The sequence below is a fragment of the Raphanus sativus genome, chromosome 2, assembly GCF_000801105.2.
Source record: "Raphanus sativus cultivar WK10039 chromosome 2, ASM80110v3, whole genome shotgun sequence".
Classification (NCBI taxonomy): Eukaryota; Viridiplantae; Streptophyta; class Magnoliopsida; order Brassicales; family Brassicaceae; genus Raphanus; species Raphanus sativus.
The window spans coordinates 20,278,894-20,400,789 of NC_079512.1; the positions used below are offsets into that span (position 1 = coordinate 20,278,894).

At 34.9% G+C, this 121,896-nt stretch overlaps 16 protein-coding genes, 2 long non-coding RNA genes and 1 other non-coding gene across 27 annotated transcripts; 11 read left to right on the forward strand and 8 right to left on the reverse strand.

Annotated features, from left to right (window-relative positions):
• Positions 1-4,775: 4,775 nt before the first annotated feature.
• On the reverse strand, positions 4,776-7,438 carry LOC108824159 (probable WRKY transcription factor 38). The gene is made up of 3 exons (XM_018597533.2): positions 7,092-7,438; positions 6,788-6,910; positions 4,776-5,374 (listed from the first exon to the last, which is right to left on the reverse strand). Exons 1-3 carry the CDS (start codon positions 7,358-7,360, stop codon positions 4,894-4,896), a joined length of 873 nt encoding a protein of 290 aa, XP_018453035.1. The 5' UTR covers positions 7,361-7,438; the 3' UTR covers positions 4,776-4,893.
• Positions 7,439-12,227: 4,789 nt separating this feature from the next.
• LOC108819121 (FBD-associated F-box protein At5g44490-like) lies at positions 12,228-14,107 on the forward strand. Of its 2 annotated transcripts, XM_057002537.1 has the most exons (4): positions 12,228-12,370; positions 12,466-13,429; positions 13,502-13,642; positions 13,718-14,107. In XM_057002537.1, exons 1-4 carry the CDS (start codon positions 12,243-12,245, stop codon positions 14,012-14,014), a joined length of 1,530 nt encoding a protein of 509 aa, XP_056858517.1. In that variant the 5' UTR covers positions 12,228-12,242; the 3' UTR covers positions 14,015-14,107. The 2 variants fall into 2 exon arrangements, with proteins under 2 accessions (XP_056858517.1, XP_018447618.2); XM_018592116.2 differs by having other exon boundaries at positions 12,259-13,429.
• Positions 14,001-16,275, reverse strand: LOC108818296 (probable 2-carboxy-D-arabinitol-1-phosphatase). The gene is made up of 9 exons (XM_018591231.2): positions 15,947-16,275; positions 15,766-15,871; positions 15,430-15,646; positions 15,217-15,335; positions 15,045-15,137; positions 14,906-14,950; positions 14,729-14,827; positions 14,507-14,614; positions 14,001-14,442 (listed from the first exon to the last, which is right to left on the reverse strand). Exons 1-9 carry the CDS (start codon positions 16,228-16,230, stop codon positions 14,110-14,112), a joined length of 1,404 nt encoding a protein of 467 aa, XP_018446733.1. The 5' UTR covers positions 16,231-16,275; the 3' UTR covers positions 14,001-14,109.
• Positions 16,276-22,915: 6,640 nt separating this feature from the next.
• LOC108843520 (arogenate dehydratase 5, chloroplastic-like) lies at positions 22,916-24,712 on the forward strand. Its single transcript, XM_018616736.2, has one exon. It carries the CDS (start codon positions 23,134-23,136, stop codon positions 24,427-24,429), a length of 1,296 nt encoding a protein of 431 aa, XP_018472238.1. The 5' UTR covers positions 22,916-23,133; the 3' UTR covers positions 24,430-24,712.
• A 5,700-nt stretch (positions 24,713-30,412) lies between these two features.
• Positions 30,413-46,969, forward strand: LOC130508018 (histone deacetylase HDT1-like). Its single transcript, XM_057003096.1, has 3 exons — positions 30,413-30,861; positions 46,118-46,188; positions 46,285-46,969. The coding sequence occupies exons 1-3, from the start codon at positions 30,849-30,851 to the stop codon at positions 46,510-46,512; spliced, it is 312 nt and encodes a 103-aa protein (XP_056859076.1). The 5' UTR covers positions 30,413-30,848; the 3' UTR covers positions 46,513-46,969.
• On the forward strand, positions 43,420-43,526 carry LOC130508794 (small nucleolar RNA R71). Its single transcript, XR_008942972.1, has one exon. It is a non-coding gene; the product is annotated as a small nucleolar RNA R71 (small nucleolar RNA).
• Positions 46,970-52,342: 5,373 nt separating the features above from the next.
• On the forward strand, positions 52,343-52,789 carry LOC130508615 (histone deacetylase HDT2-like). The gene has a single exon (XM_057004200.1). The coding sequence runs from the start codon at positions 52,343-52,345 to the stop codon at positions 52,787-52,789; it is 447 nt and encodes a 148-aa protein (XP_056860180.1).
• An 8,202-nt stretch (positions 52,790-60,991) lies between these two features.
• On the forward strand, positions 60,992-63,242 carry LOC108839929 (uncharacterized). Its single transcript, XM_018612716.2, has 7 exons — positions 60,992-61,140; positions 61,445-61,515; positions 61,605-61,970; positions 62,058-62,148; positions 62,285-62,604; positions 62,689-62,928; positions 62,991-63,242. The coding sequence occupies exons 1-6, from the start codon at positions 61,128-61,130 to the stop codon at positions 62,917-62,919; spliced, it is 1,092 nt and encodes a 363-aa protein (XP_018468218.1). The 5' UTR covers positions 60,992-61,127; the 3' UTR covers positions 62,920-62,928; positions 62,991-63,242.
• A 171-nt stretch (positions 63,243-63,413) lies between these two features.
• Positions 63,414-65,603, forward strand: LOC108840862 (nucleolin 1-like). Its single transcript, XM_018613674.2, has 8 exons — positions 63,414-63,574; positions 63,887-63,957; positions 64,039-64,383; positions 64,492-64,575; positions 64,658-64,710; positions 64,793-64,993; positions 65,076-65,213; positions 65,293-65,603. Exons 1-8 carry the CDS (start codon positions 63,562-63,564, stop codon positions 65,435-65,437), a joined length of 1,050 nt encoding a protein of 349 aa, XP_018469176.2. The 5' UTR covers positions 63,414-63,561; the 3' UTR covers positions 65,438-65,603.
• Positions 65,604-65,949: 346 nt separating this feature from the next.
• On the forward strand, positions 65,950-68,747 carry LOC108843600 (histone deacetylase HDT1-like). Its single transcript, XM_018616829.2, has 8 exons — positions 65,950-66,100; positions 66,398-66,468; positions 66,539-66,797; positions 67,332-67,408; positions 67,696-67,788; positions 67,899-68,119; positions 68,214-68,432; positions 68,535-68,747. Exons 1-8 carry the CDS (start codon positions 66,088-66,090, stop codon positions 68,536-68,538), a joined length of 957 nt encoding a protein of 318 aa, XP_018472331.1. The 5' UTR covers positions 65,950-66,087; the 3' UTR covers positions 68,539-68,747.
• Positions 68,748-68,945: 198 nt separating this feature from the next.
• Positions 68,946-70,002, forward strand: LOC130507864 (uncharacterized). Its single transcript, XR_008942471.1, has 3 exons — positions 68,946-69,105; positions 69,612-69,686; positions 69,788-70,002. It is a non-coding gene; the product is annotated as an uncharacterized LOC130507864 (long non-coding RNA).
• Positions 70,003-71,111: 1,109 nt separating this feature from the next.
• Positions 71,112-72,507, forward strand: LOC108843602 (histone deacetylase HDT2-like). Its single transcript, XM_018616831.2, has 3 exons — positions 71,112-71,185; positions 71,713-71,783; positions 71,878-72,507. The coding sequence occupies exons 1-3, from the start codon at positions 71,173-71,175 to the stop codon at positions 72,373-72,375; spliced, it is 582 nt and encodes a 193-aa protein (XP_018472333.1). The 5' UTR covers positions 71,112-71,172; the 3' UTR covers positions 72,376-72,507.
• A 14,418-nt stretch (positions 72,508-86,925) lies between these two features.
• LOC130507867 (uncharacterized) lies at positions 86,926-89,274 on the reverse strand. 6 transcript variants are annotated; one of them, XR_008942477.1, is made up of 9 exons: positions 88,974-89,253; positions 88,751-88,891; positions 88,441-88,516; positions 88,282-88,369; positions 88,014-88,178; positions 87,779-87,935; positions 87,567-87,681; positions 87,336-87,486; positions 86,926-87,259 (listed from the first exon to the last, which is right to left on the reverse strand). It is a non-coding gene; the product is annotated as an uncharacterized LOC130507867 (long non-coding RNA). The 6 variants fall into 6 exon arrangements; XR_008942476.1 differs by having other exon boundaries at positions 88,282-88,572; positions 88,974-89,274; XR_008942475.1 differs by having other exon boundaries at positions 86,926-87,252; positions 88,282-88,516; positions 88,974-89,264.
• A 7,982-nt stretch (positions 89,275-97,256) lies between these two features.
• Positions 97,257-99,320, forward strand: LOC108843601 (histone deacetylase HDT2). Its single transcript, XM_057002541.1, has 6 exons — positions 97,257-97,412; positions 97,878-98,398; positions 98,478-98,549; positions 98,648-98,747; positions 98,860-98,980; positions 99,085-99,320. Exons 1-6 carry the CDS (start codon positions 97,400-97,402, stop codon positions 99,140-99,142), a joined length of 885 nt encoding a protein of 294 aa, XP_056858521.1. The 5' UTR covers positions 97,257-97,399; the 3' UTR covers positions 99,143-99,320.
• A 779-nt stretch (positions 99,321-100,099) lies between these two features.
• LOC108841884 (FBD-associated F-box protein At5g22730) lies at positions 100,100-102,107 on the reverse strand. Its single transcript, XM_057002540.1, has 4 exons — positions 101,998-102,107; positions 100,905-101,903; positions 100,659-100,814; positions 100,100-100,554 (listed from the first exon to the last, which is right to left on the reverse strand). The coding sequence occupies exons 2-4, from the start codon at positions 101,880-101,882 to the stop codon at positions 100,276-100,278; spliced, it is 1,413 nt and encodes a 470-aa protein (XP_056858520.1). The 5' UTR covers positions 101,883-101,903; positions 101,998-102,107; the 3' UTR covers positions 100,100-100,275.
• A 1,712-nt stretch (positions 102,108-103,819) lies between these two features.
• On the reverse strand, positions 103,820-105,855 carry LOC108839631 (FBD-associated F-box protein At5g22730). 2 transcript variants are annotated; one of them, XM_018612386.2, is made up of 4 exons: positions 105,717-105,855; positions 104,614-105,603; positions 104,371-104,526; positions 103,820-104,279 (listed from the first exon to the last, which is right to left on the reverse strand). In XM_018612386.2, exons 2-4 carry the CDS (start codon positions 105,580-105,582, stop codon positions 104,007-104,009), a joined length of 1,398 nt encoding a protein of 465 aa, XP_018467888.1. In that variant the 5' UTR covers positions 105,583-105,603; positions 105,717-105,855; the 3' UTR covers positions 103,820-104,006. The 2 variants fall into 2 exon arrangements, with proteins under 2 accessions (XP_018467888.1, XP_018467887.1); XM_018612385.2 differs by having other exon boundaries at positions 104,614-105,831.
• A 2,293-nt stretch (positions 105,856-108,148) lies between these two features.
• Positions 108,149-110,026, reverse strand: LOC108835305 (FBD-associated F-box protein At5g22730-like). Of its 2 annotated transcripts, none has more exons than XR_008942689.1 (5): positions 109,683-110,026; positions 109,433-109,605; positions 108,919-109,067; positions 108,674-108,835; positions 108,149-108,578 (listed from the first exon to the last, which is right to left on the reverse strand). XR_008942689.1 is itself a non-coding variant. In XM_057003157.1 (5 exons), the coding sequence occupies exons 3-5, from the start codon at positions 108,985-108,987 to the stop codon at positions 108,306-108,308; spliced, it is 504 nt and encodes a 167-aa protein (XP_056859137.1). In that variant the 5' UTR covers positions 108,988-109,067; positions 109,433-109,612; positions 109,683-110,026; the 3' UTR covers positions 108,149-108,305. The 2 variants fall into 2 exon arrangements, 1 of the variants encoding a protein (XP_056859137.1); XM_057003157.1 differs by having other exon boundaries at positions 109,433-109,612.
• A 2,823-nt stretch (positions 110,027-112,849) lies between these two features.
• LOC130508616 (FBD-associated F-box protein At5g44490-like) lies at positions 112,850-113,758 on the reverse strand. The gene has a single exon (XM_057004201.1). It carries the CDS (start codon positions 113,594-113,596, stop codon positions 112,850-112,852), a length of 747 nt encoding a protein of 248 aa, XP_056860181.1. The 5' UTR covers positions 113,597-113,758.
• Positions 113,759-116,497: 2,739 nt separating this feature from the next.
• Positions 116,498-121,691, reverse strand: LOC108843072 (glucomannan 4-beta-mannosyltransferase 2). The gene is made up of 9 exons (XM_018616160.2): positions 121,177-121,691; positions 120,772-120,870; positions 120,301-120,553; positions 118,814-118,924; positions 117,957-118,093; positions 117,607-117,720; positions 117,333-117,532; positions 116,997-117,197; positions 116,498-116,913 (listed from the first exon to the last, which is right to left on the reverse strand). Exons 1-9 carry the CDS (start codon positions 121,504-121,506, stop codon positions 116,754-116,756), a joined length of 1,605 nt encoding a protein of 534 aa, XP_018471662.2. The 5' UTR covers positions 121,507-121,691; the 3' UTR covers positions 116,498-116,753.
• Positions 121,692-121,896: the final 205 nt, after the last annotated feature.

Here is a 121,896-nt window from a genome sequence, read left to right on the forward strand (position 1 = left end):
AATTGATTAAATATCCGAATGAATTTAAATTGTCCAAAATACTTGAAAATATATACAAATAGTCAAAAATTGTGATATATATTTTAGAATTTTTAAGATTCGAGTTATTATTTAACTTTTGTTTCGTGATAAATATTTTGATATATTTATAACTTTGATTATCATTTATATGTGATAGTTATTTAAGACTTGCTGTAATATTTTTTATCAACCAACTTAATTTCATGTTTTTTTTATCTGTAACACATATTTGTTTTATTTGTTTGAAGTGATAATTTCGAAAATTAAATGTATGATTTAGTTTTATGACAAAAATATTGTTATATTTGTATATTTGACCAAAAAAATATTACCAAGTAAACATAATATTTTTATGGATGTAAATATATTTAAACTATATTTTATTTATTTAAAAGATAATGTTACAAATTTTTGAAAATAAAATATGAATAAAATGATAATAGCCGCAGCGTCTATCAAACGAACATATAACTCTGCTTCCTGCGTCGGCGTCAAAGTCAACTTCCTGCGTCTTCGAAACGAACAATAATCAGCGTCGGCGTCTATGAAACGAACATCATATAAACGAGTTTGACGCAGCCGCTGACGCCGACGCCGACGCCGACGCCGACGCCGACGCCGACGTTGACGCTGAAACCGGCGGCAACCAAACGAACATGGCTCAAGTCATTTTTCAACTCATTGTTGTCCTCAATATCATTTTTGTGGCATTTTCATCTCACGGAAACCAAAGTTTTAGTGTTTAAAAGATGGTTTGGACTGTGAAATGAATATCCTCTGAGGACTATCTCTTGTGAGTTTGTACAGCTTAGGACTCTACTTCGTATTTTACAGGATTTTAAACGAGAATAATGGAATGGAGTCGAAGAAGAAACCAGGTATAGACTAGAAGAAGATATAAGTGTTTTTGAAGCCGCCATTTTGAAAACAAGAGAAGTTAAAAATCCAGCAGAAAATAACTAACTTTGCATCTCAAGGATTAGCATGAGCATTGGGATAAGCTCAAAGTTAGCTTGAGAAACAAGCTATCTTACCTTCTGTTGAATTTAGGTCAAGAACTTGCTCCATAAATGCAACAATATGAATGTACTTCTTCCTTGATAGACTTTTCAAAAGCTATGGATATATAAAAGAATTAGGAAATATATAAAAGTGTTATGTTTAATAGGATTAAGAGTTATCTAATATTTGCATATGATGTTGCATAGTTTATGATGTGTGTTAGTGATTAAGGTTTCTGAGAGTTTTCCTTAAAATAATTAGAGAGATATAACAAGATCTTGAGTTTGTGTTTGATATATTAAACTTGAAACTGTGAATCAATAATGAGTGCATGAGCAGTAAACTACATATTTCTAATATCCAAATAACCAAATATCATTTTTCAAAACATCTATGGGCATAACAAATAGGATTATATTATTATGACTCAAAATGAGCAGATTATATCATACATGAAGCATTCATTATCAAAAGACTAATCTTAACTCGACAGAGTTTCAGTATAGTTTCTATCAAAATTCAAAAATCATGTAATAAAAATCAACATAAGAGAAAATAAATGATTCAGACTGTAATCACATAAAACCTATAAGATTTGTCTTTCCAAAAATAAAAGCAATTTAGAGAGAAGAGAACTCAATCCTCGAGGGTAAAATATCACCAGTTAACTAATGCGTGTGAAACGAAAACTTTGTGTATATTCAAGAACAACGTCCATATTCACATGCAACTATCAAAAAGTCAGAAACAGGCTTTCAAGTTACAGTAATATCCTGCGAACATCTTCAAGATCCTCATCTTTGTCTCTGTAAAACTTACGTCTTCGACAAACAGAAAAAATGTCTAAAGGATGTCTAAGTTGTTTTAGGAATAAGCATAGTAAGAAGTAACACCAAATCTGTGAAAGCTAAGGATGTGGTTGAACCGGTAGTACTAAAACATGATGAAGAAAAGACGAACACCGTTATGGACATCTGGATACATCGAACCTGAATATCTCTCCACTATTTCTGGTTTCTATAGGAAACTTGGGGAAGGTGATTCTTTTTCATCGTTGAAAAAGGATATCAATAAAGTGAGACTTTTCATTTATGAGGAGTGACAACGACAAAGGAGAAGTAAAGGACGAGGATGGGACTTAACTTGAGATGTAATGTCTTGTCCATCATATTTAACTTTTTTTCTTTGTTTTTGAAAACACTGGTTTTCTTTCTTATTCGATATTATATAATCTTATCATGATCCACTGATCAATGCTTTTATGTCCTTTATTACATGTTTATCTATGATTGAATTAGTAATGAAGTTTTATATATTTTTAAGTGTACAGTTTAAATAGTCTTTAGAACGTTTTTACCAAACCGAAGCTTTATAAGAACTGAGAAACTTCATCTTCTGTTCCAAAAATAGTTTTGGAGAATCTTTCTCTGGCTGAGAAACACTGCACCACACTGTTTGTTTGTTTTTTTGGGTAAAAACCACACTGTTTGTTTATAAGACAACAATTGTTGATTCTACAAATGACTTATCTGGGTGCAATACTAAAATGTCACAATTGTTTAACCGAATGTAGTCTATAGCCTTCTTCCAAAAGGACAATCTCTGTATTGCCAGTTTGTTGTGTTGTTTGATTTGATTCTTGCCAAGCAGGTTAAACTAGGTCCGGTGTCAGTACCTAGCTAAAACCTTGGCAGGCCAAATTTTGTCTATCGAACTGGTTCATTCTTGGAATTAGTGGAGCGACTTTCTCTATAGTACTATTATTGGGCCTATATAATTTCTAATTCATTTATTTGTGTATAACTTCACATCTATAGGCAGATGGTGCCATAGTTAGCAATCATCTAATCTATTAATTTAGGGATTATCTACTATTTGAAGTTCTCATTTAAATTTTGGACTCTTTTATAGTTGTTGCTAGAATATATCATGCCTCCTATACAATGCAACCTACCAACTTAAATTAAACCAAATCTTAACCAACATAGATTAGTTAAACCTAACCAGTAACACTTTTATAATATTTTTGGTTAATCTCTTAATATAATTAGATCATATAAAACTGAACCACTTTTAAATCAATGAATTCCATATCATTCCAGACATAAGAAAAAAAAATATCCGACTCATTTACAACGTAAGTATACAAAGACCGTGTATGCTTATGCTCATTGATCTTCCAAAAACCAAATAATTGTGGCATAGACCAACATAGGCTTATGTTCGTATCACTAACTTTACTTCCATATATTTACTCTTCACCTACATCATATCACAATATACACAGTTCTGCAAGAACATGATTTTTTTTTGTTCAAACAACCAAATAATGGTGGCATATGGTCAGTAGATTTTTTAAATATGTTTTTTATATATTACATTTTACGAGACTATGTGTATAAGTTTTTTTTTTGAAAAAGAGCATAACTATGTGTATAAGTTAAAAGGTAAAAAGTGTGACAAGGCAAATTATTATACTAAAAATGAAAGAAGATTAAATACAAACTAATAACAAGTACAACACAAATTATAACACTATTAAATTCTATATATATTTAATAAAATATTATATATATGTCTAATATGTATATATATATAAATGTTACACAAAATATATATAATATTATATACACATATTATATATACCATATATTATTAATTGAAATTTGACAAATCAATTTCCGCTCTTTAGGGCGGGTCCTAATCTAGTTTACTATATAGTAGTACTGTCTCAATCAAGAGTTTATAACAGAAATAGTCACTTTATGAGTTTTTATTACATGGTAAGTCAATCAATTACGATTTGTTGTGTTATAAGATTTCAGGACTAGGTTTGATGGGCCGGCAGACAAATGTAGGGAAAGAGTGGTTGGAACAAAAAGTGGACGTGACTAACTTTTGATCAACCTTTGTCTTTTCCAAGTAACCAGAGCTTCACCATATCCACTTATGTCTCCATCGGTCTCCTCCGTTCGGGACTTTTTTTTAAACGAGAGAAACCTAGTTACAAATCTAAGAAAATACTACATAGAATAGAAGGGTGTAAGTTGAAGATCTATAAAATGATCTTAATAAGACTTTCTAATAGTGAAATTGATAACTCACGTTACATCACTCTTTTCATTAGGATAAAGTTTCTTTTTCTACTTGGTCAATTTGTTATTTATCTAATTTCTAAAATGTATTATCTATAGCTAGTCTAATTCCCTTCACGTATGCAGAAGTAGAAAATACGCAAAGGCATAAATGTTGGATCTAGAGAGCATCTTTCCAAATAATTTTTTTTTAGCAACTTCCAGATAAATATATATATATATATATATAATCACTTGAAAAAAGGAATAAACGATCATGACATGCTGGAAAGTTCCTTTAACCAGGCAAAGCGGTCAAAGAAAATATTGCGAAATAGGCAAAAAGTTCCAACTATTTCATAAACCGGAGCACTCCAAAACTTTTTTTTTTTTTTTTGGATATCTCTGGTGTCTGGGCAGTCACTTTCCCAAATATCTCCCGAAGGGGTCCAGCGCCCCAGCAGTAAAGATGTTACATCGCTGTGGCCGAGTTTCGAAGCTGGGTGGCGGGCACCTCAGCCGAAGTTCCATTACCACCAGGCTACAAAGCCCGGTTAGCACTCCAAAACTTAACCGAGTTTATAACAAACATTAGCCCAACGTTGTCATTTTCTCAGGCAAATTTTTTGTTACAACTTAGAAACCCCTTCAAATAATCTACTTATGCTCGCCAGAAACTATTCAGTAACATAATTTTATTTTTTTGAAACACTTTCAGTAATATAATATACAAAATCGCAATCCTCAAATATTATTCTCGGAAAAGGGAAATCTCTAACATTCTTGGCTGAAAAAGCTAACGCAGTCCAAAGTCATACAGATCATAACGATCCCATAAATCTAAGTCTTCCACCAGCAGATCTGAATCAAACATGTCAATTTCACTGCCAGATGACGACGGAGGAGTATAAGAACCTGATGGTGATGACTGATGATTCTCTTTAATTTCAATTTGACAATCTTTATCATTACCGGTTATCCCACGGTACTGATCCATAGTTTCCTCTCTGATGATACCTTCTTCATGCTTAACCGATACAGATAAACCGCTCGTGTCCTGATCAAGATCTTGTCCGAACCGGATCATTCGGGAATTTTCCAAATTATCTATCGGGTCTCCAACGGTAGTAAAACCGGCATCTTGGTTTTGGTTGATATTGCAAGTGTGGTGACCAAAGTAAGTGGTTCGGTAAACCGGAGGATTGTCTTTGATCTTTTGTTCATGCTTTCTTGCTCCACAGGCATGATCTATGTTGTAAGAACATCTATAGTAGCTCCTGTATTAACATTAACTAGATTTTGACCCGCGCTTCGAAAGCGCGGGTATTATTTTTCACTTTTATGAAGTATATTATTTGTTTGTAATTATTGAATTTATTTATTTTAATAAAATTTTATTTATAATATATTCGACACATAGAGTGTCTCTGGTAAACTATGTATTTCTCTAGTTTTGTTTTATTCGCTCTTCAATCAACATATTTATTTGGCTTGTTGTTAAAATAAATGATTATAGACTTTGATCTCTGCACCTCTGCGGATGTATATTTTAAAAAATATGATGATATTTGTTTTTTATATGATTATTAGGGTTTGGCAAAATGAATCTGAGGAACAGAACTGATACCAATCCGTAAATATAGTACCAAACCTGAACATAAATTGATTAAATATTTGAATTATTCAAAATTTTGTTAGTTAGAGAACCGAATTAGATCGGAACCGAAGTATTCGTGTACCTGAATTTATCTAAAATAGATTTATATACTTATATATTAATTATTTTATATTTAACGTATATAAAAGATCAAGAATGATACTTTTTAATTGGTTTAAAATATTTGAAAATATATATAGATAGTCAAAAACAAATATCTGAAATAGTTAAAGTATACTCAAATCACCAAAAATACTTAAAATAATTATTGATTTCGTATCCAAAATTTTAAATCAAACCAATTGATATGTTAAGCTTAGGTATTCTGATATATGTTATTTAAATAGGTTATCCAAACCCAAACCAAACCCGTAAAGATCCGAATCAAACTCAAACAAAAATTTAGAAACATCCTAATAGGACTTAAATCTTTGACCTCGAAAACCCGAAACGCAAACCGATCAGAACCAAACCCGTATGGATGTCTGAAAATCCATCTTTAGTCATTATTATATATCGTATAATTTCATCATATAATTAATCGTATTTTATATGTACCATCATATAAGTAATCATATAATTAATAATATTTAATACATATCATCATATAAATAATTATATATATTATATTTTAAAAACTTAATATGAAATATAAAAACCATAACTTGAGTTGTTATTTCAAATTGGGCTTTGTATTGTATTTTTTTTATATATATTTACAACATTCTTTTATAATGGACTTAATAACTTAAGCCCATTACTTTTTCTATTTAATACTACTATCTTTGTTTCCAAACAAAATTAATTTTTTTTAAAAAGACTACAATCCATGTTTCCAAACACACCAAATTTTTTTAATACTTTTATCCAAGTATCCAAACACACCGAAATTGTACTTCAGCTTTAATAAGATAGATGCATATATTTTTTAGCAAAAAAAAAAACTTTAATGCATGTACTAATTAGTATCAGTGATCGGAATGAAACGTGATTACAACAAAACAAATATGATTAGACTATTTGTGATATTTACCTTTGGTGTTTAGATTTTTTTATTGTCTTTTGGCCGTATTTCCTCCAAAGAAACCCGTCGTAGTAGTTCGGATCCGGTGAATCGTGACTCCAATTCTCACTTGAATTTGTATCATTATTCTTTCTGAAAATATGGTAGTATAAAAATTAGCATAAAAATCATCAAACATCACATCTCTTAGTATATAATGACATTGCATTTATAATCACAAATTTATTTTTTTTCAAAAAAAAAAATATTATTTTCTTTGAACTAATAAGCAAGAAAACATTCGAAGGCCTAGATTTAAACTAACAGTTGATACCTTTTCTTGGAGTGGCTTCTCTGGGGAAGAGGAGGAGAAGAAGAAGAATCCATTGAAGATAAATGAGAAAACAGACCATCCTCAGATTTTGGTGTATCAGAAAAGATTGAGATAGCACTGGAAAAACAATGGACGATCGATTTAGCAAGATCATAGTTTGAAACCGATCTGTCGTTAGCCATTGGATGGTCGAGCCGCAGCTTCAACCGCTTGGCACAGCTATGGCCATGAAGTATAGCTTGTACCGCCTTTTCTTGGGAGGTATTCATAGAGTAGAGTGTGCTTGTTTTAGCCAGTTTTCTTTCTCTCAAGTCTCTTCTCTATGCTATAAATTCTGAATGGATAGGGAGATCATATATAGGGTAAATGCCAAGTGGTGGGCACATATTACCAGATGTGGGAAAGGAGACAAAAAATATTGATTAGAAAGTATTTTGGAAAATACAACATGTTATAGTTTAACAATATATGTGCAATAGAACGAAATTGACATTACCAATTATAGACCGAGTTTTGTATTCCTAATCAGGACATTTACATACACTAGGGTATATTTTAATGTAATTATAAAGGAAAGATTTATATATATATTTTTGGAAACCACCAATTGTGAGAGTAAAGGAAAATTAGGTGTTGACTTCAGCAAATGATCTGTCATGTATAAGAAAACAAAACTTTAGCAAATGATCTGTCATGTAAAAGATAACAAAATGTTGTTTTATACTGTGTAATTTTTCATTTGATTGCACTAGTCTTATTTGTATAGTCTACTAGAATACTTAATGGTTTAGTCATGTGTGAATGACGAGGCAAGGAGGCAAGTGGTTGTTTCCATCGGGCTTCGACGTTAGCAACACATGACGTAGCAGGTGCTGACTTCAGCACGATGACGTCAGAAACAACAACAACAACTAGTCGGCGTGGTATTCCCTGGTTGGCTATCTAATGATATTATCCAGTAATTAATCATTATCTTTCAAAAGAAATTAGGTAGTAAGATTTCTAAATGGTAGGGATGAAATTATTATACGAGATCCGGGTTTGATCTGAGATCTAATCCGGATCAGTTCTGAAAAAGCAGATATGTGGAGAAATCGATTATGATATTAAAATGTTAGATCCGTCTAAACTATATTTCGATTCAGATATCTTGATTTTTTAGTTTGAATATTTAGATATTTTTATTTTTATTGATAATTATTTTAAGATAGTAATATCTATATATAATAATAAATATTCTTATTATAATTTCATTTTATAATAGTATATATAAAATTTTATATAAATTTGGTAATAGTATCTATAGAATGGATTAGTACTTATAAGTTTGTCACCGTTATGTTGCTCCAGTTTATCAAAATAGTACTAAATAATTCTAGTGAACTAATTTTCGAAAACTACTTAATGATTGTTCTCAGTTAATGGTCGTGAAGTAATCTATTTAATGATTGTTATCAGTTATAAATGAAAATTAGATTATATCAGTGTTTTGGAAGCGCAAAATATTTTATGATTCAAAATTCTAGTAACAGTGTTACAAATATTTTGTTAATTGTAAGAATTTTGTCTATTTAAAAATACATTTAAATCAACACTTTAAATTTAATTTAGACCTTCAATTCGATAAACCCGTTAATCCAATATGTAATCCAATTTGGATTGGTTAAAGGGTAATGGGTTAAGAAATTTGACTTGAATCCACTTTGAATATATCATATAGTATTGGATATTATATAAAATCAATTGGTTAAGGAATAATATTTTGCACGGTGACTATTGCATGTAGATTTATTGGATGGTGGTTATGAAATCTGGAGTTTAACATTATTGCACGTTGGTTATAAATTGATTGGGCAAGAAAATATTTTTTTGAATATAAGAAATTTGGGCCAACTGGTAAAATGAATGTATATAAGGTATTAAGTTAGCAAAATAGAATAAAGAAATAATTTATTAACATTAAATGTTAATTAATAGGATCTGAAAATATATCATATCTATTAGTAGGTCTAACTTAAAAATCCATCTAGAAAAAATCACAATATTTCTGTTTTAATATTTATGTTTTAATAATATAGATTAGATAACTCTAGTTTTTATTTGATAAAAAAGTTGTTATTAGTCATGAAGTAAACTAATTAGTGTTTAGAATGGTAAGAACGAAGTATTTGTAAAATCTCTAACCAAATAATAATAATAATAATAACAATAATAATAATAATAAATAAAAATGTTCTCAAAATTTTGTTTTTACTATCAGTTATTGACAAGCCTAATTTCTTACAATAAAATATATTTAAACTTTTAGGCTTCTTGAACTATTCATGAAGAATGTTAAATTCTTCTGTGGGCGGATAACGTTTAGTTATTTATCCATTAGAAAACTATATTTATATTTTTGGCCTGTGACTTTGATCGGATCTGTGAAACTCATTGCTCACATGTATTTTATGGTTGTTAGTTTGCCGATTGGATCTTGATTGATTGATGTTTTATTTATTATTAACATTATTATAATAATAATTATTGGAAATCTTCATGGAATACTATTGTAGTAAGTTTTTTTTTTGTAAATAACTATATAGGTGGTGATTATATATACCTTTTAGAAAAGAATTAATAGAGTAAAAGTGTTTTACTCTCGTTTACTATATTTTTCTACCAATCATGTTAAAAATAGAAGAAAAAAGTTGTTATTCCATTTTTTACTCCAATTTTTATTTTGTCTTTTAATGGTTTGGGAGTAAAACTTTCAACCTCTTATTTGTAGTCCAACTTGGAGTAAATGATATAAATAAATAAATATATTAAATTCACTCTCATTTACTCTAGTTTCCATTTCTTCTTTTCCTCTCTTTTACTCTATTTGTTTTTCACCTAGTTACTCTAAAGTTCTCCAATCACACTCATATTGTACTAAGTTCTGAGGTAAATAGGGGTCACAAATGTACAAGTCAAGTAAAGCTCTGGGTCAGGTCATATTATTTTACGTTTGGGACGTTTGAAAATATCAATGTGAAATGTGGATGCGACTTCATTGACAATTATTGAGAAGACATTTTGATAAACAATATTATTAGCTTATATTAAACCAAGTGGTTGGAACGTAGCTTCTATGTCGTCATTAGCTTCACGTCATCTTCAACCATACATTTCCCCAATTCTTTATCCTTAAATCAAACTTTTTTGGACTTATAACCTAGGATCGATGCGTGCTTAGAGCATGAATCAAATGAATATATCTGACGTCCTGTTTATTCCTTAGAAGAGAACAGTCAGAATACTAATCCTGATCTCGCAATCTTGCATCGTCTGAGAATAAGACTAATCCTGAAGTTGCTAAAGTTCTTACCATGATCGACCGAGAATTCAATTATTGGAAGTGGTCAATGCGCAATTTGAAACAGGTGATGTTGTGCGGATAAGAGCCGCCTCTTATATGTGAACACTGCAAGGAGATAGATCACATAAATAAACAACGACGTAAGATGATCTATGTGCTATGTTTCAATTGTCAACCTATGGGCTAGAAACTCTTATCCGCACAATCTAGTGTGTGTGGAGTTGGTGATCCTCATCAGTTTTTATTCAATCTGTTGAATTTCAATCAATGTCTGATTTTTTTTCAACAATTATTTTTTGGTTAAAATATGATGCTGAATTTATTTAAACAACTATTATAAAATATAAAATATGAATGAGTGTTGAATTATCAAAGATTGAGACGAAAGAAAAATAATGGTTTACAAGATTTTGTTGTGTTAAATTGAATATATTTTTTTTGTCAAAGAAGAAAAATATTAGGGTCTTTGAACTAGTAAATATTAAGGTCTTTTGTCCTTGTATCTTAGTTTTAATGGTGGTTTCTGGTCATGCAAGTTTCACATGGATAGCAGCTACTGGAGTAGGTGTAGATTTGACATCTCAATTGTTTCTGATGTTGCTGGTTCTAGTATGGCTTGGTGATATTTCCTTCCGGATTGGGACTGCTCAAGACATTTGTTCTTTAGGTCAGTTCCATTGATATTGAATTCTTCTGAAAAGGTGGAAGGAATAGACTTGTGGACATATATGAGTTTTAGGCTCTGTTTATGTCTTTGTTTTATTTTGTTTGGTTTATGTTATTTGTTTTTGGTTTCTTATCGAACTATTTATCTCAACTTTCTTCGAGTTAAAAAAAAAGAACTAGTAAATACAGATTTTTTTTTTTCGGTTCAAGTTCCCAGCGTACGATTCGTTCGTGCGTTTCGTCGACAAGTTCCTAGACAACTCTTGCTTGCACACAAGCTCACGCTAAAGATCCGAAAACATAAGAAGGATGACAAGCCTCACGCGTTGGATAGACTTTGTGGTGGCTAGGACGCGTAGTAGTAAACTAAAACATCTTGGATGTCGAGTATCTCTACGTCTGTCGTAATCGTTTGGAAGTGACCCCTGTAAGCCTCTACGTCTGCGAGACGCTCCTTTACTTGAGACTCTATCTGGTATCGGTCGGTAAGTTTGAATCTGTTTCGTTGCCGTGTGTCTCAAGACACCGCGTTTAGAGAACAACACATACGCTAGTGATACGGGTCTAGAGTCTAAAATCCATCGTCTTGGTGATGACTTAGGCTTTTTTTTGTTTTTTTAGCTTCTTTATAAAGAAGAGAATGTGTGTATTCGTTCATCTTTTTGTGTAATTTTTTTTGTAGGATTTATGTCATTCACAGAGCGTTACGGGTCCAATAGCACTCTTGTTCGTGCCTCAGTGTTTGTTGTCATCTCTCGAGTTTGTTTTGATGGAATTGGCCAGGTACTTTGCAGAAAACTCTGCAATCCTGAAGAAACTCGTCTTGCGTTGGACTTGGAAACGTTGTAAGCTAGAAGAAGATACCGTCTTAACTGACCTCCTTGCATTGGAGTGGCGTTCTAGCATATGTTAAATCGAAGTTTGTGGACTGCTAAAAAGACTTGTAGTGTAGTCATTCCTAGAGATTGGACTTGTGTTTTGCTTTTTTTTTTGTTGAACTGTGTTTTCATGTCTTTGTGAGAACAAAGAACATTGGGTTTGTTTGGAAGTTTGGAACTTGTGGCTCATTTAATTTCGTTAAAAATATGGATGGTTTCATTTAACTTTATGGTTATTTATTATGGTCAACATTTTTCATTCAAATGAGTGTTCCAAAAGTCTATGAACAGAACACTCTCATTTTTGGATTTGAGCAAAGTCTCCGCGTAGACTTCATCTCTCTCTCTGGCCACAGGATCTCCCAACCCACCACAACCCCTAAACTCCTCAGGTTGTTTCAACTTCTTGCTCCTTCTATGACTTATACCTCTTTTTGAGACTATATCATTTGATTAATCATTTGTGAGCGTGTTCCATGGAGGAAAGCAAAGAGAAAGAGAAAGGAATATGCCAAGAACTGCCTTCAAGAGATGATGATGTGATAAGCAGCTTACCAGACTCTTTGATATCTCACATGCTCTCCTGTCTTCCGACAAAAGAAGCTGTCAGAACTAGTGTTCTGTCCACTAGGTGGAAAAGTCTCTGGCTCTCGGTTCCCAGCTTGCGTTTAGCCTCTCACGACTTCCCTGATTACAATTCCTTTGTAAGTTTCGTCGACAAGTCCATAGATCTGTATAGAGAAGAAAACTCATGCTTGCACAAGCTCGAGCTCGTTATACGTAAAGAAAACGACAATGATCAGAGCTGTGTCACACGTTGGATAGATTTTGTATCTACCCGTAAAGTTAACCATCTTGACCTCGAGTGTATTCTTGTGAAGCGTGAGTTCTTGGAAGCGGTGCCGTTAAGCCTCTATCTCTGCGAGAGTCTCCTTTACTTGAGACTCCATCGAGTATCGCTGTCCGGTTCCGAGTCTGTCTCCTTGCCTCGTCTCAAGACTATGTGTTTAGAACAAAACGTATATGCAGATGAAGCGTTTCTTGAGTCCTTTATCTCTTCTTGCCCTGTTCTTGAAGATCTGAGCATCGTTAGAAGGGATGATGATAATGTAAAGGTTCTACGAGTTCATTCTCAGACACTAACCAGTCTTACTCTAGGATTCGAACCTGGTGACGGCCACATGCTGTTTCACTATTTTGATAGAGAGATCTTGGGGCTTTTCATTGATTCACCTAGACTCAAGCATCTGAACTTCAACGATGATGTATCCAAGTGTCACATTCTAAGCAATTTTATCATGAGTCCATCGGTTAAGGTTAATCTTGGCGGCGTTCGTTACATGTCGTATTATTCTGATGGAGTTGCCTTCTCAAATCAACACGTCGCTCGCAGTTTCTTCACACGTGTCTCGAGAGTTAAGGATTTGGTCATATCTGAGACTATTATGAAGGTATGTTTCAACGTATATAGCGCTTACTTTAACGACTTTTTGCTCACTCTTCTTTCTGTTTTGTGTAATCAGTTAATCGATTTCTGCATGAAAGTTGAACCGTTGCCTCAGTTCCGCGACCTGTCTTGTTTGGAAGCAAAAGTTTGTTTAGTAGACGTGGAACTGCTGCCAAAACTTCTTGAAAGTTTCCCGAATCTAAACTCTATCGTCCTGGTAATAACTTGCACCAACACTAGATAGATTTTTTTAAAAACTTTAATTATTCATTTCATGTTGTGGATTCTGTAGGACTTGACTCGTCCTACGATCATTACAGAACAAATAACAGTCTGGGACGTGCCTCAGTGTTTGTTGTTATCTCTTGAGTTTGTAGAGATAAAATGTTGTTGCAAGGCAGAGGTTGTTGGAATGAAACTAGCAGAGTACTTTGCAGAAAACTCTGTGTTCCTCAAGAAACTTGTTCTGCGTTGGAGAGGTTATGTGCTAGACGAAGATTCCGTCTTAAGGGACCTCCTTGCGTTGTCGTGGCGATCTACCACGTGTCAAATCGAAGTTTGTGGACCACTAAACAAGACTTGTAGATGATCTTTTGAATTCTGTTATGATTTTACAAACTGTTTTTATGTAATAACAAGTGACTAAAAACTTGGAAGATACAAAAAAAAAATACTGTTTACTCTTTAGACAGGTGTTGTGATGGGGACAGACCATCTTCCTAGATGAGCAGTGTAGTTTGTGCAACGGATCACTCCTCTTTGGCTAGGACCATCCGGAAAATCTATGACGCTGATGCTGCCTGCGTCTAGGTGGAACAACTCGAGACATTTTTTATCGAGGTTAAGGCATTGTGCTATGAGTGATATGTGAGCCGTTGGGGAACCAACCACCACCATTGCATCTCCTGTGTCCTCGTCTGATGATAGTTCGTCTAAGAGTGATTCCCAGGCTTTCTCGGATCTGTTCCATAGAGCTGACACCGTTTCTTCCTCCATCTGACTTATAGATGCAGCCACCTGCAGAATATGGGGATCAGACAGACCAAACCACATCTCAAGGTGATTAAACAAACAGTCTTGCCTTATTGGATTTGTGAATAATGTCCTCAACATCAAGCTCGTTTATTTGTTTCGTGTTTACATAGCGAGGTACACTATCTACACCCAAACAACCCGCAGCTTCTTGCACCTGTTAACTCTTTTAAACTGTTAACAGAATCCACAAAAATACAATTTCTAAAAAGTTTTGTAAAGCACTTGAAGTTAAGGTAGATAAGACTAAGAGATGGGTTTTATAACTTACCCTGGATATTACTCCAGCAGTCTCAATGGAGGCTGTCGTGGAGCTACGAACTATTGAAGTAACCCTTAGATCAAGAAGAAGCTCTGCGGTTTTCTGCGACTGCATTAGTCAAGAAGCTCATATGATCAGAGAAATAATTAAAGGAAATAGCACACAAAGTCATATGTTGTTTGTTACCTGTATCACCCCAAGCATGTTCATTGGCTGATCATTAGTACTAGCCTGTTGGTCAAAGTGTCTGCTTGGTTAATAACTACATAAAAATCTGATCCAAAGCCTCCAACTTTTCATAGCTTAAGCAACACAACCTTTTTACCTCATAATCACTCTGACCATGGCAGACAAGTATGATCTGCTTACTAGCTTTCCTCCCACCAGAACTTCCACCAGCTAGAGGCGAACCAGGCGTCTGCATTTGTACTACAAATTAAGTAAGCACAACTTCAACTAAAAATTAAGATGATTATTAGTCATTAGCATTGGCTTGCCTGATTTAGCCGATTAAGACACACATGAGGAGATCCACCGTCAGCTCTTGGTGTAAAATCAAGTACACTTACACCGCAATTGCTCTGCAACAACCTCCTAAAATACTCTGTTCCAAGACCTGTCATATAATAATAACCAAAGACCCTAAAAACTTTAAAACAGAGAAACAAAAAAAAGAAGATATAGCTAGTTACTCAAGAGGAATCAATCACCAATAGCTGTAGACAGAAGAGCCTGGTTAACAGCATTATGAGCAACAAGAAGAACAGACTTGCTCTCATGACCAAGTACACCGCTCCAGCAGCTTCCAGCACGTGACCATAACTCTCTTACAGGGTAGTGTCCATCGATGATAAAGTTCGCCGGATCTTCTTGCCATTGCCTAAAGGCTTCACCAAACTTTGCTTTACCTTCTTTCTTAAGTAGACCCTAGTGTTAACAATCAGACAGAACAAGAGTTATTTTTTTTAATTAATTTTTTTAATACCAAAATATTAGTGTCATTCGAACTGTTATGTCCTAATCACAACCAGAGCTAATCACTTAACTTGAAAAGAGTAAAGATCGATTTCTCTGAGATCGTAATCGAATATCATCTCAGCTTCTCGACTTCCCCATATGATCTCAGCTGTTTTCTTCGATCTCTTCAATGGACTAATAAAAACAAAACGAAAGTTAGATCTTTTAATCGATCCAAGAACGTGATTCTTAGATCAAAGATTCAAGAACCTGGTGAAGCAGACGTCGAAGGAGTCGTGGAGGAGCATCTGGCGAGAAATGTCGGCTTGAGACTCGCCTTTGTTCGTCAAGACGGAGAAGTCGGAGCTCCCTTGGATCCTCCCTTCTTCGTTCCACGTGCTCTGCCCGTGCCTCACGAGGACCACTCGCTTCGGCGATGGTAAAGCCATCGTCGTGCGTTGTTGGACATGGCGGCGAGTGTAAACCGGCCGGTTAGTTGAGTGGAGGAGAGACCGGTTGGGTGTAATCGCTGTAATGTGTGGTAGAGATATCATTTTTATTTTGTATTTTTTTTTATTTTTTTTTCTTGAGAAGAAGAAATAAGAAGAAGAGTTTCACAGTACTACCGGCTTTTCAATTAGTGTCTCTCCTTTTCGCGCGTAAGTTCGATTTTTTTTATCAGAATAAATGGGTACCGGTTTGATTTTGATTATCTCAGACCGCCAAATCTAAAACCCAATAACCAACATACAACATATATTTTACTATAAAAAATGGTCTTGGTTTGAAGGGGTTGGTAGAAAACTGAAACTCCAGGAAATAGAAAGTATAAAAAACAATAAATTCTATGTTTTCATTTCTTTACTTTGCCAAAAAAAATTGGTGGGGTATAATCCATAATTCATTAGAGATAACTCTGTAATTAACCATCGTAAAAATTTAACGTGAGTGCGCCATATAGAAAATAACTTTTTAAATAATGTTAAAGAGAAAAATATAATTATTATTATTTAAAACTATATAATAATTTATATCAAATAACTTTTAATTTTAGTTTCCTTTTAATATATTTTACAAATAATATATATAACAAAAATAAATATTTAAACAATAAAAACGAAAGTTACATTTACAAAAAGGAAAGAAAACATATTTTATGAAAATATTTTTTATATATAATGTTATTTCATAGAAAAGGAAACTATAAAAAACATATTTTACTCAAAATTTACATAATCTTGATTTAATATTTTGATTTTTAAAATTTTATATATTTATACAACATAATATACCTATAATAAGAATACATAAACCAATATGAATTTTATGGTTAAGATTATTTAGAATATTTTTAATTTATACTTCATACGTCTAAAGTATAAAGTTACTTCAAAACTCGAAACTTATCATCATTTCAGTTTTTTCTACTACTTTTACTTATTCACAAATATGAATTATAAAAAAATTATGAAAGTATACATATACATATTTAAGATGAAGAACTGAATTAATGTAATAAATAAAACTAGTCAAATGTAGTTTAATTAGAATCAAAAGTAATTGTGCTACGATTTGAATAAATATGTGTAATTCAATATAATCCACAAAATGATCAACTCTAAAGTTTTATGGCTAGAATCAAAATTGTACTGTCAAAAACAAAAACAAAAAAATACTAAGTTTAAACTTGGAGAAATAAATACAATTCAATATGCCCAAATAATAATCAAATCGATTGGATATTATATAAATAAATTACATATCTTATTAAAATATTATGATATTATTTAAAATAAATCATACATATAAATTATAAAATAATTAAATTTAAAATTAGATAATTAATATTTTATAATATATTTATTTTCTTAATATTTATATATGTCCATAACACAGAAAAATCACCTAATTGAAAATAGAAATAAATGAAAGAATACAGATATCTTTTTCAGAAATTTTCTTAAGAGTTTGAGTGCTCCATATTTTAAAAACATTAAAATTTATGTTGAGAAACTCAAAAAGTTTCTACGCCATTGATGACCTTAAATTGAAAAAAAGAAAAAAAAAACATGTTAGATTGGATATGTCATTGCTCTTTGTGTCGCGCCTATTACAACTCAAACATTTAGTATTTTACCATTTGGAAAGGCAGCTGGTTGAGCTATCAATGTCAGGTTGTATCAGCTTGTGAGACTATAAGATCGGCTAACCTGAAGAAATAAAATCGTCATTTGTAGTAGGGATAAAAAACACTAAAACATACCGACCATAATATCCTGTTATCCATATGTGATATGTAATAAAAACAAAGCTTTACCATCTAACCTATATAAGAAGATGCAAGGAACAGCGAAACATCAAAAGAAAAACAGACGAAATAGTTGAAAAGCTTCATCAGACGCCCTCTTACTGGGTTGGTACTTGTTTATTACTTTTGTAGATTATGCAAAGACATTGAATCTTCAGATACTAATGTGAACATGTAGCACGTGCATCTTCTGTTTTTATGTGAAGTCAATTTTGTCAACAACAAAAAGAGAGTCAAAAGTACACATATTTGTATAATCAATGCTTTGTTTCGGTTCGTTTAGGTCAGGATAAAATATACCAAATGGGACTGTGGTTTGACCTGGGTTCTGTTTGGTTGGGTCTGCGGGGAATAAAATATACTTTTAACAAAAATGGATGATTTGAAAATAAATATATATAGGAAAATTTATCTCTGTTCGGAATTTGTCCAAAAACAGAGTTATATCTGTTCGAAATAGATTGTCTAGAGAAATGTGGTTTGTTGTTGTTGTTGTTAGGTTTGAATTTTGAAACCAAAGCGAACTTTTAAACCTGATATTGAGAATAGCATTATTGAATTTGATAGCCTGTCTATAGTTCTTCTAGTAAACTGAACAATTTTTTCTTTGTTATTCAAGCTTATCGAATTCCCAACTTCTCCTTTTGTAATCATATTGATATGCTATAATGTTAAAAAAATACGTAAATAAGGTTTTTTGTCAACAAAGTTTCATTAAATAAGGTTTAGATAAATAATAAATAGATATGATTGGTGGATTCAGACAAACTTTCCGTTCTCTTTTTCTGTATGGCAGGAAAAAGAAGTTTAACTGGTGGCATTTTAGAATGAGATGGATCCTATTAAAAAAAAAGAAGTAAAAGAGTTACCAATCATGATTGAAAACAAACTTAATAAAGTTTTCTAGACGCTAATCAAGACTCAAAGAGATGAAAAAAATGTAGAAAGAATCAATTCAACACGCTTAGGTACAATGTTAATTTAGTCCCACTTGGGTTTTCACCAACTTTAATATATTAAACCTTCACAAATATATGAATAAACAAGGTTTCAACAACCCCATCGATTTACTTTTACGGCCAAAATGGTTTGTTGATTATTTTCTTATTAGTTTTAATCATGAATATATGCTATCCTTCGTAAGGAAAAAATGAACAAGAATAGAAGCTGGCCTTTCTAAAAAAAACTTAAAAAAAAATTAATAGAAGATGGGCGTCCACTTTTAAAACATGAGGTCACATTCACACATATGTGTAACTTAAACTAAGACAAGAAACAAATACATGACAGAAGTCTTACATAATCATGTCATATTGGAGCTGTTAGTGATTCTTTTATTTCCCGAATCTAATAATTTCCTGTTACTATATAACTTGCGCCAATATCTTTTCTTTTTCATTTCATACATATTAGTGAATGTCAAAAAAAATAATATAAAGAGTATCAGCAAAAAATTAGACAGTATAGAACTTAACATCTTCGTATCCAGACAAATGATTGTAACTATGAATAACGAGTAAATTGATAACAGGTCAAACGCTTATGTCGGAAACATAACATGTTTGATAGTTTAGATGTTCACATATACGTGAAGCAAATATAACTAGAAAATTAACCATGTTATGGTGGTCTAGTGGTTTTTATCGGAGGAGGAGTGCCCTGTTGATCCAGACCAGGGTTCAACTCCCCTCTATTGCGAGATTAGTAGCTCCATACGTGGTCATACGAATATGGATTCATGTTTATGATCTATTTGAATATTTGGGAGATGGTTTATCCGTGGGTTGCACTTTCCACCCGGAGATTAGGTCTCTGTCTTTAATATATCCGGATTTATCTTTTTTTTTTTCAAAAAGCAAATATATCCAGAAAATTTGTGATTCTAAAAAGTGTTTAAATCACGTGGGGATAAATCTGTTATAAAACTTGTTTAGCTCATTTTACTATGGTAAAAATGTCTTAAACATCAACATATGCAATCCATTGCAATATATATCACATACAAGCTCATCCAATCAGTTTTTTTTTCTTGAGTTAGGAATGTTGCCTTTTCACATCTATCATCAACGAAAGTGGGCTAAACCTAGTACCATATAATTCCAACATCTCACATGGGGATTAAGATCAAGCAGTGCGTAAGTAGAAGTTAATTAGATATTTCGTTGATACAAATTTCTTAAAATAGGACGTGCGTTCAGTACCTTAAATTATATAACCATATATTAAGAGTCTATATCCACAAATATATCGGAGTTAGAGATAACCATATATTAAGATAATCTATATCCACAAATATATCTTAGTACTATAATTTTTGTATGTCTAGGCGTTTTCATGTGAGAAAACACTAAATTAGATATAAACCTACAAATATGTCTCACTATCTAAGCTTTTTCTGTGTCTGGGGTAGCTCGAGTTGGATTGTCGTCTAACTCATGCGCTTGCCTTGAAAGGTGCACAGACGGTTTGATCTAATTTCGGATGCTAATATCTAACTTTGTAAAGAGAAACAATTATGTTTATACATATTTTAACCACGTATGTTATACTAAACGTTTCATAGGCATCTGATTATTAACGTATTGTGTGTTTTTGTTAGAGCACATTATTAATTATGTGAAACCTAAAAATAAGGGTAAAAATGGCTTTTGTCCAAAAAAGGGTAAAAATTGCTAACGTAATAATAAAGATACTAGCTTTTGACCCGCGCTTTCAAAGCGCGGGTTTATTTTCCTTTATTTTTTTTTTTTAAATTGACAAATATTTAGTAAATGTCATATTTTTATATTTTTTTTTTATAAAAGACTTAAGCTTTTTTATTTTTCTTTATCGTGTTTCATTTTAAAAGAGTATAGGCTAGAACACAATACTCGGACCCGAAGAACCAACCCGAAACCGACCCGAAAATCAGGGTCCCGAACCCGATCAGACCCGGGGTAAATATCTGAATGAGTTCTAAATTGCTATATCCGAAGAACCGGTCCCGAATCCGACCCGAACCGAAAACCAAATGAGTACCCGAAGATATCCGAAATATATCTAAAAATATATGTTATAATTATATTTATAATTATTTTAATTTTTTAATTAATTTTATAAGTTAACTATAGTAGTTATTTTCGGTAATTTTGAGTATTTTTGGATAAAATATGATAGTTTGGATAAAAATTTACCCAAAAAACTGTATAAAATGTATATTTTTGGTTACTATTGAATAATTTGGATACAAAAATTTGAACCGAATCAGATACTTTGGTTACTTTAAGTACAAATAACCGAACCCGTTAGATACTTTGGTTATTTGGTTATTTTGCAGGTTCTTATGCATGAGAACCGAACCCACCCGGACCCGGAAAGACCCCACTCGAACCCAACCCGAAATTTTATAATACCCGAATGAGGTTTAATTTCAAAACTCGAATGGGGTTTAATTTTAAAACCCGAAAAACTCGATATCCGAAAGAACCAATCCGTACCAGAATGGGTATCCGAACGTCCAGGTCTAATGAGTATTTATGTTTAGAAAATTAAACTTTATTTTTAATGAATTAAGTTGGTATAACTCTGATATATTAATTTTATTATGTGGTTAATTTTTTAATAACAAAAAAATATACTTTTAATAAAGATTTATACTTTTCAATGAAAAAATTCAAATTTTTTTATGAATGCTTAAATTATATTAAAAATAAAAAAACATAATAATTAAGTTATTAATTTTTGTTCACTACACAAAATATTAAGAATGGTTGAAAATAAATTATTTGAATTAGGGAAAAAAATAAGAATTGGATCTGATTTCTTAATCAGCCCAAATGGCCCAAGAGAGATGATGTGGGCAGTGGGCTGGATCTAAAAAAATATGATCCAATAAAAATGTGTTATTAATATTACTTGATTGCCCTTAATGAAATAAGCAATGTGAGTTAAAGAAAGGGCATGTTTAGTAAAAAATCCAAATGTGCTTGTACTTTAATAGTATAGATTTAAATTTAAAAAATCTCAAAAATTTGTGAGAGAAGGATGGCAGATCAAGATTGTGAGTAGAGGAATTGTGAGTAGAGTTCATCGACAGTGAAGTGTCGTTGTGCATTTTTTCCACTCATTCCAGAATGTCAAAACCATATACTCTGTGCGTCGAAAATCCCAAAATTTGCGTTCTACTTCTACTTCTTTTTTCGTCTTGGATATAGTATCCTTCTAATTTTTTTTAAATATCTTATGCTAATATTATTATTAAAAAGAATTTATAGTTTGTTTGGTATAGAATATCAACATAACTAATTATGCTATAAATGCTTCCTCGTACTGTTGTTATTCTAAAAAGAACACATAATCAGGTTATCTTGTACTAAACTGATACACATTTACACATGAACCTTTTAGTACCTAATCGGTTACATGGCCAAAATTGAGAACACACACAACTAAATGGGGATCCATATATGAGCATACTCGATCGTTGTCTTCAAGACTTCAACCAAAAAAGGTAAACTTTTAAGTTCTAAACCACTAAATCACCACCACATGGTTGTTCTGTTGTTTGGTACTACTACTAATACACGACCTCATAGTTACTTTGTTTAGTAATCTTGTTAAGGATAAAAGAGTATAACTGTAAAGAGAAATTTGAAAACATAACAAAATCTCAAAATAACATATATACCATTTGATTAGACCAAAAAAATACATATACCATTTGACTGAAAACTGACACGTATGTACGTTTCTCCATATCTTAGTTCATATTATTTTATTACGAGTGATCTTTACTCTTTATTAGCAGCAACAAATATTTGGAGGCCACCATTGATTAACACGGGCACTAACCATTTTTCCTACTTGTCCTATAAAACTACATAATATAAAAAGAATAAAAACAAATATTGGCAAGGAAAATCAAATGAATGTGGTAGGTGAATGATTTGACGGAATTACCCCCAAAAGACTTTCCTTTGGAAATCCCATCTACAACTCTCTCTCACTCAGTATATAATCTCTTCCTCCTCCACCATTATCTCTCAAGCTTGCAAGTTCTCTTATCAACAACAGAACTCCAAGCTTAGCATTGTACTGAACTTTAGATACGCAGTCGTTTTTACATTTTTTTATTTTCCTCTCTCTTACCACAAAAAATCGACTCAGAATCATGCAGGCTATTTCTCCTACCTTATCGTGTGATCTCAAATCCATGTTTCAAACAAATCTAACGGCCAAAAACGCGCGTTACCCTCACGTAAATGGAAACCGCGTGTCTGTTCGTTGCAGCTACAGGTCTGAGTCGTTTAGCTTCCCCAATGGTGTTGGCTCGAGCCGAGCTGATTGGCAGAGCTCATGCGCCATCTTAGCAAGCAAAGTGGCTTCCGCTGAGAATTCCAGCTCCATCACCGGTTCCTTAGCCGATCAAGTAGCCGCCGTTAACGGACACAGCAACGACTCCGTTAATCTCAGCCTCGTTCCGTCAGAGAAGAACGTTAAGCCTGGACTGATTCAGCCGTTGACGAATACAGATCTCTCGCCGGCTCCGTCTCACGGATCTACCCTCCGCGTGGCGTACCAAGGAGTTCCCGGCGCGTATTCCGAAGCCGCCGCCGGAAAAGCTTACCCGAAGTCCGAAGCTATTCCGTGCGATCAGTTCGACGTCGCGTTTCAGGCGGTGGAGCTCTGGATCGCGGATCGCGCCGTCCTCCCTGTCGAGAACTCTCTCGGCGGCTCGATCCACAGGAACTACGACCTCCTCCTCCGTCACCGTCTCCACATCGTCGGAGAGGTTCAGATCCCGGTCCACCACTGCCTCCTCGCTCTCCCCGGAGTCCGTCCGGACTGCGTCAGGCGCGTGATCTCGCACCCCCAGGCTCTGGCTCAGACGGAAGGATCGCTCAACAGACTCACCCCGAAAGCCGCGATCGAGGCGTTTCACGACACGGCCGCGGCGGCGGAGTACATCTCGGCGAACAACCTCCGCGACACGGCGGCAGTGGCGAGCGCGAGAGCGGCGGAGCTCTACGGGCTCCAGGTCCTCGCCGACGGGATCCAGGACGACGCGGGGAACGTCACGAGGTTCCTGATGCTCGCGCGCGATCCGATCATACCTCGCACCGATCGCCCTTTCAAGACGAGCATCGTCTTCGCCGCTCAGGAGCGCGAAGGGACCAGCGTCCTCTTCAAAGTGCTCTCCGCGTTTGCGTTTCGGAACATCAGCCTGACGAAAATCGAGTCGCGGCCGCACCTGAACTGCCCCGTGAGAGTCGTCGGAGACGGGAGCGTTGGAGCAGCGAAGCAGTTCGAGTACACGTTCTACGTGGATTTCGAAGCGTCCATGGCTGAGGCGCGTGCGCAAAACGCGCTCTCGGAGGTGCAGGAGTACACGTCATTCCTCAGGGTGTTGGGAAGTTACCCAATGGATATGTCGCCATGGTCCACGTTACCTAGCGAAGACGCTTGACCGTATATTTGTCTGAATTATATAATAAATAACATATGATCAAAAATATCATATTTGTTAAATTATAAGATACTTGAAACCAAAGTAGAATGTAGAAGTTTTGAGTGTGAAAGTGGGAGGATAAAATATTTTTATTTCTCCTATGATACGTTACCCCAATCCAAAAATATTTTGTATGCTGCTCAATTGCTCATGTGAGTCATGTCCACTAAAATGCGATGATTTTCTATTGAATTTAATGTTTGGTATCAGGTGGAATCAAATGAATGTTTTCTGTAGTAAATAGAGGAGTAATAAACCAAAGGGAAGATTCATGTATAAGAAATTTGTAGACAATTAAAGAGTAATTAAATCTTAGACACATGTACACATAATATTCTGTGGCGCCATTTCCTTTCACCCTTCTTCTCTAAAACATCGAGTGTCTTAACATATAGTTTAGAATGAATTTAGTTTACAAAAATAGTCATAATATGCATAAATCTATTCTATTAATTCTTCAACATGTCCAATTGATAATAAGTTATGTCCAACTAATTATTTCTATTTTACCTACTTAAATAAAAGTGACTGAATTTTTATATAACTGTCTAATTATATTCAAATATTAATCACGTTCTATTTCTCTTTAACGAAAACGGTTATGATAAAACCATATACACCTTTTCTGTCGTAACCAATTAGAATTTTTGACAGTCTTTTACATTTGATTTCTCCTAGCAAAAGATAAGAAATGGAGTACAGAGTACACAATATAAAATATATCAAACACCATATACTGCCATTTGAAAAGTAATCAAACGTAATCACATACAAATATTTTCTTATATTATTTTATTTTTATTTGTCGTACACCATTTTCTAATATATTGAAAATTTTAAAATAAAATTTTAAAATAATCTATTATATGTATGTGGTACAAATGTATAATTATACAACTTGACATATTTAATATAACAACCAAAAATTATATTAAACTAATATTAAATACAAATATGATTACAAAGTATAACACAAATATAAAAATTAAATTTCTCAAAAAGGCAAAACAAAGAATATACCGCACTTTCAAATTAAAACAAATATATTTCTTAAAAATATAAAACAAAATATGTCTGTCCTTTTAAGGACGGATCATAAATTTGGTTCAACTATTTGAAAAATCGATTTGCGGATGCGGGTTATAAATATTTTATGCGGGTGAATGTGAGTTGGTGGATTTTGGATCGCGGCTACCTGTCGACCCGCAAATTGTTTAAAAAATAAAAGTAAAAAAGTAATTTTTTAAAAAAATACAGGAATTTATAAATAATAATTTAAAATTTAAATCATGTATAATTTTTTATAATATAAATATTTTTATGATAATTAAATTAAATAATGACTTTTAAAATATATAAAACCCGCGTATAACCCAAAATTAAGCAGAGCGGGTGCGAGTACAAAATTATTTGTTTGCGGATTGTGCGGGTCATATGTTTTAACCAAAAAAAAATGAAAACCCGTGGGTTGCAGATCAGCAGGTGAATTCGATCCGCAGTCCAACCTTAACCGTGCGCATACCGGATCAATTTTTAAATTGATATTATTTAATATAATCAATACCCGCACGGGAGTGTGGATCAATCATACTTATATTTTAATAGAATAGATATTAAAATATCTAATTAATTATTTAAGAAAAATATTATATAAAAAAACACAAATTAAACTAAAACACATAAATATAAAAATTAAATTTCTAAAAAAATATAAAAGAAAAGATATACCCGCCCTTTTAATAGCGGGTCAGAATCTAGTTTCTTGATAAATTCTTAACAGATATTTATAAGAAAAGACTTACATAAACAATTGTTTGTTTGTTTTTGAAACTTGATTAACAATAGCTTTTTACTGAAAATTAACAATAGTTTTTGAAGCTATTTTGGCAACTCCCACGCTAACCAGCAAACCGAGAAAGGCTTTCAGGATACTAAAATTAACCTAGTTATTATATTAAATATTGATTTTAAAACAAGTCGTTAAACTTTACAAATATCAAACAAATTGACGCGTGAACATAATATTTGTTTTGATGTTTCTTGCTTTGATAAAAAAAACTTTGTTGATTATTAAATAAAGTTCTCAACTATCTTCCGGAAATTCCCTTAGACCCTTAGAGTTAAGTTCAAAAAAAAAAAAAATTCCCTTAGAGTTGCCAAGAAGTCGGGCGTATATACAATAATGTTAATATGCTGTTTGAATGATTTAACATGTACCACGTTACTGATTAGGTTAATAATACATGTGAAATGTGAGGGTATGTATAAATTTACAAATCATTACTATATACTACTTGTAAAGTTTAAGCTTCTACAGATTCGGCAGGTATATATCAGTTAACTGGCTATAAATTTTCTACTGCATCTTTTTTGGTGTCATGACTAATTAAAAAGTAAAAACAGAAACATATACGTAAGAATATATGAACTTCGATTGCTCTAACACACTCGTTTATATAATTATATATAGGAGGATCGATGTGGTTATTTTAATCGATCAAAAAGAACAATTATATATAGGAGGATCGATGTGGTTGGGATCGTTGCCATTCCGATGATATAAAACGAACAAGACGATCACGTGTATCAGTTTTATACATTTCTGTTTTATTTTATTTTGCTAAACTTTGGAGTTTTATACATTTCTTTAGGCTGTTATTTGTTCATGGTCACGGTTCCAACACAGAATCGTTCGCTCTTATTGTGATTTCAATTGCTAGTTTTGGAATTGCGTTTCCCTAGTGATTCCAAGCAATTCCTCCCTCCCCGCTAACGTCAGACGTTACGATCACGAACTGATTCGAACATTTAATGGGTCCATGATAGCTATATAGATGATGCAAATCATGTCATGGCGGCCAATTATACTCAATAAACACTCATGTTATAATACCCATAACTCATATTATATGTTAACTGAATAATATTTTTATGTGGGACAAATATGATGACGATGATATAAGATAAGTATGTCATTTCACCGTACGTAAAAGGGTTAGGTGGGAAAGCGAAACTCATCATACCGACCGAAAACTGTTAACCGTAAAAGGATCATGTTTTTATTTTTGTAACAGATTAGATAATTAGAACGTTGTTTTTGCCTTTGTTCTTAGTATTAATTTTACGTTTGGAATTAGAATAGTTATGATACTCTATATCCAAGCTTTAATGTATGAGTTGAGTTATGGGCCTTATGGCAGACAGATGATTATTGATTAATATACCCCATGATTAATTACAGAGGCGAAATTTTTTTTTTTTTGAAAAAGGGCTACAATGGCGAAAGTTAAACAACTAAAAATGACAAATGTCGAAATCAGGAGTGGAGCGGGGTGGTAGGTAGGTAGGAAAAAGAGAGATCAATCACACTATGGTAGTTGGTGAGTATGAATGAGCCATGCACTTGGATTTGCCGACTTGTCTATATCTTGGTTAACTATTTGTTTGTTTTTTCATTTCGGTTTAAGTTACAGTTCTTAGTTTTTATTTTGATTCCGGTTTAAACTACAGCTTTTATTTTGTTGAAAATAGTATTCATTAGCGTTGTAATATATGAGTGGGGAGGTAAATTTGTATCATCATATATGAATTGCTAATGGCATGAATTTTATGTTTGGTATTTTTATAGCTTTTTATAGAGAAAAACAACAATGAAAACCACGCATAATCACATTCTTAGTATCTTCCGATTTTTAGTCACTTACTACATAAAACACGGGTTTAGAATCATATAGTATTAGAAGATACACAACCAAGATCACAGCCCAAGTCCAAGGTGTTTACTTCTTTTTTGGCATCTCCTAGCAACAACCACAACTATTATTGGTTGTTTTACTATTGCTGCTATTTTTGTTTCTCTACTAGCTACATTAAACTTGTTGTATTGACTTATTACTTATATATATATATATATATATATATATATATCATGTGTTATATGAAAAACAAGTATTATGACTCCTGCCAAGCTTAATCCGAATGATTTATTGTACATAATTTACATTTTAACTTTAGTAAATTAAAGTAGATAATGAAAGTCTTATTGCGCGATTAAAAATTAGATAATGAGAAAGGGTATGTTATAAACCTTGCTAATTTCATTGGTTTAGTTGGTACATAGTGATTAGGTGGAGGATGGAAATTCTGGTTTTGGAAAAGCAGAGGATGAAGGGTTTGTTGAAAATATTAGTTCCTTTCAACCTGGCATCTTCTGATTTGGCTTCCACTGTCTATATGGTGAGCTTAGCGTTGTACAGGGCCGTCTCAATTTAATTTTGGACTCTATTCAAAAATATTATCGATATATTTAACAATATAATGAAATAGTTTTAACTATCTATATATATATATATATATATATTTTGTTAAAAACATTATATGATCCAAAGTTAGATATACATCTAAAATTTAAAGTTTAGACTATAATTTATATATTTATTTTAAAAATTCTTCATTATTTCTTTTATTCGGACCCTTTTTGACTGTTACATTTACACATGTTTAGCCGGTCCTGGTGTTGTAACATGTGAGTGATATCTTGTATATTTGCATTGTTTTGATCATTCATTCTTGTATATTTTGATCATTTAGATTAGAATTTAGATATGTTTATGTTCCACTTTCATACATAAATATTTATTAGGGGTTGGAGTATCATTTGAAATTCTTGGAGTAATTTGGAGACATTTGGATTCAAAAAGGGGAATAAAATGATCATTGGGCGAGTTGGCATTGGAGCGGGTCCTTGCACCTACCTAGGATAGCCGCTCCAAACATCATAAAGGTGGAGCGACCAGCTAGAACGGGTTCACTAACCCCCGGGTCATTGTCTGAAATGTGGAGCGACAGGCTAGAGAGGGGTAGCGAACCCCCGCACGTCAATGTTTGAGATATAGAGCTAGTGGTTGGAGCGACCATCTGGACCGGGGAGGAAAGCCAGCGTGGATCAGAGCGACCTCCCATAGTGGGGTCACGAGCCTGCACAACATTTTTCACTTGGGCGAATATTTATGTTTTGTTGGGATTTCTAAGACTTGTTGACAGGTCCCACTAGAATTTTAGAAGTCTTATAAATACATTTTAAACATAAAAGTTGGATTTATATTGTTTTTTTTTCTCTAAATACAAAACATATATTTGGTGAAAATTTTAATCTTTAGCTTCTTTTCATCTTATTTGTTGTGTTTATTGGATTATCTTGATCAATAATCATGATTGACCTTCAAGCATCTATGGGTTTTGGGTTATTAATGACTACTAGTGAGTAAGTTACCTTTTGGATTCATTGGTTAGAGTGATTAAGTGAAGATCAAGGGTGTTTAGTGTTAGATCTATCTGTTTTCTTGCTTGTTGAGTGTTCTTAATTCTAGTTAGGCTTGATCTCTCTAAACTAGAGTTCTAGACATTTTATGCCCGAAAAGTGTTTGATGAAATGTCTGAACCAACTCAATCTTACTCTTTGCTTGCTTAACCAAAGACATTTGATGTTAGGAAAGTTTAGATAATTAGTAAACTTGTTCTTAATGATTGCTTGAATGGATTAAACCAAAGACTGATGTTTGATTAATGAAATCAAATGAACATATATCTTGACAAAAATTTGTTTAGTATTGTTGTCTTGACTTAAGGAACATGTTGATTGGTAGCTTGCCACTCTAGATTGGATCTTAGTCAATTGAAGTCAAATGTCTGATCCCATGAGTCCTACTTCTTTATTTGATTGAAAACTTAAGTTGTTTACCATGCTACTTACTTGTTACTTGTTTACATCACTACCTTGATGGCACTTAGATTAAACATACACTTATATTCTCTTTGCATCATGATCATTAAGGATTGGACAAAGTAGGGTTGTCCTTCAGGTTCGAGCAAAGTGTTTTGATTTGTTAGCAGAGACTCATGTGTTGTTTTGAGTATCTTCTTCTTAGCTCCGAGTTTCTTCTACTTCTTTTCTTAAAAATTTGTTGTATTTGTATTGTCTAATACAAATATTTATCACAAATATTTTAAAAATATATTGAAGATTTTTTCTCTGCTCTATATTCGTCTAATGAGGAAGATAATCTTTAGTTTGCGAGAAAAATCTCTTATCTATGGAATAATCAAATTTTCCTTTTCAAATTTATCTTTACCAAAAATGTAATTAATGATCAAAAATGTGAAATTTCTCCAAAGAAAATCTTTTAAATGCAATATTCTAATAATTCGAGGATCCAAAACGGCGTCGTAAAGATTTAGGTTAAAAATTTTACTTGTAAAAATCTCTCCCTTGTAAATAACTCCAAACCTCCTCTCTTCTGCCTCTCTCATTGCAACTCTCCATTTCGCGGCCCTAAACTCGTTTCTCTCGGAGAATCTCTTTAGTCCTTCAATCGACAATGGAATTCTGGGGTAAGATCTTCTTATCTCAGTATTTATTAACTCACAGTTTGTGCTTTTTATTGGTCTTTTAATATTTTGTCTTGAAATTTATGTTCAGTTGTAACTTATGTAGCGGAAACTTCTAGAATATAACTGGATCCATTGATTCTAAAATATATGGAAACACTAGGATTTGAGAACATTCGTCTCAATAGTGTATAAAAACTTACTGCTTTGGAAATAATCTTTCCCGTGTTATAAAACCTCATTTAACTATGAAAAATCAATGCTTATTTAATATCAAAATCTGTTTACAACTCCAGGTATAAAAAGCCTAGAGTTACGCCTGCATTTTTTTCCGAACCGAATGGACCGAACCGAACCGAACTGAAATTTTTGGTTTTCGGTTCGGTTACGTTTTTCAATTCGGTTCAGTTCAGTAGGATTTTGGAAAATAATTCGGTTTTCGGTTCGGTTCGCTCTCCGACTTAAAAAAAACAGAAATAACAGAAAACCCGAACATAAATTAACCGAAAAACGAAAAATATCCAAATTTAACCGAAAATCGAGATTTAACAGAAAATATCCGAATTTTAAATAAAATTATACTGAAATTAACCGAAAACAAAAAAAATCAGTTATTTTCGAATATAAAATTGAAAACTAAAAATAACCGAAGTCGCATGACTACTTAGGGCTTGATTGGTAGAGCATTAGCATTAGCATTATGCTCCTTATTATCCAATCAACATTGATAACAAAAGCATTTAGAAAAGCATTTACATGATGCTAATGCTCTCCAAATGCTCTTTGCTCAATGCTCTCATATGAAGCTTTTGGAAGAGCATTTGCATTTAGAATATATATAAATTCAAAAATAATTTTATATAATTAATTTATATATGTTTAATAATATAAAGTTATGTTTATAATAAAAAAATTATATTTTCAAAAAAACTAAAAGTTGTGATTAATTATTATTATTTTTAAATAACAATATTTCACATTTAAAATATAATAAAATTTATATAACTACACATATCATTCATTATTTTTAATAAAAAACATAACATATTATATATTTATATATTATAAAATAAAAACATTTATATTATTTTTAAATAAATAAATTATATGTCATAGATTATTTTTATGATAATATTATATATGGATCATTTATTGCTCAACCAATAAATAAATAATGATGATTTTATATAAATTATTTTTAATTTATTTATTTTATTTAATTATATCAAATTATTTTTATATCCAAAAATAAATTTTATTTTTAAATATATTTTTTTTTAATAATTATATTTCACATTTAAAAATAATTTAATTTATAAAATTAAATAAGATTAATTATTTTTAATAACAAATATATTATTAATATATATATAATTTAATATATATTATTTTCAAATAAATATATTATATAATAACTTTTATGATAATTTTAAAATTGTATAATGCTACTGCTCTACCAATCACTTTATTAAAAATCTTAATGAGAGCATACAGCTTCTACAGCATACTGCTTTTACAGCATTCTGCTGCTTCTTCTTCATCTGCTGTACCAATCGAGGCCTTAGAGTTGTGAAAATGGATAAACTAACCCATTTAGATTAATGAGTTAGTGGTTTTAATGAGCTATAATAATAATATTAACCTATAATACTATAATTCATATTAACTTTTTTGTTCTCTATAATCTATAAATTAAAAATCATAACATTAATACAATGGAGAAAATGTATAAAAGGCATGATTCACAATAATATTTTCATATTCTCAGCAGTTTGATAAAATTAAAATTTAAGACATAGATTTTAACAAGATTCTTCAATTTATTTGTACTTTAACATGACTGTTAAGACTATCTCTTCTTCGTACTCCTGCTCACCTCTTTTTTACAAGTGCCTGAAACATGAAGTGAGTTCAGAGTGAATCAACTTGCGAAAGCTCAAAGAAACCGTCTTTGACTGCTGTAAATAGCTACAAAGATCTGAGCACACAACTAAGATACTATCAGAAAACAACAAGATAATATAAGCTAAAGTACAAGAGCTTCATCAAAACTCAATGAATCTATAAATCTAGTGGAAGGAACAACACTTTAGCGCTTGTAAGAGAAAAAGGGTACAGAAACTAAAGCTTCAACTGAACCGAAGGATCAACAAATTACCCAAGTTTAAGTTTCACAATACACTAAGACCCGAAAACTAAACCGATGATTAACTAAGTAACTTTCAGACAAGCTTTTCCCCTTTAATGGAAGACTCAAGCTCGAGCACACCATAAACACACACAAACCAGCGACAAACTAAAAGTATACAACAGTTCCATTAAACTAAATCTATATATAACCTAAAAACAATACTTTGAGCACTTGTAAGAACCATGGGTCTATCTATAAGCTTCAACCTTTACGTTTGGATTGAAGGTTTTCAGTTATCACTTGTGGAGGACGTCGAAGTTAATTATGGATTGGGTGTATGTGTGATGTAAATTTTTGGCTGCTTCCAGATTCTTCTACTTCGTTTGGACTTGATCGGATAATAACCATCTCACTTTCATACACCCTCATTGACAAAAGCATCAACTTTGAAAGTATCCATAATCAAAACTAAACACATAACCAACTCTAGTACCAATTAAAAATGATCAAATGAAAACATCCCAATCATAAACAAGAGACGCATCTCCCATTGGCAAAACTACAAATGGATAAAGTCCAGTAAAGTTTTGATACCTCTGTCAAAGCAAAAGCAAAAGCAAGAGCTCAATCTAGAGTTGTCAAACGGTCCGTCCATAGCCTAATTTGGCTTGTCTAATTGGACCATTTTAATTATTGGCAATATTTGGTGGTCTAGATTAGACAATGGTCCAAACAAATGTTCATGGACACTCATCAGTATTTATCAATTCTTATTTTTTAAATTTTCTCTCCGAAATTACAAAACTATTTTTTTCTTACCAAAACTATAAAATTATATCTTTTGCCAAAAATGTAAAATCACGTTTTCCGCCAAAAACGTAAAATCATGTTTTCCGCCAAAACTGAGAGATCATGTTTTCCGCCAAAATCGAGAGATTCTGTTTTTCCGCCAAACCCGAAAATTACGTTTTTCCGCCAAATCCGAAAATCACGTTTTCCTGCCAAAACTAATAAATCATGTTTTCCCGCTAAAACCGAGAAATCACGTTTTCCGGCTAAAACTAAGAAATCATGTTTTCCCACTTAAAACCAAGAAATCACGTTCTTCTGTTAAAACTGAGAAATCATATTATCCCGCCAAACAAAAAAAAATCACGTTTCCCCTCTAAATCAAGAAATCACGTTTTCCCGCTAAAACCAAGAAATCACGTTTTCCCGCCCAAACCGAGAAATCACATTTTCCCGCCAAACAAGAAATCATGTATCCCCCCAAAACCGAGTAATCATGTTTTCCCGCCAAAACCGAGAAATAATGTTTATCCGCCAAAACTGAGACATCATGTTTTCTCGCTAAAACCGAAAAATCATATTTTCCCGCCAAAACCGAGAAATCATGTTTTCCCGCCAAAACCGATAAATCATGTTTCCCCTCAAAATCCAAAATCATGTTTTCCTGCCAAAACCGAGAAATCACGTTTTCCCACAAAAACCGGAAAATAATGTTTTCTCGCCATAACTAAAAATAAGGGGTTTCACCCAAACCTGTTTTCCGCCAAAATCGAGAAATTGTGTGTTTCCACCAAAATCAAAATATCATGTTTTCCCACCATAATCGACGCCAAAACCGAGAAATTGTGTGTTTCCCACCAAAACCGAAATATCAAGTTTTTCCGCCAAAACCTATAAATTATGTTTCCTGCCAAAACAGAGAAATTATTTTTTTACGCCAAACCGAAAGTTATGTTTGGTTGGAAGGACAGCTTCAGTATCTTACGGTCTGTCATGTCAATACCATAAATCTACATTTTTCGCTAAAATCGTAAAATTATGCTTTTCTATTAAATTGCAATGTTTTGATTTTTCGTTAAAATTATATTTTTCAATAAATTGTAAAACTATATTTTAGAAAACCCATGGACACACATTGTCCATTTAGTCTTTGTCTAGTTAGACAATAAACCAATTGATTTTTTGTCCAATTAGACCATTTATTTATTGGACGCATTTATAGCTCACCCAAACTAAATTAAATTGGTCTAGCCTATGGGTAGGGGTGTCAAAATGGGTCAAATGGGTCAACCCAACCCATAACCCAAATGGATTAACTATTAATGGGTCATGGGTCAATCCAACCTATTTATTAAATGGGTTGAGTTGATCCATGACCCATTAAATTAAATGGATCAGATGGATTAATGGTTGACCCATGAACCCAACATCTTTATAATGAACCATTTTTAAGTTAAGACCAAATAGATCGAATTGAGCCATAAGTTAAGTTTAAGACCAAGTTAATTAAATTAAAATTTTATTTTTCCGGTTTTTGCGGAAAATTGCGTTTTTCAGGTTTCGGCAGAAAATTACGTTTTTCCGATTTTGGCAAAAAATTAGGTTTTCCGGTTTTGGCGGGAAATTGCATTTTCCGGTTTTTGCAGAAAATTACATTTTCCCGGTTTTGCAAGAAATTGCATTTTTGGGTCTTCGTGGGAAATTGCGTTTTTCCGGTTTTGGCGGGAAATTAAGTTTTTTTGGTTTTGACAAGAAAATTGCGTTTTACCGATTTTGACGGGAAATTGTGTTTTCCGGTTTTGGCGGGAAGTTGCGTTTTTTTCCGGTTTTGGAGGGAAATTGCGTTTTTCCGGTTTTGACGGGAAATTGCGTTTTTCCGATTTTGGCGGGAAATTGCATTTTTCGGTTTTGGCGGGAAATTGTGTTTTTCCGGTTTTGGCGGGAAATTGCATTTGCCGGTTTAGACGAGAAATTGCGTTTTCCGGTTTTGGCGGGAAATTGCGTTTTTCCGGTTTTGACGGGAAATTGTATTTTTCCGGTTTTGACGGGAAATTGCGTTTCCGGCGAAAATTTTGTTTTTCTAATTTTTGCGGAAAATTGCGTTTTCCGGCTTTGGCGGGAAATTACGTTTTTCCGGTTTTGGCGGGAAATTACGTTTTCTGAATTTACCGGGAAATTGCATTTTTTCGGTTTTGGCGGGAAATTGTTTTTTTTTACAATTTTGGTGGGAAATTGCATTTTCGGTTTTGGCAGGAAATTATATTTTCCGTTTTTTGTGTGGAAAATGTGTTTTTGTGATTTTGACCTTTTTTTTTAATTAAAAACCAAATGGGTCAGAGCTGACCCAACCCAATAGACCTATTTAACTTGTTAACCCATTAACTTGTTAACCCATTAACCTGTTGACCCATTAACTTGTTAACCCATCAATCCATGGGTCATGACCCATTTTGACACCCCTACCTATGGGTAATCCGCCCAGTTGACACCTCTAGCTCTATCTGATCTCTCTACTTAGCTAAAGGCCTACATACAAAACCAGAACAAGCAATAACTCAGAGTAAAAAGCAAACAAAAATTACGTAAGAGAGCTACTCAAAAACTCCTAATAAGAAACATGAATCTACTTCAATTGCATCCCATAAATCAATCAAAAATAACATCCTAGAGACCAATCATATACAGAGCCCGGATTCTACTGCAATCACATCTCAAAAACTAATAAAAAATCACCTAGTTTATATGATAACCAAATAAACTTAAAACTATTATAAATCCTTAAGATAAAAACCAAAATTAAATAATAATCTAGATAATTAAGATATTTGGAGCGCCGACAAAAAAACAAGAAGATATTTGGAGTATATCCAAATATCTCTCTGAATCATTCCGGGTATAACTTTAAAATAGGTGGGCCAACATTGGTTGCCTATGTCCATATATATATAGGTTTATTTTGGTAATATCCATTTGTCCATACGGATTATAAATGAAAAAAATTCACTAGACCATTGGATATAAATGGATTTGGACTATATGGACATTGGCAACCCAATAATCAAAAAAGCGTCAAAATCTAAAAATCAAGTTTTCTCACCAAAATCTCAAAATCGAGTTTTCACACCAAAATTAAAAATCGCATAGTCGAGTTTCTCGCCAATATCACAAAATCGAGTTTTCTGCCACAATCACAAAATCGAGCTTTTCCGCCAAAATATTAAAATCAAGTTTTTCCGCAAAAATCTTAAAATCAAAATTTCCATTAAAATTTTAAAATCGAGTTTTTCGGCCTAAATCTCAAAATCGAATTTCCGCCATAATCGCAAAATCAAGTTTTCTCACAAAATCACAAAAATATATTATGTTGTTTGAATATTTAAGCGACCTTAATAGTAAATTTGAACTATAACAATTTACTTATATGGTTTGTTATGGACCCCATGGCAGCCCATGTTTACATGAGTTTAAATGGGTTTGGTTTTTAATGGACATGGTCTTTAATGAATATGGTCATTTTTTATCCAAAAAAATAAATGGAAAATTGATATGGATTAATGGATGTGGGCAAGCCCATTTAACAGCTCTATCTCTGGTTTAGATCGTGGTATTTAAATCCAGGAAAAACTCGTGGGCGAGCCCATTTGAATCTTAATCGTGATATTTAAATCCAGGAAAAACTCGTCCTCAAATTTTCAGTAGAATTCTTAGCAATAACATAGGGAGGTTCACTTAGAACTTTTCTTTACTCTGGAACCCACTTGAATTCCTCTATCTCCTGAACCTCTTCCAGGCAGTCCAAAAGATCTGCTCTACGTATGCCACTTTGAAACTCTGAAGGGTCTACATTAAATCCTATATCTCTCCACTTCGTTCCACATGACCTTGGTGTTGAGATCTAGCTTGGTTACAGTGATGTACTTCTTCTATAAAGGAGTTTCCTCAGCTTCGATCGATCCATCATCTGACGGCTCCTTCCTGTGACCTTGATCATGGAGCAAATACACAGACTCAGCTAGCTCGCTCAGAGTATTGTGAATGGTCAACTGAGCGTTCTCATGCATAGCCAAAAGAGTTCTTTGCAGTTTGTCCATTCGTTGACAGTTTTACCTTATGGATTGACAATATGCATTGGAACAATGATTAAACTTCAAAGAATACCGTAGAATGCGCTGCATCTCTTAAGAATCGATTGGTACAACTGATGAAGAGGCAGTAGCAGTATACCGTAGAAGCAATATACTGAAGAAGTTTTATACTCTCATTAGAATTTTTAATAAAGTGATTGGTAAAACAATAACATTATACAGTTTTAGAATTATCATAAAAGTAAGTATATAATATATTTATTTTAAAATAATTATAAATATACAATAGTATTATTGTTTATAAAAAATAAATGTAAAATTATTTTAAAATATAAATTTTTATTGATATTATTATATAAAATAAATAAGTTATAATAGTTTATATACAAATTATCATTATTTACTTATTGGTAGAACAGTAAATGATTCATATATAATATTATCATAAATATTAATACATGAAATATAATTTATTCATTTCTAAATAATATTATAGATATGTGATGTTAGGAGTTTTGAGGCTCCTAAGTCAAATGATAGTATAGTGGAAGTAAGTTGTCGAACCAAATCTGAGGGATTCAAATACAGAGAGAATGCAAGTATTTGCTTAATCTAAGTGCAGCCAATGATTGGATGAATTCTATCAATCCTAACAATGAAACAAAACAGTAAATGAGATGACTTTTAAACTATTTCTAAAGGAGAACTCATGGGTATAGGGATTTAGACATTGGGTGATCAGGTTTCGAACTAAAGAATGTAAATGATAAATCAAACTATCAACCTTAAGCCTAGACACAATTCTAAGCAAGCTCTATGTCTAGATGAATGCTCATTTGCTAACATGTCTCAAACATCAAATGTCTTTGGTTGAATAACATGCAAGCAATCATTACTAACAAGTCTATTAGCTATCTTAGCATCTTTAACAACAAATCTCTTTGGCAAAGTACACTAAAAGCCTAGGAGAGTTGACTCAGGCATTTCATCAAACACCTGTCGGGTGAGAAATGCCTAGAGATCACCCTTTGAGTGGCCTACTCAAATGATGCATTAAGATCACTCTACTATGCAAGGAACAAATATGATCTATACCTAAAACATCCTAGAACTAGCCTAATCACCCTTAATTACCCTAACCCATGAATCCAAAAGGTGATTACTCACTAATCTCCATGATTCTTCTTAAACCCATGGTGGATTTCAGATGAATCATATAGAGAACTAGAAAAGAAAATCACAAGAACACAAGAACAATCAAAGACAAAAGAGAACTTTTCTTGAGAGAGTTTTGTGTATTCAATAGATAAAAGATAATCTGCCAATAATGGCTACAAAGAGTACTTAAACATTAGGTTTTTCAGTGCAAAAACGTGCACAATAAATTGCAAAAAGGTCCTTGAAAATAATAAAAATCGTGCACTGATAACGCGGAGCGACCTCGGCCAGTCGCTCCGAGAGGTCGCTCTAGGCTTCGGAAGCGACTTCGGGTGGTCGCTCTGCGGGGTCGCTCCAGGGTGATTTACGGATGTCCGAAGCGATAAAAAGGCGAGCGACTTCATGGCGTCGCTCTGAGATTTAGCCTTGAGGTCGCTCCGGCTGGAGCGATGTCGCCTAGTCGCTCCGAGGTGGTCGCTCCGGTCGGCTTCGTCCAAAGATCAACTCTTATTCTTCTTTTGAGCTCCAAATGCATCCAAATGTCTCCAATAACCTCATGGGGTGCTCCAATACCTGATAGAGACATATGTATGCATAATGCAGCCTAAACATGTCTAAATCATATTCTATATGATGAAAATGCTTATGAATGAATGGTTAAAACAATGCAAATATACAAGACATCAACTCCCCCACACTAGTCCTTTACTTGTCCACAAGTAAACTTTCAAGAACCAAGGAGAAGAGGTTTGAAGGTGGGGACTCATAACCAAAAGAAACTCTTCTTAGTTCTCAACCTAACAACCTTGCATAATCATACCAAATAGCAAGAGCAAAGATTTTATCCATCTCTAACTTCTCTAAGCCTATCTCAGCTCCTTTGATCTCTACACTCATTAACCATGCATCTACAAACCACTAATCCACATCTCTCTAAGATTTATGAAGCAAACTCAATAGACATCTCACAAATGGTCAACTGGTCCAAGTCATTTGGTTTGGTAAGACAAAGGCTTTAATGCAAGTGAAATCAGAGGTTCAAAATGATCTTTTATGGTGGTTTACTCTCAAAACAAAGTAGCTTGACATTACACATAATATATCTAAGAAAGGGATCAACTCATGCATACAATGCTCAATCTCCATTGTTCTACCCTTTTCCAAACACACAAGATATTCAATTATTCCTCAATGTCAAACCCAACTCACATCTCTCACCAAAAGATCCCAAGAATATTTTTCACATCAGACTCTTTCTTTTTGAAATCAATAAGGGATTTTTCACAATTTTAAAACAAATCTCAGCTCCTAACAATTTTGCTAGCCCCCTTTTTATTCTTTTTTTTTTTCTTTTTTTTTTTTTTCTTCTTTTTTTTTATTTGGGGGCCAAGACTTTACACAATAAGAGCTAGATACTTCTCAACTTATCCCATAAAGACTAATCCTTTAAGCACAAAGAGTCAAACCTTTCATATTCTCAAATCACAATCACAACACTCACCCCCTTCCTATAGCTAGACAATAGAGTGACTAATCTAGCAAGAATGGAGACTAAGCATTGTCGTTCCCAATACTCTCAACATTATGCACATGTAAAGCTTTCCAAAGAGGCCTCACTCAACAAATAATGATAGTTTAAAAATGAGGTATGGGTTTTGGGAGTGGAGTACCACTTGAGTTTGTCAAAAAGATTGGTAAAACAGATGGGACAACTCAAGTGTGTATATCGATGACTTAGTACACAAGGGACCATATGCAAGAGACATTAAAACAGGAGCTTGCTTCAAAGAGAGAGTATCAACAGTCAAATGAGTTTCAAGAGGAGCATTCAAGGCGCGAAGTTTACAAGCTTTCTAAAGGGTACTCAAGCTACTTGTCATGATTACAAAGGTCAACAAATTCAGTACTTAGCATGAGCTCTTTACAAGGTTGAAATCCTCCTAATGCATGAATGCAACCTATATGCTTCTAGACTCAATCCTAAAAATGCAAATGATGCAACTAAATGATTCTTTTTGTGCTTTTCAAATTTTTTTTTATTTTTTTGGATTTTTCTATGCAAATAAGAATGTAATATGCAATGCATGAGACTTAAAATCATGGAAACAAACATGATCAAATACTTGGTACCTCCCCCACACTTAAATCACACAGTCTCTGTGTGAGTGAGGTACCCAATGGAAATGTGAAATACAAAGAAAAGATGGGAGAAAGGAAGTTTCCAGTTACCTGAGACGGGAGCGAGGTGGAAGGGTCGCTGTGGCAGGTCGCTCCCAGCTGGAGCGACCTCATGACGTCGCTCCGGATACCTCGCTCCACGGTCAGTTCCGCTCCGGAGGACACGAGCGACCTCTGGGGGTCGCTGTGGGCAAGTCGCTCCCAGCTGGAGCGACTTATCTCCCTCGCTCCATGACCTCGGTCTGATTTCCGATTTTCTGCTCCACACCTGCACACAAATTCATTTTCCCATTGTCTTATGCAGTAAGATGAAAATGTAAACACTAATGCAATATATACAAGGATACTCATGGGACTTCCTCCCAAGTGAGCTTGTTTTAAGTCTTTAGCTTGACTTTGCCTCCTTTGGATCAGGCTGGACTAGGTGCATAAAGTGGAGTTGACACCCCATCTTCCTCAGGTGGTAGCTCATCAAAGTGATCATCAGCAGGAGAAGGATTCATCTCTTCAATGGTGAAGGCTTGTCCAAATACAGTGGGGTTCCTCATCTTCTCCTTGATGTCAAAGTGGAGGATGTTCTCCTTGCCCAGATGGAGGTCAATCTTCCCTTCCTTCACATTCACAATAGCTCCTGCTGTAGCTAAGAATGGCCTTCCAAGAATCAATGGGTCTTGAGCCTCCTCACCCATTTCAAGCACCACAAAATTTGTAGGTATCTCATACATTCCAATCTTCACAGGGAGGTTCTCTAGGATGCCCACAGGGTACTTTACTGATCGATCAGCCAACACCAGAGAGAGTCTACACTTCTTGTATTAAGTGAAGCCAAGCTTCTTTGCCACAGACAAAGGCATCAAGCTGACACTAGCTCCCAAATCGCAGAGACATTTCTCAAATACCATAGGTCCAAGAGCACAAGGTAGTGTAAAGCATCCTGGATCCTCTAGCTTCTCTGGAGCATCAAGCCTCTGAATGATGGCATTGCACTCATGACTTAGAACCATCATGCCCTCCATCTCCTTCTTCTTAGCAGCTACATCATCTTTCAGGAACTTGCTGTATTGAGGAATCAGCATGAAAGCATCAATGATGGGCATTGTAACCTGAGCTTCACTCATCTGTTTCTCAAACAAAGCCTTGTACTTCTGTAGCAGCTGCTTCTTGAATCTACCAGGGAATGGAAGCTTTGGTTCATAGGGAGGGGGGATAGAAGAGCTCTCACTTGCTGGGGCAGCAGATTCACCATCTTTTGTTGTTCTCTTCTCTTTTCCAACCTTTCCTTTACCCTTGGCTTTCACAATCTTCTCCAAGATCTCAGCATCTGTCTTCTCATCAACAATGACCACTTCATCATCTAGGTTAATGGCCACCTCCTCACCTTGTTTATCAGCATCCTTGGTGAGGGTTACAGGAGTCAACTACTTACCACTCCTAAGTGTGACAGCTTTTGCTTCCTTGGGGTTTTGATCTGACTTTCCAGGTAGAGATCCTTGATGGCGGTTCTGGTGGGAGCTCATGGAAGCAAACTGATTCTCCAAATTCTTGACAGAAGAAGCAAGGTGGGAGAATTTGTTGTTGAGCTCATTGTAGCTCCCATCAATCTTGGAGTGAAGGTTCTTCAGCTCATAGCCCACATGATTCTCACTTCTAGTCTGAGACTCCAAGATCTGTTTCAGTAAGGCATCAGTGCTGCTCTGTTGAGGGGCAAAGGAGCTAGGAGAGGAGTTTTGCTGAGGCTGATAGTTGCTCTGCTGGTTGTTTCGAGGCTGATAACCACTCTGCTGGTTATTTGAATAGGGCTTCTGTTGGTAGTTGTTGTACTGAAAGTTGGGTTCCTTCTTGTACCAGCTACCATTACTGTTGATGAAACACAATTCTTCTTGCCCTTCCAAACCTTCAACCTCATTGACAGTAGGAGGTATCTCCTGGCTTGGGTTGCCAACAAAGTTCACCTGCGCTTGTGTGGCCTTGTCATCAATGAGTTTGTCAATCTTCTCCTGAAGAGCCTTTATCTCATTCCTTGTTTGATTGTCATCACCTCTGCTGCTTCTGTCATGGTCTCCACTGTAGACTGCATCACTCTTAACCATGTTGTCAACCAGAGCCTCTGCTTCTTCCTCAGTTCTCCCCAAAAAGAACCCATTGCTAGTTGTGTCCAGTCTGGCTCTGTACTTAGGAAGAGCACCTCTGTAGAATGTGCTCCGCAAGCTCTCCTTAGAGAATCCATGGTGTGGGCACTGAGCTTGGTAACCATTGAATCTCTCCCAAGCTTCACTGAATCCTTCCAAGTTCTTCTGTTGGAAGCTGGAGATCTCATTCCTCAACTTAGCAGTTCTTGAGGTAGAGAAGAACTTCTCTAAAAATGCCCTTTTGCAGTCTTCCCAAGTGGTGATGGAGTCACTTGGTAGAGACTTCTCCCATTGACGTGCCTTATCCCCCAAAGAGAAAGGGAATAGCTTGAGCTTTAAGACATCCTCTGACACACCATTAGCCTTTGACATACCACAATAGCTGTCAAACTTATCCAAGTGATCAAATGGGTCCTCCACAGCCAGACCATGATACTTGTTGTTCTCTATGCAGTTTAGCAGTCCTGACTTGATCTCAAAATTGTTAGCAGCCACAGCTGGTGCTCGGATTCCAAGTCTAGGACCATGGATGTTGGGGCAGTCATAAGTGCCAATGGGACGAGCTGGTCGCTGTTGGGGCCCTTGTGGAGCATTGTTTACTCCATTGGGGTTCAGAGGATTTTGTGGATCAGCCATCTCAGCTTCCTGTGTCTGCAGTAAAACTTAGTCTCAAGCAAATGACTAAATCTCAATGTTCAAATCAAACTCAGAATTTGGCAACGGCGCCAATTTGATGTTAGGAGTTTTGAGGCTCCTAAGTCAAATGATAGTATAGTGGAAGTAAATTGTCGAACCAAATCTGAGGGATTCAAATACAGAGAGAATGCAAGTATTTGCTTAATCTAAGTGCAGCCAATGATTGGATGAATTCTATCAATCCTAACAATGAAACAAAACAGTAAATGAGATGACTTTTAAACTATTTCTAAAGGAGAACTCATGGGTATAGGGATTTAGACCTTGGGTGATCAGGTTTCGAACTAAGGAATGTAAATGATAAATCAAACTATCAACCTTAAGCCTAGACACAATTCTAAGCAAGCTCTATGTCTAGATGAATGCTCATTTGCTAACATGTCTCAAACATCAAATGTCTTTGGTTGAATAACATGCAAGCAATCATTACTAACAAGTCTATTAGCTATCTTAGCATTTTTAACAACAAATCTCTTTGGCAAAGTACACTAAAAGCCTAGGAGAGTTGACTCAGGCATTTCATCAAACACCTGTCGGGTGAGAAATGCCTAGAGATCACCCTTTGAGTGGCCTACTCAAATGATGCATTAAGATCACTCTACTATGCAAGGAACAAGTATGATCTATACATAAAACATCCTAGAACTAGCCTAATCACCCTTAATCACCCTAACCCATGAATCCAAAAGGTGATTACTCACTAATCTCCATGATTCCTCTTAAACCCATGGTGGATTTCAGATGAATCATATAGAGAACTAGAAAAGAAAATCACAAGAACACAAGAACAATCAAAGACAAAAGAGAACTTTTCTTGAGAGAGTTTTGTGTATTCAATAGATAAAAGATAATCTGCCAATCGTGGCTACAAAGAGTACTTAAACATTAGGTTTTTCAGTGCAAAAACGTGCACAATAAATTGCAAAAAGGTCCTTGAAAATAATAAAAATCGTGCACTGATAACGCGGAGCGACCTCGGCCAGTCGCTCCGAGAGGTCGCTCTAGGCTTCGGGAGCGACTTCGGGTGGTCGCTCTGCGGGGTCGCTCTAGGGTGATTTACGGATGTCCGAAGCGATAAAAAGGCGAGCGACTTCATGGCGTCGCTCTGAGATTTAGCCTTGAGGTCGCTCCGGCTGGAGCGATGTCGCCTAGTCGCTCCGAGGTGGTCGCTCCGGTCGGCTTCGTCCAAAGATCAACTCTTATTCTTCTTTTGAGCTCCAAATGCATCCAAATGTCTCCAATAACCTCATGAGGTGCTCTAATACCTGATAGAGACATATGTATGCATAATGCAACCTAAACATGTCTAAATCCTATTCTATATGATGAAAATGCTTATGAATGAATGGTGAAAACAGTGCAAATATACAAGACATCAATATGTTTATTTTATAACATATAATATATAAATATATATTGTGTTATGTTTTTTTATTAAAAATAATGAATGGTATGTGTAATTATATAAATTATATTATAATTTAAATGTGAAATATTGTTTTTTATAAGTTAAAAATAGTTAATAGCAAATTGTATTTTTAAAAATATAAAAGAAAATTGTTTATATAATTATTTTTACATTTTATATATTTTAACTATAAATGCTCTACCAAAGGCTTCATACTAGAGCATTGAGTAATAGTATTTGGAAAACAACATCTTGTAAGTGCTTTTCTAAATGCTTTTATGATAAATATTGATTGGATAATAGCGAGCATGAGCATAATACGTATGTTAATATTCTGCCAATCAAACCCTTAGTATGTTTTGATGATTATCTATGTTTGTCTCTTAGCTTGTCCTTTTGAAGTTTATGTTTGTTTATAACTGTTAAACCATGCATGTCCATGTTTAGTTTATGTAATGTTGGGCATCCACATTAACTCATAGTCTCTTAGCTTGTCATTTTAAAGTTTATGTCCTGGTTATAATTTTTGTTTGGATGTTCTGGTGGTAACAAATAGTGTTTGCTCTGTTCAAAACTGACCTGGTTATATGCTTTTTACTTAGATTAGATGTTATGGTGGTAGCAATCAGTGTTTCATCTGTGAAAATGGGCTCATGTTGATTTTATTTATTGGATATGTAAACAGGAGCGGAGGTTAAGGCAGGGAAGCCACTTAAAGTGAAACCTGATGAAGACGGTCTCATCCACGTTACTCAGGTTGCTTTCAAATACCGTTATTAACTGTTCTGAAAGATTCATGATTATTTTTCTTTACAGTTTCGTACTTATCCTTAAAAAAAAAAATATGTGTAGGCATCTCTTGGTATTGGGAAGAAGGGTGAAACTGCTCGCTTGTACGTGACTGTTGGTGGGAAGAAGCTTGTGATTGGAACTCTTTCTCAGGGGATTATGTTACGCTCTGATACCACTTGTTGCGGAATTCGTGGTTCTTCTGATACCACTTGTAGAGTCAATCGTAACTCTAACAAGACTTCCTTGGGGATTCGTAGTATCCCCTGGTCCCTTGATCTTTCCCATTGATTCAATCCTTGTTCATGACACAAGAGTTTTTAACCCAGTTCGCGGCCGCAGCACACTACATCTGGGGTGGATCCGGGATCCACAACATCCACTATGAAGTATCGGAAAACACCTCCGATGTGGTTTACAAGATCATTACTCTCTCTGTTCTTGGGTATGCAAACCCTAGAGAGTATAAAGAGATAATACAAGAGTACATGGCTAAGAGCTAAGCCTAGAACAACAAATCATCTCTAGCTTACTCTATCTCTCTAAGAGACGCCATGGAAGCCTTCCTGGATGCTTGAGGCTCGTGCCTCCCAGAAGCTTAGCTTAGAGATCTCTGTCGTGATCTCTCCTTCTTTGTATTGTCAGCACTTAACCTAATGGGCTTTATCGATTAGGCCCATAGGTTGTCCACGCGTAACTTGTGCAACTCGGCCCAGCCGATGAACAAGTCCGATGGGCTTGACCAAACCTCACAATCTCCACCTGTTTGGTCCAAGTCCATAACCCTTCCTTTGTGCTCGACACCTCTTGAAACTTGAGCAAATCTGCTCATCCTCTGCATCTCCATGTCTTCTCTTATCTCTTCTCACTTCTCTCAGCTCCACCTTGAGCTTAGCTTGAAGTCCTCTCATGATCTTCTTGAAACCTGCATAAGCTTACACTTATACACCACAACTGCTGTAGATTAAACACTTAAATCCACTTAGCCCCATCAATGAAAAATAGACATCATGCTTGATGAAAGGTATGTGACAATCCTATTGCCATTCTGAATTTCCATCACCTTCATCCATTGTCTTGAGTTGCTAACCCAGCTGTTACACTCCAAGTGTCAAGCTCAACTCCTCATTGAAGTCGTGTTACTTCATATCTTACTCCTCGTGAACTTATCAACAACAAAGCCTTGCTGTAAAAAAATCACGAACCTGTTCAAGTGCTTGAACAGAAACCTGAACATCTTTCTACAAGTTGATTTTCTCCTTGGCCATTCGATTCCACTCATGTGCACTGAGCCTTGAACCAAATTACTTGAATTCTGTGCAGCTACCTTCGAACCATATATGCTTCAAACCTGAAACAACCTCTGATTCTCTACTTGTTAAACACTCCAGCCTTGAACACGTTTTGTACCGCTGTTACTCTGAACAGGACCCGCCATCCAACCATCACTACTGGACAGACTTTCGACACAACCTTGGTTCACCCTTTATGTTGTTAACAAACATTGCTATCACATAATCCTCCTTGAATCAACCGCAAACCCTTGAAGTCACTCATGCTCCATATCTCTGAAACAGTCTTTGACTTACCCTTGATGTTCTTGAACAGACTGCACTTGAGCATCACTTTGTACCGCTGCACAAGCAGGACACGCCGCCTAACACCACCTGATTAGGAAGACTTTCGACACAAACATCTTTGCTCCACCATCTGATCAACCTGTTCTGCAACAACAGAACCCCACTAACAGATTTAGACCCCACTGCTAGTTAAATGAACTGAGCCTCATACCATCCAATCCATGATACGCCTTGGCTCTCCTCACGAGCTGCATGTGATATCTTATCTAGAATCCCTGATATCCCTCTTGTACTCAGCTGTGAGTTCCTTTCCTCAATACCTTTCTTGTACTGAGATGTCTCCAATATATACCGAAACCTGTGCATCACCATCAACGACTTGAACACGCCTGTTAGTCATTGATCCTGCCATTAGCCAATGGACTTTCCTGAGGAAATTGCCACTCCCTCTGATGCGAACATATATCCAGAACTACACTTGTTATGTTCTCTTAAATGCAATCGGCTTTTCCTTGCATTTAGACCTTCATGAAACTTCTTTCAGTTCCATGACTTGAGCTTAAGATGAGCCTGCTTGTGGAGAACAAGTCTTACCCTTCCTGAGATGGACAAACTGTAAGACACTTCCCTGCAATCCCTGCAAACTGTAAGACACTTCCCTGCAATCCCTGCAATGTCTTCTAACAGTTTCTTACTTTGCTTCATCTCACCATTCTTCATCTTCACTGCTCAATATTTCAGTATCTCTTGATACTTACTTCCCTTCAGTTTAACCAAGTATCTCACCACGTGTTATCCTGCATCATACTCGGCTCTTATTTCGTGGTCCTCTGTATCAACCTCACTGCAGTGTACTCCTGATACATACGCCGATTTACTTGTCTCGCCTACAAGTTCCCTTATGTAAGACTCCTCTTACAAATCTCCTGATGACGCGCCTTGTACTTGTTAACTGATCCTGAAACCCCTGGCCTTGACACTCTGAACATATCCACGAGCCTCTTGTCATGGAATAACTTTTTCCTTTCAGCTCTTACTCCCTTGAACTGACCATGTTGCTAACCGAAACTTTTACCCGTCAGCTGAACCAAATCAAGACATCTTCTAAGCCAGTGACTCACTCCACCTGGAATCAGATTATATATCTCCCTGATGCATCAATGCTTATATAATCTCAGTGGCTCCACCTGAATCAAATAACCCTTTAGAAGTACCATGTCTCTGTAACTAAGTTTCTGCAACTGTTCAATGTTCCTGTCGGCCTTTGAACATATCTCTCATCATCCATGCCTGTGATACTCCTGAGATACTCCCTTTACAGCTTCTGTCGTGTCAAACTCGAACCCATGACGAGTTTCTCAAGCTGTAACTATACTCGAACCATAACTTGTTCAAGCATGAAGTTCCGACCTGGTCAAGTCTGCAAATTTCTCCTTTTGCCTTTGAGCTTCAATTCTTATCCGAGAGCTCCACCTTGACCACTGTGGTCGTGACACCAAAAGAATAGCGTCCTTTACTTCTCCTCTGAGTCTATTCATCTGGAATTGCCGACTCAGACATCCATGACGATTCCTCTAAGGTATAACTCACACACGCTTCTCCTAGCTGTGGTAGCGACTTTCTGCTTCTTGAACAAGTGTTGATGACTGTTGTCTTATACCCTTTATCCTCAGGATTACAACCTGTCGTAACAACCTGTTCAACCCGATTCCGCCTGCGCATTTTCCTCTGCCTTTGACCAGAATCTTCAAGCTAAGTCTAACCTTGAATCATCTTTTTATCTTTAGGTTTTTCCCCGTCACTCACACGACCTCACTAAAGCTTCTGCATGTTGTTACCACAAATAGCCATTTGCTCCAACATACCCTTGTGTAGGCTTTTACACACTTATCCCATACTCTAGTTTCTTCTTCGTGGAGGTACAACTTATTCCTGTCACACTGACTTGGTGACTTCTCTGGCTTTCTTTTACCAGCCAGAAAACCTTTCCTCTCATGCACCCACGAGCCTGACTTGTACTGACCCAAAACAGAATCACCTCTGTTTCGTCACATTGTTGTCACACGACAACCAACCTGTGCAGCTGCAAGATCCGTTGATCATCTTTCGCAAAGACATCCTGTATTCCTTGTGATCTCTGAAAACCTTCAGTCCCTGTGAGATTGATGACCTTTGATTCCTTCTCCTTTAAGTCTATCTTTGACTTAAGATGAGTCTGTATGCCTTTGAGATATCATCCATCCCAAACGACTCAAATCAATCTCCAACACTCTGATCACGAACACGCCAACCTGTGCAGCTGTTATGCTGCAGCTTGCGCGAGTCTTCCCTTTCTTGCAAACAACCGCTGCATCCCTTGCAAGTCTCTCATCATGATTTCATAGACCTGAAACCATCACGTGCATTAAGATCTTCCACTGTGAACGTTTCTTCCTCTGTCTCTGACGTTGTCTTTGCCTACCACATACAAACGTCATCTGCTTCTTCTCTGATGCTTCTTATCCTTTAGCATCATCATTAGTTTGTCACCCCTGAAATAATCATGTGATTGTGACTACAAATCTACTGATTCTTCTTCTCCAGAATTTTCAGCTGATGTCGATGCTAATTTGAAGCTCTTGCAGAATCTGAATCACCATTGCCTCAAACCAGAAGCTCTTTGACTCAATCCTAACAAACCTCAATAGCCTGTAGACACCAAACTCCCCATCCTGAAAATTTCCTTTGTAACAACCTGAATGAACACCTTTCCTTGAACATCTCTCTGAACCGCTGCTGTTGCCAACAGAACCCGCCGCTTAGCTCAACCTGCTAAGAAGACTTTCGACGCAAAGAATTTCTGCTCAACCTCTGGTCAAACAAATCATTACCTCTGCAACCGTGAAACCTTGTAGACCCATTTGTTTCCCCTCATATGCCTGAGAAGCCAAAACAAACTACTACTGAATCCCATGCAGAAAACCCGAAACACACTTGTTTCCATCCTGAATCAATCTCGATTTGACACCGCCACCTGTTCAGCCGAACTCTGCCTTGAACAAGTAACTCCTCGTTCTTGCAGATCCATCCCAGCAGAAAACTATGTGTTATGCCAAACACATATCTGCTTAGAAAACCACACTGCATTCCCTCTGAAAATAGCAGCCTTGTGGTATCTTGTTCTCTGAACCTCTACCCAACTGTAGACTTCTGTGATCACACATAGACGAACCCTGCATTAGCCGATTTCTTTCAAACCCTTCTGCACACCCTTCACGCTGACTAAAGAATACCATCTGAACAGCCATGAAACAATCATATCATTCAAGGTTCTAAGGCGTCCCCTAGTTCCAAGAATTCCATGAGATACAGAGCTGAAATAACCCCATAGATTAACACACCACCTGCGACTGATATACCATGTAGAGATAACCCAAGAACACCGTGAAATCCCTCACTGAATCTTCAGATAATCCCATACAAAACACCAGTGCGAAAACCCCTTGTGCTCCACTATGCTCTCAACTCCAATAACTTGCAGAATATGAAGAAATCCGAAACTCAAATGCATATAATCACACACGCCTTGTGACTGTCACACACTCCTTGTGACTGCAGATCGAAGACAGCTCTGAAACCTCTGTTTCTTATGCTAACAGCCTGCCACCATATCCACTTGTGAGTAACCTGAAACCCTTCTCACATAGTAGCAGATTCTTGCACCCCTGGAGAACTGCAGAGAAACCCTGATTTCATAAACTCGAAATCATCTCAACCGATTCAACTGACTTGTGAATCCTTCCTCCGTAAACTTGTGCAACTGCAGCGAAGAACGTCGAACAGTTTTCCTTCTTCTCTTGTAAACCAAAAAATCTCTTTCACCTGATCTGATCTCGGTGTATTACTCTGATTAAGGTAAGACCACGTGACCACCAGCTTCATATGTCTCTCCTCCTAGAGACGTGGACTCCATGAATCAATGAGCCTATGCTCTGATACCACTTGTTACGCTCTGATACCACTTGTTGCGGAATTCGTGGTTCTTCTGATACCACTTGTAGAGTCAATCGTAACTCTAACAAGACTTCCTTGGGGATTCGTAGTATCCCCTGGTCCCTTGATCTTTCCCATTGATTCAATCCTTGTTCATGACACAAGAGTTTTTAACCCAGTTCGCGGCCGCAGCACACTACATCTGGGGTGGATCCGGGATCCACAACATCCACTATGAAGTATCGGAAAACACCTCCGATGTGGTTTACAAGATCATTACTCTCTCTGTTCTTGGGTATGCAAACCCTAGAGAGTATAAAGAGATAATACAAGAGTACATGGCTAAGAGCTAAGCCTAGAACAACAAATCATCTCTAGCTTACTCTATCTCTCTAAGAGACGCCATGGAAGCCTTCCTGGATGCTTGAGGCTCGTGCCTCCCAGAAGCTTAGCTTAGAGATCTCTGTCGTGATCTCTCCTTCTTTGTATTGTCAGCACTTAACCTAATGGGCTTTATCGATTAGGCCCATAGGTTGTCCACGCGTAACTTGTGCAACTCGGCCCAGCCGATGAACAAGTCCGATGGGCTTGACCAAACCTCACAGATTATTCCTCAGATCGTCCTTGATCTTGTCGTCGAGAAGAAGTTTGAGCTCTCCCATTCCTTGGAGAGGGGAAGTGTCCACTTCATTGGCTACAAAACACCCGACATCGATGAAGATGTGGATGACTCTTCTTCTGACTCAGAAGACTACTCAGAAGAGGAGGAGGATGTGGAGGTCCCTGAAACTGTCACTGCCAATGGAAATGCTGGAGCAGCTACTTCGAGTGTTGTCAACGCTGACTCGGAGCCTAAGGCCAAGCCTGTTGAAGTGAAGAAGCATGAACCAGACGAGGATGGTGAAGGCTCTGAGGAGAAGGGAATGAGTGTTTGCACTTGTGTTCCTAGTGGATGGATATTGACTAGGATGATTGAGATGATGCGTAAGATGACTCTGGAGATGAAGAAGAAGTGACACCTTCACGAGTAGTCCTAGATTCTAATAAATAAAACTGTTATTGAAACTGAAAAACTGTTTGCGACAGGTTTTGCTCTTTGATATTTGACTCTTGTTTGTTGATTATGGTAAAAATGCAACTAAAATTTAGTGGCAGGAAATTTATGGTTGAAATTTTAGCTTTTTATAATCTCACTAAACATATATTCTAACCGGAAACTGACAACATGTGAGAAAATTGAAATCTCTTGACATGTTCTGATCTCTGACTGATTCCATGGACTAGTGTCCTGATTTTTTTGGTAGAATCACATCCTTGGTATCTTCCAATTATTTAGTCACCTATTACCTAAAAATAGTTAATGGAAAGAGTTTTTAAAAAGTAAAAGACACATGACACCAATGATCTTAGAAACTAATTTGAAGTGATAATGAAAATATTTCACCAGTGCACTTAGAAAGGCAGATCGCCGTACATATCATACGAGTCGTAGTCAGAATCACCTCCGAAGTCATGATAAGAACTAGCATCTGGCATGACACCATTTTCAGATGCTCTCATCATATAATTCATATTGAAAACCAACACAACACTTCTCATATGGGTAGTCATGAGTAAAATCAGTAGATCATCTCAAAACTTTGATTTTCTCGGTACACCGCTTCTCTGGATCTCCGACAATGTTAACGTTGGAACACTGATGTAAATCAAGATGTTTTATGTACTTACACAAAATTGTTGCACCTTTTTATTTTTAAACTAATTTATTATCCCAAACCAAATATTATAACTAAGCTTTATTATAGCTTAAATCTCTTTCCTTATAGATTGATTGTAGAGTCGAGATGATTAATCTATTTCCTTAAATCTTTAAACTTCCCGTAGTGAAAGTTTCTTAGCTCTCAGATTCCCAGGATACAACTGCACAAATTTTCTGATCTGCGTCACTCTATCAGAAGCCTAACAAACTTATTTTTGTGTTGCACTCTCAAATACTAAACATAACTATTTCATAATGGGAGAATTGTTTTTTCTTGTATTGGTGTTGTTCAGTCTACTACTCAATCAATGTGGAAGGAGTAGTGGGGTTTATAAGCTTTTCCGAAAGCAAAGACCACAAAAAGTTAGAACATTGATTCCTATAATTAATATGAATCAACCGTTATGGCATTGTGAAAACAACCATAGTGACATAGTCAAAAACCGTTTTTTGATTTAAAGAAAAAATATTTGTGATTTCTTTTTAATTATTAAATAATTTAATACAATCACTAAATTTATTTGAATTCAGTTACAATTACAAGAGGACGGTTAGAGTCCGTTAACCAAATTTCAAACTCAATTCCAAATTTGAACCTGAATCTGATTCCAACTTTGGTTTGGTTTGGTTCAATGCAATCACGCATTTAATCAGATATATCATTTCATCACAATACTATATCATAGTATATTCACAAGGTTCATAACCAAGTTACTACTTCTCCATATATAAATTTGAGGACTATACCCTCATACTTTTATGTGGGACATTTAATAGTTTTTAAAAAATAGTTAAATTGTCAAGCTGTGCACAGTGGCGGAGCCGGCAAGAGTGTTCACTGGGGTCAGCAGTTGCAGAGTCAACATATATTACATAGGTCAATAAGCTAATTTTACTATGTTTTCTCAGTTTTCTCTGTTAAAATACAAGTAAAAAAAAGTTTCTTGATTTCACATGAGTCATATGACCCCCCTCACCATGCAGTACCTCCGCCACTGGCTGTGCAAACTTTTCAAGTCAATGAATTTGGACCAACATTTCTCATTCAAACGAACTTCGATTTTGACATACGAATACACTATTATATAGTGTCAAACATTCGGTTACTTCGATGAACATCTTCGCCCAAAAACTTACCGAAAATGTTTTTTAACGAGTTAAAAACGAGTTCCGACAATAGCAACATGGGATCCATACATAAATTAACTAAGCTTTATTATAGCAACATGGGATATCTCATAATCGATCATTGTTCTTAACTCAACCAAGACACATAATAGTTAAGTTACAGCTCCCCTTAGATACACATATGAACCAAAAGAAAACAAAATACACATGGTGACCTTATTACTAATCAAAGTTAAAAAGTATTATATGATCACCATTTACATTGGAAAATATGTTTTGTAAATATAAAAATATGCAATTATTAATAGACTTTTTTTTATCAACCATTATTAAGACTTAAAAATTGAAAATTATTCCCTTATTTAAGTAAGACTCTTTAATTAATGGTCTTAGACCATCTGCAACGGAGGTTCAAGAGGAGTCCATAGCCCAAATCCTTAAGATTTTTGAAATATAATATTAATATTTGGGCTAAGATTATCAGGGATCAGTCCGTAAATAGGGGTTTGAAGGACTCGATCCTTAGTGCAGGTGGCATGTTGCCATTGGTGGGGAAAGTATTGGTCGCTGATGAAAGGAACAAAGAGTTCGATGTCGATGTCGATGTCGAGGAGATGAAGATCGTCTGGGTTCTCGCCAAGCTTTTGAGTTTCCGATCGAATTGCCGCCTTGTCGCCTCCGATCCGGTGAGTCTTCTTCTCCATCATCGAATCGCCCGACGAACCTCGTCTCCTTTCGTTTTATAAAAATTTCATGTGTGTGTGTTTGGTTACAGAGGAAGAAGCAGGAGTGATTGAGTATAATACTTTGTTAAAGTCTCTAAAGACTCGACGAGATTCTTTGTGTTCAAAGCTGAGTGAGCTATTGGAAGCTAAGGTTTGTGTCAGCCAAAACAGAGTCGTAGCAGCTTCGAAAGGAAGAATTTGCCTCCTTTGGGCTATACAGAAGTGATTGATGTTGAGATTGTTGAGAACGTTGCGGCTATGGAAGAGAGTAGTGAAAAGGAAGAGTCTTTAGACGATGCCAATCCGAGAGACTCCTTGACCAGTCTCTCTCTCTATCTTTCTTTTTGTTCAATTTGACACTGAACAGACCAAAGCAGCTGAATGCTCTCTCCTTCCAAATGGTATTGAATCTTTCTCCCTTTCCTATTGCGCAATTGGTTTCTTCATGATGACTCAATCTTCTATAGATCTCTCGGTTGCTGCAAATAGATTGCTCTCATGGTTATTTAACTACTCGTTTGTGTGAAAAATTGCAGGGTAACTATTTTTGAGAAGATGTCAACCGTATCCAAGACTAAACCAAGAGACAAGAAGGTTGTGAATGATTCACACAAGGCACCAAGCATAGGTGAAACTACTGGTGGTGCTTACAATCTTTCTTTTGGAGACCGTTGAGTCAACCGGTCCCTCATTGCTTCACAACAATGGCCGTTTCAGAAACATTGATGACTCGGATTCAACCGGAGCCGACTGTGATTCTGTCTCTAACAACGGTAGCTGGTCAGGCGATTCGGAAGATCACAAAGAGAAAGCAGCACCTTCCACAGCTACCGCGAAGCAAGAAACCATCCCCGGAGCAGCTGATAAATGGATTAAGTTACAGAGACGCAACTGCAGATGAAGAACGTGAGTACTCTTGATTTTGGAAGCTTTCTCTTTTGATTTTGTTTGAACTAATTAGCTTCTGTTGTAATGGCAAGTGTGTGTGCAATAGTTAGGAATATATAGACATATCAAGAGTGAACTAATTAGCTTCTTTTGTATCATCAACACTTAAGAACTCCTAATTAAGTAACACCATTGCACACACTTTTGTTATAAGAATCCTTAACTATTTAAAAAAAAAATTACTTTATTAATCCTAAGGACTCTAACCACGAGTCCACCGTTGCACATGCTCTTAATACAATTTTTACCATAAGAGAATATGCAAGGCCGTTGGTCGTTGAGTGTTTGATACAGATTACAGAAGTCTAGAAAGTTGAAACAACTTTACTCTTTTATTTAATGGACTTGAGACAGCTCGAGTGTGGCCGTTGTTTACTGAGTAATGATGCGAGTCTTGAAACTTGAAACGACTTTCACTCCCTTTATTTAAATGGACTTGAGAGAAATGTGACCATCGTAGAAAATGGCCTTTTCTTCTTCCCTGGTGTCTAGTTACTTGGGGCCGTCGTCTTTGACTCAGATTATAGATGATAGAGAATATCAAAACTGGGCGGAGCTTCCGTCTGAACTAACATCATCCATCCTGAAAAGGCTCAGCCCGGTTGAGATATTGGAAAACGTTCACAAAGTGTGTACGTCATGGCGTCGCGTGTGTAAAGACCCTTCTATGTGGCGGAAGATTGTCATGCATAACCTTGAAAACTTGTTTTTTTGACCCCGAGATCATGTGCCGTCACGTAGTGGATCGTAGCCAGGGAGGATTGGTTGAGATTGAAATTTGGTATTTCTGTACTGATTCTCTCCTCAACTATATTGCTAAGACCATTTCCAATGTATTTTGCTATTTTCAGCTATAAAATAGGAGAACTCTATAATAAATGTGAGATATGCTCCAATGTATTCCCCTAAAATAGCAATCTCTAAAATATAGAGTAAAAAATAGAGGAATGCTATTTCTTCTTCTATAAATAGCAGAAAAATAGAGATCTCTATTATAGAAAAAAAAATAGAGGTGGGTTGGAGCAATTTCACCTCTAAATGCTATTATAGAAGTGAAAATAGCAATGGGTTGAAGATTTCTAATATGTAAACTCGCTATTACTTTTCTCGGCTAATTTCTGCAACAATCCTTTGACACCTGAGTTTTCATTTTTGCTGCTCAGTTTCTGGTCACTAAGATCAAGAACGATGATGATGAGTTTCTTTGAAACTCCTCTTTTTAAAGGTATCTACTTTCCTTTCCACCAAGTTTCGTTCTTTATATTGATTTACATATAAATACTTCATCTTTCTTTCAATTTGTTCATTCTGCTCAGTGCTCAGCAGGAACATTGACTCACACTCTTCTTACTGCGTCTGGACTCGCACGCTTTTTACTGAGTAACCTCTTTTGGTCGCTGTGTTTTGAAGTTAATCAGTTAATAGTTATTCTCTGTCCGGTCTCATGTAACAGCTATTCTATGTTATCATATATATCCTCTTGATCTGGCTTGATGTGTTTGTTTTGTCTCAAATTTTGTAGGCTCTAAACATTTATAAGAAGAAGCATCCAAATGCGTTCTTCACTCTTTAAGTTTGACATTGCTTTTCGTTAACTCAGATTTCTGGAGCAAACTGTATGTAGAAATTCAGCTTGTATATTACAGAATATTCTATTTATAATATGTTTTTGTTTGCAATTATAAATTCAGTTTGATAATTTTTTGTTTAATGATTAGTTTGATTATATAATATTTTTTAAAAAGTTAAATTTTACAAGAGCCACAATTATGTGTAGCGATTTTTTTTTTGTGTGGCTAACATATTTACAGAAACAAAGAAAAATAAAAAATTACAACTCAACATTGTATCCACAGGTTAAGATATTGAACAGACTAATACGATTACAAGAAACTAGCATACATACAATTACAAAGAACTGGACCTTTGCCAAATCAACTTTTAAATTGCTATTATTTTATAATATAGATTTTGGTTAAAATTTATAAACAAGTATATACTCAGTTATTAATTTTAATAAAGAATTTCAGTGATTTAGCTGATAATTTATCAAGATATATATTATCTAAGAAGTTAATTTTATGATAATATAATTTATTATTTAGCTGACTACAAATTAATACTAAAATTATCTAAAACAATAATTGAAAAACGTGATTTAAGTTATATTTGTTTGTTAAAGTGATTTTCCGTGGTCTTTCCTTTTTATTCTTATTATTCAGTTGGAAGAATAAAATTTATTTGTTATTTAAGTAGAAAAAAATAAATAAAAAATAAAAAATATTTTTCTAAATATTTTTATTAGAAATGGAAATTACCTTTTAAAAAATATCTACATCCAAAAGAGAATATTTTTAAAATATTAATTTTTATTTCAACAAGTACCTTATACAGTATTTAAAAAAAAACTAACTCTATTTACTTTTAATTTATTCAATAGTTTCACATAATTATGACTTTGTTTAAATTAAAATTGAAATTCTTTAAAATACTATTATGTAAAGAATTTCAGTGATTTAGCTGATAATTTATCAAGATATATCTTGAGAATAATTAAAAGTTCTAACAATATATCATGATAAATGTATATTTTATTTATTTTAATAGTATTAAAATACTACATATAAATTTATATTATATTTTTTAGTAATATTAAACCGATTCTTTTTTAATATATATCACATAAGATAAAATGAATAATGTATCTTTCAAGATAATTAATTTAGGACAATTAAAAATCATTCATTGTGTATCAATCATTGTGATAATTTCTGAAAAAAATTGGCAAAGGATTCAAAATATTTATTACCCTTAATAAATAATTAGATTATATTTATTAATATATAATTATCCATAAATTAAAAATAAATTTTATTAATTTGATAATCCTCATTTTCTAAAAAGATTATATATTATGTTATCCAAATATTTTGCATCATAACATCTTTTTAGAAAATAAAAATCTCTATATATAATTTTATGTATATATGAATATTTTCAAATTTATTATACTCAAAAGATATTTTATTAAAAAAAACTTTATCGTGTATTAAAAATTAATATTTAGTTAATTATTAAACATTTTAAAAACCTGAAAATGATTTATTATAATAGTTTTTTAATTGATAATATATATTTATTTTTTTTGTTAAATTATTAAGCCCGCAACTGCGGGTAACACACCTGGTATATATCTATACTATTATTTGTGATATAATTTTTTGCAACGGAGCTCCCACGTTAAATGTTAGAGCGGTTAATGTCTTTGTTACCCTTAATAATTTTATATATAATTAAAAACAAATATTAAGTTATTAATAATATTATTATTTATATGTTATATTAGATTATAAATTAATATTTTCAAAAATATAAAGATAATTCTTATATATATTATGTTGTTATCTGAAAATAATATTTTTTAGTTTAAAAGTTAAAAACTTATTTTAAGTTAATAATATTATTATTTATATGTTATATTAGATTATAAATTAATGTTTTCAAAAATGTAAAGATAACTCTTATATATATTATGTTGTTATCTGAAAATAATGTCTTTGTTACCCTTAATAAATTTATATATAATTTATTATATGATTAAAATGAATTTTATAATTTAATATTTTCAAAAATAATATTATTATTTTTATGTTATATTAGATTATAAGTTAATATTTTCAAAAATATAAAGATAATTCTTATATATATTATGTTGTTATTGGAAAATAATATTTTAAATTTAAAAACGAATTTCAAGTTAGTAATATTATTATTTATATGTTATATTAGATTATAAATTAATATTTTCAAAAATATAAAGATAATTCTTATATATATTATGTTGTCATCTGAAAATAATATTTTTTTAATTTAAAAGTTAAAAACGAATTTAAAGTTAATAATATTATATTTAAATGTTATATTACATTATAAATTAATATTGTAAAAATCAAAAATAATAATTCTTATATATTTTTTACAAAAATAATTCTTATATACATAGTGTTGTATCTGAATTTTTTTTTTCAATTTTAAAACTTAAAAAACGAAATTTACGTTAATAAAATTATATTTATATATATTAGATTATAAATTAATATTGTCAGAAATAAAAAGATAATTCTTATATATTGTATTATTATCTGTATCTTTAATTATAGAAGTTAAAAATTAAGATATACACTAATTTACAATTAAATGTTAATCAATCAAAAATATTTGTATAAATATATTTTCTAAAATATTTCAAGTATGTGAGTGTTTTAAAAATTCTAATACAATAATAAATATATATTTTTATCAAAATATTTGATCATATATAAAAGTTTGATGTTTAATTTAGATTTTAAAAAAACATAAATAATAACTTATTATTACAATTTTTTTCTAGGTAATATCCGTATTAATGATTAATTATAAAATGTTAATGCCCGCATGTGCGGGTTATAAAAAAAAATAAAAATATAATCAAAAAATAAAAATTAAATTTCTAAAAAGAATTAAAACAAAAAATATCTTGCCAAGGTCATGATCTAATTAAAACTATTGAAATCTGAGTTTTCTTGCTGCTAATGACGAAGATTATGAGAATCGTTGTTTAATTAGCTCTTTTGGCCATATTTCCAAGACGCAAATATCCATGTTACAGGAAAACACAAAACGGCACCGTAGTATATGGTAGCCAAAATGAGTCCTTAAAGGAGACCGGATCTCTCTTCTTCCTCTTTCCCAGTTGGCAGAAACCCTAAAACTTGCCTTTTTCTCTCAAATCTCTCGTCCTCTCCTGCTCCGACAATGGAGTTCTGGGGTAATGGCATACTTCTCTCTTTGTCTTATCTGGGCTTGTATGAACTCATCTTCATCAAAGTTTCTATCTTTGTCTCATATATTTGGTGTTCCTCTGCTATATATATATTTTTTGTCAGTATGAACGATACAGTCTGTTTAGACATGTCTTAGGCTCTCTAGTTTACGATGTTAAATCCTCACTTTAGGTCAAATCCATTTCAAAACCCATCCAAGCTGTTTGAATCGATTCTGTTTATATCTGGTAGCTTTGACTATGTTTATTGATGTTGATTTTTTCTTTTCGGAATGTAATAACAACTAAGGAGCTAAAGTTAAAGCCGGCAAGACTCTCAAAGTGAAGCCTGGTGATAACTGTCTCATCCACATCTCTCAAGTTAGTTTCAGTTATACTAGTTACCGGATTCTAAAGTTCGTATACAAAAGTCTCTTCATTTTTTTACCATTCCTCTATATATTGTATAGGCTTCACTTGGCAAAGCGGAAAAGGGAGTATCTGCTCTCTTGTATGCCACCGTTGATGACAAGAAACTCCTCCTCGGAACAGTCTCTCAAGACATCAGCTTCGATCATCTCCTCTTTGACAGAGAATTCGAGCTCTCCCACAGCTTGGACAGAGGATACGTCCATTTCATTGGCCACCAGCGCAACAAGAAGAAGAGGAGGGCTAATAATGAATCTTCCAAAGTGTCTGTGTCAGTCAAGAAGTCAAAACCCAACACAGAAAGAAGTTCTCTTGAAGAATTAACCAAAGTTTGTCAAAGTTTAGTAGCTCTTCTCAAGTCCTTTCCGAGAAAGAAGGATATCCCTGCAATTTTGAACAAATGGGAGGTAAATATGTTCTGTAAAATAGCTTATGAGAATTATTTGCTTCTTGTTTGACTGCGTTAATGTCTTTGCTTGGTTTTTTTTACACAGAGAACAAGAGACTCTAGATGGCCATTAAAAAGAGATTCTTGGAGGGATAAGCGACCGGATAACATTCCCCCACAGTATGTTCAGAGTGAAGGTATTATAATAACTTTTAACAATGTTGTATTTAATTATATATAAGCATATATTTTTTTATAAGATTCGTGGGTGGATTTGAGTAAACATTTTCCAGTGAGGGGCAATATAATTATTTTAGCTCCTTTTTTTAATAGGTGATTGCTGGGCCATTGCTTTCTATAGGCAATGGTCCACAAGGGCGAAGTCAAAAGGAGCGTCTCGTCCAGAATTAACACTGGAGAAACTCAAGAGTGGAGTTTCTTTCCGCTACCGGACTGGTGATGGCCAATTAGGGAAGTTAGATGATGCTGTGGAGTTCATGAAAAATGAACATTATGTGGATGAAATGTTTATACACGTGAAGCCCTCGGGAGATTCCGAAGATGACAAGTTTGAGCGATTAATTGAACATCTTCTGATAGATGGACCAGTGGCCGTATCATTTGATTATTTCCCAAGTTACCGTACTAGCGAAGTAAGTTTTGATATTTCCAACATTTTTCTGAAATCTTATATGACCTTTTTTTTCCTTGTAAAAACAATTTTTATTTTTTTTCAGGGAAGGATTCTATCTCCAACGTTGACCGAGCGCCTTAGAAATTCCTACGAACATACTGCTGGTAAGCATGTTGGGTTGTTGATGGGTAGTGGGATTGAGTTAGTCGATGGAGAACCTAAACACTTCTGGGATATTTACGAATCTCGTGGGTCGGCATATAGAGATTGTGGGTTTGATAAATTGGCTCGCCATGAGGGGCTAATCCTAGAAGCCACCGAGATGAGGCTCTAATCATAGCAGGTATATGTATTTATATATCTCTAAAACAATATATATTATCTAATTTTGTCTTGGTGTTCTAGGTCGACGGTGAAGTTCCTTAACTGATCGACGGTGACGATCTTATAACTTATCGACCGTGAAGTTATCTATTTCAGACTGGAAGGACTCAGCCTACTTATCTTATTGAATATATTCGGTTAACTACGTTTTAGTTGTTCAATTGTTCTAATTAGTTAAACTTAGTTACCTTCTGCCTTCTACTAGTAGTTCTTTTAATTAATCAGCTTGAATAACATAGAAAGTTACAAATTCATGAGTGTTTTATCATGTAACTTTCGATACTTAAATCTTCAATAGTCGACAAAAAAAAAAGAAAAAAGAACTACAGACATGCAATTAAATATGATTGAACACCGAATCAAACCAAAACGAAATAAGTTATCCAAAGACTTTGATTAATACATATGCTCGAACCATCCGGTTTAGGTTCGCTTCGCTTTCAAAATTCAAGCTGATGAACAAGAACAAACGGTGACGTATATGGGGGGCAAAGCGACCAGACTCTCTTCTTCCGCTTTCCCAGCTGGCAGAAATTAGAAACCCTAAACTCCCTTTTCTCTCTCAAATCTCTCGTCCTCTCGTACTCGAACAATGGAGTTCTGGGGTAAAGACGAACTTCTCTCTATGTCTTGTCTCGGCTTGGATCAACTCATTTTCATCAAAATGTCATCTTTGTCTCATACATTTGGTGTTCCTCTGCTATTTTGACTATATGAACGATACAATCTGTTACACCTGTCTTAGGCTCTCTAGTTTACGATGTTGATGCTCGTTTATTGTCTGTCAGATCCATTTCAAAACCCAACCAACCTGTTTGAATCGGTTCTTTTTTATGTCCTGGTAGCTTATCTTTTTGTAGTTATCTCCTCTGTTGATTAATGTTGATTTTCTCCTTTTTTTGAATGTAATAATTAAGGAGCTAAAGTTAAGGCGGGTAAGACTCTCAAAGTGAAGCCTGGTGATAACTGTCTCATCCACATTTCTCAGGTTAATTTCTGTTACTAGTTACCAGGATTCTAAATTTTTGTAACAAAGTCTCTTCATTTTTGCCAATATTCTTCCATATAGGCTTCCCTTAGTAAAAGGAAAAAGGGAGTATCTGCACTCTTGTATGCCACCGTTGATGACAAGAAACTCCTCCTTGGAACTCTCTCTCAAGATAGCTTCCCTCATATCAACTTCGATCATCTCCTCTTTGACAGAGAATTCGAGCTCTCCCACACCTTGGATAAAGGATCTGTCCACTTCACTGGATACAAATCCAAAGTTTCCACAAGGTCCAAGCCTCCTCCTGCTTCAGATGAGGGGGCATTTGCAGAGATGGTCTGCTCTGCAAAACAAATGATGTATCCTAGTGCTCCAGATGATTTCTTACTAACAAAAGAGGATCTAGAGGAATCGGTGGTGGCAGAGGTATAAATATGTTTTCTTTAATTCTCATCTCCCCTTATTATTAGCGGTTTAAATAGTTTATTGTTGCATTTAGTTAACTAATGTTTAAAACTTTTCTCTAATATATAGAAATCTACGAAAGCTCTAACCACAGTTCCCTTTTATCCTCGCGTGGATCCCTACCTAACAGATTCAGATGAGGAATTCCTTTCGGTTAGTTTCCTGATTCGACTTTTTTTCGTAGTCAATTTTTATTTAAAACTTTTTTTTTGTTTTTGTTTTTTCTTCTTTCTAGCCCACACTCCTGATTATGAGTAATCTCCCCTTGGAATCCACCAGAGCTGATATGTAAGTCTAAATTGGATTTTATATATATATGCAGTATCTTGTATTTACTGATCTTAAAAATTTACTATCTTTTTTTTTGCAGTACAAAATTCTTCCAAGATAATTGCAATTTGCAAGTACGTAATTATAATATTCAGCTGGTATCGACGGTGGATGAGGAGGGCATGACGCACCTTGAAGCTCATATCGAGTTCCGGTCTATTCAAGAATTAAAACTGGCAAGAAAACTGAATGGTCATCTAATGGGCAACTCTCGTGTTTTCTTTGATAGAACACTTGGCAGGTATCTAATTTTTTTTTCTTCGATTTTGTCATATTTGAAATTTTTAGGTATATAGAACTTGATCTATAATGGTGGTGGACAGTTTACGTGCGTTTTTCATCTCTGGATTCAACCGTGATTTGCGTGAAGATGATCTTAAGCGACAAATTAAGAACAAATTTAAAGCATGTGGAGCACTGAAGAAGATAATTTTGCCTAAAGAGCAAGGAAATTTGCTAGGGTATGTGTAAAAAAAAAATCTGAAGAATTTTGTGATTTTTTCATAATTAGTTGCAATTGACTGTTTTTTCTTCCAATAGGTTTGGTTACATAGTCATGGACATAACATCTGAAGAAATGGTGTTAAGCATGGATTCAACTATCATGGGAGACGCGCAAATCTGTGTTAAGACTGCTACTCCTAGAGGTAGACTTTTTAGAGCTTTGATGGAATCTGAAGGTTAGAGTTAAGAGTTATTAACTTATGCGCAACATCTTTTTGTTGTTGTTAAAAATGGAAATGATTATCCTTTCTTACTAGTTTGGTTAGTTGATGTAAAGATGTTACTCCACCGCTTTATCTCCCTGACATCTTTTTGTAACGAAAAAATGAGAAACACCTTTGACCTCTCACCGTCTAATGCAAAACTCCTCTCTGATATATACATATGTTTTATCTCATAGTTTATAACGGATTTTGCTTTTTTTCTTCTGTGAAGTTGAAAATTTTGAATAATTTTTTTTTGGTTTCCACCATTCAATCTTTCCGCAATTGATTTTGGTGTGTAAACTGACGAGGCATCTTAGCTCAAAGGAACCAAGCAAGACTCACTTCTCTCAGCAATTGCTTAACATCAAAATTGCAACCAAAAAAAAAAAGAAGAAGAGAAAATCCGTAAAAATCATAAACTTTAAAAATCAGTGTGTAATTTAAATTGTTTAAAATTTCCAAAAACGCAAATTTCCATTTAACAAGAAACATGAAACGGCGTCGTATGTAGGTGGTTCCCAAAATCCTTAAAGGAGACCGGACTCTCTTCTTCCCTCTTCCCCAGTTGGCAGAAACCCTAAACTCTCTTTTCCTCTCGAATCTCTCTTCCTCTCGTATTCCAACAATGGAGTTCTGGGGTAAAGACAAACTTCTCTCTCTATGTCTTATCTCGGCTTGTATCTATCAATTTGCAACAAAGTTTCATCTCTGTCTCATATATCTGGCGTTCCTCTGCTTTTATTTTTGTCAGTATGAAGGATACAATCTGTTTAGAGGCTCTTTAGTTTACGATGTTTATATTCTTTGTAGGTCAAAATCCATTTCAAAACCCAACCAACCTGTTTGAATCTATTCTTTTTTTTTTTTTTTATGTCTGGTAGCTAGTCCTGTGTTGATTGATGTTGATTTTCTCTTTGTGGAATTTAACTACTAAGGAGCTAAAGTTAAGGCCGGTAAGACTCTCAAGGTGAAGCCTGGTGAAAACTGTCTCATTCACATCTCTCAGGTTAAATTCTGTTACTAGTTACCGATTCTACAAGGTTCTCATCTAATATCCCCTTCCTGTATATTTATAGGCTTCTCTTGGCAAAAAAGCGAAAAAGGAGGGAGTATCTACCCTCTTGTATGCCACCGTTGATGACAAGAAACTCCTCCTCGGAACACTCTCTCAAGATAGCTTCCCTCACATCAACTTTGATCATCTCCTCTTCGACAGAGAATTTGAGCTTTCCCATAGCTTGGACAGAGGATATGTCCATTTCATTGGCCACCAGCGCAACAAGAAGAAGAAGAGGGCTAATGAATCTTCCAAAGTGTCTGTCTCTTTCAATACAGGTGAAAGATATCAACTTCTTACTTCGTTGCTCCTTGTTCTTTTGAATCATTAGTTTGGTTTGGTTATACGAGACAATAGAGCATTAAGTGTATAACTATGACAAATAATTAGAATGATAAGGGGCACATATGGTTCTTTAATAGAAGTTGTAACAATGACTAAACATAAATGTTTCTTTGGGTTAAGAAAAATCTCAATTCTTTCTTATATAAGAGAAGAAGTCAGGCACACCACACCCTTCAAAAGCTCTTTCAAACTTATAAATCTAGATGGCTTGAGCCTTTGTTATGAAGGTTAAAGTATAAAGGTCAATACCATGATAGAACCCTAGAGATGATTCATAGCACTAGTAGCTTTGAACATTATTTACAAAGGTTAAAATGGTTATGACTTATCATTCTAAAAATTAACTTTCTATATACTAATTTCGTTTGTTTTTCATAAGTATCATTCACACATATATATATATATATATAATGATTTTTGAATCCTTTAGTTATTTTTGCACTTTGTTCTGTCTCTCTATTTATTAGGTAAGAGCGTGTTACAACCTTGTTTAGAGAGCAAAACAAATCTGAAGAAGCAGAAAATACACAATGAACATTCTGAGGTTAGATTCTGTGGAACCTTTGTTCTTGCTTTCCTAGTGTATGTCCTCTAACTACTTGTTTATTAAAATGAAAACTACCTACTAAGACAGCAACAAGCAGTCCAGATTCGCTTGATTTGTGAGGTTTATGTAGCTTTAGCTGAACCTTTGTTTTGTCTTTTGCCTTGAAAACTTACATAATTATCCTTTTTTTTAATTTTTGACTTTTTGTTGTGATGTTTCATTCTTTTGACAAATAACCAATGAGTTTGATATGGGTTCATTAGTTTTTTATAATCCAATGGCAGGAAATCAAAGAAATGAATAAATCTATCAAAGAGCTGTCTGAAGCTGTGAAAACGCTGCAACGGATTCTATTGACAAAAGCCGATCTACCAGAGGTTTCATTTAAGTTTGTTTACTAGTGTTTGGTTGGTTGTGTTTATTTTGTAGGTTGAGAAATGATATGCTTAAAACCATATATATATCTGATGTGTTTTCATTTCTGTAGGAGAAAGAAGCCCCAAAGGACAATGAGGAGAAAGAAGATTCTTGCAATTTCGGATGTAAAGAAGCCAAGGGAAACAATGAGCAAACCATTTTCGTTAAAGGATTTGAAAATCTGCGACCTAGGAATGAAATCAAGAATGCATTGACCAACTTTTTCGCTTCTTGTGGAGAGGTCACTAGGGTTTATGTTCCTTTTGAGTGTAGAAACCACCTTCCCTTGGGGTTTGTGACTTGTTTCTCTCCCCCCTTCCCTCAATTTCGTGACAACTCTCTATTAAGTTTGAAGAAGGTTGATTCTCTTTTTCTTTTATAACAGGTTTGCTTTCATTGATCTGAGAAATGCTAAAGGCAACGAGAAGGCGTTAGAACTAAATGGAAGTTACATGGGAGGAAAGGAGCTTGAGGTGACTATGGCTTGTCGTAGAGACGAATACTGTGGCTTTATTGACTTTCATGGTTGTGATCGCTGTCAAATGTTTCTAGCCCCCCCTGTTCGCAACCCCTCCTCGATTAAAAAGCATCGTATTTATTATTGGTAAGTTCCCACTCACACATGATTTTGCTCTTTGATAATGACAACTCTTTGTTTCTTGTTAACAAAGTAACTTTGTCATTATTTTTTATTTTGATATTGCAGGTGAGATTCACCGTCTACTTCCTTTTGGCATCATCCCTTACAGACGAACCGCAGCTAATATTGGTCTTTGGTGCTACTCTGTGTTTATCTATCAGCTGCATCAAACCTTTTTTATTTGACTAATTTATGTAGCATATTTCATGTGTTCGTCAAATAAAAAAAGTTGATGACAAGAAATTCCTATGGTGTCCAATCATATATGGTGTCTTTCAATTTTTTAGTCACCTATTACATTGGACAAGAGAACATTTTAAAACAATGGATAATTACTAAGCGCGTTTATACCAAATTGGTTCGAAACGAAAACAATTAATAAATAAATAGGGGAGAATTTCTTAATTATCTGAAAATGTTTTTTTGGAAGATAAAACACCAAAAGCCTCAGCCTTTGCTTAACACTCTTCACCAACGAAGAGATTCAAGAAGGTCGAGATCCTGGGATTCAACATAGGAAACCGACAAACCGTACCCAGCGATTCCTGATCATTCTGACTATGATATTGAGAACGCTAAAGCTGTTGTTGAGGAGCTTGAAGAGTTTCTTTAATGGGCCAGCTACATTTTCCCTGACGTAAGACCCTGTTTAATACTTACTTTCTTCGTTTCTTGTTCCATAAGCTGCATGTTGAGTTTTGATGAAGTGAGGTTTCGGAACTTTGAATTTTATGTTTTAAGTAGAGTTTGGAGTGCGTGTTCTTGAATGAAGAAATTGGCAATGCAGGTTGAGTATTAGATACAACATTATGAACTTTTTTAGGGATCAAATTCTAATATTTGCGTCATCTCTGTTTGGGTAGCTTTGTGATGGATACTCCCATCTTGATCGATTCAGTAGGCTTTATATATCTTACTATTTTATCTCCTTTAATTTTGGCTGAAGATATGGATGACTTGGCTCAGGGTAGCTTTGTACATTTTATTTTTCATATATTGTTCCGACTTAAGTAGAGTTTGAGGTTCTGAAATGTGTTATCCTTCTGCTCTTTTAAGCGGTAAATGTACAATCATTTGCTTATCCTTGGTTAGACGATATTAGTATTCATATGCTTCTTCTATTCACTTACATGTACAATCAAGACTAGAGAAGTCCTTTCTAGCATGGAAGCAACACCGAGCAGAACCATCAAAAAGTAATCATCAAGGGAGCAAATGGTAATGCATCAGATTCAATCCATTTTCCTCACTTGTTGAGTAACAAAGCTGGATTAAAGATTAGAAATGTAACGAACCGGGTTGTATCCATTTTCCTCAAGTTCTTCTGCTGGTAGCAGCTCAGACCTCAGATTCTCCGGGAAACAAGATCAACATTGGCTCCTGGGATACACCTGTTGGGGAAATGTACGATGTTGTGTCGCTTCAGGTTCAAACAAAGTATTTCAATTTGTTAGCAGAGACTCGTGTTTAGTCTTGAGTATCTTCTTCGGTATATTTTTAGCTGTCTTGAAACCTGATCTAAACCCATGGTCGAACCGGTACTAGATTTGATTTTTTGGAAAAACAATTATTTGAAAGCTAGGTAAAACCTGAAATTCGGTACAGATTAAGCTACTGATTGAATTAATACGTAACTTTTAATTATTATTTTTTAGAATTTTTCAGTTACATTATTAAAATCTGTTTTATTTGTGCTAATTAAAAATTTAAGTTTTTAATTTTTATAAAAGAAAAGATAATATGATCATGTGAATTATGAATCTATTAACAAAACTAGTTGTTGTGATTTGGTATTAGTTTATTTTCGTTATCTATAATCTATTACAATTATGTGTTTTATTTTTGGCTTCTTTTGAATTTAAAGTTAATTTTTATTATTAACACTAGGAATTTACTACGAAAGACTCGCAGATTCGTCGTAAGATTTACATGGTTTACACGACGAAAGGTAGCGACGACTTTACGAGGAAACTGTCTTACGTGTTTTTTACGACGAAGAGATCTTATGTGTCTTTTACGATGAAGTATTAAACTGTCTTTTACGACAAAACTAGTCCTCGTAATTTAACGACGATTTGGCGAGGAAAAATGTGCCACGACGGACGTTTAACGACGAATTATGTTTCGTGGTTATTTCCTCATAAAAGGGTTATTTACAAGGAAATACTACAAAAATGATCGTCGTTATGTTTATGTTTTCTTGTAGTGTAAATAATATTGTCCCACGATATTGCGGGAAATTATCTAGTATCCATCTAATGAGGAAACTAATCTTTGATTTATCAGAATAATATCTTATATGTGGAATAATCAAGTTTTCTTTTTCCCAACTTATCCACGATATTGCGGGAAGTCATCTAGTACTCGTCTAATGAGGAAGCTAATCATTCATTTATGAGAATATTCTTTTATCACTGGAATAATCAAGTTTTCCTTTTTTTACAAGTTTAAATCTTTACCAACAAATGTAACTAATGATAAAAAATTATGAATTTTCTCCTAAACCAATCTTTTTGAACGAAATATTATAATATTTCGAGAGCCCAAAACGGCACCGTTTAGACTTAGCTTTGTAAAGACCTCTCTCCCCTATAAATAACCCCCAAAACCTATCCTTCTCTTGTGCCTTTCTCACTGCAACTTTCTATTCCGTAGCCATAAACTCGTTTGTCTCTCAAGAATCTCTTTACTCCTTCAATCAACAATGGAATTCTGGGGTAAAGTGATCTTTTCTCTGCGTATATTAACTCATACTTGTTCTCTATTCGTCTTTTAGCTTTTGTCTTGAAGTTTATGCTCGGTTCTAACCTGTTGGCATGGGTGGTCATGAGCATAGCAAAGTGAAACATTGGATTAGGGCCCCAAAAATTTTCAAAAAAAATTACACTGAAAAGCGCCCCCAAATTTGTAAAAAGAATTTTTTTATTAAAACCTTATTAAAATGTTTAGGCCTCTAACATCTCAAGGAGTCCCTGCTTGAACCATGTGTAAATACTTAGTTCGGTTAGATGTTTTTGTAATGTTCGCCGTCCACACTAACTCATAATCTTTTAGCTTGTCCTCTTAAAGTTTATGTCGTGGTTATAACCTTTTGTTTAGATGTTCTGGTGGTAACAATTAGTGTTTGTTCTGTGCACACTGACCTGGTTATTACCTGTTTACTTAGATGTTGTGGAAGATTCAACTAGTGTTTGATCTGTGCAAACTGACTCATGTTGATCTTTTTTATTGGATATGTTCACAGGGGCTGAGGTTAAGGCAGGTAAACCACTTAAATTGAAACCTGATGACGACGGTCTCATTCATGTTACTCGGGTTGCTTTCAAATATCGTTATTAACTGTTCTGAAAGATTCATGATTAGTTTTCTTTACAGTTTCTTACTTTTCCTTTTTTTTAAATATGTGTAGGCATGTCTTGGTAATGGGAAGAAGGGTGAAACTGCTCGCTTGTACATGAATGTTGATGGGAAGAAGCTTGTGATTGGAACTCTTTCTCAGGGGATTATTCCTCAGATCGGCCTTGATATCATCGTTGAGAAGAAGTTTGAGCTCTCCCACTCCTTGGAGAGAGGAAGTGTCCACTTCATTGGATACAAAACACCCGACATCAATGTGGATGACTCTTCTTCTGATTCAGAAGACTACTCAGAAGAGGAGGAGGATGTGGAGGTCCCTGCAACTGTCACTGCCAATGGAAATGCTGGAGCAGCTGCTTTGAGTGTTGTCAAGGCTGACTTGGAACCTAAGGCCAAGCCTGTTGAAGTGAAGAAGCATGAATCAGACGAGGATGGTGAAGGCTCTGACGAGAAGGGAATGAGTGTTTGCACTTGTTTTCCTAGTGGATGGATGTTGAAGAGGATGATTGAGATGATGCATAAGATGACTCTGGAGATGAAGAAGAAGTGACACCTTTCCGACTACTCCTTGATCTAATAAACAAAACTGTTATTGAAACTGAAAAACTGTTTGCAGCAGGTTTTGCTCTTTGATATTTGACTCTTGTTTGATGATAATGATAGCAATGCAGTTAAAATTAATGGCAGGAAATTTATGGTTGATATGTTTTAGCTTTTTATAATCTCACTAAACAAACTTCAATCCGTAGCATGAAAACCTACCTTGACTAACACCGTTATGTTGGATAAAACGTCGTCGTTTTGTAATAAGAATATTTTTAAAAAGTTAAAAGTATGTTTTAGCTTTTTATAATCTCACTAAACAAATAATTTAACCGGAAACTGACAACATGTGACAAAATTGAAATCTCTTAGACTGTTCTGATCTCTGACTGATTCCATGGAATAGTGTCCTGATTTTTTGGTTGAATCACATCCTTGGTATCTTCCAATTATTTAGTCACCTATTAGATAAAAAGATTTAATGAAAAGAGTTTTTTTTTAAAAGTAAAAGACACATGACACCAATGAGAGATAATGAAAATATTGCACTTAGAAAGGCAGATCGTCGTACATATCATACATGCCATAGTCAGAATCACCTCCGAAGTCATGATAAAAACTAGCATCTGGCATGACGCTATTTTCAGATGCTCTCATCATATGATTCATATTTTCAGATGCTCTCATCATGACGCAACGCTATTTCCGAAAAGCTGGAGATTGCGAAGTCCAGGCATTGTTAGAGCTCTTGCTAGAGCATCATCGTATCCCTCGTTCCAAGGAAGGATGTTACTCACGTGGCTTAGCTTCAATGTCTTCAGATTAGAACAAGACTGTCCCACAACTCCCAGAGACTCTCCTGACAGAGGGCTGAACGAGACGTCGAGTTCAATCTCAACCAAGCCTCCTAAGCTACTACCCACTACGTGACTGGACATGATCTCGGGTCAAACAACAAGTTTCCAAGGTTATGCATGACAATCTTCCTCCACATAGAAGGTTCTTTACAAACGCGCTGCCATGACATACACACTTTCTGAGCGTTTTCCAATATCTCAACCACGCTTAGCCTTTGCAGGATGGATGATGTTAGTTCAGACGGAAGCTCAGCCTAGTCTTCGTCGCTACCTTGACTAACACGGCGTCGTTTTGTAATAGAGGTTACTTTAGAAATTTACGTTTGCTGGGAATCGAACCCTGGTCCGCGGATAAAATACATTCTTACCAACCACTGCTACAATGCTTCAACTGATCTTTTATTAGATTTAAAAGATCTATATTTTGATTTGTATATTCTAAGAGACATTTTATTTTTGTTTACAAATTTTATTTGGTACAAATTGTAATTAAATCACTAATTTTTATATTTCAAGTTTTCTAAACTCTTACGGTACTAAACAAAACTAAAAATGACATTTCATAAATTATTCAATCTAATTTCAAAATGAGATTTTTTAAATACTTATCTAATTTTAAATATTTAAACTTATATATATATATATAATAGTGATTTTAATTATATAAACCTATTCATTTTTTATAATTGTTTATAGCTTTAAATAAAAAGTTAAGTTTTATTATATAACTCATACAGTGATTTTACTTATATAAACCTATAAATTTTTAATTATATAAAAACTATGTAATTTTAATTATATAATACTATGAAATATTTTATAATTTTTTATCTTTAAAATAAAAATTTGTGTTTTATTATATAATTTTATATAAACCTATACAATTTTAATTTTATAAACTATATAATTTTATTTAGATTTGTGTACATTTTTTATTTTAAAATTTAAGTTTTGATTTTTAAGAAAAATATTATAATCACTATTATATATAGTTTTTCAAAATTTAAATATTTAAAATTAAATAAGTATTTTAAATTTTTCATTTTAAAATTAGATTGAATAATTTATGAAATATCATTTTTGTTTTATTAGTACTTTAAGAGTTTAAAAAACTTCAAATATATAAATTATTGTTGCAATTATAATTTGTACTAAATAAAAATTGTAAACAAAAATATTTTCTCTTAGAATATAAAAATCAAAATATAGATCTTTTAAAACTAGTAAGAGAACATTTGAAGCATTGTAGCATAGTGGTTAGTAAGAGTGAATTATATCCGTCGGCCTAGGGATCAATTCCTAGCAAACGTAAATTTTTATAAAATATCTTCTATTATAAATTATAAATGATGTCGTTTTATCCAACATAACGGTTGCCTAACGTGGTATTAGTCAAGATAGGTTTTTATGCTACGGATTGAAGTTTAAGTTAAAAATTTAAATAAGGACTTATTGCAAAAGTGACTCAAAACTTGAAGTCAAACACAAAACTAACCTTTTCTTTTGACTCATTTTTATTTGAGTTTTTAACCCCACATCTGCATTTTATCTACGAAAATGCCATTAACCCTTTTTTTTTTTCGAAAATGGCTTCTTTACTGTCTCAACCACATTTTCTTCAAGTATTTACAATATTGCCACTGCCATGAATAGTGGGAACAACCTTGTACGAACTGTTTGGAGCTTTTAATGCCCTTTAATGCACGTAAATCTCTTAACACTCTCTCTGTTTCAATTGTTATGAACTAAAAACAACATTTCTTTCACTTTCTCTCCATATTCATCCAAAAAACTCAAGCTTTTGATTCAAAATATGGGCGATGGTTGACAGAGCCATATTTCTTTCGTTTTGACTTACGGTTGCTTTCGTTTGAGGTTCTGGGTGGTTGGAGAAGACCCTGTGTGCAAACGAAGTCATCTCACCTAGTTTAAGGTACGAATTTGAATTTTTTCAAAATCTGTTCGCGTAGAAGACTTACTTGTAAGTCTTCTGTATGTAGCAGACTTACTGCTGAGTCTTCTGGTCAAACGGACGACTTAAACTAAGTCGTCCAGCTTTGTTTGTTGAAAATAAACACTCCAGACGACTTATATATAAGTCGTCTACGAGAAACAGGCTAGTTTTGCATTTGACCGAATCGTGTCAGATCTTTGACTATTTCTGGACGACTTATAATTCAGTCGTCTCTGGGAAAGTTAAAATTTCAATATTTTATTAAACTAGACGACTTACGTGTAAGTCGTCTTAGGTTAGTTTTGTAGTTGAAAAATAAAACTTCATAATTTAACTTTTACCAGACGACATAATATAAATTCGTCCCGTCAGAAGACTTAATTTAAAGTCGTCCGGGGAAAGCAAAGTCGTCCAGAATTTTTCCCAATTTTCTGGTCAAACCTTGCTTATCCCGGACGACCTTAAATTAAGTCGTCTAGCTGGACGACTTTTAGTTAAGTCGTCTGGAGAAAGTTAAATTTCAAGTTTTATTTTTCAATTACAAAACTAACCTAGGACGACTTACATGTAAGTCGTCTAGTTTGAATAAAATATTGAAATTTTTACTTTCCAGAGACGACTGAATTATAAGTCGTCCAGAAATAGTCAAAGATCTGACACGATTCGGTCAAATGCAAAACTAGCCCGTTTCTCGTAGACGACTTATATATAAGTCGTCTGAAATTTTTTTTTTAACAAACAAAGTCGGACGACTTAGAATTAAGTCGTCCCTTTTAATTTTCAATTGCAAAAGTGACCTCTTTAGACGACTTACCTTTAAGTCTTCTGGACGACTTAATTATAAGTCGTCTGCGATAATGTTTATTGAACTTCTTCATTTTCTCTATGTTTACTAATGTGTTTTATTTTGAATATTTGCAGATGATTTTTAAGTTACATGCAGTGTATGGACAATGGTTGTTGAGAGATTTCCGTTGGGATTTTGTGGTTGATGATCTCAAAGGAGCAAGATTGTTTTTATTGAATGAAGATTCAACACATGCTGAACTTGTTGCAATGGCTCAATAAGATTATAACCTGGACATGAGATCAGTGACTGTGGTGATTAGCTACTCATTACCAGCAGAAATGATGATGACTCCAGGCAGTCCTCCCATTCATGTTACAAGTGATAGACAAGTTCGAAACTTGCTCGAGATACTCAAAACGCATAGAGTATGTCTTTGTGTATCAAGCCGCAGCAAGGTGGAAACGGTTTCAGAGAAAAGAGAAGAAGCTGGTGAATGGGAAGAAGATGTTGGTGATAATGATGAAGCTGGTGAATGGGAAGAAGATGTTGGTGATAATGATGAAGCTGATGAATGTTCTGAAGATGTTGGTGATAATGAGTCTGTTGAAGATGAAAATCAAGATGAGGAGGAGGATGCTGATAACACTATTGTTGGTGAAACGGATCAGAATGGTGGGGATTACAGTCTTTATGGAAAGGTTCTAGATGAGGACGAGGAAGATGATGATAATATTTGTTTTGAAGAAATTGAAAAGACATATGCTAAGACAAATGCTATTGAAGGAGGAAAATCGGATTGTACCAGCATCTATGTCAACCAGAGTTTTGTTAGCAAGGATGCACTGCTTTCAGAGCTGCGGTTGACAGCAGTGAGGGGTAAATTTTCTTTCAGAATATACAAATCAACAAAAACTCTCCTTGTGGCAATATGTCGGGTTAGCGGTTGTGGATGGAAGATCAGAGCGAGTGTGAAACATGGGCCAAACACGTTTTGGGTAACAAAGTATGTGGAAAAACATTTATGCTCAATTGGAGACTGAATCGCTCAGCGGAGACACTGTACTCCAAAGTATGTTGGTAGTCTTTTCATTGATCGTGTTGGGATCATTGATGGGATAACTCCACAGCATATCACTGATGCAATGAAGAACATGTTTGGCATGACGCTTGATTACACCACTTCATACAGAGCACTGTTATATGCACAAAAATTGGTGAGAGGATCAGCAGAAGAAGGGTATACGCGTCTGCCTTCATATCTCGAGCAAATCTCCATTGCAAATCCTGATTCTATCACGGCTATAGAACTTGATTCTAAGAAAAGATTTAAGTATATATTTCTCTCTTTTGGAGCTTCTATCAAAGGTTTTAAGTATCAGAGAAGGGTCATTGTGGTGGATGGAACTCACCTAAGTGGAAAGTATGGAGGTGTTATGTTAGTTGCAGCCGCACAAGATGGCAATTTTCAGATATTCCCATTGGCTTTTGGGATCGTGGATGCTGAAGATGAACCTTCTTGGGAATGGTTTTTCACAAAATTGGCTAGTTGTATATCTCATGACAAGCCTCTGGTGATAGTCTCTGACCGGCACGCGGCCATTAAAAGTGCGTGTGAGAAGGTGTTTCCTTGGGCAACCCGAGGAATATGTTACTATCACCTTCAAGATAACATTGTCAAAAAGTTTAAAGGGAAACATCTCATGTACTTGGTGAAAGGGGCTGCTTATGTGCACACGGTTTACGATTTTGACCGGTACATGGCTGAGATACGGAGTGCAAACCCGGAACTTGCAACGTATTTGGAGAAGGCTGACGCCAGGCTATGGTCAAGGGTTTATTGTAAGGGGAACATGTTCAACATAAAAACAAGCAACATCGCTGAATCTATTAATTCCGCACTGAAGCGAGTAAGAGGATTTCCGATTCCGTTCCTGCTGGAGTTCATAAGGCAGAAGTTAGGAAAATGGTATTGGAAAAGGAGACAAGATGCTTTGAGTCTCCCAACTGAACATAGCCGGGGTGTTGAATACTTGCTTGCTGTTCGATCAGAGATAGCGGATACGATGACGGTCGAACCAATTGATGGATGGCGTTTCTTTGTCAAAGGTGGCAAAATGGACTGTGTGGTTGATTTGGAACATATAAAGTGTGATTGTGGTGTCTATGGAGTGGAGAAAATACCTTGCTCTCATGCTATAGCAGCTGGAACACATGCTGGTGTGCATATCGACACACTTATATGTCCACTTTACTCAAAGAATCATCTGTATGCAGGATACTCAGAGAATATATATCCTATCGTGTCACAACATATTGAGGAACGAGAATGCTTTCCTCCAAACGTAAAGCGTGGTCCGGGGAGACAGAAGAAATCAAGATGGCAATCTTGGTTGGAGCTATCTAGGATGAGAGGACACAAACCCAGGAAGAAACACAGGGCACGGAGATGCTCAAACTGCAAGGAAACCACAATGTACACAACCAGTTGACTAGTTGTCCAGACGACCTAAATTTAAGTCGTCCAGTCTTGATTACCCGTCCAGACGACTAATTGTTAAGTCGTCCAGTAAGTCGTCCAGTGTTTCGTCTACCTTCTACTATCCCTTCAAGTGTATTTTTTTTTAACAAACAAAGCCGGACGACTTAGAATTAAGTCGTCCCTTTTAATTTTCAATTGCAAAAGTGACCTCTTTAGACGACTTACCTTTAAGTCTTCTGGACGACTTAATTATAAGTCGTCTGCGATAATGTTTATTGAACTTCTTCATTTTCTCTATGTTTACTAATGTGTATTTTTTTTAGACGACCTTTTACGAAGTCGTCCAGTGTATTTTATTTGTAAGTCGTCCAGCTGGAAAACCTTCCAGACGACTTATTTGTAAGTCGTCCAGCTGGAAAACCTTCCAGACGACTTATTTGTTAGTCGACAAGTTCAAATACACAAATACACAAATAAATCATACACAATAAATCATACACAAGTTCAAATACACAAATAAATCATACACAAGTCATAAATCATACACAAGTTCAATTTTTAATACACAAATATACAAATACAAATACAACGACAAGTTCAAAGCCATACACAAGTTAGAAAATCTATACAAGTTAGATTTGTGTATCTAATCATACATGCCCACGAACATACCACCATCCTCATTATCTTTCAAATGCTGATCAACAAGCTCCGTCCATATAACCACAGCCATATTATCCCTCATAGTCTTCGCATTGGACCTAGCAAAGTCTTTAGGGCTAAAGGGGACCCCAAGAGCATGACATTCAATGTACTTTAGAGCGTACACGCCACAATCACCATTGTTGGCCGTGGGTACATCTTTCAGCAGTCTCTCATATGTGTATCGCTCCAACCCGTATTTGACCCGTTCTTCCTCGGTGGTTGCGCACTCAACAAGCATATAAGGGACCATCTCGAGAAAAGGCTCCATTATCTCATCCCATGCTTCTGGTACGCTAGATGAAGGTATGCTGTCCCAGACGACTATGTGCCTCTTAGGGATCGATATCCAGATAGCAACCCAATGTTTGTTGTTCAAGTTCACTGGCGCATAGATATCATCAATGTCCTCCCCCCACTTCTTGTTTGATTGGCAAAATGAAGGCATTGATCCGTCATAAAAACACGACGCCCCACTAGGTAGCATTCTTCCTAAACCTTTGTGATCAGGTGCCGATGCTTTGAAGAACAGATACTGCTCTCTCCAAGAATGGGAAAAGTTGTGATCCGAGAAGCACATTCGCTCGCTCCGGAAAGCTTGTGGGTTCTCCTGATACCTCTGCCTCAGCACATTCATCCAAGCATCCATATGCTGCATATAAAATAATACAAGTTAGAACCTCCCAGACGACTTATTTGTAAGTCGTCCAGCTGGAAAACCTACCAGACGACTTATTTGTAAGTCGTCCAGCTGGAAAACCTTCCAGACGACTTATTTGTAAGTCGTCCAGCTGGAAAACCTTCCAGACGACTTATATATTTACAAATCTATACAAAGACAAGTTACCAGACGACTTAAAGATAAGCAGAAGACTTACTACGTCTTCCAGCCATGCTTTGGGTGTCCGGAGTTTATGATACCACCAAGTTGGTGATGTACGTGGTTTGTCCTCAAGCTTAGTGAAATAATCACTGCAAACAAAAAAGCAATCAGTTTTGGTAGACTAAATCAAGCTATTATGGGTAAAGCAATCACTTACGGATCAGTTTTCAACCAATCAGCGAGCTCCTTCAACTTAGGTCTGTTTAGTGAGGGAAATGGATTATACTTTCCCACTCTAAGGAGTTTCTTTCTCTTTGCCGTATAAGGAGATATCTGCGTGGGAGCAGGTTTCTTCGTTCGTTCACTCCTTGCACGCACAGAAGCAGTGGGAGCTGTTTTGTCCAATACAACCAGGCTCGGTTCTGAAACTGGAACGCTTGGATCGGTGGAAGCGAAGCTCGGTTGTTGATCGTTGGAAGCAAAGCTCGGTTGGTCAGTGGAAGTGAGAGGAACAATCTTTTTGAGGACACCATCTGCTTTATCCTCCGGCAAGATCTTATATACTGAGATTGCCTCATCTGTTGTATCCTCCGGCAACAATCTCTGCAATAAAAGTTGCACACAAGTTAACCCTGGACGACTTAAATAAAAGTTGTCTGGACGACTAGTTGATACTAACCTCTTTGGGCAGAGGAGAAGGCTGTTTCTTTTGAGGAGAAGGCTGTTTCGTTTGAGGAGAAGGCTGTTTCTTTTGAGGAGTAGGCTTTGCCTTTTGAGGAGTAGACTTTGCCTTTTGAGGAGTACGCTGTCTGGTTTGAGGAGTATGATGATTGGTTTGAAGTGTAGGCTGATCCTTTTGAGGAGTAGGCTGGGTTTGAGGAGTAGGGGTAGGCTGTTTGTTACTAGCCCCGGTTTCTTTGGCTTGAGGGGTAGGCTGTTTGTTACTAACCCCGGTTTCTTTGGCTTGAGGGGTAGGCTGTTTGTTACTAACCCCGGTTTCTTTGGCTTGAGGTGTAGGGGTAGCCCGATTGGTGACACCAACCTTCTTCTCCACAGCTTCCAATCTATCGGACAACTTCCTAATCTCCCTGATGCACTTCTTAAACCCATCTTTCATCATGTCACCTAAGCCACTTCTTAAGTCCTTGAACATATTTTCCAACTCCTCTCTGGTCACCCAACTAGCCTCTTCTCTAGCCTCTTCTCTAGCCTCTTCGCTAGCCTCTTCTCTAGCCTCTTCTCTAGCCTCTTTAGGAGCCTCTTTAGGACCCTTTTTACGAGCTTTCTTCCGAGGTCTCTGATTGTCTTCCTCCTCCTCCTCCACCTCCACCACAACCATCTCTTTGGCTCTTTTCGATGGAGTCACAAACTTAGGTTTTGTACCAGTGACTTCCCAGCAATCCATGGTCCACTTCCACGGTCTCCGATCATACATGACTTTAATGATGTTCTCCGCGGGCACGTCCTCAACCTCAGAGTCCCATTTTGGCCACATTTCACTAATGTCCTTCTCAACAAAGTTGATCACGCGGGTCTGCAGTAAATAGAAGAAGAATCGAGTTAGATATTTGAAACAAAATACTAAATAGACGACTTAATTATAAGTCATCTACTAAGTCGTCCAGCTGGACGACCTTCCAGACGACTTATTATAAGTCGTCTGCTAAGTCGTCCAGCTGGAAGACCTTCCAGACGACTTATAATAAGTCGTCTACTAAGTCGTCCAGCTGGAAGACTTTCCAGACGACTTAATTAAGTGAAGATGGAAAGGTACCTGACTCAAGATAGCAGCTTTCATGAATATGCGGCCTCTGCTGCCCTCGTAAGCCAGAATCGGTGGAGACGGACTGTTTGCTCTGGGACTACCAATACTAGCACCCAATCCTGGAATAGCTGTATACGCCCAGACCTGAAGAACTTGTATAAACCCATCCACGGTGTAACAGCCAGTAATATCTTTGTTCCACAAAGAGTCCATCAGCACCTTAAACGCGACTCTCCCCCATGGATAATTCTCAAACCGTTCTAAATCCATCACTAGCCTTGCCAGAGTAGCTCGTGTAGCGGTTGAAAACTTTCTCCCTTCAATGAATCCAGTGAAGATGGAAAGGTACGCGAGTCGCTTGCGATCTTCCCTGGACCAATCCCCGCATCTCTTCAGTGCTGCTATTATCTGATCAGTAGTTGGCCCAGCTTCCAGATGAACTCCCATCATCCCCCAGAAAGAAACCATCTTTGGGTTAACTTCACATTCTGGTGTCTCAAGGTTCTCGATGTACTCGCAGTTTAGACCAGTGATGTTTTCAAACTCTAACAGTGAAAACCTCGCAGGTTCTGGACCAACGAGACACCACATCTCGTACTTCTTCTTAATGTCCAGCTTTAAACAGAGCAAGTAGTGAACCAGCCTTGAAGCCCAACCAAATCCCTGCTCCTTGAACTTGATGAAAACTCCCAATCTCGACTCCTTGAGCTCTTCAAATTTAGCATCAGTGAGAGCTTCCCTAAGAGCAGTATGCAACTTCTTGTTATCCGTATGATAGGAAATGCTATTGTGGGGTTCTGGCTCTTCCCCTAATGTGTATAACCTACGGGGGAGTTCTGGAATATCCATCCTTTTTGTCTGCAAAATAATCAAAGACAACAATAGAAGTCAGAACACAAGCTAAATCAATCACGCCTTAATTGTTACTCCAGACGACTTAGTAGACGACTTAAATATAAGTCGTCTGGAAAGTCGTCCAACTGGACGACTTAGTTGACGACTTATATTTAAGTCGTCTGGAAAGTCTTCCAAATGGACGACTTACAAGTCTTCCAGTAGAAAAATTTCAAGCGGACCTGATTAGTCGCAAAAGGAGTTGGAGTACTCGTCATTGTGGTTATAGATCTGGAAAAATAAACGTGAAACGGTGAGAATGAGTAAATTGAAAGAGACAACGTTTTATGTTCATCTTTTCCTCGAGTTTGATGACTTACCGGCGTTAGGGTTTACAGAGAAACGGCGCTACGATTTACAGAGAAGAAGCGGCGGCGCTAGGATTTAGAAGAAGCGGCGGTGCTAGCTAGTGTTTAGAGGAAGCGGCGGTGAGAACGTTGGTGAGCACGGTGGCGAGGGCGACGGTTTGTTCGGAAATAGTGGAAGCGGGGGCGCTAGGGTTTAGAGGAATCGGCGGCGCTAGGGTTAGAAGAAGCTGCGGCGACAACAGTGAGAATGAAGTGAGATAGATAGCCGACGTTGAGAACGATGGTTGTTCGGAAATAGCGGGAATTCGAATCGCCTTTGATATCGCCGGTGAGAGAGAACTGTTAGGGTTTCTGAATTTCGCGGAAAATGAAAAAAAAAATCACCTTATATATTGGGTAAATGATCCGGTTAGCTTTAAAAGTACATTGGTAAACTTTAAGGTTTGGTCCGGTTTAGACGACTTATTCTGGCTGATAATGTACATCAGACGACCTAATATTTAGTCGTCTGGGCACAGAAGACTAAATATTAAGTCGTCCCAGACCCTAAAATGAACCCCTAAACTAAAATGACTAAATTAACTTACTAACCACGTTATAAAATCAAATTATACTTCAATAGTGTTTACTATACACAGAAATGAACACGCTTAGGTAATTTTAAAAAATTTCAAAAACGGTTTTAATGCTTTCCAAAATCTAACCCTAAGAACACATACAATACTACAACATATGTTGATGAAACATAAACTAAAGAATATCATGACTCACTACTTTCACTCATCTGGGCTGAAAACAATTGAAATTTGTTATATATTAATTTATATCTCTTAAGACATATGTTAATTACATAATTCCAATTTTTCATTTATCAAAATATTTTTTACAAAATTTTTAAATTATGTTTAAGAATAACTGTCCAGACGACTTTAAGTTAAGTCGTCTGGACGACTTATTTTCAAGTCGTCTAAACAGACGACTTGCGAGGGATAGAAACGTAAAAAAAAATCTGTTTTTTTGTTTGTTCACAAGGAGATAGTTGTAATTTTAATAGCCTTTTAGGTTACTTTTGCCTTTGACCCAAGTTGGGGTATTCTTTTGGGTTTGACTCCAAGTTTTGAGTCACAATTGGTAATTCTCCCTTTAAATAAATTCTTATTTCAGATATGATTTTGCACTTATAATTAATTTGTTTGAGTATAAAAAGGCACGACAAGAAATGTTAGGATCGAAAAAGGCCCTTTCCCCACACTCAAGCTGTCTCAAGTCCATTAAATTGGAGAGTAAAGTTGTTTCTACTTTCAAGACTTCTGTATCGAACACTCAATGACCAACGGCCACACATATTCTCTACTGGTAAAATTGTCTTAAGTCCATTAATTAGACGAGGTAAGGAACCCATACGACAAATCATTTTATAAATACATATATCACATTTGATATTAAAAAGTATTTACAATTTCTTTCAGAGAAATACATGCATGTGTAATAAAAAATATCTTGTATTTAGTTGTATTCCAATTTCTAAATCTAAAATAAGATATAAGAAAAAAATAGAGTTCTATGCGTTTAAATAAATAATTGCTTGCATGGCATTTGATTTTTTTTTCCTATTTAAGAGTCAATAATAGAATTAATAATTCTACTCCTTTTAAACAATTCATATTTATATGTTGGTAAAAAACTACTATTTTTATTTTTTTTACCTGCTTTGTTTTTTTTTAAAAAATCTAAAAAATTAGATATTGTAATATAATATACTAGGTTAGACCCGCCCTTCGGGCGGGATTTGGTTGTTTGATTTTGGAGAAGATGTTATATTGTATATATTTTTTAATATGTCTGCATTTTAACTATAATTTGTAAGTATTTATAGTGTTGTAAGCTGTAATATTGGGTAGTTTTTTGGAGTAATTGTCAACGGTTTCATGTTAAAATGTTGAGGCTTTTTATTTTAATATTGTTTGCACAAATACTGAAGCCCAGCATATGGGGCGTGTTATATTTGTATGGGGTTTGTAACTATATATAAGTGGTGCGCACGGAACATTTACGTATGTTACCGACCGCCTTTTGTGCATATTGTTGCGATGATTTTTAAAAAGGTTGTTGTTCAAAACACTGCTATCCAAATTATTAGAGTAAGAAAAGATATCACATAGATAGAAAAAGAGTCAGTTAAGTGAACTTAATGAAACATTACTGAAAGGGAAAAACGGAAACAAATTAAAACGTCAGGTTCATGAGAGATCTAGCCACGGTAGACTAATTGCATAAACTTCTCGATTTCTTTGTAGTAGAAACAACTTGTGCACCTTTATCAAGGTTTTTGAGAACACATGTTCGTGGTGGCATGAAAAGCCTCTTGTTGATGCCATATGATTTTCTCCTGACGATTGGGACATCACGATCGCCTCAATTGTCGCCAGAAGTTGTCGACGGCTCCAGTGTTGTGTTTCCATTCAAAGATTTCAAGAATCTGCATTCCTTCATCATAGTCTCCTGAAACCAGTTTTAGTAATCCGAGAAGGTAATTACCTTGTCCAAAGTTGTTGGTAGCAGAGATCTTGAGATGTTTGAGTCCTCTTCGAGCATTATGCAATGCGAAGTAATGTTTGATCCCTTCAAAATAGTGGGCTTCTAGATTTCCATACTCAGAGGCAGATCTGCAAACATAAAAAGACAAATACAGTATAACCTTTTTAAATTAATAATCGATAGATTAATATCTCTATAAGTTAATATAATTTCATAGTCCCAAATTGAGTTTTTGATTCAATTAGTATCTCGATAAATTAATAATCTCTATAAATTAATAAAAAAAAATAGTTTTGGTCTAGTCCCAACATTATTAATTTATAGAGGTTTCACTGTAGTATAATATTTTTAAATGTTTAATTTATTTTTAACTAAATATATATCTAAAGTTCATAATTTTACAAAAATTTTAGCTGTTCATTTTGGCAATTATACTTGTCTAGTATAAAATTGTAAATTAAAAGTTATTTTTCCTTTTCATTATACATTTTTAAAACTAATGATTTCATGATGTAAAAAATAACTTATTCATTATAATTAAAAATATTTAAAGATAGATAAATAAATAATATAAAACTATTGTTACTCTTTATACATATACATGTTTTTTTAATAAGAAAGAGTATACATATACATTTTTGTTAGAATCGTATATGTAAATATTACTGGCTAACTTATAATATATAATCCTTACAGTATCTTATTACATATTTTACTATAGTGATTGTGTTCTGTTATTGAATACAATTATTTATTTTCTTTATTATATATTTGTATTTTCTTATTCACATATTTAAATTAAATAATTTGGCGTACATATAGATGTAGATGATGATGACATTTGTTACTGAATTTATATTTATTTAAAAAGTAAATTATTACTTGAAAAATAGGAATATAAATTTATTACTGCTACTATTCGTTTAGATTTTGATTAAAAGGCTGTTTTAATTTATTAAAAATATCCATTCAAATATTGAATAAAAAAGACATATATAATTAGTTTTTAAAGAGGATTTTTTGAAATCAAATGTTTTAAATATTTATAAGCTTATTTAAGGAAAATTGTATTTAAAGTGCTGAAAATAGATAAAAGTTTCTGAAAAAAATAGGAAAAGTGTGTTTACAAATGTAATAAATTTCGTGTCGTTGAGCAAAGAATGTTTACGACAACGTCTTGGTTCCCAATTTGGATTGAGAATTAGTTTACTATTTATATTCAGTGAATAACAAAACAATTTCTTTGGTGCAGTCTCTGTTTATGTAATGAAGATCTTAATTATTTAGCTATTGGAGAACGGGATGTGAATTTGTAAGGAGAAAAATTGCTGATTATTTGCCAAACTCGTGAAAATGAATACTCAAGTGATATTAATAGAATCATATTCCATTCTAAGCAGTCTTTGAGCGATCCAAATATGAATAAAGATATTAAATACAAAACAACTGGAGAAGTGATAGATTTTATAAAGCTTGTCTGTAACCAAACATAAAATAACCAAGATTCAAAGACCTAGTTGTCAACAAAACAGGGGAAAAAAAACAGATGCATAAGCATTCTTGAAAGCTGAAAATACTGCATCATACCTTCAAGTATCCAATCATCTCCACGACTCCACCTATGCTTTACGTGCCTTCTTCTTAACTTCCGAGGATCCTTGCACCTGACTGCTACCACCAGTCTCCACCTTAGAACGAACAGAGATGGCACCACAGTTGTTGTCTCCATTGTCATTATTGCCTCCCTATTCAGACCAAACTAACCTGATACTATCTGCATACTGTGAAGCTAACTGACTGTAATATAGTACATGGAATTTACATTGTCAACAAATTGAGATAGCAGCGTACGGTCACCTTCACTAAGGATGTGGGAGATCGTAAAGGTTTGATGGTTTGCAGTGAAGTTGTATGCACTGACCTTGACCTGGAACGTGTAGGTCCTACCCCCCATACCTGCGACAAATGGAGGTTCCTGAGTGTCCTCCGGGTTCACACCATCACCAGCCTGAGGAAGCAATGGTTGAAGGCAATTTCATGAGTAAAAATTCAAGACAAAGATGCACAACAGGCAGAATAAGAACATACCAAAAGATGGCCAGCTTCATAGGCTCTCATATTATGCAGTTTTATCATAACCCCACCAAAACAAATAAAGAGACCTTCAGCAGTTTCATCTGCAATGGACATCTCCACCCGATATCTAGCAGGAAGTTAACACGTATCAGTTTCAAAGTTGACTATGTGCGTGGACACCAACATAAATGAACGCAAATAACGTGTGTACAAATGGTACATACCTCGGGACATCAACAGCATTAGTATTAGTACAATGCAGAGAGGTGAAAGCTGAGACAGTGCGTTGGAGCTTCTTGGTGCAGTTGGAGCAAGAAACGTAGCAACATCCCTTCTCCAGCTTGATACCAGTGACCTTCCCATGCAGATGAAATCAATCTCCTACATTCGTTAATCAGCAGCATCAAACTTTAACTTTAATTCATTCTCTTTTAAAATCATAATATATGGTTACTATACCTGAGAAGAAGCAGATATGACAAATTCATTGAGCTCAGCTATGCTCAAAGATTCCACCTTGGCGTATCTATTTAGCAATGGAGCCGCTAATGGAAGATCATGGGCAACCAGGCCGTAGAAATAAGTCTGCTCTGCGGTGGTCCTTGTCAAAATATATGTGTGCGCCTGAGTAGCATTCAGAAACAGATGACATGCAAAATAAAAATGCTGTAAATGTACTGAGAATAATTAAAAGGCGGACTATGTGATGTTAAGTTCAAGTAATTACCTCCCACAATATTGGGGTTGATACTGGTTGCAACCAGAACCCTTGGATCACCTCCCATCGATTCAAGTTGTTTGTGGAGTTTGACAGCCTGTGAATCGAACAGACTCATAGTCACCGAAACATCACTGATAACATTAAAAAGTGATCAAAATGTTATACTTTTTAAAGTAGAAAACCAGATTAGGCCTCTGAGCTGCAAGCGGTTCACATTCACCGTCGCCAGCATCATCGTCGACTAAACATAAAATGATCAGAAATCTTGTTTATAAATATTCAACACGACGGATGATCCTATATATAATCAGGAAACAATTAAAAACAATTTACTAAGCAGTTCCGAAGCTCTAAACAGGAATTGGTGGTAACAAAGAATGAATATCTCTGAAACATTTAAATTAAAAAAACCCAATCTAGTTATGAACTCAAGCGGAGATACAGAAAAAAACTCAAGCGGAGGAACATAACAGACCTGGGAATCAATTAGCAACATATCGAGTTCGCCGCCGTGTTGGACGTTCCTGGCCTCCCAGAAGCGGAGCAATCGGACTTGAACGGTGGATGAGCATTTTCCGGTATTGTCCGGTCTTCAGATGGGAAAGGAAGATCGCTGCTGCGTTAGCCATATTCTGGATATAAGTTTACTGTATTGCTTAGAGGGAAGGAGAGATGGTTGTGATACGAAGAAAGCTTACCCTTTTATAATCAGAGCTCCACCGCCTTGCATGAAGAAGCTTGTATTCAATATAGATAGTGGGTGATGGTTTAATAATTACTTTAACATAGGGAATCTGTAACTGGTATAGATCGTTAGGAAGAAGTTGAAAGAACACTCTAAGAACTCTGGTTATGTCATTGCGGAGACGAAAGGTAATCGAAAACCCTAATACGAAACGACTAATATTGCTGCGTTAACATTTGGAGAAACTCACTGGGCTCGCCGATCTGAACGAATGTAAGGCCCAAATCAAATTAAACGCCTACGTAACACAGTTTAATGAAACGCAGCGGATGACACGTGGCGAACACAGAAGACTCTATTTTCCTACGTGGATGAAGGAGAAGAGAATGGAGCTTTTCTTTATAGTATTAGACTAGGATAAGACCCGTGCCTTGCACGGGATGAAGTTGTTATTTTTAATATATTTTGGAGAATGAAACAATAGTTCGGTTTTATTTGGATTATGGGTGTTCAATCCGGATATCGGGTTGGTTTTGGTTCGGTTCGGTTTTTTGGTATTTTGGTTAGTAAAATATAACTACTATTTTAAATCCATATTTATTTCGGTTCGATTTGGTTTATACCGTCGTTTTCAGTTTTTCCGGTTTATTCCAAAAAACATAATTATTTAGTTTGAGATCATATTATATGTTATACAAATTTTAGAGTCATGTTGTCAAAAAGTCGTTTAATTAAAAGATATTATATATTTAAATAAAAGAATATAAAAACAAAAAAATGCTTCTATCATCTAATAAAATAATTAAATCTAGAATTAATATCAAAACTCTAAATTTTGAAAATAAAAATAAAAAAACAAAGCAGAAGCATAAAATAATTTTTTTCTATTCTTCCATATTTAGTGTTTATCAAATTAATATGTTTCGACTGAACAAAACTTTGTTTGTATAAAGATAAAAAAAAAGTTATAAAACATTTCATCTAACTGTTGTTCATAAAATTTATAATCTTTACATCAATTTAGTTACAGTTAAAATAAAGCAAAAAATTAAAAAAAAAGACTAAGAAAATATAAAGCTTTAGTTGCAGTAAATTGTTACTTCATTATAGTCAAGTGATTCAAGTGATTTAAAAATTATAATTATAATTCAACTCATATAACAAATAGATATTCATGCGTCGTTATAAAAATATACATATTTACATGTTTCAGTTTAATCGTTTATAAATCAAACCATATTCAAATCCTACGGTTTTTATAAAATCACATCCATTTGGTTCGTATGGTATATACCAAAACAACACCAATTTATCTATTTCTGTTCGGTTTGGTACTCTTCGGTTTCAGCATATTGAACATCCCCAATTTAGATATTAGTTGGTTTTGGATTGTTTTTATCATGTCTTAATATCCTATTGTAAAATTAGATTTTAAATTCATATTTTTTGGAACCTTATATGTGAGTTTTATATTACAAAATATAAAATACATAGTCTGACTACATTTATGTAGAGTGTGAAAATATTTATGAGAGTGTAAATGCTCATTATCAAATTATTGTGAAACTGCCACGTGTCCATTATAATGTGAACACATTTCTTAGAATACTTCTCCTTTAATATATATAGCGGATATGTTGGGCTGGACATTTGTAATTGTAATTGTTGACCGAAATCTATTTTGAATTTATGATGAGCCTGATCGATTTGGACTTAAATTTTTTACACCTTGTTTATATCTATAAAAATGTAATATGGTAAATAAATCATTTTTTTTAACAAAACAGGTTCTACAATTTTTTAATATTTAACTTTCACATCATTGAGAACCAATTTAATGATTTTAGAATCAGCATCTTATTCTTTTCAAAATCTAATTACTTTGACTTTAGTCTTCCACGTAGTTTTGAAAGGTTTTAACTGGACGACTAAATTGATGCAGCCAATTTTGTTGCTTTAAATCGTTTGTATATATATATTATTTAGTTTGAATATTTATTAAATAAAAATTCATATTAATACAACTGTATGATCATTTGTATCTTATTATAACAAAAAAATTAAGTTATTGATTACAAAATTTTCAAAATGGGATCTTTAATTTCTAATAATTTATAGACATTTTGTAAAATTTAAAATATAACATATAAGAAAAAATCAAGATGTTTTTATTATATAGTTAATGTGATTGTTTAATATCTTTATAATAAAAAATTAAAAAAACAAAGATACAAAAATTGTTATCAATATTTATTATTCATAATAATTAATTTTTATTTATACGTTAATCGTATTAGGTAATTTTGTAACTTTTATTTAAGAAAAGTTTGAGATTAGTTTTTTTGTACATTATTTATCAATTCGATAGTTAGTTTAATAAAAAGTGTAATATAAGTTAAGATGAACCAACCAATTTTTCTAAGAATAATATTTTTTATATATTTATTTATTAAATGAGACTTCATAGTCATACGGTTCTATTATCATTCATTAAATGAGACTTCGTAATTAAGGTCCCGTGATTTATACAATAATTACACTTTCTATATTCTCACCTCAGTGAGTATACGTAATTATATAAGATTTGAATGTAATTTTTTTTTTTTGAACACTAATGAAATTCTATAATCTCACTAATGGTTATTCTGAAATTTAATAGTTATTTATTAAATGTGACTTCATAGTCATACAGTTCTATTTAAAATATAAGACATACGGAAAAATCTAAATTTTTATTATTAATTTATTTTAATAAGTTAATTTTTTTAAAAAAAAATGATAAAGGATACTCTATTCTGATTTTTATCAAATTTTTATTGTTCAAAATCATTAGTTGTCATATATATACTTTAGCTACATTAGGAGATTCCGTAATTTTATTTAAGGAAATAATGAAGAGCATTAATAATTAATTTATTGTTAGTTTAATAAAAAGCTTATTATATATTCATATGGACCAACCTATTTCTCTAAGGATTCTAAGAAGCATTGTGGTGATGACACATGGATACACCAAATGTTGTAATGCTTCTCTTTTAATATATAGGGGATGTTGACTTATATTGATATGGTCTTTCTCAATTATAATATTGATTTAATTTCTAGGATATTTCTTATAAAACACCAACACTTATTATATTAAACTAACATAATAGTAAATAAAATAAAACTGATAAATTATGGATTTACCTTTTCAAAATCATTAATGGATTTTATTGGATCTTTGAATGGTATTTTAGCTTTGATGTGGTATTGAGATATAAATATTCTAGTGTTTTATTGGTTTTCCCAAACAAATTTTCATAGCTTAGGTTAAGATAAAATAATAACAAATAAAATAACTCTACATGTTTGTATGTATTTCTGATCTTTAAAAATCGTTTAAAAGTAAATATGTCCCTTTTTAGTCTATTTGTAATTATTGTGAAAATTTTATGTGGTTGTCAATGCTCACAACTCCTTATATAGAAAATGATTGATAATCAAACATTGCAATGGTTAGTTAAGGGCTGCAATATTTAACACCGAATATTATAATGGTTTGTCACCAAATACTATAATACATAACAGTTGTAATGATTCATCACCAAAAATTACATTCGTTTTCCACTAAAATTTTTATTCACCAACGGTGGTAATGAACTCATTTTGTAAACCCTGAGAATTATATATTTTATAATTATTTTATATTTTAGTACACGCATGGAAAAACACTAAAACAGAAAACTCTATGGTATTTTTTTCATATAAATCTACTCAAATTATGAAAGTGCAACATTGCACTAAGAATTTTAGCTAGTAAATTTTACCAAATATAATAACATAGACATCTTTTTATATAATCTAAAATTATGAAAATATAGAACATGAATCATGTGTTCATTAAACATACATGATCACAAATGATTTTTTTTTTTTTTGCAAAAAAAGGAAGAAAACATACCTTTTCATCTAGTATAAAAAAAATAAAAATTAATACCTTCATTATTTTGTTTATGATTTTTGCTATCCAAAGTTAAATGACCATTTCTAATATCTTTTGTTGATAATATTTCATTTGAAAGATTTACAATGAGGAACTTATCGACTATTTATTGGTTTCAAAGTTCTATATGAAATTCACAACTTGTGGTAGTTATGTTAAGATAATACATTTACATATATGTAGACACTATTACAAAAAACACTTTATTTTATATGAAAAGACACTTAATTATGGAAAAGTGATATAGCGGAAGCTTCTAGGGATAGAACTAGATCCGTTTATTCCAAGAATACACGAATCTAGGGTTTGTGAATACTCTTCACAGTGCTTAATTAAAAGCTCTTAGGGGTTGTGAATACTCTTCACAGTGGTTTATCAAAACCTCTTTAGGGTTTGAGAATACTCTTCTCAGTGGTTTATCAAAACCTCTTCTGGAAAATTCATTTTATTAAATCATAATCTCATCAACTGAATACAAAGTTAAGCCTAGACAGCTATATATAAGAAAACCATAAAACCCTAAAATAGTAAAGATAAATATCTAAATAATAAATAAATAAATAATAAAATATTTGGAAATATTCCAAATATTTATCTGCATCATTCTCTCTGCGTTAAAGAAGATTTGCCCTCGAATCTTGATCGTAGAATTCGAATCCAAAACGTTTTCCAAGAAAAACTCTTCCTCGAATCTTCAATAGCTTGTATCGCACGGTTTTTGCACGAATCCGATTGTAACTTGAATCTTCAAAAATCCGTTTTTGCACAAACTTTGCACAAAGCAGATAATTAAGATTCTGCCCAAAATCTTCATAAATATTATTTCGCCCTAATTTTGCACGGCTCCGATTTTCAAAGGATCCGTCTTTGAAGACAAAATCAATAACTTGAACATCATCTTCATACACGTCATATATCGGATTACCATAGATCTCTCGATAGATCTCATGGTTCTCTTCTCTCTCAACAAAAGGACTTTCGCCCCGGATAGGATATATGCTAATACTCACCATGACATCCAGAATCGTTCTTCGATTGAGAAACCAAAGAGACGCGGCTCTGATACCAACTGATGTAGCGGAAGCTTCTAGGGATAGAACTAGATCTGTTTATTCCAAGAATACACGAATCTAGGGTTTGTGAATACTCTTCACAGTGCTTAATTAAAAGCTCTTAGGGGTTGTGAATACTCTTCACAGTGGTTTATCAAAACCTCTTTAGGGTTTGAGAATACTCTTCTCAGTGGTTTATCAAAACCTCTTCTGGAAAATTTCTTTTATTAAATCATAATCTCATCAACTGAATACAAAGTTAAGCCTAGACGGCTATATATAAGAAAGCCATAAAACCCTAAAATAGAAAAAATAAATATCTAAATAATAAATAAATAAATAATAAAATATTTGGAAATATTCCAAATATTTATCTGCATCAAAAAGACACTTAGGATATTTAAAAAAAAATAATCCTTTTATAATGAGATGGAACAACTCTTAAAACAATAATTGTAGAAACACTTATTGGAATATTTTAACTACTTTTAAAACTTTTCTAATATTTGCATCTTGGACTAACAAAGCTAATCTCATTTTTAGGAAAACATAACTTTTAACCTTCAATGAGATTAAAAATAATTTGTCTTTTATAATGATAAGGCACAACTCTTAAAACTAATGGTTGTATAAAGAAACTTATTGAGATATTTTAACTACTTTAAAAAATATTCCCAATAGTTGCATATTGAGAAAACAAAAGAGAAATTCTTGGGTTCACCCCTATATTAATATTCAGTATTTCATATTCAGTATTCAGAGACATGTGTTTAATATTCAGTATTCAGAGACAGGTGTTCAACCAATAGGATTTCATTATTTCATATTCAGTATTTTTTTAAAAAGAAACAAAATATTGTCAAATTATATTAATATTTTTAAACTAAAAAATAAAAATTAATATTGATTGCAAACAAAAATACGTTTTAGAAAAATATATTTTTCATACCGTCAGCCAAACACTAAACCCTAAACCTTAAATCCTAAATCATAAACCCCTGGGTAAAACCTAAACCCTTGGTAAATTCAAAATGCTTGGATAAATTCTAAATTCTACGGTTTAGGATTTATCCAAGGGTTTATGATTTACCCAAGGGTTTAGGGTTTAGTATTTAGGGTTTAGGGTTTAGTGTTTTGCTGATTGTATTAAAAATATATTTTTTTAAAAAAATCCAAAGATTTAGGATTTATCCAAGAGTTTACCATGATTTAAGGTTTATGATTTAGAGTTTAGGGTTTAGTGTTTAGTGTTTTACTGACGGTATTTTAAATATAAAATCTTTTTTTTGCGACTACTATTATTTTCTATTTATTTTTTATTTTAAAAACATAATAAAACTTGACAATATTTTGTTTCATTTTTTAAAAGATACTGAATATGAAATAACGAAATCTTATTGGTTGGATAAACCTAAAAGTTCACTCTAGGGGTGAACCCAAATATTTCTCAAAACAAAACTAATGTGACTTTTTAAATTGAAAAAAAAACACAACTCTTGACATTATGTTTAAAATTAATTTGTCTTTTATAGTGAGAAGATACAACTCTTAAAACAAAATTGTTATAAAAGAAGCAGTTATAAACAAAAAAGTTACAAGGTTTAATAAACAGTTATGAGCAAATGCTAATGAAAAACACACATCTTATAGGATTAATTGGAATTGCTATTATTAATAGATTAGACATTTAAACACTTAAAGATTTTACGTCTTGATGAATTTTGTTTTTGTCATAACTCTTAACTTGTTACAAAATCATTAAATAGTCTAAATTATTTTTCTTTTTGATATTTTATGTGAAATAAAAATAAAAATAAAGAAAACTAGAGTTGCCTATTATTCAAAATGTTTTTAAACATAAATATTTATTATACTATTCAATAACTAATATATTATTATATAACAAAATTAATTTATTTATTAATCTATGGTTCGCTTGCGGTCGATCAAATAACCAAGTGATTTGATAAATTGTCCAGTATAGTGTCCAAGTCGGGCTTCAAAACATTGATTTTTAGATCAAAGTTTCTTCTCCTATTTTGGCTTTGGACAAGTCTTTTGATTTTTTTGACAACAATAAAACTATAAAATAATATATACTCGACCGGTTCAGAGAATCAAGCTGGAGACATATAATCGACATAGAACATAGCAGAAGAGGAAAACTATTAAATTGTGAATCTCGAGACATGTCAAATCTTGAAGGTAGGAAATAAAGTCTTACTGTACTGGAACTCCTCCAGTTGTGTAGCGAAAACTTGTCATTCTTCGCGTAATGACACCATATTCATCAACTGAGAATAATCTGTTGCGAAAACTACATCTAAAAAATTGAAAATTTTTATGCATTTCATATCCCATATCAAAACTTCACATCTGCATGTAAACCAGATAAGCTTCTTCGGAGATTTATTACTCTAGTCATCTTTTCATCTAAATCATTAGTTCTACAGAACCATCTTTGACGTGAAAACTTATTTTGTGTCCTCTATGCCACCATCAATAAAGCAAACTCTAGGCTACACTAATGACAGATAATCAGATGAAAGAATTTACTGATGCCATTCAGAAATCGTAAGTTGCGCATGTTCCCGCCCAAACTACTCCTTCCATTTATGCAATCCAAAAAATTTCTTGCTGGTTACCATTCTTCTATGAGTAAATTTTATTATTCATATTTTTACAAATATATCATAATATCAAAAAAATAACTAAAATTATAATTTTTTGGTAGTCTCCAAAAATAATAATCTGTATTAGTAAAAACTGATGGAATTGGAAAAATACCCAGAATAAAGGAATTTACGGCAAAATACATGTTTGCAAAACTGGTAAATATTTAGAAATAGCATAATTAATGGATTCTTCCTCAACACCACGTATACTACATCGTGAATCACACAATGAATATCCCTTGATTCACATTTCTCACAACCGGAATACTACTGCCTTTTATAACTAGATTAGTGTCTTTTGAATTTTGTTGTGTTGTATTTATCACAGCTATTTAAAAATAAACTGAAGATTTCTTCTATTTTATTTTTCTTATAATAACGAAGATAATCTTTAATTTATGAGAACGATCTCTCGAATATTTACGTTATCTTTTTTTTGCCAACCTTTACCAAACTATGTAATTAAATGATCCAAAAATGTAAAAAAAATCTCCAAAAGCATGATTTTTATAATTATTACGCAATATTCCAATTACTCGAGCGTTACGCTTGACCGAAAACGGCGCCGTAGAGACTCGGCAAAAACCCTAACGAGAGGCACTAGTAAACCTCTCCCTATTATAAATTGCCCCTAAACCTCTCTCTCTTCTTCCACAGCTTTCTCTCTCGCAGCCCTAAAACTCCTTTGCCTCTCTCTCTCGAATCTCTCTTCCACCTTCAACATCAAATGGAATTCTGGGGTAATAACCTAGTTCTTACCTAGGCGTCTATTTAACTTATTACTTCGTGCTTTCTATTGGTCATTTAGCTTAGTTTATGTTCGGTTATAACCAGTTAAACCATTTGTTCTGCTAGTAGCTTACTCTTTGTTTGGTTAAAAACATGCTGAATCATGTGTTAGGCGTTTAATTTAGTTTATGTTCGGTTGTAACCTGTTGAACCATGTGTTCTGCTAGTAGCTTACTCTATGTTTGGTTATAACCTCTTGAAACCATGTGTTTCGGCGTTTAGCTTTGTTTATGTTCGGTTATAACCGGTCGAACCATGTGTCCATACTTAGTTTTGTGTAGATGGTTATGTATGCTCGTTATCTACTATTAGCTTGTCCTTTTGAAGTTTATTTTCCTGGTTATAACATGTTTACTTTTGAGTTTGTTTAGTAACAAGTGAACGCATGTTGATTTTATTGTTGGATATGTTCACAGGAGCTGAGGTTAAGGCAGGGAAGCCACTTAAAGTGGAACCCGAAGAGAACTGTCTCATCCACGTTTCACAGGCGTCTCTTGACAAAGGGAAGAAGGGTGAGACTGCTCTCTTGTACGTGACCGTTGATGGGAAGAAGCTTGTGATTGGAACTCTTTCTCAGGATAACATCCCTCAGATCAGCTTCGATCTCGTCTTTGAGAAGGAGTTTGAGCTCTCCCACTCCTCGAAGGGAAGCGTCCACTTCATTGGATACAAGTCTCCCAACCTCGATGAAGAGGAGGATTTCCCTTCTGATTCAGAGGAAGAGGAGGAGGAAGTGGCGGTTCCCGCAGCTTCCACTGTCTCCACTGTCACGACGACCAATGGAAGTGCTAAAGCAGCACCTGCTTCGAGTGCTGTTACCATTGACTCGAAACCAAAGGCCAAGGTTCCTGAGGTGAAGCCTGAATCAGACGAGGATGGTGATGACTCTGACGAGGAGGGTGATTCTGAAGATGATGAATCTGATTCTGAGAAAGGAGTGAGTGTGTTGATGACTTTTTTTACTATTGTGATATTATACACTTACTGATATTTTCCTCTGGTGATTATTTGTGTAGATGGATGTTGATGAGGATGATTCAGATGATGATGATTCTGAGGAGGAAGAAGAGGATGATACCCCTAAGAAGGTATATACATTTGCCGACTTAGCATATGCTCTGTTTACTTGGTATTGTATTGGATTCACTTTACTGACCTTTAAGTTTATTGTTGTTTTTATCAAAAGCCTGAGCCAAGCAGCAACAAGAAGAGGCAGAATGAATCCGCAACACCTGTCTCTGCAAAGAAGGCTAAGCCCGCAGTAGCAGCTACCCCTCAGAAAACAGGTGAGCGATCATAAACTTGTCTTTCTCATTTCCACAATGCTTAAATGAGGCATTGTGTTTGTGTTGGTATTAGAGAATATTAAGAGAAACTTAATTGTCCTTTTTGTTTCAGAGGAGAAGAAGAAAGGAGGGCACACAGCTACACCACACCCAGCTAAAAAGGGTGGAAAGAGTCCTATGAATGGTAACCAGAGCCCCAAATCTGGTGGTCAATCATCCGGTGCTAACAAGAAGTGAGTCTTCTTCTGTCTCTCTTTTTCTCTCGAGGTCAATGATGTGATAAAACGCATTTCTTTCTTTTTCGTGTGATGATGAAGATTGAATGAATGATGTGCAGGCCGCAGTTTGGTTCTAACAACAAGGGCAACAAGGGAAAAGGAAAGGGCAGAGCCTAAGTGAAGTTGGGGGGGGGGAGCAATGAGATGTTTTGGTTTTTTAGTAGATGTTCTTGGAACAAAGACCGGTTTTATTTTATGTTTTATCTCCTTGTGGGAAGTGCTTTTATGTTAACGCAATTTTAATCTTATGGAATTCAGTATTTGAGTAAGAAAACTGGTATTGCAATCATGAAAATATCATCATGCACTGTGGCTCATCATTGTTTTTAACTCTTGAAGTTGAACAAGTTCATAGGCACAGAACATCTCCTTAAAAGAGTTTCATGAAGATGATTGATTGATTCTTTCAGCCAGGCCTCAATGTCTACCTTGGCAGATGAACTTGAATTGCTTATTATGAAACTTATGGACTGTGGTCATCTTTTAAGACCTAGATAGCTGAGTCCAGGAGACATCATCAGTATCCTCCATATCGCAATACTATTCAGAACAACTACTAGACTCTTTGATACTGAGAAGGCAGCTCACACAAAAAAAGTAACAACAGACTTGGTGTGTAGTGGGGGCTTAAAGAAACAAAGGAGATTCATCACAACCACTAGACTTGGTGTGTAGTGAATCACAGGACATCAAGATGCTTACCGGTAGCCACAAAGTCTATCTAAAACATAACAGAAGACTGATCTTTTTTTTTTTGAACAGAAGACAGAAGAAGACTGATCAGTCTCATCTTTATGAATACTTAGTTGAGACCTTGTTCAAGCATGACTTCTTTGCCTTAGAGACATCTAAGAACCTGTCCAGAAAACTTGCATATGCATTGTAATATAAAAACTCAGAAGAGGTCAAGCCAGAGATTTTTACAACTTGTGGACAAAGCGTTAGTCTTAAAGATGGTATCTTTCAATCCAAAGAGACATGCAGTTGTTCATCTACTACATTGACATATGCATATTACCTACAAATTTGTTTCACTCAGTGTTATGTCAATGTAGTGACAGTTGAATGCAGAAATGGCTTAAGGGAAGACCAAAATTAGTTTAAAAGTTATAGAATTCTCGATCATCATCCACACAAAACGACATCACAACAGAATTCAACCAAAAAAAAGAAAAATCAAAATCCAAATTTAGTCTAACAAAACAACATGAAATGCTACTCTCCCTCTGATCAACACACCTTTCCAGCCATCAACAAAGTAGGACTTGACACGAGCTAGATCGCCTGGGCAACGCGAGGAGATCCCTCAACATGTAAAACCCTTGTTCAAATGCTGAACATTTAAAATCCAGAACAAGTTTCTTGAGGACTTGTGAGTTCTCTAAAAAGTACCCAGCTACTTCCATGTTAAAAGGCCCTCTGTTGAAACGCTTTATCTTTACAGACTCTAGTGATGACAGCAAACACTGAGGTACAGGTGAGAGTCTCAAATCAACTGCTTCCTCCTCCCTCGAAGGATCATAATGATCCTATAAACCAAAACACACAACATATCATCAGAGAGAGAAGAAATGATGATAACTAACACGTTTCCTTAATAGTGTGAGGGTTGTGCAAAAATAAGTTAAATCACCAGCTTTAAGACGAGTGATTTTAGATTTGGGAAGCTCTCAAGAAGGGTTGGCATCATATCCAGATTCGACACGTGAAACGCCACTTTTAAAGTGGAAACGTTGCAAAACTGAGGCAACGGGTCGTATGACATGTACTCCCTGTTATTATCAAGAAACTGCTCTCACCAAAAACACAAAGAAAGCAAGTGAGAACAAACACTAGCTACATCCAAAAACCAATATGTATATAATAATAATACATTTACCTCCATAGTATGCGAAGAGAGCTTCATCTCCTTAACTCCTGAAATGCTGTTGAAAAAGCTACGGACCATGTTTCGCTTAGGCAAGTCGACTACATCGGTGAAATCATGCTCACCGAAGACGTAAGCAAGGTTGACTTTCTCCAAGGACACAGGATTGGTGATGACTTTGCTGTCCGACAGATCATCATCGAACTTCAAGTACTCGAGTCTAGGCGCGTCAATCAAAACCCCTGAGCCTTCTCTCTCCAGATCTTCAACAAAGTCATCGCCATCACCAAGCAAATAGTCCACATGAAAGCTAGTTAAGGACTGAGACCTCACACGCACAACCCTCACGTTATCCGGGACCATTCTAACAACGCTCAAATCCTCAAGAACAGGACAAGACGAGATAAGCGACTCCAGACTCGCGTCGCTGGCGTAGACGTTGTGTTCTAAGCGCATGGTCTTGAGACAAGGCAAAGATACAGAGTTTAACTCGCCCAAGGAGACACGATGGAGTCTTAGATACACCAGCGTGTCGCATTCTGTGTAAAGGCTTTGTGGGATCGCCTCTAGAAAGATACGGTTGGCAAGTGTACACTCAACATCAAGATGGTTGAGTTTAGGGTTAGCCACAGAATCTATCCACCGTGTGACACAAGACTGATCATTCACATCTTTCTGAAGGCTTAGATTGAGTTTGTACAAGACTGAGTTCTCTTCTCTAGAGAAAGCTAGAAGCTTGTCTATGAAACTAGCAAAGGCAGTGTAATCTGGGAACTCGGAAGAGGACAGATCCAAATTAGGAACCAAAAGCCAAACGCTTTTCCATTTATGGGACAGAACACTTGTCCTGACGGTATCCTTTGTCGGAAGGTGGGAGAGTATCTGAGATAACAAAGAATCGGGGAGTTTGCTAATCATGTCCTCTTTGGCCCTAATGTAACTTTCGTCGTACATTCGTTGTTGTTGTCTGGAAAAGCTTTTTTCCTCCATAAGATCCGGCGGTCGAGAGAACTGAACCGGGAAAGAGCACACAGTGATAAACCTTTTAAGAATCAAGAAATGGTAATTTAGGGCTTCTAGATGCGAAGAATGATGATGAAATCACCTGACTTGATTTTAGGGTTTTGAACTTCGGAAGGTGTAGTCGCCGGCCCGCTTCAGTTCTCAGGTTTATGGAGACTGACTTTCCAAAGGGCCGGACTCAAAATGTTTTGTATTTTTTTTTTTTACGGCTTCATTATATATTTTGAGTGAGTTAAAAACAAAATGAAGAGAAATGGTCATGGGAATTACACAAATTGTAAAACAAATGTGTAAATTGTCATATCCTCTAATTTATTGTTATGGTAAATTTTTTTGTTAAATATATGTCATCAGGTTTTTGGTTAAAAAATCACATTTTCAAATAAAGATATTATATTATGAAGAAACAGTTTAAAATTTTTTAACCAAAAATAGCTAAAAAATTTCTAGTATAAGCATAAGTTTTCATATCCTGAATTAATGTGCATTTGTACAAATATTTGACAAAAGATTAACAAATTTTACCTATGTGTTGGTGGAAATGAAATCATAGTAGAGAGAAATGGTTTGTTTAGGAGGTGTTCGTTTCTCCATTTGAATGAGTCATCTGCATAGAGACGAGAGTTTTGTTCGTTCAGGCAATAAAAACACAAGTCATCTGAATACATCATTTGAATGAGTTTTAAAAATTTAGGCTTAATTTTGAAAATAAGCTGGCAGATCCAAATTGAATTATTTGGGTGAAAATGGTTCATTCAAAATGACATAATATCTATTATATCTCTGGTATAATTTACAAATTACAAATCTAACATAATATTATTTTATCACTGACGAAAAATGACAAAACCACAAAGACTTATTTTCTCACTAAAACTACAAACCAGAAAATTTGTTTTTCCGCCAAAACAAAAAACACTAATTTCCCTCAAAACTGCAAAAGGTGTTTCTCAATTATCTGGTGGTAACAAGAAGTTAGTCTCTTTCTCACTCCTCTCGAGTTCAGTGTTGTGATAATGCAATTCTTTTTTTGGTTGGAGCGTTGATGATGATGATGATTGTGATAATGCAATTCAACTCAGGAGGCAAGCAGTTTGGTTCTAACAACAAGGGCAACAAGGGAGGGGAAAGGAATGGGCAGAGCCTAAGTGAAGTGGAGGGAGCAATGAGATGTTTTGGTTTTTAGTAGATGTTCTTGGAACAAAGACCGGTTTTATTTTATGTTTTATCTCCTCGTGGGAAGTTCTTTTTTTTTATGTTATCGCAATTTTGATCTTATGGAATTTAGTATTTGAGTAAGAAAACTCGGATTGCAATCATGAAATCATCCATGCAGTGGCTCATCATTGTTTGATTATTTGTTCACAGCCAGGTCAAAGTCCACATCAAAACTGACCTCCGTGTCTTCCTTGGCAAATGAACTCAAATTCCTTACTATGAAACTTATCGACTGTGGTCACTCAAATAGTCGAGTCCAGGAGCCACATCAATCATCATCCTCCATATCGCAATACTATTGAGAACAACTACTTTAATACTGAGAACGCAGCACTAATAAAAAAAGTAACAACAGACTTGGTGTGTAGTGGGAGCTTAAACAGCCAAAGGAGATTCATCACAACCACTAAACAAACACTCACGATTCACAGGACCACACTGAACATCAAGATGCTCAAGTTTAGGGGTAGCCACAAAGTCTATCTAAGGCATAACAAAACAAGACTGATCATTCTCATCTTTATGAATACTTAAGTTTGACCTTCCTTGTTCAAGCATGACTTGTCTGCCTTGCATATGCATTGTAAACTAAAAGCTCAAAAGAGGTCAAGCCAGAGATTTTTTTACAACTGGTGGACAAAACACGTTACTAAAGATAGTATCTTTCCATCCAAAGAGACATGCAATTGTTCATCTACTACATTGACATATGCATATTACCTTCAAATTTGTTTCACTCACAGTTACGTCCCTTATTGTTATAGAATTCTCAATTATCATCCACATAACTAGTGGCCATCAACAAAGATAAAAAAATAACAACATGAAATGCTGCTACTCTCCGTCTGATCAATCAATACACCTTGCCAGCCATCAACAAAGTAGGACTTGACACGAGGCAGATAGCCTGGGCAACGCAATGAGATCCCTCAACATGTTAAACCCTTCTTCTACCCCCAAACACCTAAAATCCAGAACAAGTTTCTTGAGGACATGGGAGTTCTCCAAAAAGTACCTAGCTACTTCCATGTAAACAGGCCCTCTGTTGAAACGCCTTATCTTTACAGACTCTAACGATGACAGCAGACACGTAGGTACAGCTAAGTGTCTCACATCAGCTTCTTCCTCCAAAGGATCATAAAAATCCTATTAACCAAAACACAACAACATATCATCAGAGAAAAGAAATGTTCCTTAACAGTGAGGGTTGGTGCAAAAAAAAAAAAAGTTAAATCACCAGCGTTAAGACGAGTGATTTCAGATTTGGGAAGCTCTCAAGAAGGGTTGGCATCATATCAAGATTCACCACGTAAAACGCCACTTTTAAAATGGAAACATTGCAGAACTGAGGCAACGGGTCGTATGTCTCGTACTCCCTGTTGTTATCAAGAAACTGCAAGAAACAAAAGAGTGAGTGAGCAAGTAAAAACAAACAATAGCTACATTACATCCATTGCAAAAGCTTATTATATACATTTACCTCCATAGTATACGCAGAGATCTTCATCTCCTTAACTCCCGAAATGCTCTTAAAGAAACCGCGGAACATGTTTCGCTTTGGTAACTCTACCACGTCGGTGAAATCATGCTCACCAAAGACGAAAGCAAGGTTGACTTTCTCTAATGACACTGGATTGGCGATGACTTTACTGTCCGAAAAATCATCATCGAACTTCAAGTACTTGAGCCTAGGCGCATCGATGAAAACCCCCGAGCCTTCTCTCACCAAGTCACCAAAAAAGTCATCACCTTCACCAAGCAGATAGTCTACATGAAAGCTAGTCAACGACTGAGACCTCACACGCACAACCCTCACGTTATCCGGAACCATTCTAACAATGCTCAAATCCTCGAGAAGAGAACAAGACGAGATGAGTGACTCCAGACTCGCGTCGCTGGCGTAGACGTTGTGTTCTAAGCGCATGGTCTTGAGACAAAGCAAAGAGACAGATTTAATCTCGCCCAAGGAGACACGATGGAGTCTTAGATACACCAGGGTGTCGCATTCTGTATAAAGGCTTTGTGGGATGGTCTCTAGAAACCTACGGTTCGCGAGTGCACACTCGAGATCGAGATGGTTGAGTTTAGGGTTAGCCGCAGAATCTATCCACCGTGTTACACAAGACTGGTCACTCTCATCTTTTTTCTGAAGGGTTAGCTTGAGTTTGTACAAGACTGAGTTCTCTTCTCTAGAGAAAGCTAGAAGCTTGTCTATGAAACTAGCAAAGGCAGTGTAATCTGGGAACTCGGAAGAGGACAGATCCAAATTAGGAACCAAAAGCCAAACGCTTTTCCACCTATGGGAGAGAACACTTGTCCTGACGGCATCCTTTGTCGGAAGGTGGGAGAGTATCTGAGACAACAAAGAATCGGGGAGTTTGCTTATCAGATCCTCTCTGCCCCTTTTGTAATACATTCCTTGTTGTCTGGAAAAGCTTTTTTCCTCCATAAGAACCGCCGGTCGAGAAAACTGAACCGGAAAAGATCGATCACACAGAGAGAATAAACCTTGAAATCTTTTTAAGTATGAATACAGAATTGAGTTTAGGGCTTTTAAATGGGAGGAGGTGATGATGAAATCACCTGACTTGTTTAGGGTTTTGAACTTGGGAAGATACAGGAAGGTGTAGTCGCCGGGCCGCTTCAGTTCTTCTCAGGTTTATGGAGAGTGGTTTTCCAAGGGTCGGGCTCAAAATGTTTTTGTATTTTCTATTTTCTTTTACGGCTTGATTATACTATATTTTTGAGTGAGTTAAAAATAAATTGTGAGAATTATTGTCATGGGAATTACATAAATCGTAAAACAAATGTATGAAAAATGTGTAAAGTACTCACGCCTATCATAATTTTACTAGATTCATATTCTCTAATTTATCGTCATGGTAAAGTTTTGTTAAATGTATATGTCATCAATTTTGGTTAACCAATCTCATTTTCGAGCATAGATATTATATTATATATGATTTTTAAAAAAATTATAACATAAAAGTAGCTAAATTATTAGTATAAGAATTAATTTTCATATTGTGAATTAATGTGCATTGTACAAATATTTGACAAAAATTAACAAATTTTACCTGTGCGTTGGTGGAAATGAAATCATAGTATAGAGAATGATTTTTTGGACAAATATTTGACAAAAATTAACAAATTAACTATGGTTTCTTTTTTTTTATATAAGAAAAAAGGAAAATCATAGTATAGAGAATGGTTCAACCTAGGGCTGGAAAAAAAAACCGAACACGGAGAACCGAACCGAATCTGATCAGAAAAAGTAGTACCAAATCTGAACCGAAATTTATTAAATATCCGAATGGGTTCAAATTTTTGGTATTTAAAGAACCGGAATATTTTGGGTATCCGAGTGTATCCGAAATAGATTAATATACATATATATTTTAACTATTTTTAGATTGAAAATATACTAAAAACATTTAAAATATATATAATACTTTTAAATTGCCCAAAATACTTGAAAATATATATAAATAGTCAAAGTTACATGTCTAAATAGTTAAAGTGTACTTAAAACACCAAAAATACATAAAATATGTATTGATTTTATATCCAAATATCCAAATCAAACCAATTTGTATGTTAAGTTTTAGTACTTTGACACATGTTATTGAAATTTATATGTGATATATTATTTTGTTTATAAATTTTGAGAAATTTAAAGTATATAATGAATTTTAAAATTTTGAAAATATAAAACCCGGAAGGATCCAAATCGAACCCGAACCGAAATTTAGAAATACCCGAATGAGGCTAAAATCTTTGAACCCGAACTGAAACCCGAATGGGTACCCGAATGCCCGCCCCTAGTTTAAGCTCTCAGTTCTTTTACCATCTTCAAAATCATTCACATATGCCTTAGAGCCACCCTCCCCCAATCAGAAGTTCATGTGGGAGTTCATACATTTCCCCAAAAAAGAAAAAATTATTAAAATAATGAACAGTGATGAACTCGGTTGGTTGGAGATCGTCGGGATGAACCCGGATCGTCACGAATTCGCCACGTGACGGTCCTCTAATGATCGATTATTTTTTTTTTATTTAAAACAAAAAAAGTAAAAAATAAAAAATAAATAAAGTTGTGAATCCCAAGGGGGGTTCACTGATGGGATGCTCTTATGATGCAACATTTCCAATTATGTGGTGTGAAACTAATACTAGAAAGTATATATAGTTTAAAAGCTTGTTAAATTATTTGTTAGTATATCTGAAAATTAAGATAAAAGCTTAACAGTTTTAAAAGATTTATTTTGATTAATTTAATAAAAATTTGTATTTTAATATGATTGATTTATTTATTAGATATTAAATATTTTTGATAAATTGTACTAATATTTTAACTATTATTTAGTTTGATAGATTAATCATTTAATGCATATAGAAAAAATGAATATTTTTGAATGTTTAAATCTTTAGTAGGCCATACCATTAAATTAATTCAGTTACATAATGTATGTACTCTAATATTATCTGAATATTTTCAAAAGCATGAACAGCTATATAGTGAATATTTTGCAATAAACAAAAGCGTAGGGAGCAGGGTAATAGTTAATAAATACTGTACCAAATTTAAGAAATAGTGAATAGATCTGCGTTACCAAACGCTCAAGATTCACAAGACCACACTCAGCATTAAAATGCTTAAGTTTACCACAAGTAGCCATAAAGTCTATCCAATGGATGACACAAGACTGATCATTCTTATGAATGCTTTAGTTTGACCTTGTACAAAGCATGATTTCTCTTCCTTAGAAAAATATAAGAACCTGTCCATAAAGCTCGCAGATGCATCGTAGTCTAGAAACTCAGAGAAGAGTCAAGCCAGAGATTTTTCCAACTAGTGGACAAAACACCAGTCCTAACAGCTTCCTTCATCAAAGAGACATGCAATTGTTCATCTACTACATCGACATATGCATATTACTTCCAATTTTGTTTCACTCGGTGTTATGTCCTTTGCTCAAGAGCATGCAGAAATGGCTTAAGAGAAGACCAAAATCAGTTTAGAAGTTATAGAATTCTCAATCAACATCCACACAAAACGACATCACAACAGAATTCTACAGAAAAAAAAAGATAAATCAAAATCCAAATTTAGTCTAACAAACCAACATAAATTCTACTATTCTCCATCTGATCATTACACCATTCTAGCCATCAACAAAGTAGGATTTCACACGAGCTAGATCTCCTGGGCAATGCAAGGAGATCCCTCAACATGTAAAACCCTTGTTCAAATACTGAACATTTAAAATCCAGAACAAGTTTCTTCAGGACTTGTGAGTTCTCTAAAAAGTACCTAGCTACTTCCATGTGAACATGCCCTCCGATGAAACACTTTATCTTTACAAATTCTGGTGATGACAGCAAACACGGAGGTACAGATGAGAATCTTACATGTACTGCTCTCTTCCTCGAAGGATCATAATCCTATAAAACCAAAACACAAGATCTCATGAGAGAAAATAATATATATATATATAAGACAACACGTTCCTCTTAAGGGTTGTGCAAAGAGTTATCACCAGCTTTAAGACGAGCGATTTAAGTTTCGGAAAGCTCTCGAGAAGGGTTGGCATCATCCTATCCAGATTTGATACAGAAAACGTCACTTTTAAGGTGGAGACGTTGCAAAACTGAGGCAATGGGTCGTATGACGGGTATACCCTGTTGTTATTATCAAGAAACTGCTCTCACCAAAAAAAAAAATCAAAAAAAAAGAGTGAGTAATAGCTTCATCCAAAAATCTATATGTATATGAATTGCATACCTCTATAGTATACAAAGATATCTTCATTTCACTAACTCCTGAAATGCTGTTGAAAAAATCACGAACCATATTGCGCTTTGGTAAGGCGACAACATCGGCAAAATCCTTCTCACCAAAGACAAAAGCAACGTTGACTTTCTCCAAGGACACTGCGTTGGTGATGACTTTCTCAAAGATAAGTATAGGTGTAGTTGATTAAAATTAGCACTGGTTATAATGGGAAAAAAATCAGGGTGGGGCACATGCACATCCCTTATCCTTGACACTGCATTTGGTTGTTGCGTCATCTCATCATGACTTACTTTTACATAAGTTTTTGTCTAATCAGCAATGTCAAGGATAGTGAAATAATGAGATTCTCACAAACACATTACCATTAAAAAAAGGTTACGAACTTGGAATCAGCCACGACACTAATCTAATGAGACTACTGTTGATCGATCGAGCGAAACTTATAAAAAGAGGCGTCGTGTAGTGGAGATTAGACATTGGTTAAAAAAAAAAATTTGAAAACCTGGCAGAGATTGTAGGTGAAGCTGTCGTAGTTATCAATCACGATGATGGGACCCTTTTGCTGCTTACTTGATGAATTGACAACAACCGAAGAAGGTGTCGAGTTCGATTGCGACATTTCGATCGAAGCTTTCCTAACCACATGTCTCCGACTCTTCCCCAGAACCGAAACTCCTAATCACTAGAGGGAAGAACAAAGATTAAGCCTTTTGATTCTAAACGAATAACGCCTAAGAAACAGCGATACTTACTGGTCGGATTCGGACAGGGCTTGACGAGAGAAGATGGGTTTAAGCGACTGGTGGTGGAACCGGACTTGAGACATGAAGAAGACTTGTACAATGTAGTAGTAGCAGCCATTTGTCGGAAAGCGAAGATCCTTTCTCTGGTTCGAAGAGAGAGAGAGAGGGGGAGAGATTTTATAAACAAGGAATGCTCTGTGAGAGAGAATTGGGAAGTGGCCCATATTCTTGATTTTATATTCATGGATCATCTCTTATGCAGTGGGTGCATCGATGAAAACCCCTGACCCTTCTCTCTCAAACACATCAACAAAGCCATCACCTTCACCGTACAAATAATCCACATGAAACCTGGTTAATGCACTACAAGAAAACATCGGTATTCTGAGGGACATTCCGAGGGAAAATGATATCCTCGGAATTTTCTGACGAAAAACCGAGGAAATTCCAAGGAAACCCAGAAATATGGTTTCTTCGGAATTTCTTCGGAATTTTCTGAGAAAATTCCGAAGAAAACACATTTCCTCGGAATATTCCGAGGAAATACCGAGGAAACCATGTCCGTCGGAAAAAACCGACAGATATTTCTAAAATTCCGAAGATATTTTGTAGCCGTTAGAGAGCCGTTGGAATAGCCGTTGGAATAGCCGTTGGACGATTTTAAAAATTCCGAGTAAATTCCGAGGAAGGGTAGTTTTTCCTTGGAATTTTCTCATTATATCGGCTGGATTTCATCTATAAATACAGTCACCCCTCTTCCTCTTCATTCACTCCATTTCTTCTTCTTCTCTCCTACTATCACGAAATTGATATAAAAAAAAACATGTCTTCTTCAAATTATTTTCGTTCTTGGATCGATCGACCTCATTTGGATCCGGAGACGAGATTGCTTACGAAAGAATACCAACGAGGTATAACCGAATTCATGGGGTTAGTTCGCCGACAACCGGAAACAGAAACATGTAAGTTAAGATGTCCTTGCTCTAATTGTAAAAATAGAAAATTTATTAAAAAGTGGGATGTTTGGACTCATCTATATTTGAGTGGGTTTACACGAAGTTACAAAATTTGGTACCATCATGGGGAAACTGGTTATGAACTTGGTAGTACTAGCGAACCTCAGCCGGCGGTTAGATTAGAAGAACCAATTAGAACGGATGTAGATTATGGTGTAGGTACTGAGCAGATGGTAAATGATCATTTTAGAGGGAAAGATTTACCCAATGCAGAAGCTAGGAGATTTTATGATATGTTGGATGCTGGAAAGCAACCATTGTACGAAGGTTGCAGAGATGGTCATTCAGCTTTATCATCTGCTACAAGACTGATGGGCATTAAAACAGATTATACCACCTGATAAAGACATAGAAAGGCGATTTGGACCTAAAGATGTCTAAGTCCTAATCTATATGATCAAATACTTATGAACGAATGGATAAAACAATGCAAATATGCAAGATATCACTTCTCCTTCACAAAACATAAAAAAAGAAGCCATTGACTCAGAATCATTTACCCGGGAACCCTAGCCGCCAAACATTTCGGGAAAATCAGATATATCTAAACCGAGGAAATTCCGACGACCCTTAAAAATATACTGAGGAAATTCCGACGGAAAATGTCCGTCGGACCCCTCATAAAATTAGGGTATCTCGATTCTTTCTTCCCCATTTCTCTCTTCCTCTCCTCTTTTCCTCTACGCGGCTCCTCCTCCTCCTCCATCGATTTCCGGCGAATCCCACCGTTTGTTTCCTCCAATTCTTTGCCAAATCATGTAAGCACCTATCCCTCTCTCTTTTCTTCAAAAAAATTGATTGATTATGGTTTGTGAGATTAGAATTTCGGATTTTAGGTTGTTAGATGGATAGTTTAGGATTGAATGGGTAGTTTAAGTTAGGATTGTTGTTTTGATTGTTGTTTTAGTTTTTTTTTGGAATTATTTTTTGTTTTGGTTAAAATTCAAAATGTTTTTCTATTTTTAAAACGTTTTTTTTTATTTTTAAAAGCGTTTTTCTATTTTTAAAAACGTTTTTCAAGTTTCCAGTAATAATAAAACGTTTTTTTAAAAAATTTAAAAAATTTGTAAACCTTTTTTTCTCTATTTATAAACGATTTATAATTTTTTATACATATATATATATATATGTATAAATCATGTATACTAACAAATTATAAATTTTTAATAATTTTTATATATTAAAACTAATTTTGTAATTATTAAACAATTTTAATATATTAAAACTGTTTTGTAATATTAAACTATTTTTATATATTTAAACTATTTTTTGTTTAAGCGTCTCAGCTTCAAACCGAGGATGACGATTCCACGGGTTCGACCTACTTGCCTCGGGTACGGATCAACGAAATTGTTGAATCGGTAAGTTCTTTTTTTAATGTTCAATTTATTTTTTCTATTATTTAATTTTGGCACTTTTCTATTTCAGGCGGTTCCAAAGAAGAAGGGACGTTTGTTCGGTTTGGGTCGTCGTTCCCGGTCGGTTCCGTCTTCTGCTGCACCACCGCCCTTTGTTGATCCATAAGTACTTTTTGGTCAGATGAAGGACAAAGATGATCGCATATCTGCGTTGGAGTCCACGGCCTGGGAGGCATAGAAGAAGCTCAACGAGCAAATGTTGGAGATGATGAGGAGGTTGCACCCGAACGAGGTGCTCCTGACCATGCCAGACCCGAACGTCCAAAACCCGTAGCTTTTTTTTTATAAACTCGAAATGTTTTTTTTATTTGTACGACTTTGAATTTTATATAATAATATGTTTCCAATTTAAATTTTATATTTTCAAATTTAAATTTCAAAAATTAATTTTTAAAAAAATATATTTTTTTTTTTAAATTATTTTTTTTTGAAAATTCCGAGGAACACTTCCCTCGGAAAATTCCGAGGAATTCCTCGGAATTTTCTGTGCGAAGGATTCCTCGGAATATACCCTCGGTACAAATAGGAATTTCTGACGATTACTTCCCTCGGAATAGTCCTCGGTATATACCGACGGACATATTCCTCGGTATATTCCGACGAACAGTGGTCCTCGGTATTTCCTCGGAATTTGTGTTCCTCGGAATTCCGTCAGAAACTTCCGAGGGAATTCCGAGGAAATATAAAATTCCGAGGAGTTTTTTCCGAGGACGTATTTCCTCGGTATGTCGTCGGAATAGCGTTATTCCGACGACATACCGACGATTTTTTTCCTCGGTATATGCATGTTTTCTTGTAGTGACGTCTGAGATCTCACACGCAGAACCTTCACGTTATCTGGTACCATTCTAACAATGCTCAAATCTTCAAGAGCATGGCAAGACGAGATAAGCAACTCCAGACTCGCATCGCTGGCGTAGGCGTTGTGTTCTAACCGCATGGTTTTGAGACAAGGCAAAGATACAGACTTTAACTCACCCAAGGAGACACGATGGAGTCTTAGGTAAACCAGCGTGTCACATTCTATATAAAGGCTTTGTGGGATCACCTCTAGAAACTTACGGTTCACAAGAACACACTCAACATCAAGATGCTTGAGTTTAGGGTTAGCTACAAAGTCTATCCACCGTGTGACGCAATACTCGTAGTCGTCGTTCTCATCTTTCTGAAGGCTGAGCTTGAGGTTGTACAAGACTGAGTTCTCTTCTCTATAGAAAGCTAGAAGCTTGTCTATAAAACTAACAAAGGTATCGTAGTCTGGGAACTCAGAAGAGGACAGATCCAAACTAGGGACCAAAAGACAAACGTTTTTCCACCTATGGGACAGAACACTTGTCCTGACGGTATCCTTTGTCGGAAGGTTGGACAGTATCTGAGATAACAAAGAATCGGGCAGTTTGCTTATCATATCCTCTCTAGCTCTTAAGTAGCGTGCCCGATATTCGTCGTACCTTCGTTCTTGTATTTTGGAAAAGCTTTTTTCCTCCATGAGATCCGGTCGAGAAAAATTGATTTCTAAGTATGCATGAAATCACCTGAGTGATGGTTTTAGGGTTTTGAATTTGGGAAGATACGAAGGCGTGTGGTCGCCGGCAGCTTGCGTCTCAGGTTAATGGTGGGATTTTCCAAGGCTCGGGCTCTAATATTTTTATATTTTCTAATATTTTTGACCTTATTTATGGGATAATTTGAAAAATACTTTATTTATGATTTGAAATTTGAAAAATATACCTTAATCTTTTCTTTTTGAAAGTTACACTTTATTATATATGAAAAGATATTTTACCCCAATTTAATATTAACCTTAGAAAACTTCATCAGATTCGAAATTATATATGTTTTGAAATAATCATATATTTGAGATAAATACATGTCACTGATTTAAGATAAAAAATAGATAAATTTCTTAAATCATTTAAAACCTACATAACAGCTTAATTACACAGTTACGTTGTAAGCAAAATTCTATTAATCATACTACACATAACCTTTAAGCATTATATATTAGATCACTAATGTAGAATTTTTTTAGTTTGTAAAGCAGAAAAACTCACGACTAAGAAACTGATGTCTTACAAAGTTAATAAAAGAAAAAGGGAAGACGATCTATTTCCCCACGAGTAGTATCATATAGCACCAAATGTCCACGGAACTATTGCCTCGTTCCATTTGCCCCCGAATCCAAAGTTCGAATCCTATTTCCACACCAACTAAAACGAAAAATTTATATGTTCGATTATAAATTTCGAATCTTAATTCTCCATAAGACTGGTTAGACATTGGGTTACTGTTCGTAGATTAATTAGTTAACCATAATAAGCCAGAATAAACCAATGTCTGGTCGGATTACTTTAATAAACCAAAATTAGATCCGATTAAGACCCGATTACTTTAATAAACCCGACCAAATCCTGGGTTGAAAGTCCAAACGCCGTAAGAACCGCCAAGTCCCTTTCTTTATCAAATCCTAACCCTAAATCAGAGAGAACAGAGAAAAAGAAGAGACGAAGAGAAAGTGTTGAAGTTGAAGTTTTTCCATGGCGAATGAAGTGAACGCGAATGAAGTGAACGCTGCGAATGAAGTAAACGGTGAGGACTTTGATGAAGAAACAGTTGAGAGAGAAGAAAACGAGATTGAACAGGTGGTTGAAGAATTCATCGATGAGCCTCATGTACGCCACGACGAGTGTCCCTCGAGTGAGGATGAGGGAGATGAACCTCGTAAGAAGGCGAAGAAGGTGGTCCCTGTGAAACGTGGTGCTGGAAATCTGTACAAGGGGCAACATTTCTTGAATGGTGTGGCTTTCAAGGACACCATGATTTGAGAAAAACCTTCATGACACCAACCAACACCACACATCCAACGACAGCTGATAGCATCGTTTTCTTCATGCTACCTTTAGCTTCAGCCAACACTTCATCCACCTTATCAAACATCTCTTTCTCCACTTTCATTTGAACTCTCTCACCCAACAAAATCTCATTTCTTTTCATTTCTCTCAGCTCTTCTTCAAGTTTTGCAGTTTTGAATTCAAGTTTTTCAACCTCATTTATCAGTGCCTCATCAATCCATTTGAAGACATGATTATCATTCTCAAGCTAAAAATAACAACAAAGCTTATTAAAATCGATAACAGAAAATAACACAGTTTATTAACTACCTAATTCAAACATCACAGCAATAAAACAACACAGCTAATGAGAGAGAACTCACCTTCTTTCTTGCAGCATAAGCACAACGAAAATACCTTCGGTAAGGATTGTAGTCAGATTTCGACATCAGAGGAAGAATTTCTTCACCACACCAGCATCTCTTCGGAATTCCGTTGATCACTCCACCCCTGCGACGAGAAGAACTCACTCCAATCGATGCTACAGATGTGTTACTCGAATCCCCTGACATTGTTCTCTCAAAGCTTCAAACACAGAAGAGGGTTTTAGGGTTCTTATTTCAATTTGAAATGGGGCTTTTGTTGTTCTATCGGGATTTTAGAGTTTTGTAAAATCGGATCGGATCGGATTTTAGTTCTGCTTCGAGTTAGGTTTGGTCGGGTTTTATTTAAGTTTCTGGTTTAATATTGTTTGGTTTGGCGTCCAAAACCGTGGTTTGACTTTCGGTTACCAAAATCGTGACAAAACCAAGATTGGTGTGGAAATAGGATTCGAACTTTGGATTCGGGGGCAAATGGAACGAGGCAATAGTTCCGTGGACATTTGGTGCTATATGATACTACTCGTGGTAAAATAGATCGTCTTCCCAAAGAAAAAAAAACTCAAGACTCCAAAGAAATTAATACGAATTTTATATAATTATTTTTCAATAGAATGTTGTCATAATGTTCTTGTGGCGTTCACGAAGACTTGCTGTTTATGTTTTTTTCTTCTGACCAATCAAATGAGTACTTAGTTTTTTTAACAAAACTCAAATTCGAAATCAACTGAGTTTATATTTTGTTCCAATTTTTTTGATAATTTTTTTAATTTTTATTGTTCCGGATTGTTATTTATATATTTTAGATAGGTTAAAGATTCGGAATTCTGAGAAATTGTCAAAAGTATACAAAAGTAACATAAGTATGATTGTCGAACTCACACCTAACAAAAAAAAATTAAAAATATAATTTCAGGTAAATGTCTGTATATCCGAACCGATCCAAACTGGTTGAAACCGAACCAAATCAGATCCGTAAATCGACCAAGCACTTATTGGATACATTTTCTAAATAATCGTTTACTAGGAACCGAAAGGTTCCGGATTCCTACCGTAACCGATCCGAATACCCAAAATTCCAGCCCTACCACAAACAAACAAACAAACTTCAAGGTGTACTACGTACCCCTACACCAATCGAATAACTCAAATAAAATCTTTTCTTTTCTGGACAAAAACTCAAATGGAAACTTAAAATTTAAATTAAAAGAAAAAAAATTGAGAAACACTTTAAAAAAAAGGAAAAAAAAACACAGAAAAAGTAAAAAAAATTATAAACTCACAATTACTGAATCACAAAAGGTAAAATATTAATAACAAAAAGGCAGAAATATAAAATTTAATCAAAAGAACCCTTCGAGCCTCTTTCCTTCTTCATTTTGATAAAAGTCGCTTCCTGTTCTTCCTACTTTGTTACCATACGTCTACATATCTACTAACTCGGGATATAAGTCCCGATCCAGCCAAGCCCACTGATGAAGAAGGACATTGTCTGAAGAAACAAGTAGATGAAGTAATTGTTTTTCCCATGCACATAGTCATAGCATCCACACACGAACAAGAACGCCGCGAATCCTAGCTCCAACGTATTCAATCTGTGACACAATAAATCATGATCATCAAATGTCTATATACACAGTTTTCTAATAAGACATTAGATGTATACAAGTTTACACACCGATCAGGCAATTTGAAGATTCTAGGGAACCTTTTAAGCCCTTTTGTATTCCCTTTAGCGCTTTGACCACTTCCAAGCTTAGCAGTCACGACCCATTCGTTAGCTCTGCCTGCCTCAAACAGACCAATGAGAGTGGCCTTTGTCCGGTGCAGTGACATCACATTCTCAAACAGAATCCAATAGAACAGCAGATGAATCGACCTTTTGACAATAAAAACACAGAATAAGGAAGAATCTACAGAAGCAAAGGCAGATACTTGACTATAAGTAACCTGACCAAGCAAGAAAACAGAAAACCAAGGGTGGTGACTTGAGGTACAAGAAACTCAAATTCACCTGGGAGTACCAACGGAGTTGAGGACAGTGATGATGGAAGGGATGTAAACAGAACCCCAAATTGGAACTTTAACTTCAGGGACAAGAATGGTGAGAGGAAGAACAACGCAGTAAAAACAAAATGTCACCCAATGTGCAATGACTTTCCTCACAAAGAAGAAGCTGTAGATCACATACACTTTCTTCCAGAATCTCACTTTCTGCACCAGAACAGTGACAGTCAGATTAAAAGAATGAGTTATCAGAAGATAAAGGGTAAACTATTTATTATTACCTTGTTTCTGATGATCTCCATAACCATTTTCCTAAAGAGATTTGCAGGTCCACAAGACCATCTATGTTGCTGGAAACGGAAAGCTCTAAAAGTACTTGGAAGCTCACTTTTCACCTAATACAAAAAAAAAAAAAATTATATTTTATATAAATTACAATTTCTTCACAAAAATAAAAATATCTTAAGTTCTTAAAACGGTTAATGGTTATAACATAATTTGTAAATCAACTGTCATGTGTTTAATGAGAAAAGTACCTTATGCACCAGCTACTTTTTGTACTGTGTTTTATTATTCTATCTATTTGATTTTAATTTGTGGAAAAAGAAAATCAGAGACCAAGTAATAAAACCTGCAGATCACCCAGGTAGAGAAATTTCCAGCCACGGAGACTTGCTCGGACGGCCAGATCCATATCTTCCACGGTGGTCCTATCTTTCCACCCGCCGGCTTCATTTATCGCAGCTATTCTCCATATTCCGGCGGTTCCTATAAATATTTATAATAAAATTTAGCTATAGTTTTTTTTCTTATAACTTACAGTATTTATGACAAAAAAACATTTTAGACGAACAAAATAAACACCAATATAAACAAAATAATTTAAGGTTCGTCTTCATTTGCTTCCACTACAAGTCATAATGTGGCAAATGTGTCCCTTTACGCAACTTAATAAATTGAACACATGAAATATAATTCCAAGCTTGTAAATCTTACTTATTATAGAAGCGATGACAATAACTATTATGTATAAGTACACCTACTTGCTTCACGTGTCAGAGTCCCGCCCCTCTCACAATCTATAATTGATTATTTACCTTTGATTCCTTATAATATATTAGTAACAGTTGTACACTATCAGAACACTAAAAGGAGGTTTCGGTCCACATACAGTGCTCTATCACATTAAAATCAACTATAGTAGTCAATCATACTTAGCTCTAATATGTACTTGCAACTTAGCTCTAATATGTACTTGCAATTTTTTCCCGTGATGAAAATTAAGTAATGATTTTTGTAATCAATATATAAACTATAATTATTTTTAGGGGTTACTTGTGAAATAACCAAAAAAATATGAAAAATTAGTTTTTAGTAAGAAGGTAGAGAGAGATAGGAAGAGAAATAAGGAGAGAGAGGGTAATTTTGGTTAGTTTGTGAGTTTATGTTTTTTTCTTGTATATTACAACTAATTTCCCTTATTTTTACCGTTAAAGCCGAAGAAAGCATGTGTCGATGAACCGACTTCTTGCTCAACAGTGAAATGGTAGTCCAACGACATTTCTTGCATTCTCGTCAATAAGCATTCATCAGAATTAACTGCAAAAGTATATAATAGTTCAATTCATTATTCTTATATTCCCCAAGGTTAATAAAATATTACAAAACAAACACATCTCTATTATTTCTTAGTCATTTAATAAGACACTTCCTCAAATTTGGCATCATCAGGAAAAAACGTTCTCCTCTTTTGTTTTTAGCTTTAATAATCAATCATTTTTTTTGAGGAAATAATAATCAATCATTCATCATCTAGCTTTCACATTATTAAATTCACTTAATTGGACTCATGCTTCAAGAAAGAAGAAGAAGACATAATAAGAAAGTATAGCGTGAAATAGTCTAACGAGTGTCGGCTAGACAAATGCAAAGTACACAGGAGACTCGATACTCTAAAGTATATTTAACACTATTATTACAGACAGAGAATGGGTCCTACACTTGAACATTTAAAGAAAGGCAAAGAAGAACGTGGAAAATATCAGAGACCAAACACTTTTTAAAGACAAACAGTTACCACTCGCCTTAGAACCCGGCCCGACTCATCGGCCCGGATCAAACTGATTCGATTTCACTGACCGACGGATCCAGGATTTCGGAGCAGATAAGAAACACATGACATGCATGACGTAAACAAGAAAGACTATTTTTGGCAATTATGCTAATATTAGTTGACCCGGAATTGCGCAACTAATCCGACCTAAGCAACAAGTTGTACATAACTCTAACCTAAGCCCTACGCAAATCCGCATAAGCAACAAGGTGTGCATAACTCTTTTTTAGGTATACATAACTCTGACCTAAGCGCTATGCAGCTAGCTGCTATTGGTTTTAATTACTATAAAAAAACATACACTGTTGACCAAAAAAAAAAACATACACTATGTAGCTACTCCGCCGACCCGAGATGAACTAATTAAACCCTACTTATGCAATCAGTCCATCGAAAAAACGATGATAATTATAATATGTCGAAGAAAAATACAGATATGACGAGAAAACCATTTCAAAAGGTCAAAAAAGAGAGAGTGATAAAACAAAAGAAAAAGTATGTAAGAAAAAAGAAAAGGTGAAAATACTTATTTATTTATTAGATGAAAAACACATACCACCGACACCACAAATGTAGCTAGAAAACCAAAACCACGAGCTTTCAATTAATGATCGAAACAAACATTAAATCTTTCATACACATAAACAAAGACACCAGTTCAGTACTCTTTTGACCCTGACACTTGACAACATTATCAAATGTCAATTTGATCTTTTCTCTACTATAACTAGCTACCAGTCTTATATAGATGGACAATGAAGCAAATCTAAATGATACTCAACCGATATGTCAAAAACCATAAATGAAGATCTATCTGAATTACCAAATAAATATTATTAGAAGAATATATGTTTGTTGTTACCGAATCTCCATCGGGCTTGGACGAGTGCAATGTTGGGATTGTGGACGAGAAATGGAATGCTACGGCGAAGAAAATCAGGTTCAGGCTGAAAATCAGCGTCGAAGATGACAACATACTCGCAGTGTTTGACATAACTACGTTTGAGTCCTTCCTTTAACGCACCGGCCTTGTATCCAACTCTATTCTCCCTGATTTGATATGTTATATTGATTCCTTTACTTGCCCATCTTTGACACTCCATCTCCACCATTTGCTGCACATGTTAAGTATGTAATCAAATCACACATTTAAGTAACAAAGTGTATGGGATCAATGTTCCAGATTTATTACAGTATTTTGTTAATTATTTCTTACCCGCCTAAAATATTATTCCTGATATTATGTCTTTTTAAAAGGAAATGAAATCTTTTGAAGATTAAAGTGGACTAAGTAATGCAAAAGCTATATTTTCTGAAAATGGACTAAGTTTACCTTAACAGTAGGATCTGTTGAGTCATCCAGCACTTGAATCACGAGACGATCGGACGGCCACGATAGTCCAGACGCCGCTCCTATTGATAGCTTGTAAACCTGAACGCAAAAATCACGGGGAACTTTTTCACTTTTAGTCCCTATAATTTAGCGATTTACTACGTTTAAATCTAAACTATGGGTTTGTACAGAAAAAAACCAACAATCATTAGAACATGAAAGATATAATATGTTTTTTTTTTTTGAAAGATAATATGATGAATACGTGGGGTAAAGTGACTCCATTAAAATATGAGGCTATTTTCTCAAAATCTTACAACTTTGGGGTCAAGAATGTAAGAAAAATTCTTCAGATGAGAAACAGAGGAAAGAAACAGAGCAATGAAACAGAGAGACGAAAGAGACCTCTCGTTCGTTAAACATGGGTATTTGCACGAGGACCACCGGGAAGTTGGAGCTTCCAAGCTCTTCATCGTCGTGAATGGGCTCGAACTTGTAGCGTTTGTCCGGTTTTTTCCAGAAAAGCTTGACGAGAACGATGACAATTCCCATGTAAACCCTCTCACACAACAGCATGAGAGACATTAGCAGACAGATGTAAACCGCTAGTTGAAGCAGAGGGACAATCACTGGTGCTTTGACCAGCTCCCAGATCATGCCTAGCTGGCCTGTGATCTCCATCTTTACACCGTCGAATGTCTCCGGCAACACAAATTTTGGTGAAACACCATCCATTTTCCTTCTCTCTCTAGATAGGTACAATGTGGTTGCTCTGTTTTGTGTAAAGGGGTTTAGGAGAGAGTGAGATTTGGATTGAAAAATGGAGGCTTTTCTCTCTCTACAGTTCTAGAAAGAGAGAGAGAGAGAGAAAATGTAGGGAAGAGATAGCAAGAGGAGATTGAGGTTATGGGAGAAGAGAAAGAGAAGGATAATCCAGGAATATAAATGGTGAATTTTTATCCACTTTATTTCCTTCTTTTTGTAAGATATTTTTCTTTTGGGAAAATAGTTTTTTTAGGCAAAAAATGATAATTATGTCAGATTAATCTCATACTTTATGTTCTATTTGGTTAAATATTTTCAAAATGACAATATTATCCTTAGTTTCAATTAAAAATTCGAAAT

Bases quoted from the DNA above. Each gene is read 5' to 3' on its own strand.
- LOC108818296 (XM_018591231.2), bottom strand. From the start codon at position 16,230: ATGATATCTCTACCACACATTACAGCGATTACACCCAACCGGTCTCTC. The intron at 14,951-15,044 runs GTAAAAAGGTTG...TTTGACCAACAG, and splicing joins ATGGTCAGAGTGATTATGAG to GCTAGTACTAATGATCAGCC. The intron at 14,828-14,905 runs GTAACAAACAAC...TGACTAATGCAG, and splicing joins ACATGCTTGGGGTGATACAG to TCGCAGAAAACCGCAGAGCT.
- LOC108843602 (XM_018616831.2), top strand. The intron at 71,784-71,877 runs GTTGCTTTCAAA...AAATATGTGTAG, and splicing joins GTCTCATTCATGTTACTCGG to GCATGTCTTGGTAATGGGAA.
- LOC108843072 (XM_018616160.2), bottom strand. From the start codon at position 121,506: ATGGATGGTGTTTCACCAAAATTTGTGTTGCCGGAGACATTCGACGGT. The intron at 117,721-117,956 runs GTTTTATTACTT...TTTTTGTATTAG, and splicing joins TCTACCTGGGTGATCTGCAG to GTGAAAAGTGAGCTTCCAAG. The intron at 117,533-117,606 runs GTAATAATAAAT...GTTCTGGTGCAG, and splicing joins TGGAGATCATCAGAAACAAG to AAAGTGAGATTCTGGAAGAA.
- LOC108824159 (XM_018597533.2), bottom strand. From the start codon at position 7,360: ATGAATACCTCCCAAGAAAAGGCGGTACAAGCTATACTTCATGGCCAT. The intron at 6,911-7,091 runs GTATCAACTGTT...CCATATTTTCAG, and splicing joins AGAAGCCACTCCAAGAAAAG to AAAGAATAATGATACAAATT. The intron at 5,375-6,787 runs GTAAATATCACA...ATGTTAATACAG, and splicing joins AAAAAATCTAAACACCAAAG to GAGCTACTATAGATGTTCTT.
- LOC108841884 (XM_057002540.1), bottom strand. From the start codon at position 101,882: ATGGAGGAAAAAAGCTTTTCCAGACAACAACAACGAATGTACGACGAA. The intron at 100,815-100,904 runs GTAAATGTATTA...TGGTGAGAGCAG, and splicing joins TCTCTTCGCATACTATGGAG to TTTCTTGATAATAACAGGGA. The intron at 100,555-100,658 runs GTGATTTAACTT...TTTGGTTTATAG, and splicing joins AATCACTCGTCTTAAAGCTG to GATCATTATGATCCTTCGAG.
- LOC108843600 (XM_018616829.2), top strand. The intron at 67,409-67,695 runs GTTAGATTCTGT...ATCCAATGGCAG, and splicing joins TACACAATGAACATTCTGAG to GAAATCAAAGAAATGAATAA. The intron at 67,789-67,898 runs GTTTCATTTAAG...TCATTTCTGTAG, and splicing joins CAAAAGCCGATCTACCAGAG to GAGAAAGAAGCCCCAAAGGA.
- LOC108819121 (XM_057002537.1), top strand. From the start codon at position 12,243: ATGAGTGTTCCAAAAGTCTATGAACAGAACACTCTCATTTTTGGATTT. The intron at 12,371-12,465 runs GTTGTTTCAACT...CATGGAGGAAAG, and splicing joins ACAACCCCTAAACTCCTCAG to CAAAGAGAAAGAGAAAGGAA. The intron at 13,430-13,501 runs GTATGTTTCAAC...TTGTGTAATCAG, and splicing joins TATCTGAGACTATTATGAAG to TTAATCGATTTCTGCATGAA.
- LOC108839929 (XM_018612716.2), top strand. The intron at 61,516-61,604 runs GTTAGTTTCAGT...TATATTGTATAG, and splicing joins GTCTCATCCACATCTCTCAA to GCTTCACTTGGCAAAGCGGA. The intron at 61,971-62,057 runs GTAAATATGTTC...TTTTTTACACAG, and splicing joins CAATTTTGAACAAATGGGAG to AGAACAAGAGACTCTAGATG.
- LOC108840862 (XM_018613674.2), top strand. The intron at 64,576-64,657 runs GTTAGTTTCCTG...TCTTCTTTCTAG, and splicing joins CAGATGAGGAATTCCTTTCG to CCCACACTCCTGATTATGAG. The intron at 65,214-65,292 runs GTATGTGTAAAA...TTCTTCCAATAG, and splicing joins GAGCAAGGAAATTTGCTAGG to GTTTGGTTACATAGTCATGG.
- LOC130508616 (XM_057004201.1), bottom strand. From the start codon at position 113,596: ATGGAGGAAAAAAGCTTTTCCAAAATACAAGAACGAAGGTACGACGAA.
- LOC108835305 (XM_057003157.1), bottom strand. From the start codon at position 108,987: ATGGTTCGTGATTTTTTCAACAGCATTTCAGGAGTTAGTGAAATGAAG. The intron at 108,836-108,918 runs GTATGCAATTCA...TGGTGAGAGCAG, and splicing joins TATCTTTGTATACTATAGAG to TTTCTTGATAATAACAACAG. The intron at 108,579-108,673 runs GTGATAACTCTT...TTGGTTTTATAG, and splicing joins AATCGCTCGTCTTAAAGCTG to GATTATGATCCTTCGAGGAA.
- LOC130508615 (XM_057004200.1), top strand. From the start codon at position 52,343: ATGAACAAGTCCGATGGGCTTGACCAAACCTCACAGATTATTCCTCAG.
- LOC108843601 (XM_057002541.1), top strand. The intron at 98,399-98,477 runs GTGAGTGTGTTG...TTATTTGTGTAG, and splicing joins AATCTGATTCTGAGAAAGGA to ATGGATGTTGATGAGGATGA. The intron at 98,550-98,647 runs GTATATACATTT...TTTTATCAAAAG, and splicing joins AGGATGATACCCCTAAGAAG to CCTGAGCCAAGCAGCAACAA.
- LOC130508018 (XM_057003096.1), top strand. The intron at 46,189-46,284 runs GTTGCTTTCAAA...AAATATGTGTAG, and splicing joins GTCTCATCCACGTTACTCAG to GCATCTCTTGGTATTGGGAA.
- LOC108843520 (XM_018616736.2), top strand. From the start codon at position 23,134: ATGCAGGCTATTTCTCCTACCTTATCGTGTGATCTCAAATCCATGTTT.
- LOC108839631 (XM_018612386.2), bottom strand. From the start codon at position 105,582: ATGGAGGAAAAAAGCTTTTCCAGACAACAAGGAATGTATTACAAAAGG. The intron at 104,527-104,613 runs GTAAATGTATAT...TGTTTCTTGCAG, and splicing joins TCTCTGCGTATACTATGGAG to TTTCTTGATAACAACAGGGA. The intron at 104,280-104,370 runs GTGATTTAACTT...TTTGGTTAATAG, and splicing joins AATCACTCGTCTTAACGCTG to GATTTTTATGATCCTTTGGA.